The sequence below is a fragment of the Podarcis raffonei genome, chromosome 3, assembly GCF_027172205.1.
Source record: "Podarcis raffonei isolate rPodRaf1 chromosome 3, rPodRaf1.pri, whole genome shotgun sequence".
NCBI lineage: Eukaryota > Metazoa > Chordata > Lepidosauria > Squamata > Lacertidae > Podarcis > Podarcis raffonei.
In genome coordinates this window covers 82,995,310-83,139,488 of record NC_070604.1, presented here as the reverse complement: position 1 = coordinate 83,139,488, position 144,179 = coordinate 82,995,310, and positions in this window count along the sequence as shown.

Sequence of the window (144,179 nt, the reverse complement as noted above, 5' to 3'; positions counted from 1 at the left end):
TTTTGCTTTAAAGTATTTCTCATAGGGAAGAAACTCCAATCCCTCAATCGTTTTGGTTACAGTGGTACCTCTGGTTACGAACTTAATCCATTCTGGTTGTCTATTCTTAAGCTGAAACCGTTCTTATCCTGAGGCGCGTTTTTGCTAATGGGGCCTCCGGGGCGCGATTTCCGTTAGCATCCTGGGGCAAAGTTCGCAACCAGGAGCAGCTACTTCCAGGTTAGCGGAGTTTGTAACCTGAAGCGTTCATAACCACAGGTACCACTGCACTCTTTTCTACAGTTTTTCTGGTACTATGATCATCATTTTTGAGATTTCTAAACTCATATGGTTTCCCTCATACTCATAGGGGAGAAGATAAAGAACTTATTCATAGAATTGTAGAGTTAGAAGAGATTACAAGGGCAATCTAGTCCACCCCCTGCAATGCAGTAATCTTTTGGGTAATCTTTTGCCCAACGTGGGACTCAAACCCATGATTTTGAGATTGAGAGTCTCATGCTCTATTGACTGAGCTATCGCATGACCTATTCTGTTTTGGATCTATTCAATCTGTCATGGTTTATTTCTTTTTCCTTTGGGGCTTTTAAGGGCTAGTAAACAATGACGGGACGCGGGTGGCGCTGTGGGTAAAACCTCAGTGCCTAGGACTTGCTGATCATAAGGTCAGCGGTTCGAATCCCCACGGCGGGGTGAGCTCCCGTCATTCGGTCCCAGCTCCTGCCAACCTAGCAGTTCGAACGCACCCCTAAGTGCAAGTAGATAAATAGCGGGAAGGTAAACGGCGTGTCCGTGTGTGGCGCTGGTGCTGGCTCGCCAGGTGCAGCTTCGTCACGCTGGACACGTGACCCGGAAGTGTCTTTGGACAGCGCCGGCTCCCGGCCTCTTGAGCGAGATGAGCGCACAACCCTAGAGTTGGTCACGACTGGCCCTGTCGGGCAGGGGTACCTTTACCTTTACCTTTAAACAATGATGCATTTTGTACACAAGAACTTATGAAGAATCTTGCTGGGTCAGGCCAAAGGCTCATCAAATCCAGCATTGACAATGGCCAACAAGATGACTATGTAAGCAGGACCTGAGCACAAGGGTTAGAACAATCACAAGCAATGTTTACATAAGGGAATTGTCATCTTTTTCTCCTGTTCCTCCTTAATCCACCTTCTCCAGTCAGTTCATGATATCCCTAACCACATTTCCACTAGCAGTTCTGGTCATAGTGAGGGACATATGATACCCCCTAGTTAATGCTTGTAGCAGCAGCACCTATGTTAGGAATTGTTGGTAAGATTCAAATAAAATTTAATCTACTGAAAATGAAAGAGGAAATCATGGAGAAAGTCAAACATTTGAAACCTGATGCATGGATGGGAGCCTGTGGCCCTCCAGATGTTGTGGACTCCAACTCCCATCAGTCCAAGACAACTTAGTGAATAGTCAGGGATGATGAGAACCTAATTATGTTTGGAATGCCACAGATTCCCCACCAATGGTCTAAAGTTTATGAGGGAATATTTACCCCCAAAGCAATTGATACACCAAAAAGCAAAACCAAAATGGTTCCCACTGAGGTATGATTTGTTGTATTTTTCAAATTTGTCCATAGAGAGTAACTTCATTTTGAAATTACCTCAGAGAAACCCTTTACAGATGTGTCTTGAAGACAAAGAACTCCCAATGCTTTATGGGGGCCAGAGCACCTTGAATTAGTTTGACTGACACATTGGAACAGATTGCTGGAACAAACAAACAAACAAACAAATAAATAAAATCACAGGTTACTGGAATGGCCTCATCACTGCCTGATCATACTGAGTTCTTGACAGCTTCCTTTCTACTTAAGAGACCATTTGTATAATACTTGCTTATGTTACTGTATCATGTCGGGTGTCTGTTATAGTCACTGCCAAGCAGGTGTTATAGGAATCTTTGCATTCTGCCATAAAAGTGGGGAGTGGGAATGGAATTCACATACATGGACAGCTTGGAGATGTGTTTATTTTTTTATTCAGCAGTCTATATTTTGTTAAATAAATTCAAAATAAATAAATAAGATTGAAGAGGTTGCATTTTGGGAATTTGTTAGTGGAAATGCTTGCAAATAGAAAGGGCCTAACTGCTCAGAACTGAAAGGGGGCTTCCGGTTTCTGGTTGCCTTAATGGCACAGCTCCCACGATAGTGGAGATCATTGGCCAAGCAATAAACAAAGATGATAGAGGGTAATTATCTTTGTAAACTTCCCCCAGAGCCTGGGGAGAGTGAGCTTTACTCGTGGTTCATCTCGGTACCTGGCTTTTGCTCCAACATGCATGTGAGAGGCAGGGAGACGCTGGGTGCAAAAGCACTTCGCCTCTCGGTAACTCTCTAATACTGCCATTAAGAGCAGTGGTTCTTCTGTTCATTAAGAGATTAATTAGAAGTAATGCACAGACTCTGGTGATGATGGGACAAGATTAAGGACTGCCGAATTAAAACAGCTACAAGGTCGTACACATTTTAATTGGAAAGATGACTTCATTCGAGCAACAAGATGGTGTTGTAGGGGGGAGCCAATCGCTTCATTATAAGTCTTTTGTTACATAAATGACTCGGCAACCACCCACCCCCCGAGAATGGAAAAAAAACAAATGAAGAAGAAAGGAGGTTGGAGTACAGATATGGATTATAATGATAAACGGGACTGTGTGAGCAAAATATTTGTTTGGAATAATTATAAAAAAGACTTGGAGCCTCTGCAGAGTTAATTTCTTACTTGCCCCCTGATTTAGGGGAGGAGGGACTTTGAAGGCTTGATGGGGCTCTGATCTACACCAGATCATTCTTCTATGAATAATTATGATTAATTGTTTTGATTGGATGTGGAGGGGAGAATTTAGAGGCCTGCCAGGGTTTTGGCAGGACACTGGGTGACTCCCTGCTTCAAATCGAAAGTGGAATTTTACAGCTGCAATCAGAAGAGTTGAGAACAAAAAGAGAGATCTCTCCAGAGTAACTTCGAGTCAACAAAGCCAGAAGGCACAAAGAAGATCAGAAATAACTTATATGGACATAATATTTGATAAAGAACTAAAGGAACAATTGGTGGAAATTAAAACCTCACACATGAAGAAGAAAGGAGAACTTCGCTTACGAATTTACAAATTATTATATGTGTTAATGCGAACGGAAGTTAATTATTGCAGCTGTGGTATAAGGGGTTTTATCATGAGTGGATTGTATTTGGTTTGAGCAATAGTCTGGAGGCAGAATTAAAGGGAATCAGACCTTGAAGTACAGCACGTGGGAAGCCACACAAAATTTATAATTGGCTATGTAATTGATTTGTATTTGAATTGATATTGCTATTTGGTATTAATTAATGTGGCACATATCGGATTTTTGTAATTGAAAATTAATAAAAAATATTTAACAAAAAGAACTGAAAGAGAAGCCTGGATAACTCAGTTGGTTAGAGCATGATGCTGATAACTCCAAGGTTTGCAGGTTCGATCCCTATATGAGACAGCTGAATATTCCTGCACTGCAGGGGGTTGGTTTAGATTATCCTCAAGGTCCCTTCCAACTCTACAATTCTATGAAGACTGGTACTGGGCAGTAATTTTAACAAAGCAGTATGCTTGTATGTTGCTTTTGAAACTGTGCTCCACAGAAGAGAAAACCAGTAATCACAGAGAAGCTTTCCCTCCACCCAAAAGCAGCTAGGCCATTCAGTCTTCAGGTACAGCTGCTGCTGTGGTCCATCCAGCATCCCTGGTCCAGCATCCCTGGTCCATCCAGCATCCCAGAACTGAATGTGCTCCTTAGATTGCTCTATAGACTGCTCCTTTGCAAAAAGCAGTAATTCTGTGGAAGACATGCAAGGATTTCTTTACAGGCAAATTGGCATGAAGAGCATTCAGAGAGAATGTTTGAAAACCACTTCATTAAAGACATGATGGGAAGGAGTAGAAACCTTTTAAAACAACCCCCCCCACACACACACACTTTGTATGGGCTCTTTGCTGACTTGAGATGTTTATAATAAAAGTATTTGAGTGGATTGCTGGGGAAAGTAGGCCAGGTCCCTCTAACGATGTCTCGGAGCTCAAAACAGTTGAACGCAGTCATAGAAATTCTTCAGTATATTCAGAGTCCATGCAATCAAAATGTAATAATAGAAAATCTCCAGCACAATACCCCGGTCCCTTCTTGAATCATATTGACATCACATCGCATCAGCAAAATAATCTATCACAAAATGCCATGATTTGTACGACACCATTCAGCAGCCCGCACAATTCTGGTTTGCGTGGCTGTGAAATTATTCAGATGAAATTGCTCAACATGCACGTCACAGAACACAACCTGCAGAAAATAACTCAGCTGCTGGCAAAATTGGTCCTGTGACAAGACCTTCAAGGGTGCCAAAAGGGGCACCAAATCTCAGGGCCAAAGGTAGATTTACAAATTAGCCCACCTACCAAATCATCATATATATGCTATAGTATGACTCTTAGCAGGGACGCGGGTGGCGCTGTGGGTAAAAGCCTCAGTGCCTAGGACTTGCCGATCGAAAGGTCGGTGGTTCGAATCCCCGTGGCGGGGTGCGCTCCCGTTGCTCGGTCCCAGCGCCTGCCAACCTAGCAGTTCGAAAGCACCCCCGGGTACAAGTAGATAAATAGGGACCGCTTACTGGCGGGAAGGTAAACGGCGTTTCCATGTGCTGCACTGGCTCGCCAGATGCAGCTTTGTCACGCTGGCCACGTGACCCGGACGTGTCTTCGGACAGCGCTGGCCCCCGGCCTCTTAAGTGAGATGGGCGCACAACCCTAGAGTCGGACACGACTGGCCCGTTTGGGCAGGGGTACCTTTACCTTTTTATGACTCTTAGCAAGCAACTGTACAATTTTGTTGTTGTTGTCGAATCATAGAATTGTAGAGTTGGAAGGGAGAGCGAGGATCATCTAGTCCAACTCTCTGCAATGCAGGAATATGCTGCTGGCCCATACAGAACTCAAACCCATGTCCTTGGCATTTCCAGCACATTTCCAGCTAATGGTATTTGCTTCCCACCTCCCTTAGTTACTCAATGACTTTTTGACCCACACTATTTCACTGTAAGACATAGGGCTTTCACAGAGGAACTATTTTCTGTTTAGGAGAATGTATTCCTTGCCTGCTTCATATGAATGTGGGAGACTAAGAACCCTCACACAGGCATCAATCTGCAGCTCTTCAGAGATTTCAGCTTTAAAGCCAGATGGAAAACATCCTGACCCAGTAACTGCATACTGGAGCACCAAGTCGATAATATGCATCAGTGTGCGCAATGGCAAGATGTAATCAATACTGGATTTTGATGCGTATCTGTCTGATTTTGAGGGGGGAAACCACTTGAGACACATTTATTTGTGTACTCTGCTTACATTGTGAGGAGCTGAGAAAATATTTACAAGTTGATTTTGATTTCGCCCCTTTCTCCCTCCTTTCCCCCATTGTCCTGGGCCGTTCCAGGATTTCCATCTGGAGCCAATTAAGTAAGCAGAGTTCTCTGTAGTCAGCAGGTTCAGGCTTCTCTCTCTTGTGATTTAAACACAGTTGTGCCCAGGACTTCAATTTGCCAGCTGCTCAAGGTTGAACTAAGTCACCATCATGAAAAATTGCTTTCCCCCAATACCAAAATAACCCCAAATCAGAACACAGTAGCCACTCCATCTTTACCTGCAGGTGAAGTTATTAGAACACAGCTGCAGAAAAACTCTGAACCTGTTGAGGATATGTTAAAACATTATTTTTCTATAAATTAGAAGCATGTTATGAATCTTGGAGCCTGGAGAGATCATGGTTCCTTCTCCATTCCCTTGAGTTCCGTTTAGCCTACAGAGAATGAAGGTATCACCATCAATGATGATAGCTGATGATAGCTAGTAGCAGTTAATGACCTACTATCCCAAGTCAATCTGAAAGCAAAATAAATCTATGTTTTCTGACTGAAGTGCCCTTCACACACACCAGAGTGCCTATCCCGTGACCCACCAGATGTTGCTGAACTACAACTCCCAACATCTCTGGTCATCAGCTGTGCTGGTCAGCTTATGGGAGTGGTAGTTCAGCAATACCTGGAGAGCCACATACACACAACGGAGCATAGAATCTGTTTCCACATGATACTGTGCTGTCAAATAGCAGATATGTGGGAAGAGAGAAATAAATGGTTCTTCCTCATCAAGTGTGAAAGATCTATGTGATTAACCCTACCCATATCACACTGACATTCACAGATGGGATCCAGGATTACACCACTGAGAATCACACCTTTGTTAGGGCAATGGTCAGAGCACACTTGGGAGCCAGGAGCTGTGCCAGGGGGTTAGAGCCGGGGGAGTCAAGCCAAGATTTATACACTGCTTAATTTAAAAACTGCCTCTAGGCAGCTTACATAAAATAATACAGAACACTCATAAAAAATCCACCAATGAAATCAATAGATTTTTAAAAAACAAATACAAATCATAAAATTATCAAAATACAGAAAAAGTCCACAATTTGAAAACAATATAAATAATAAAATTACATATCTGGGAACAGATAAGTATTTAGCAGGTCTCAAAAACAGTACAGTGAAGGAGCCTACCTAATATTAACAGGCTTATTTTCCATAAGCGTATTTAAGAAAAAGAAGACTCAGGACCCAACAGCACCAGAGGCATGAATCCAGTTGGTCATAGGTTTGTGTGAAACTGGGATATGTTTTAGAAAATTGTAACTTGCTAGAAAGAGTCCATGTAGCTGAGCCTGCCTGGCCTTTCAAAGAAATTCTCCCAATTGCGTTTTTATTCATTATTTTCCTCAGTGCCTTCCTCATCCTCTAAAAACAAATTTCAGCAATAAATTTCTGCTTGCTGAAGTCAGGTGAGTTAATCAAGCTAAGGTCTCAAGCTATGAAATGGGGGTGGGGGGGAGGCATGGCATTTTCTCACTGACTATATACTTTGCTCTCTCAGGCCTTTCCAGAGATTTCTTGCTTCAATTGTTCTTCATTCCCTGTTTCACCTTTTAGGTCTGCCCAACTGCTGAGCAGACAGGAGTTTTGTCAGAGATAACCATTCAGAGTGTCACTGGAAATGAGTCAGGCTTCTGGAAATTAGCGATTCAAGATGGAAGAGACATTTGGGGCTAAGCAGCCTATCATCAGCTTGGCAGTACAAGATTGCTCTCCGAGTTCCTTGCTAAATCCAGGTCCCTATCTACTTGCTAATTTCTCAGCAGGTAGGGCCAGAGTCAGCATTTAATTGGCAAGACAAAAGATGCTGAAAGTGGGCAAAATATTTAAGAAACAATGTGTGAAACCTCCTGGGCTTCCCTCCCTCATAGAGCCAGAATCAGGGCACCGATCAGCAGGGGCTGTTGTTGGAGAACGGCTGGGAGATAAGCCAGATAAGGAACAGGCCTGGTCATCCCTTCTCAAAAAGAATATTGCAGAGTTGGAAAAGGCTCCTGTGTCTATGTGACCAAATGTACAGTGGTACTTCGGGTTAAGAACTTAATTCGTTCCGGAGTTCTGTTCTTAACCTGAAACTGTTATTAAGCTGAAGCACCACTTTAGCTAATGGGGCCTCCCACTGGCGCCGTGCCGCCGGAGCACGATTTCTGTTCTCATCCTGAAGCAAAGTTCTTAACCTGAAGCACTATTTCTGGGTTAGCGGAGTCTGTAACCTGAAGCATATGTAACCTGAAGCATATGTAACCTGCGGTATATGATGTGCTATGCTTGATATGTGGTAACTAATATGAGTATTTAACAACTGCAAGGCAACAAGCGATCCAGGGTGGAAGGTTTTAGCTCCTGAACCTTTGCTTGTTGTACAGTAACTAGGCAGGGAGTAGTGCTAACCCTGAAGGAGATGCAGATTGGCTTGTTTTGAGTTTCCTGCTGCTGCTGTTTTTGAAGTGGGGGCTGTGATCGAAAGGATTGTGTCAAGTCTTTTAAAAGGCTACAAAACTTGGATACTTGTCTGCTGTGTTCAGAATCACCCTTGCCCAGCTTTAGACTATTTTGCTTTTAAACCTGATGAGTTCACACAAAACATAAATTAGCCATTCTCAGTTGTGAAAATGAACCCCTCTGGGGCGCAAGGAGGAAATGATAGCAATAATTTGTGGGCAATGTCAGTCTGTTTGCAGTTTTCTCCAATTCCCCTCCTCATTTGACAATACAGAAGGCATCTAAATAAAATGGATAGGTTAAAGCCATCTTGGTGAACTATTTGCCTGTCTATTTTTCAAGCTCTGTTTTGATCTGATCTAATTTTGGAGAACAACTCAACAAAAAGCATCCCACTTCTTATAATTACTGCTATATAACTGATTTAATGCCTTGTGAAATGCTGTGGTTGCAGATAAAGCTGGGAGCAAAAGTGGCAAGAGGATGTCATCAGCATCGCTCTGTATTGAGGCAACTCAATCACAGTTGTTTTTCTGCACCCAGGAAGAATGTGATATGAGGGAGCAAGCAGCTACCCACAGGCAAAGGAGGCTTTAACATGACCCAAACTCATTTTGGTTTCAACTCAAGAAACTTTGGCATGGCAAAGTCACCATCCCATACAGAGTGCTCAGATAATGTTGAAGGAAGTTGCACATTTTGAGGCCCATCATTGCACAAACTTCTACTGTGGGTCTGTCATCAGTGACGGACCTACATTTTGGGGGTCCTGAAGCTTGAACTGTCATGGTGGCCCCTTCACAACCCGCAATGAGGTCTGGGTAACCACTGTTATCTTCTTCAATGGGGTTGTCCATGACAGATCACCACATCACAGCATCTGTGCAGTAGCTGTCAAACTTAGGGACTGCTGAAATTTATACAACAACAAAAAATCTAATTGAGTCGCGCCACTCAAATTGGGTCTACTGGACCCAAAAGGTTTACTCAATGTGGGCTAAAGTTGCTTCTGGGGCCCCTCCAGGATTAGGGCCCTGAAGCTTAAGTTTCGGTGGTTCCAGAGCAGATCTGTCCCTGCTTGTCATGCAACCTGGGAATGTGGTAGCTGGCCTAAGGCCTAAAAGCGGCAACCCAAGACCCCTTAAAGTTCAACATAGTACAGTGCTGAATCCCTGCCTCCCCCCAGTGCCTTGTGAAATGCTGTGGCTGTAGTTAAAGCTGGGGTGGAAATGGCAACTGTATGTCATAAGTATCTCCATTCAGTCAGCTAATCAATTGCCTTGGTTACATAACACTCGTGTGGGGAAGGTTTACCTTTGAATTTAAATTTAACCTCAGTCAAAAGGGCAAAGCAAATTTGGGGGTCCATCTTTAAGAACATAAGAAGAGTCTTGGTGTAACAGACCAATGGCCCATTTGGTTCTCACAATGGGCAACCAGATGCCTATGGGACACCCACAAGTAGGACATGACCCCAGCAGCACTATCTCTACTCAAGTTCTCCAAGCACCTGGTTTTCAAGAACATTCTGAGCTATCTGTTCTAGCGGTTCTCCCACCCCTCCATGGCCTGGCCTGCCCACCTCACCCTAAGCTATTCTATTGCATCGGGTGCAGCGGAGGAAGCTGTCCCACCACTAGTGCTACAGCAAGATTCAGCTGCTAGTCCAGTCAGCTTCTGTATGTGGAATAGGGAGAGCAAGCAAATAATCATAGAATTGCAGAGTTGGAAGGCACCACATGGGTCATCTAGTCCAACCCCTAGCAAAGCAGAAATCTTTTGCCCAAATGGCCTGTCGCCCATTGCCTCAGACAGCAAAATGTCTTGAGCCTCAATGGGAAGCTATGCTCTAACTTCATCTTATAAGAATACATTTGGTTCTGATTTCATTCTGATGTAAATTTTTACCCATCACTCCATATTTCTTTCTTAATATTGAAGATGAAGTAAACAATCGCTGTACTTCACTCAGTCACAGTCAGTTACAGTTATCTTTTTTGTTTTCCTTTGATTGATTTGTGTATCCTATGGATTTTTGCAGTTGTATTCTCAAAAACTGAGAAACATATTTTAGAAAGAGGGAGTGCCTTATCAGATGCAGAGAGAGAGTTGATAAATGTGTGTCAGGGCAGGGGCCAAAACTCTATGAACATTTTGCCCCCTCCCATTTTTGCCTGATCAAACCCACCAAAACAGAGAATGCATTTCTTAATGGGATAAAATGTTGTCAAACGCACCTCTCTGTTTTAGAGCAGCGCTTAAAGGAATGCTATGCTATTGTTGAGCCTCACCAAAAGTGCAAGATGTTGGGGAAAACACTGTTTTGTACTTTTAAACCATCTTTATTTGACAGTTTTCTTGTTGTGAGAGTATAAAACTATTAGCTCAAGCCGGTAAACATAACGCTCCTGTTAAATGTACAGCTGCTTCTTGTGTTACAAAGGTCTGGAAAGATTTTGTGAAGAGGAGAAAAGGTCTCTTGCAGCTCAAGCGATTGAGTTCAAGAGTCATTTTACCAGTTGATTTGGGACTGAGAAGGCTTTAAAGGCTCCATCCTAAAATACTGTTCCAGCAAATGTTGTAAACGGCAAAGATGGTTGACAACCATGAGGAAATGTTTTTGGCCCTCCAACTTGCTAATGTGTCAAGGTGTGCAATAGTGTGTGTGTGTGTGTGTGTGTGTGTGTGTGTGTGTGTTAGTTCAGTTCCATCACTGTACATATAATATTTTTTAATGCTTGAAAATGCTGTGTACATCACATGTATGCTTCTTTAACATTCCACCATCAAGAACCCAAATATCACCTTCAAAGGTGCATGTAAGAACATAAGAGCCCTCCTGGTCAGACTAGGGGTCCGTTGAGTATTTCTGCATCCAGCTTCCAATGAAGTCTGATCCCCATGTTCTTCAGAAATCAGGGCATGAAGGGAACAGTAGCCATTCCCCGCTGTTTCTCCTCCAGCATCCAGTATAAGCAGATATATGCTGCACTTGAACACATCATCTTGACAGGTACCAGGAACACTGTGCAGTACAATTCTACAGAGGTCTACTAAGAAGTGGTTATCTCAATGAAACTTACCACAAGGCTAGTGTGTATACCATACAGGACTGTAGTGTTGAAAGTCGTTTAAGAATTCCCCCCATGCATCTGCTTGCCTTCCCAGTATTTGAAGCAGAACCCTGCCAGATTCACGTTGATGATCCGTGACATTTTGCATAGCAAGCTTGCTCTTCTTTCCAGCATCCTGCTAAGGGCAGGTTTCATTTTCTTTGTTTCTTTTGTCATCTTGGCCCCAAATTGTTAACCAGACAGGCCTGTCATACTTTTTGCTGCATGCACCCGCACATTTCCCTTCTCTGTCCCCAACACTGTCAGTTTCATATATCCCTGCGAACATGTTCAGAAATCAGTCTGTGCACACTCCACATTCTCAGATAATGTTGTCTGTTTACCTTGAAAAAGAAAGAAACGGTAAACTCTTCAGGATATATTATCCAATAAAGCAGTCTATTCTATAACGGCTGAGCAGAATTCAGCTCAGCCTTCCCACCCCCCCCACCCCCATCCCTTGACATATATCAGTGCTCAGGGGAAGATGCTTACATCATTCCCATTCTTATCATTTGGCCTCTCCCAGCCCTGGCCCCAATATACTGAGGCAGAGTAAAATGCTTGCAAATCTTCAGGGGAAACACAACTTAAGTCACTCTGACAGAAGATGCTGGAGCAACTTGCACAGAAAATAGTTGAAAGGCAACACATGGAGATCTGCATTGATTGTTGCAGTGCATCCTTATTGTATAAAATTATTGTATTATCTTAGAAAGGGCATGGCTGTGACTACCATGAAGGGACCCTGAACTTCGGAATTTGCCACTACACTACTGCATGGTGTAAGGATAAGGGTTCATAACACTTTGACCTAAAATCAAATAGAGCGTTCCTTTTTCAGATACAGTTTGAATTGTAAATCAGTAATTTTTCTGGGAAATTGTATCTTCCAGTAGGGCAGCTGAGGAAATATCCAATATACTTACAATATGACACCTTGTAAACCTATGTTTTTCTGGAATTGCTATTGTTTTATAACTGTCAGTTTTTCAAGATGATAAATACAAAGAATTTGAGATTCCTAGGAATGGGACAGGCAGTGTATCATTTGCCTATATTATTCTGCGGGCAAGGCAAAATCAGCATTCTGTCTTTTTCCTATCACTTTGTTATCTCTGGCTGATGTAACTATGCCTATTGACATAGATAGCTATCAAGTTTGCATGTACCTCATGCTAAAGATATCAGCTGCTATTCGCCACCAAAATGCAATTATTGGTTCCTTCTACCTATGTATGGCCTTGCCTATCAAGATTTAGGAAGAGATATCTACTTGGCCACACAAAAAGTCCTTAATATTCTGTTACTAGCAATGACACTATGCTAACAAAAACTCAGCCAAAGAAATTTGTGTCAATTTAAGAAAAAGCATTGCCTCCAAACTATACTGAAACGAAAATGTGTTCTGAATAGTAAAACCAGTTAGAAACATGCCATAGATCATACAAATTATTATTTCAGATTTTGCACTGAAATATTTTTCCTGGGATCCAGAAATGTAATTGCACATTCCAAGGTGATTTGTGAAAGAATGGTTTTCAAAGACCTTGCTAATAGTGTGTATCAGATTTATGGATCACCATTGCACAGATTTTAACCTTCAGTCGTGTTCTCTGTGCTGCCCTACAGACATTATAAAGGTGGAAATGGTGGGGAAAGTAACCTGAGAATAGGTTCCCATGCTGGTCCTGCCTATTATGCTTGACAACAAAATGCCCACCTGGGAATGGCTTTGAAAAACCCCTTAATTGTTCATTTATCACACAAATTCTCCACTAGCTCACATGGTGGGACCACTTTTTACAACCAGCCCTCTATCCCAGAGGTTTTAAGAACTGGGCCGCAGGTACATCTGAGGGGGAAGGGGCTTGTGAATCAACTATAAGTGGTCCAGCTTCACCTCCTCAGTTGCATTATTAGGTCAAAAGCAACAACAAAAGCTATTTCACTATGGTGCAACCTGTTTATCTATGTGGCAGAAATAGCTATTGGTCTACATGGGAAATAGTGGTGGCAATCAGTAGCAGATTTTCCTTTCTTTGAATAGCCTGAGGCTATTTGCCAGCTGGAGGCACAGTTCTTCCATCTCTTCCCAACCATGACAGTAGCTCTGAGGCCAAGGAGACTTCACTCCTTCAATGATTCATTTAAAAAGGACAAAAAAGTCACGAGTGCTTTTTCTAGAAGGAAGGTAGTTGGTCTACTCCATCCCCTTTGCCACATAAATGGATGGGGAAGCTTTCAATGATTTCTGCATCCTCTTCTCCCCACCCACTTCTCTTATCATTTTCTCAGGCGTAGAGATGAGGAAGAAATTTGATTCAGCTCATATTTAAAGGTGAACCTACCTAATTTGCAAATTTCCAAACAATACATGAGCAGAAACACAGCCATCAAAAAAATTGCAGTGTATCTCTCTGGCAAAAAAAATGTATGCAACATGTATATAAAAATGTATATCCTGGGATAAAGTGTGCATAAAAATGCATATGTTCATAAAATTAACAGACGGGGATGCATTATATGCAGGGAAATTGCTCTGCAAAGTGTGTGTATTAGGAAAAAAATCACACTAAAATGCTGATCAATTTTCATGAGAACTTCCTTATTTTTCTTTTTTAAAAACCTGATATGAAAATGTGGAGAACTTACCGGTAACTTGACACCAGGAGCATAAGAGAAACCAAAGTTGACAGATTTTAACATCCCTACCTAGTGATTAAAGGAGGTGCCCCGCTTCAGACTTAACCCTCCTTGTGGAGAACAGCATGTATAGCATTGGAGAGGGTACAGCTTAGCACCCTCATTCCGGCTCAGTGGTGTAGCGTGGGGGCTGGGGCAGGCATAGCCCCAGGCACATTTTTTTGAGGAGATGTGTTATTGCATGGACAGGTGGAGTCACCCAAACCCTGGGGGGCCCCCGTGTGGAATAACGACTCAAGACAACATGCTATGGGATTAAAATTGACCACAACTTTATTATGTTTCAGATGTGGGTAGACCCTGGCTCAGGCACTGAGAGTTTATCTCTCCCAGTCCCCCGCCAGGGATCTGGGGAACATCAGGGTTATCCAGTGGGGGGCGGATGGGCTGGCTCTGGAGAACATATGTTCAAGCAGAGAGAGCCCGCCCCCGTTACGCCGCTGTCACGGGGAGAGCAATGACGACCTCTAGGCATACGGCCAAAGCCTTCCCTAAAACAACTCCTTTAACAGGGAACCCTGGTATCGCCGCCGCAAGAAGGAGGGGACGTGGGTCACCGCTGCACACACCCCCATTCAGGGAAGATAGATCAAAGGATTCCACCCAAGGCCTGATACTGCCAAAGTTGTGACGTTTTGCTACGGGGAAGGAAAACCTGCCAATGCAGGGGAATTCCTTTCCGGCCCTTCAACAGCAACCTTGACGTAGCAGCGTACCTGTGGAGAAAAGGTTAACCTGCAAAAGAAGTCTTAACTGAGGGTTAGTAGGGTGGGAGCTCCGGAGCCAACTGACGATTCCTAGGTAAGATCCCCTATTGTGTGGGCAGGCAGGTAGGCCCTCCCCCTACCTGGCTCAATCACCTTGGCAACGCCTCTCCAGGCAGGATTGGGCAATTGACTGAGGTAGGCGGAGACCTCTAGGTATCCCACCTGGGGGGAGGCGAAGCCAAGCCTGTGCTAATGGCGCTGCATAGGGTCCAGGGGGCTGCGCACGACCACGCAAAGGGCACCCCCCCATTTAATGTGGGGAGCGGTCATTCTTATACTTCTGTGCACACACAGCTTCTTTTCAAAAATTACTTCAACTCATACACAAAACTAAAAGTGGAGGCGGGGGAGCAAAGCTGTACCAAATAACCTCACCCCCTGGAATTGCTGTGCTTTGCTGCATTTTCCAGACAACATGGAATGCCAGTTGTGCAGGTTTATAGATCGCTTGCACCTAGTTCCAGCACCTTTCATGCTCTTTACCTATCCTAGGCAACGTCCATTTTTCAAGCAGATATTCCCATGAGGAGTTTGCAAATATAAGGTTTGAAAGTGCTGAAGTAACTCTTTACAAATTTATTTATTACATGTTGTCAGCGCTGCCCGAGGTCCCAGCTCACAGAAGACCAACGCTGCTTCGTTCTTTAGTATAAAACTCTTTATTGAAGTTCAGTTTCACTTCCACACGCGCAGCGTGCAACGCTACGTCTCTAACCTTAGACCGCCGAAGCTCCGTCTGAATCTCCTCCCCCCTGACACCAGTTTAAGACTCTAGCCTTACTCCACCTCTTCCTCTGTTCCTTCCTCCTCTGGGTCCGCCTGCTCGTCGGGGTCTCACCCTTCCTAGACTCTTCTGACACTGAGTCCCCTGACTCTTCCCCCTCCCTCCTTCGGGCTTTAGGACCTGGCTCCCAATCCGGGTTTTCTGCTGTCCCGCGCTCCTGCACATTTGAACTTGGCGCGCGCGCGCAGCCTCCCACTTTCCTTCTGACCGTTACACTTGTGTCACTGCTCCCTCCTTCGGGGAGGCTAGCTGGACCTGACCTCCCCTCCGTTTCCCCACTTTCCGATGGGGGCGTGGTCAACCCTGACTCATCTTCTCTCCCCGCTGGAGGAGAAGCTGGTCCTGACTCATGTGACTCTTTCCCCCCACTGTGCTCTGGTGGGGGAACTGGTCCTGATCCTCCGCTGCTCCCTTGGGAGTCCCCGCTGGCCCCTTGCTTCTGGTGCGTCCCCCCTGGGACCCCCCTTGCCCTTACCATAGGCGCCCCCTTCTGGGAATCTTCTGATTCACTGGAGAAGCTCATGGAATCTCTCGGGTCACTGTCATACTCCCCTACGCTCCCCTCGGATTCCTCTCCTCCGCTCTCTATTTGCTCTCTCCCCTGTGCTTCCGCTCCTGAGCCTCTGACACATGTATATGTGTCACCTTTCCTCCAAGGAGCTCAAGGAGGGGTACATGGTTCTCCCCCTCCTCATTTAATCCCCACAACAACCCTGTGAGGTAGGTTAGGCTGAGAGGAAGTGACTGGCTCAAGGTGAGCTTCACGGCTGATCTGGGGACCAAAACCCTGGTCTCCTAGGTTTTAGTCCAACTCTAACCACTATACGACACTGTCTTAGATTTGCGTAAAGGCAAAATATTAGCAACTGCTGCTCTATCATACACTTTAGTATGATGTTACAGTAACTTGACACGCGGCTCTTACTCTTGACTTGTGGCCATACTTAAATTGCAGGTGCTGAAAAGCTCTATTCTCATATATGAAGAATTGTTCAATATACATTTCACGATTCAAACTCGCCATGAACAGCCTTGAAAACAGTTAAGCATCTGTCTTCAGGTACTTCAGGCAAACTTTTTTTTTTTTAATTGCTGTTCCTCTCAGACTGCATACTGAACAGGCAAATGGATTTTTTCTCCAGTGCTTCAAACAAGGTACAGCTCTTGTTAATAAGTTGTTTCTCAAGAAAGGTATTTTACACATTTTCAGTTTTCCAGTCCTCTCTGCAGAAATTATTCTATCTGCAGTGACCCTGCTGCTGATAACGAAGTTTTTCGGAACTGATTTTGAAATACTCCAAAGCTATCCCTCAATACATACATGATTCTTCATGAACTTAACTTGGAGTGACTTGTGTTGTTTCTGGCGATTATGGGGATTTTTCTCAGCTGCTGCTGTTATCAAACTCTTCAGTTAGTTGACTTATCTCTTCACTGCCAATGTCTTGTTCCTGAAATATTCTATGGTAGCAACACTGTTCTAATATCAACATTGGCTTGTTTGCAGACCTGTGAGCAGTATGTGGCATCTCTGGGTAACTGCCAGGGGCCTGACACTCCTGACAGGACCCACCCTGAATCCCTCTGTATGAGTTTTTCAGGGCTGGGCAGCTGAATCTAGAAACCATCAATTTCATTTTTCTCTGAAGAACTGTGAGAAATTTAACTAGTGGGTCACCAATGGTGCTTGGGGAGCTGCCATGCTGTTTAGAATCATAGAGTTGGAAAGGATCCCAAGGATCACCAACCTGCAATGCAGGAATCTCAACTAAAGCATCCACAACAGATGAAGAAGAAGAAGAAGAAGAAGAAGAAGAAGAAGAAGAAGAAGAAGAAGAAGAAGAGTTTGGATTTGATATCCCGCCTTTCACTCCCCTTCAGGAGTCTCAAAGCGGCTAACATTCTCCTTTCCCTTCCTCTAACCTCTCCTTAAAAACCTCCAATGAAATAAGAGTCTAAGGGAGTCTGTTCCGCTGTCAAAGAGCTCTTACCATGAGAAAGTTCTTACTGATGTTTAGTCAGAATCTCCTTTGTTGTAACTTGAATTTATTGGTTCAGGTTCTACCCTCTGTAGCAGAAAAAAAGCTTGCTCCATCTTCCATGTGACAGCCCTTTAGATATTTGAAGATGGCTATCATATCTCTTCTCAGTCTCCTCTTTTCCAGGCTAAACATATCCAGCTCCCTCAACCGTTCTTCATAAGACTTTGTTTCCAGACCCTTGATCATCTTGGTCACCCTCCTCTGGACACATTCCAGCTTGTCACTATCTTTAAACTGTGGCACCTAAACCAGGACACAGTACTCCAGGTGTGGTCTGACCAAGGCAGAATAGAGTGGGACTATTCTGCCTTGGCCAGACCACTAAATGTACCTAATTTAGCATCTCATTATTTGATATCAAGGTAAATTTCACATTTTTCATAAATACGGAAAACCACAAAGAAGCCATGATTTTTTTTAACATGGCTGCCATATTAGAATCTGAGTGCTTCCCAAACTGACTGCCTATGTGAAATTACAATTTTATTGGTGCCATTTAGGGATAGGGAAGAAATTCAACTCAATTTGGATTTAAAGGTGAATTTACCTAATTTGCACTTCCTGAAACATTACATAAACCAAATGCAGTCATCTTCCAAATTCACACTTCTCCGAATTTTGCAATGTACCGTATTTTTCGCTCTATAAGACGCACCAGACCATAAGATGCACCTAGTTTTTGGAGGAGGAAAACAAGAAAAAATAATAATCTGATCGCGAAAGCAGTGATCCCTCTTGCTGTTCTGGCTTCTGGGATAGCTGCACAGCCTGTATTCGCTCCATAAGACGCACACACATTTCCCCTTACTTTTGGGGAGGGAAAAAGTGAGTCTTATAGAGCAAAAAATATGGTAATTCTCCAACCAAGTAGCAGGTACAAAAATGCATATGCTATGTAAAGTGTACATAAAGAATGCATATGTTGTTGAAAATATTATACAAGAATGAATTATAGTAGAGGAAATAATTTTGCAAATATTAGAAATATTAGAAAAACTGCAAGCAAAAATGTATATATTGGGAGAAAGTTGCATTAAGATGCTGGTGATTTCCATGAGAACTTTTTATGTAAGGGTTCACAAACTGATGTAAAGCTGGTTACAATGAGAGCATGAGGTTTCCCCAACAACGCTCAGTGAACTTCATGGCGGAATGAGGATTTGAACTTGTGAATGTCCTATTCACAAGTGTGAATAGTCCTGCCACTATGCTATACTAGCTTTCAAATTACAACCTGCTATACATTTGTTTGTTTTCACCATTTAGCATCCCAAGAAGAAATTAATGGTGAATTGCCCACCTCGGCAAAGTATTGGCTTTCTGATTCATTGCCACTTGGACTTAATGACAAGTGACTCTGACTCAACAACCATTTGAAATCAAGAGAGTTTAACGCTGACTGGATTTTATTTAAGCCCTGTATCTTAGTTTGCCCGTTTGAAACAAATTAGGGAAAACGCAAAGCACAGCCTTTTCTCTCTCATTTCTAAAATTTGATTTTAAAATCAAATAAGCAAAATATCATGGAGCAGATTATCAAACAAATTGGTATTGTCAAGTTGTTTACTTGGAAATCACTAAAAGCAGAGCAAAATATTTCCCACAGCAAATTCGACAAACACACTTTGGGAGTGTGGGAGAGCATGAATGTGTCAACAAAGGAAAGTAGTAATAAAATAAATCCAAGCATAGCACAATGGTTTTAATTTCCTTTTGTTATTACATATTTCTGCTTACTTGTACATTTACTTCTGTATGCAAATATGTAATGCCTAATAATTATTTTACAGCTGATTTTTTTATTTTAAAAAACTGCTTTCTTTTAATTGAAATTATATCTACATATTGCTGTGATCCCCTGTGTCAATATCCCCATTGTCAGCTGCTAATTTCAAGCTTGCATGAAGAATAATTGTGGCATTCTGGTTATGTTTAGAAGCATTTTAAAGCTGAAAGGAACTCAGTGGTCTTCAACGGGATTTGCATTTGCTTGCAACACATTAAACTACACATTTTCCCTCCTTTTAGATCCTGGGTATTTATACTCCCCTCTATGCACACAACAAAGCTATACAGTTGAAGATGCACCCCATTATTTGGACAGGGGGTCATGGAGCTGTTTTAAGGGGTCTGGTAATATGTATTTAACCCCATTGGGCTTTTGTTTTTGCACTTTGTCTATGTCAGTAGCTAATTTATGCAACATGAAGTTAGTTTGGGGTGATCTCCTTTCTGCCAAGATACAGAAGACACTTTTCATATGTCTTGTCTCATTGTCATCTAGTTCACTGTTATCTACATTGACTGGCAGTAACTCTCTGTGTTTCAGAAAGGGAACATTCCCAGCCCTACCTGGAGAAGCCAGGGATTGAACCAGGGACCTTCTTCTGCATGCAGAGTAGATGCTCTGCCACTGCAGCACTAAGATCCCAGCCCTAGCAGCCAACAGGTGAGGTCCTCTGCCTGAAAGGAGTAAAGACAAGGCACTCACCTGGCTAAAGACAAAGGTTGAGGCTGTGTCCCATGAGTATCATACAGGAACAAATGTTCTAGCAACAGGGCATTCCCACTGGTACATACATAGGAGTCATGTGCTCATAGGGCTGTTTTTGTTAATGGTTCGAATAAATAGACATAGGTTGGGAACCAGGAGCTTGAGATCCGAAGTAGAAAAATGTGGAAAGGAAAAGGAGGGCCTTTTCTCCTGCAGGCCCCTGCTAACTCACACCCTGTTCCAATGGGTCCAAAGGAGCAGATGGGAGAGCACAGAGGAGTGCAAAGTTGCATAGCAATCAGGTGCATTGAATCAAATACATGTGGTTCCAAATCATCGTTGTCTTATTGTTACTTTAAGAAGGAAAGATCATTCCACACAATTTTTAAATTAAGACAAAATTACTAGTTCACTAGTTCTTGAGTACCAGCCACATATTGTTGGAGCATGTTTCTTTTTGCAATCATTTCTAAGTGTTGATATCAACCAGAAGATAATTTTTGTATCAGTTACATGGAGACAAGTACAAGGTCAAGTAGAATTTCATACATGGATAATTCTTTGATAATTAGCAATAACTTCCCCCAGTATAGCTATCTGCGATTCCACCATATCTATAACAAAATGTGCTTTATTATCTTTGTCATCATAGTCATATTTACCGTTATTACCAATCCCAGATGGTGGGGAGGGGTGGTGTGATGGTGTTCATCTGATTTCCGATCACTACATCCCTGTTTCTTATGGGGAAGTAGAGGTGGAGGGGCTAGGTGACAGTGAGGTCAGCATGGTGCAAATGCGCCTGCAGGAGCACTAGATGGCTCCAGCAGTGCGTATGCTCCTTCACTGCCCTCATCCTCGCAAGGACCAGTGATGTCCAATCAGACATTAGATGAGTGCTGCTGCCCCACCACACTGTCTTCTACTGATAATTACCATTATAAATTCTATGCATTTGATATGGCATTAAATAACTGAAGTGCTAGCCCTCCATCATTTTTATTTGAAATTAATATTTGTTACATTATTCAAAAACATTGACAAAAACATTTGAAAATAGAATTGACCATTATTGCATTTTGCAATTTTATCTTCAACGCATCCAAGTGTGGGCTTTTAAATCATGGATAAAAACCTTCACACACCCACACATGGAACACCTCTAAAATTGCATTCCTGCTCTCTTTTATTCCAGTGACATCGTGGAGGGAGACACCACCAGCTTCACAGAAACAAAGTGCTTGTTGAATTGTCTCTGCTGTAAAAGAACAGCAGTCAAAAGTGCTGTTGAGAATGAATGCTTGTGGAAGAACAATGGGGGGTTGGGAGAGAGGCATTCCCACAGTGACTGGAGTAATTTATAAGGTATCAGTTTGGATAATGTGCCTGCCATAGTGAACTTTTGCTTAGTTCTTTATTGTTTGTAATATTATGCAGTCATTTTGTTTTCCATTTTGGGAGGTGGGTTTTTTGTCTTAGTTCCTAAGTGCTTGATCTTATAAGGTGGCCTTGATACAGTGGGCATAACGGCAACCTGGTAGAATGGACAGCAGCAGTAAAACACAGTTACCTCAGGATAAGGTCATGTTGGAGGTAGTGTCACTCTGTACATTAAAGTGGGCAAGCTGGAAATCCCAAAAGAGACAGACACCTCCACAGAATCATTGTGGGTGGTGATAGTGTCCCCCATGAGGAATTTAGTACAGTCGTACCTTCAATCCCAAACGCCTTGGTACTCGGACGTTTTGGCTCCCAAATGCAGCAAACCTGGAAGTGAGTGTTCCGGTTTGTGAACTTTCTTTGGAATCCGAACGTCCAATGGGGCTTCCACAGCTTCCAATTGGCTGCAGGAGCTTCCTGCAGCCAATCAGAAGCCACGCTTTGGTTTCCGAACATTTTGGAAGTCAAATGGACTTCCAGAACAGATTCCGTTTGACTTCGAAGGCACAACTGTACTGGGGAAGTGCTATTGTGCTCCTGATCAAAATGCTCATGGAGATCTTGAGATGAAGAATGAAATCAAGGAAGCATCCCAAAGAGAAAATATTCTAGTAATGGGTGACTTCAACTACCTCCATATAGACTGGCTACATATGTGTTCCTGTCAGGATAAAAACGATAACATAATGTATGGTATGGAGAAAGTGAATAGAGAAAAGGTTTTCTCCCTCTCCCATAATAGTGGAACTCCTGTACTTCCAATGAAGCTGCATTCTGGAAGATTCAAGGTGGATAAAAGAAAGTTAAACTATGGAACTCACTCCCACAAGATGCAGTTATGACTGTCAACTTAGAGGACCTTAAAAGAGGATTAGACAAATTCATGGAGGATGAGGATACTGATGGATACTAGCTACGATGGCCATGTTCCACCTCCACTGCCAGAGGCAGCATCCCTCTGAATCCTAATTGCTGTGAATCGCAGGTGGACAGAGTGGTGTTGTGCTCAGGTTCTGTTTGTATGCTTCCCACAGGCATCTGATTGGCCACTGTGAGAACTGGATGCTGGACTAGATGGGTCATTGGCCTGATCCAGCAAGCTCTTATTATGTTCTTATGTCCATGCCTCTTCTCCCCGTTCCCCTTTTATTCTTGAATCTCCCTTTCCTTTTGTTCATGGGTCTGACAAATGCTGATACTGTGGCACTTTCTGAGTGACTCTTTAAATTCATGGTATTACAGCATGACAATATGAAACGAAAGCTGTCTCAGTGGTTTCTCAGGCAGTGCACAAACAATGGATAAAATTATGGATTCCCTAAAGTCACTGGCAAAGCGCTCGTGGATTTAAGGACACCAATACTGTCCACTGTTTGGCCTCCTTATTCATCTGAATTTCTGCAGCACACAGCACTTTGTGCCAGAGTTTCACTCATCCAAGCCAGTTACATGAAAACTGGTAGGCTGTGGCATTCACAGGTGGCAATCTCTGTTATCTGTAAGACTTTAAAATGTACTCTATCAATGGAAATTGTTCCAGCTGAGATTCACACACAACCCCTCACACATTTTAGAACCCAGATTGTGCATGTATGGGGTGGAATTGTCCACAAATCGAGGCGAGTGTCCACGTCAGACAGTCGCCCTCACAAATTGGACAGTGGCAACACGAGGTGGAGATAGTTCACTTAACCCCAGTGCTCTCTTCACACAACAACGTAATGCCTCATTGTAATGCCCTTAGAGAGCTCTAGAACCCTGCATGATCTGGGCTTTAAATCACATAGGGAACCTACATCAGTTTTCTTAAATCTTGGGTCTCCAGATTTTGTTGTATTACACATCCCATCCTCCCCCACTAGGGGTGGGGAAGAAATTTGTTTCCATTTTCTTTTTAATGTGAAGCTACCCAGTTTGCAGTTACAGAACATTTGAATTGGCATTGTGGATCCACTGGAAAGTTACAGGTTCGCTTTGGGCACTGAATTTCAGATTTGGGGAAGTTATTTTAATAGTGGGTCACTGTTAAAATATTGGTCAGATATCGTTGTTGTGCTGTTTTCCTGCAGCCTCAATAAAACAGCACAATATTGATAGGTTAGGATTGGTAGATCCTGGAGAGGAATATTTATTATCACAAAGGAAGATGGAATACAATTTGATACTTTTTCTAGCAAAGGACAAATGATGCGGACAGCTATTGAACAAACAACTGGAGTGTGTGTTATACATCATTTAGCAGCAGGAAAGGAAGAGATACAGAAATTGTCATGTGGGAAGTCATAAAGATTATTTGCAGTTGCAGGAGCCAAGAGCAGAATGCTCATTTGATAACAGAACTTTGAAATACAGACCATAAATATTTGACGCATTTTTTATAGACTTCTCCCCCTCCCTACCATTCCCCAACTCGGTTGTGATTATGGTTTTGACTATTGTTGGAACCAGAGCTGTAATTTTTCAAAGGTGCTTAATCTGTTTTGCAGAGCAAATAAAAGAAATGAAGGAAACATGAATGCTCATTGAGGTATGCTGTTAGCAAATGCTAATGTTTGCGACCTCTTCCATCTGGCGAAAATAAAGAAATAAGGATCCTTTCAATGCAAAGTTTTAGCTTCTGAAACTACACTCCCCATGTCTTGAAACTGCCAACACAGCTGCAACACAAAGTGAGCCAGAATGACATAGGGATTAAAATGTTGGATTAAGACAGAGGTGAAGACCTTTTTTTTCAACCAAAGGGCCACATTCTCTCCATGGCAGCCTTCTGGGGGCTGCATAAAAGTGCCATGAGGATGCAAGCAGGCCTAGAAAGGGATGTGGCTATGGTGGGAGCATGGTCTGAAGAGAGTCACCAGGGCCAGATAAAGAGCACAACATATGGGCCTTGGGTCTGATGTTTCCCATCCATGGAATCGAACTTGAGAGGCCAGGTTCAAATTCCCATTGAGTCCTGAAGCCTACTGCATGATATCGGGTCAATCATTCTTTCTCAGTTTTAGCTACTATCTGGATTGAGCGTTGAAATAGGATCGCCATGTGCCCCACCTCTCCCATTGCTAATGTGGCATTTATTTAAATAGTATTTTGGGGGCAAACAGAACCTCATGGGTTGGGAGAGGTTGGGTTCCGATCCAGTTTAAGAGCATAATCCAGACCTTAAAAAGAAAAGCAAGATTAAGCACTGTGCTTTGACTCTTAGCAAGGGGAAAAGCTTGTGTGTCCCCCTCATCAACACAACACAACAGATTTCTGATCAGGCTGTAACACTGCAATTCTGCAGATGTGCTTGAAAGTAATTAGCAGCCACTGAAATTAGCAACTTGACCTAAAATCATGTCCTTTTTTATCAGATCCATTGGGTAACATTACTCAACAAAGATTTCTTAAATCAGGTTGCAGCCCTCATTGTCAATGTAGAATATCCTTATGTCGGCATGTTTTAAGTTTTCATGGAAGATTTTGTCTGCAAATTTAAATCTCTCACTATTTCCCACACATTTCCTATTCTTCCACAAGGAATGTAGTGGAAAGGCTGTGTACAGGAAAGAGTCCGTTGTGTTTGTGTATAATGTCAACAATAACCCAAGGAATTGTGTGGACTTTGCTAAGTTAATGAAATGCATGTCCCTTTGGATGAAAGCTGAATAATCCTGAATCCAGCTGTTTTGAATCTCAGTTCTGAAGACACTAAGCTGATTAGGAAGCATGTCTGAGCTTCTTAGCAGTAGTATTTTCCTTTGCAGTTGGAAACTGAGTTAAATATGGCCTGCTGAGTGCCACTTCACACTTTACAAGCTAAACTGGTGATTGAGTTAACCCTTGTGCAGTGGAGAGCTACTCAAGCAATGGTAGAAAGAACTGGCAATCTGTGAATTCTGAGAGAAGCAGCAGCTATTTATTCAGTTACAAAAATTGCCATATTTTTGTATCACCTTTCATTAAAAAAAAATTCAAAGATGTTTACAGTTAAAACACAAAAAAGGAAGGAACAGTTCAATAAATGCACAAAACACCACAGTAAGCAGGCATTGTTAAGACTGTTATCAGGGGCCAGGAAATGTTTGGGCAAATAAATATGTTTTCAACAGCCAGCAAAAGCACATTATAGTTGGTGCCAGCTGTTGTGTGAGTCTGTGGAACAGTTAGTCTGTTAATGTGGGGGGGACAATGAGAAGCAGGAGGGAATTGACAGGCACTGTTGAGATGGTGGCTAGCCATGGAAGATAAAGAGTTGGATTCACACTTTACAGAAGAACAGGGGTGAGGGAACATGTGGCCCTCCCACTATCCCTAACAATTTGCCACAATGGCTAGGGATGACGGAAATTGGAATCCAACATCTGGAGAGATGCAAGTTTCCAACTGCTGGAGCAGAGCTATTGAAATCAGAGGGACTAACTGTAGAAGTTTAAAGACTACGGCAGGGTTGATATAAATCCTGTGATGTGTATGGAAGGTGAATAAGAATCTACAAGAGAAGACATATATTAAGAAAACCAAAGCGGGAAGGAAGGAACTCTGGGCGTGAATATATGCAGTGTAAATAAGATGACATAAAATGATGACTGTAAAAGATTGTTTTATTTTGTTTTATTTTTGTTTGTGAAAAAATTTTAAAAATGTAATTTAAAAAAAAGAAATCAGAGGGACTTAAAGAGTGTTGGATGGATTTGGAAGGTAGGACAAGATATAATATTTCTTATTTATCCTTCCTCTTACTCACTTGTGAAAGTTTAGCATCTAGTTAGCAAAGTTTAAAATTGCCATCTCTTTGCAGCATAAAATGTGGGAACTTCTGGGACTGTCTTGCTTAACCTTATTAATAATTATCAAGGATGCATTATCAAACTAGATCTTCCCCTTTCAACCCTCTTAACAAAGGAATCACACAACAGTCTGTAATGTAAGAATAAATATATATTTTTACTCACATATATTCTCAGACTTGATCCCAGCAGAAAACAGCAGTGAAAACAAGACAGGAGTAATTTACGTCTACGTTGCAAACTACATGGTTGATACTCAAATTTCCTCTCTTGACCAGACTTTCTTCCTTATCAGTTACATGGAGGGAGGGAGGGAGGGAGGGAGGGGGGGAGAGAGAGAGAGAGAGAGAGAGAGAGAGAGAGAGAGAGAGAGAACACACTGGTCTCTGATAGGGGGAAGTAGTAAGGATTATTTTCCTTTCGTTATATTTCCCTCCAGGGCAGGTAGGGGATATGACCTCACACAGTACCCTCTCTAGGAGTTTACAAAGGAACACCATGTGTCTTAACCCTTTGCTTATCTAGCAAACATGAAATTGTGTTTTGACTGCAACATTATTTCCCACAAAGAGGAACAGCTGGGAAGAAGCAACTTGCTGCGATCAGCATGAGATAACAGCTATACGAAGTGTGATTTACAGTATGCAATCATCTAAACAGATTATTTTCCCCTTTCCCTTCCCTCAGAAGCTCATTGTATCTCGTGTCTTTTAAAGGTTGTTAGCAGGTAGGCTGAGACTTTTCTTTTTTCCTATTTCCTATAGCACATACTGCATATTAGGCACTTCCTTACTAAATAAAGATGGGATGTGGGTGGCGCTGTGGTGTAAACCACTGAGCCTCTTGGGCTTGCCGATCAGAAGGTCAGCGGTTCAAATCCCCACGACAGGGTGAGCTCCTGTTGCTTGGTCCCAGCTCCTGCCAATCTAGCAGTTTGAAAGCACACCAAAAGTGCAAGTAGATAAATAGGTACCGCTCCGGCGGGAAGGTAAATGGTGTTTCCGTGCGCTGCTCTGGTTGCTCCAGAAGCGGCTTAGTCATGTTGGCCACATGACCCGGGAAAACTGTCTGCGGACAAACGTTGGCACCCTCAGCCAGTAAAGCGAGATGAGCGCTGCAACCCCAGAGTCGTCTGCGACTGGACTTAACTGTCAGGGGTCCTTTACCTTTACCTTTTACTAAATAAAACTGGTGATGTTTTAAATATCCCTTGAAAAACCTGTCTGAAAGTTAATTTGGCTCTTTGCATTCCCAACAACTGTGCTATACCAACATAAATACATACTTTTTCTTTTTGTTTTACCCCATATACAAATATTTTATTATTGTTTTACATTGATGGCCTTGTGAATATTGTCTATATGCCCAGCTCAGGAAGGCTTTGTCTTAGAGGCTGGAGCTCTAAGGCATTTGTTGCTCCAGCAGTGACGCAGCTCATGTTGACAACCTGTATAAGAGCTAGAGGCTCCACCCCTTCCTGGCTCTCAGCCTGTTCCAGGCAGCTGCTAACCTGCTTCCATCATCCCAAGTAGCCTCCTATGCAGCTGGTCTGGCCTTTGGCCAGTGGCCCTGAAGCCGCTGCCTGGTTCACTGGAATCTGTGCTCCTATGGTCCTGGGGATGACCAGGAAATCAAGCAACTGATGTCAGGACCTCTGGCCTTGGAACAGGAATGTCTGGCTCCTCAAGATCACCGGCAGCAGGATCAGCTCCAGGAGGGTACCAGCATCCCTCTTTTCTCCTCCCTTTCCTCCACAAACCTCTTTTTGTGGAGTTGTTTACTGTTGCCCTAAACTGACATTTGAATGAATGGCATTAACTGATTGATTGATTGATGATTGAATGACTCTTCTTTCTAAGCAGGATTAAGGGCATACAATGGGCAGGTAAGTGACATATTAAGTGAGTATGTAAACAAGTGTTGCGATATAATCCTAGCTAAATCTACTCAGAAGTAAGTCCTACTGAATTTGAAGGGCCATACTGCCAGGTAAATGGGATTAGGTTTGTACTCTTACTCCTGAACAAACAAAGAATCTGGTTCAAAAGCTGCAATAAACCTATGCATTCAATGAGACTTACTCTTGGGTAAACCAGTACAATCCTAAACACGCATTTACTTTCAAGTAAAGCCCCATGTTTGAACCCAGGAAGGCTTATTCCCAAAGAAAAATTATTCTTCTTCTTTGGCGATCACTCGTAGCCGAGTAAGATTGTCTTCCATGAACACGGTCTTAACAGTGAATCCATGAGTGACTGTGGAAGCCAATTTTGGATCCACATGTGCTTCCACAGTGGGGACATAAGTTTCTGGGCGGGAGCTGATCACGGTGAGGGTTTGCCAATAAGCCTTCCTCTTAGCGTGTTTCTCCCTTTCATTCTGAGTTCAAGCATTTTCAAAGTCCATTACACCTTTGGTAAAGCCTGTTCTCCAGCTGGAGCACTTTCAGGCCAATGTTTCCCAGTTGTCGGTGCTTATACTACATCTTTTTTTAGATTTGCCTTGAGAGAGTCTTTAAACCTCTTTACGTGATCCATTTTTAAGTTCGGAATAGAGTAGTTGCTTTGGCAGATGATAATCACGCATCCACACAACATGACCAGTCCAACGAAGTTGATGTTGCAGAATCATTGCTTTGACACTGGTGATCTTTGCTTCTTACAGTACACTGGCATTAGTTCGCCTTCTTCCCAAATGATATGTAAAAAGTTTTGGAGACACTGTTGATGGAATCTTTCAAGGAGTTGGAGATAGCGTTTATAAGTGGTCCACATTTGACAAGCGTACAGTAAGATTGGTAGTACCATAGCTTTGTAAACAAGCATTTTAGTTTCCCTGTAAATGTCCTCAATGAGCTTGGGAAATTGTTTTGTAAGTTCAATTCCACCCACTTTGAAGACTTCACCAGGTATCCCATCAGGTCTGCTAGCTTTATTGTTTTTCATTTGGTTAATAGCTGTACACAACTCTCCCAGATTTGGAGATACTGCAAGCTATCTGCGGAATTTGTGAGAGGACCTCAGCAGCTACAGGGGAGTTGCAGTTAAGGAGTTGCTGGTAATGTTCTTTCCAGTGCAATGCAATAGCTTCTTTATCTTTTACAAGTGTGGTACCGTCTGTTGAGCATAGGGGGCATATACCATGATTTATTGGCCCATAGATGGTCTTTGTGGCTTTAAAGAAAAATAGAATGGACCAGGCTGTGAAACTGCCATAATCTTATCAGAGTACATTTACTTAAAAATTAATACTACCATGGCAGAAGCCAGAAAGCTTTACACACTGAGTAAAACTGCTCAAGCTCCACAACTGCAGCAACAGAAACCCTGTCAGTGCTCTTAGTATAAAATCCTCAACAAGACTGAACAATTTTGCTTTGACTTCTTCATTAGACCTTCCACCAACCCAGCTGCAATTCCTAGTGACTTCAGATGGCTGGGCAAAGGAAGAACAAATCTGCTGCACTTGACATTAGGGGCAGACATACACAAAGTATGTGAGAGTAGGGAGGGGAAAGGGGGCGGAAGAAAGGTTTTCGACATGCATCAGAAAGAAAGAAAAAAGCCTTTGTCCTTGTTGAATTGGGTTGGTCTGCTCTGAAAAGCGGACAAAATAAATACCTTCTCAATCTCTAGCAAAGACAGAAAGCCTCATCCATGGTGTCCATGTTACTTTCAAAGGTCTTAGATCTAGGCCTCCTTGCAATGTTGTAATCATTAGCAACTATTTTGGATTTCGCTCACGTTGAAGTGCTCTTGTTGCAACCTTCTGCAGGGTGTCTTCCCTATCTGTCAATAATGCCAGATTTGTTTCCTAACAAACCATATGTTAAACCCTCAGGGTAGTTAAAGGCTGCAACCAGGCTGCCTGTGGAATTCAATGATATTCTGAATTGCACAGCTGGAACATGCTAATTAAAAGACGGGAAGGAAGCTGAGAAGAGAAACAATAGCTTTTAAACAAACATTGCTAATAATCCGAAGCACTGAGGGCAAACCCACACACGTGACAGGTGCACCACGCATGTGCATAAGATTCCAGTGGGATGAAATCAGCCTTGCTTCCCACTTTCGCCATCTACTTGGGCCCATGCCCCATGCACACAGGAAACATGATCAGACGTTAAGGGGGTGATGTGCTCCCCCGTCCCCAAGTGGCAAGGGGTTCTACCATACTAGTTTTACCAGAAGTCCTTAGAGACCCAGCTTCTTTGTGAGATATTTGATTTATTCACAATATTCAAGTATGTCAAAGGAGGAAGCACTCCTAGCAGGAAGAAGACCTGCTACCACACCAGATCCCCAGAAAACAGAACCTGCACCTCTACTGCCAGGCCCCTTTTCCTTGAAAGATGCCGAATCGCATCTTGCTCTCCCCATCCCACCCCCACATGTCTTCTCCAGTCTAGTTTCTTTAACACAAAGGCTTTTAACCCACCCTTAGGATGGGGGTTAGGGAAGATGAGCCACATTCTCCAAATGGCTGTCAGCCTCCAGAGTTGATCCCGGCACTGCCCTGTTCAGCAGCTGGTTCACAAAGCTGGGAACCTGTGACCCTCAGATACTGCTAGATTACACCTCCCTTCATCCCTGAACATTGGCCATGTAGGCTGGAACTGATGGAAGTTGAGGGTTATGGGATTCCTGCTCCTGCTGCAAAGAGACCTTTCCATTTCCTAGACATCCTTGACTCCTAATATGAAAACTTCCTAACAAAGGATATGGCTGACCAGCAAGAGAAATATGAGGACTGCTTACACACACACACACCCATATCCATAACCAGCCCTCCTCTTCTCTATGGGCCTTCCAAGTCACTTGTGTTCTGAGCCCTGATCAGCTGGAAAGGGAGGGCAGGATGTACACAGGGCCCAATACATCCCTTCTCCTAGTGGAAACACACACACACACACACACACACACACACACACACACACACACACAGAGCTTCTGCAATGTGTCACAGAAATAGCCCTGGAAGGCCATGGGAGAAATGGTCCATGCTCCCCTGTGTCTTCTTGTAAAGAACCATAGACACGGATGAAGTGATACATGTTGATGGTTATCATCAACATCATCCCTCCGGTTCTTCCCTTCTTTCCTCCTTCCACTCCACGCTCTGTCTGCTGAAACTCATCTCCAGATGTGTTAGAAAATCCCTAAGCTATGCTGGTTCAGCCTGGTTGGAGTCTCTCAATGATCTGGTTTGGGAAACCTGATTTTATGCATCACATTATCATAGAGTCGGAAAGGACCCCCAAGTTCTTCTAATCCACTGTCTGCTGATACAGGAAACCCACTTCAATAGCATTTCTGATAGGCAACCTCTGGCCACCCAGACTCTGCTCAAAATCCTCTAATGAAGGAGACTCCACTATCTTCTGAGGCAGCATGATGCTGAATGTCAGCTTTAACGGATTAATGTATTCACGCACAACCCACACAATTAAAAATATGAAATAGCATACTTTTAATCTCCCTGTAAAGAATCAGACTTTTCAGGGAGAAATGAAAAGCAGACATTTCATAGACATTTCCCACAGACCTTTCACAGATTTGAACTTCAAATCTTTTTTTTTTCCCCTAAAGAAACAAAACTGTCACTCAGAAAAGTAGAAATATACCTTGCAGGCACCATAAAGAATGACCTTTTCACAATACCTGAATTCTTGCTGCTGTTTTATGCTGTCTGCTGCTCTCCAGTACAAACATGAACACCACACTGCTGCAGGTGAGGAAAGGAAAAAATTAAGCAGATTCTTGTGGATGAATGCAGTGAGTCCAAAAGCAGCTGAGAGAATCCCAGTTATCCGGTAGGACAATCTGGCAATGCAGGACTTAACTGTAAAGAGAGAAGAAGGAAGAAGCTAAGGCTCATATAGAGGAGTTCTATCCCCTGAACCTAAATATGTGGTTATTCAGGTGTGAGGAGATGCACACTGCACATTCTCAGGGTCAAAATGCTTCTCAGGTTTTAGAACTCAGGAGCAGGCATTCCAAGGCCACCTTGTGGGGCACACCAGAAACAAGACCTGTTATAGCAGCAGTTCTGACATAGATAGCAACAATATTAATAACATGGGATCATATCTGGGTTGGGACAAGAACTTCAAAAAGAATGGGGGAAATGCAGATAATACTTTACCAAACAGTGCCCCAAAGTATACACCTGGACTTGTTTTGATTAATTTCTACAGGAGACTTTGCGGTTTTTAAAGTCATAATTACGAAAAATTGTAATAATCACATACAAAAGAAACAGTATACAAGAAGTAAATAAGGAGGCCATTTCCAGGATAATGGTGTCTTTTATTTTTATGTTATGTTTTCTTTGTGTAAGGGGACAGGAGTTTAATTTTTATAATTGTCAATGGTGGTGGGTTTGTTTGTATGTATGAGTTGTTGTGGACTATGTTGTAAATAAATTATAAATAAATAAATAAAACACGGGATCATAGATTTGGAGGCGGCCTTGAAGCCATCTGGTCCATCCCTTTGATTGAAGCAAGAACTCCCAACAGATCATAAGAACACCAGAAGAGCCTGCTGGACCAGGCCAATGGCCCATCTAGCCCAGCTTCCTGTGGCCACCCAGATGACTGAGGGAAACCTGCAAGCAGGATCTGAATACAAGAGCACTCTCAATCCTTTGGTTTCCAGAAGAAGAGAAGAAGAAGAAGAGTTTGGATTTGATATCCCGCTTTATCACTACCCGAAGGAATCTCAAAGTGGCTAACATTCTCCTTTCCCTTCCTCCCCCACAACAAACACTCTGTGAGGTGAGTGGGGCTGAGAGACTTCAAAGAAGTGTGACTAGCCCAAGGTCACCCAGCAGCTGCATGTGGAGGAGCAGGGAATCGAACCCGGTTCACCAGATTACGAGTCTACCGCTCTTAACCACTACACCATACTGGCTCTCCAGCAAGTGGCATTCAGTAGCATAGCGCCTCCAACTGTGGAAGCAGAGCACAGCCATCATGGCTAGTAGCCACTGATAGCCCTCCCCTCCATGAATCTGTCCAATGCTCTTTTAAAGCCATCCAAATTGATGGCCATCACTGCCTCCTGTGGAAGCAAGTCCTAACTTGTCTGCATTGTGTGGGAAGAGCGTCTATTCATTGCCAGCCAAGGCCAGGACTGTACATTACTGACACATGTGGGAAAATATGCCACCTGCTGTGACTAATGGGATGATCACAGTGTAGAATAACCAAATAACAGGCCAAAGATTAATCAGTAGAAATTCTATAGTTAGCAGACCATGATGCATACAAACAGAATGTATATCTCTTCCTTTCACTTATAAGGGTTGGCTTGGATGCTTAAAAATAGCCTATAGAGTGTAAATTGGCCCTAAGGTGCTGCAAAGGTGTTGCAGATATAAATTAATGTACATCTTAGATTAAATTAATGCATGTGAGCCTGATCAAGATACTCATGAAACCTGTATGAAAGGAGTACGTTGAAAATTATGAGCTTTCACTCACAGACACTTTGAGTTTTCATTTGCAGCCATGAAGAAATTATTGCCCGCCCAGTGGCGTAGCGTGGGGGGTGCCAGGGGTGCCGGCCGCACCGGGCGCAACATCTGGGGGGGGCGCGAGTCCAGAGGGAAGGGACAACTGACACTTTTGTTTGTATGTGCGCTACGGGGGGGGGGGTCCGGAAAGAGCCAAACGGGGGAGAGAAAGAAAATGCAAGCCGCTGCGCTTCGTTGGCAACGGCCTGCGCTGTTATGACGTCGGTGACGTCGGGAGCCGAGTGTGACGCGGCCCATTGTGTGACGTCAGGGAGCTCCCCAGCTGCGCGCCCGTGGGGAGGCACCGCGCCCGCCCCCGCGCCTCCATCGCCTCGCGGACACCGGCGAGGGCGCTCGCGCCTCCGGGCAGGAGCCTGGAAGACCTTCGGGCGGGCGGGTAGGCGGGCTATGCCGCGCTGGGAGCTGCTGAGACCATCGCAGTAAGGAACAGGCGCGAAGAGTAGGCGGAGGAGGCAGGACCACCACCAGCAGCACCATGGAGAATAAATATCCTTCCTTCAGGGGCGCGGGAAGGGAGCCACTTCGCCCACTCCGTCGTGGAATCAGGGGGCGAGAAGCTCCCATGGAGAGATGAGGGAAGAGGTTCTCCTTGGGGTCCTCAGCAGACGCCCCCCCCAGCATAGGAACCAACTCCTAGGGTCTGAGGTTCCTTTGACACCCCCCCCCCCCAAATCTTTGACGGAGCATTATTCAAATAGTGTGCACCTGCTGCTTCATGTGGTCAGCTATGCAGGCTAGGGTTTACCTCCCCCCCCCCAATATTTTACTCAAGTTGGCACCCTGCTCCCCAGACATAAACAGAGAATAAATTCAGTAAGCCAGCAACTTTATGCACATTCAACTTGGGTGCGTTCAGCTTTAGGCGCGGAGTAGAATTTTTAAATTTTTTTAAAAGACTTTGGTGATGCCACCCGCCATTGCACCCAGCATGTCTTCGACGAGACACGATTTTGGCTTTTGGCGCGATCCCTGGGGGTAAGTTGCAGGCTTATTGTAGATCATCATGAGCTTTGCACCCTGCTTCCCACCTCTCTTGGAGCACCTGGGAAACATGTCAATCTGTGCATTTTTTTCCCTTTAAAAAAGAGCAAGCATAAATGAACAATTTATGGGAGAACACAAGTAGGATTAGCTGTCCATACACCCCTGCAGTGGCGTAGCATGGGGGGTGCAGGGGGGGCCGGCCGCACCGGGCGCAACATCTGGGGGTTAGGGTTAGGGGGCGCAAATCCACGGGTTAGGAGGCGCAAATCCACGGGTTAGGGGGCGCAAATTACTTGCCTTGCCCCCGGGTGCTGACAACCCACGCTACGCCACTGTGCCCGCCTAAATGAAACAAGCAGAAATTCCTCTGAGGGCTGAAGGTGTTGGCAGCTCTTTTAAGCAGTTGTGATTACTCACCTCTTAGATTTTAGTAAATGTATTTTCATGTGCCATTAGTTACTGCTAGTTTAAAAGGCAGACATTAGTCTCCATTTGGGCTGAAAATCAAATTCCCGATTAATGAATTAGACTCAATAATTTTGGAGGGAAAATGAAGTACCTAAAACAGAGGCAACGGAAATCAATCCTCCATTTGTGAGAGGGAAAAGAAGTATCTGTAACCCCGTGGCTGCTTTTTCCCTGAGTTGTGAACTCTGTGCTGCTACCCCATGGACATTCTAAGATGGAGGACACCTGTGCCTATTGCAATGTCCTAGATTCTCTCTGTGTGAATAATTTGCTGCAGCTGTTGACTGTCTTATCTCTTAGCATGGTGAGCTGAGAAATAGCCTACCCTTCACAGTTGGGCAAACTCTCCCTTTTGTAGCCTTATCTTTCTACTCCATGTCTGTGTACTCTCTGTGACCTTGCATCCATGCCCACCACAGTAGACTGATCATAGCTGTACATATCAAGCAGCCTTGCTTAAAGGCAAGGGAGGCTCAGCAATTGGAGGGAGAGGAAGTGGTTCTCTATGCATCACCCCATACAGTGGCAGTCTTACCCGTCCCAGTAATAATCATAATAATAATTTATTATTTATACTCTGGGCGGCTTCCTACAAAGTATTAAAATACAGTGGTCTGTTAAACATTAAAAGCTTCTCTAAACAGGGCTGCCTTCAGATGTCTTCTAAAAATCTGGTAGTTGTTGTTCTCTTTGACATCTGGTGGGAGGGCGTTCCACAGGGCAGGTGCCACTACCAAGAAGGCCCTCTGCCTGGATCCCTGTAACTTGGCTTCTCGCAGTGAGGGAACCGCCAGAAGGCCCTCGGTGCTGGACCTCAGTGTCCGGGCAGAACCATGGGGTGGAGACTCTCCTTCAGGTATACTGGACTGAGGCCGTTTAGGGCTTTAAAGGTCAGCACCAACACTTTGAATTGTGCTCGGAAACGTACTGAGAGCCAATGTAGATCTTGTAGAGTGTCAGCACTCAAGCCCACAGTGGGTTTTGAAATGGCAAGCTATGTGAGTAATGTAAGTCAGTGATTTAGCTGGTGTGCCAACACCTGTCCCTGAAGAAATACATAAAATAAAATAAAAATGTAAAAACCCTGGATTTTAAATGGAGACTATGGGGGCAAATATGGAAGAAGGAGGTCCTTAAGAAGCCATGGTCTACACTGCATCTTCACACACACACACACACACACACACACACACACACACACACTCTAACATTAACACTTTTTAAAAAAAGGTTAATGGTCACATGTGGAAGAACTACAGTGTGATCTCCTCCCAGCAAGCTTCACTTCCCGCCTCAGACAATGTGGCAAATAGTGGCACTGCTAGGGGTCTCATATGCCCCAGAGTAATAAAGTATGCCTAGCCTGATTGCAGGGTTGTGGTGCAACACTTCAGCCCTGAAGCAAAGGATTCTCTGCCATCTCAGGGAATTGGCTATTACAGTTTTACTTTTAAATTGTATTAGATTTAGGTAAGATGTGCAAAAAGAGGGGAGGTGAAATTATATATATATATAATATCTCCCCTAACATTTAACAGAAATGTTAATATAGGAAAAGTTGCCCCCCCCAATCACATAAGACTCCATATTTTCCTATCAAATGGTAGCCCAGATTTTAATAAAATTAAAGAAACACCTAACAGATTAATTTCATTCCTTGAAGAAAATCCCAGTGGATAAAATATGCATTGAGGTCTCTGCATTCTGCTTTCAAATAGCACTTCTTTCTGTACTGGCAAATTGAAGTTCTCTAGAAATGGAAATTACTGTGAAAGTATTGCATTTAAAGTAACTTTATCTGTCTTACCTCTTGGGTTGTTACCTGCTTTTCATGATAAAATATAGATTATAGTATATAAATTGGGAAGTTTATAATGATGTGTTTCTGTGCTCACTTGTGAAGTGACAGAATGCCAAAGACTACCCCATTACCCTCTCAGAGTAAGCAGACTAACATGAAAACGTTACATGGCCATGTTAAGGTGGTGTGGCCAAGCCTCACGCTCCTATGCCAGGACAGCAACAGATATTGGCACTGTTTTGCCAGCACTTTTAAATTTGCATTAAATTTGCAAATGTGCCTTCCAGTGATACAGAGGCAACAGCCCAGTGCATGACTTTGCAACTGAATCAGAGAACGGAGGCCCTGACAGATGCCAGTAACGCTCTGCTGCCATATGCAGAGCTTGCTTCCCCTCATTCAGTCATGCAGCAGTACAAAGCGGTACAGCCTGGGTACAGTTTTACCACTTCCTCTGCAGTCTCTCAGTACTTAGACCAACCAGCCATTTGATTCCACGTATTTCTCCACTGCAGCTGGGAATAACCACTGCACCTGCACAAAGAAGAATGAGGGAATGCAATGAGATTTTGTTTCCGAGATAATCCTACAGTTAAACAACTGACCAAGATATAAGAACAAATTTTGCTTTGTGAAGGTGGTTATTTATTTCGTATCCTGGTCTGACTGTCCCTCTGTGCTAGCAAGATCCTGTTAGCCTAAATAATATAAAAAATCAATATCCAAAATGTCCTAAATCCACTAGATAGTTAGCAGATGACATTGTTTTGAATATCTAAACAGAGTTTCTGCTTCAGTGGGGAAGGGCAGTGGGGGAGGGAGGAGATTCCTTTTAAATCCTAAACATGTTTAATTAAAATACGGTAATTATTGTAGGGCTAAATTTGAGCAGACAATACAGTTGCAGCAATTATCTATAATTATGCGGCTCCGATCACGGAATAATAGAGGTTTCAATGTCACAAAGCACAATGAGGATAATTACCCTTTCCGTTATTCTGATGGGCATGTAATTAACAACTTTTCTCCCCCAAAAAAATATTCACAGAGCTATTACAGCCACACTTTAATTAAAGGATGGTTGTGAATGAACAAGGTAAGCAGCATGATGGAAAAAATGGCATCTCCAGGAGGTTCCAGGGTCCCCCTTAAATTGAAGCATGACCATGATGCTAGAGACAGATCTCACACTGCAGAGACAGGTTGATTCATTCTTTCAAAAGCCAAGCTGCAATTTTTCTGTAGACACGTTTTCTAAAAATATTTCTGAGGTTTTACTTTTTTTCAAATGCATTGAAAGTGTGAGATGAATGAATTCCTAACGGAAAGAAGTGGAAATACCCAGAGGCGGAGCTAGCTGCTCCGGCACCCATGCTGTGCACCGGGGGCGGGGCTAGCTACCCGTGGAGGCAGGGCAGTGATGTCACACACACCAGGGATGACACCCAGGGCAGACCACACCCACCGCACCCCCTTCCTCCGTCAGTGGAAACACCCTGCAAGTAAATGAGGACAAATGTTCATCATCATATAAGTGCTCTGTAAACAAATCAGAACAAACACTAAATGAAGACCAGGATCGTCTAAACACTGCGTAAGATTTCTGCAAGCAAATCAGGATGAATACTCAATAAACAGGTCTTCTGAAAGAGCCTTATGCCTTACAATGCACTAGTCTACATACCAAACCTACTGTGATATTGCTCAGAAGCAGCTAGAATACATTTCATGAAGACCATGTGAACTAGCTCTTTTGTTGCCTCTGTTCCAGAGCAGACATTATTGTTTGCTATGAGATAGCCACCAAAGTAGCCTCCCATGGAAAGTGATCTCCAGATGAAATTACTTACTATATGAATGTTTGCCATCACCTCTTGAGTCCTTGCCTTGCTCATTCAAAGCAGTGTGGTTCATCTCGAGGGCCTTGTGGACCTCCAGGTCTCTTGGATTCCAATTTGTAGCAGCCCCAGGCATCATGGCCAATAGTCAGGGATGCTGGGCACTTTAGCATGTTGCAGGAACCCCCCCCCCAATCATTCAGTTTGTACAAACTTCACACACACTCACACTCACACACTACATACGCTATGCTTCTGTTATAAATTCATAGAAAAGCAACCATACATCGGATTTGCACTGTTCCACTTTTATTTTACTCCATGAAGGAAGGACTACAAAATGGGGAAGGTTTGATGCAGGCCACCATAATCCCTTGAGCATACCAGCACATCCACAGGAGCCCTGCCCAGTTGCTATGCCAACCCTGATGGTCCTAGACAGAAGACCATCAAGATCACAAAGAACTTGCATATGGGAGTGGATTCAGCATGGACTGGAACAAAGGACAGTGATCAGCTCTTCCCTCTGGGGACAAGAAACTGCAAACTCCCCTCTGTCACCTGGAAAGTACTCATGGGGAGGGGGAAAGGGGAAACCAGCCAGGTGACAGGACACTCAGGTTACCCCCACAACTCCTCCCTCAACCCCTCCTTTCTGTGATGTATGCATGATATTTCTGGGGGTGGGCTTGATCTACAGGATGGGAATTTCAAAAGTCTTTATAAGACCTTGCACACCATTTTTCCTGTGTCTTTCCTCTCTCCTGCAAGTGAGGGGAGCACCCTGTTGCAACAGTTCAATAAAGGCCAAGCCTACAGGCTGCTGTTTTGCTCCAAGTTATCCTGGTTGGTGTCTTTGTTTTTTGTCCAAGGGAGCCCTCGGATTTTCCCGTTAACAAGCAACATCTGGAAGACCACCAGTTCCCCACTGGTTTGGTATTTTGCAACAACAATTTTCAATTTAAACTTTGTGAACTTACAGTATTTTAGCCAACTCTGCCTTTCTAGTTTCTTTGTCACACATTTGTGCTTTTCTAATGTCCTTCCAAGTTTGAACACTAGACTGCTTCTACTTTATTACACTGGTTATTGCTTGTGCACTTTCCCCTGAGAATAGATTATCATTCCTGCTCTTCTGTGGGGCTGTCTTAATGGTATTACTGCATGGCTGTGAATTACCACTCAGATTCCTTTGACCATTTTCACCATTGCATTACCATTTGTCTTCTATGTTTGTATAGCAAGAGACAGCGCTATCAAGTAGCTGTGCCTCCTCTATTCCTTCTACTGTATTTAATTCTGGACTTTGAACACTTCTCCTTTATGAGGCAAATTCTATTACGATAACTCTGTGGGATCTGTCATGCTGGCGCCTGCTTTTGTATTTACAACAGTTAGCACCAATACCTATTCTAGTGAATTGCATCGTTGCCTTTCTCTATTAATACTTTTTGATATCCGTCTGTTCCCCTGGGCTTCTAGCACAGAGTCCACTTATGGAACAAAGTGTACACTGTATGGCCCAGTTCCATAAGCCACAAAAACAACAGAAACAGACCTGGTGAAAAATGCGACAACAGGGAGCCCTAGAGGCCTTGTCTCACACTGCACTCGGATGATTAAACAACACATGCAAATGCAGCCACAGGCTTCCCCCCTTACATTTCCAACACTGGTGCTTGTAACATTCATCCATTTTTTTGTCCTGCTTGAGCTGTTCAAAAGGCATACATAACTTTATCCCATTATAGTATTGTTCTGTGAATTAGATGCCTTCCTTAAGGCAGACATATTAACACAGTCTAGGAACACAGGGGAGGGGAAACTGCAGAAAAATCAGGCAAGAGCCATTGTTTCCCAGAAGTGTTTGCTGAGCACACTGGCATGCTGCAAGAGATATGCTGATGTGCCAGGATTAAAGAAATTAAAGGCTCCCATGAGCCCAAAGTCCTCCAAACAGAGAAAGCTGCTCACAGCAGCTCTGCATAATTTATTGCTCTGCCTTGCCTACTTTCAACTAGTCTCTCCAGAGGAAGGTATTCCTGCTTTATCACTGCACTGAGGGGGAAATCGGATCCAGGGGAGGAGATGTACCAAGTGATCCACCCACAAAAGGGGCTGCCTGTCACATTTCTTTTCATACTCCTTATCGGAGCAAACCCAGGCAAACATTCAGAAAGAAGTTGGGAGGAGAGAGTCTAGGCAGCAACTGGGAATACAGTGGTGCCTCGCAAGACGAAATTAATTCGTCGGAAGTGCTACTAGGTAACTTTAGACTTAATGGTCTTTCTCTTTTGATCACAACCCGCATAACTTTATGTCCTGCAAGGGAAATTTCAGGTGCTGGACAGAAGACACTGGAAGGAGAAACAGGTTTCAGGCAGCAAAGAACCAACTGAGCCCTTATATAAGTAACAGCAGCCAATACAGCCTAACTGGTAGCCTCACCTGTACTGCAAGGTGCTGCTTTGCTTAAAGGGGGCCTGTCTTCTCCAGTAATCTCCTACTGTGACAGAGCAGAGACCCCCTCAGGTCTCCCTGGGTCATCTGCAGTAGAGTTCTCCAAGTCTAAGGCTTTGCAATCCTACATCCTCAGCTGGGCCCTGCATTCTCCTCCCCTTCAGGTTCAGAAATCTTTGCCTCCATTGCCTGACAAGGAGAAATCTGACACTGATCCCTGACAGCCTACTTCACAATGAGGTGAGCCAGACCTGCTGCACTTGGGACCTCTTCTACTCATTCTGCTTGAGTGAGGCCCTGGACTTTTGCACTTGAAGTCCTGTGCTGGTAATGGCACCACTGAGAATACATGAGGAGTCTCGTGTTCGCAAGTTCCAGTATGAAATCACCCTATTGGCACCTTTCAGACTTGGCTATCCATCAAATTTCACACTTCTCTAAATGTTCTCATCAGTTTAAACATATCAAATATATTTTGAGATGAAATACACTTTTAGATGCATATTTTAAGGGGGACTGTGTGCGTGTGTGTGCGTGTGCGCGTGCACATGCGTGCATGTGTGTGTGTGTGAATAAAATTATGGTTAAAAACAGGCAAAAGTAACACTGACCAGAAATAGACAAATTTACAGATCAACCCAAACTCCTTTTGTGCCAGGCTAGGGGTGGGGGTATTGGATTGGACAGTGGATCTGTAGATACATTTTTTCTATCTTACTGCATTTATATTCCACCTTTTCTCTAAAGAGTTCAAGGCAGGGTACATGGTTCTCTCCCTCTTCATTTAATCCTCACTACAACCCTGTGAAGTCGGTTAGGCTGAGAGGCAGTGACTGACCCAAGGTCACAAGTGAATATCGTCACTGAGTGGGGATTTGAACCCTGGTCTCTCAGGTCCTAGTCCGACATTCCAACCACTACACAACACAAGTTTATCAGTGGTGGGGGCAGGAGGTAATAGTATATTTTAAGAGCAAAAGATATTCCCCCAAATTTCACAATACATCTGATTATGTGCAACTTGTTGCTGCTTTTCCTACACAACCAAATGCATCTTTCCAGCTCTCTCCACAGGGCCATCTGCTTGTAATCCACATGCAATAGCATCCTATACTCCAGTTTTATATATAGTGGCTCAGTTCTGAGAGTCTTTCACCTATACAGCTTTTCACAGGACTGAACAAATAGGTGCCACCATGACACAAGAGGATACTTAGTTTGCTTCTGCTGAGGCAAAAGACCAAACTGAAGTTTCTTTTGCCCCAATATACTACCCCAATATTGAAATAATGCTTACCCCTCATGGAGAATGGCAAATATTCCCACACTGAAAAAGACCAGAAACAGAACCCACAAGGAGAAGACCAGTAAGCAAAAGCAAGCTATTTATCTCCTTTCTGTGTTTCTTCTGAATTCCCAGTGTACCTCAACAGGCCAAGCTGGTGTTTGTATTGTGGCAGCTAATACCAATTTCTATGTTCTCCTTCAGCAGGAAATAGTCCTACCATGTTATGTGTCTAATGGCTTCCCAAACCTGATGCCCTCCAGATATTTTGCACACCAATTGCCATCAGCTCCAGCCAGCATGGTATGGCTAATTGTGGTTGTAGACCAAAACATAGGGAGAGCACCAGGTCGGGGAAGGCTGCTGTAGACCAGAGACAGACGGAGAGGGAGAGAGACCTTTTTTCCACGTTATGAGCAGAGAGGTTCAAGATATGAAAGATGTAGAATTAAAAATATATTGTGCATCATCTTGCTGCTGTCTCTCTCACACTCCATGCAGCAAAACTAAAAAATAACAATCATCACCATTTTTTTCTCTGAATAACTCTGTAGTCTGAATTTTTCATCTTCAAACCATATGGCACCCTCGATTATTGAGGTTCACAGCCGTCGCACTGCTCAAGTGTCATGGAAGTGGTTGTGGGGGTGAGAATAAATGTAGCTCGCTAGAGAAGGCACCTGAAAAGAAGGGGGAGAAATGTCTCTGGATAAGTAATGATCAACCACACACTGCTACGCTGTCAGGTTGTACAAAAGGACAGAAAAGAATATGAGGAAGGATTAGAATAGAAAGAAAGCTATATACGGCTGAGAAACCTGACAGGCTGGTGAGAAAAGAACCTGCTCTCGTACTTTACAGAAATTACAAATAAATCCCTGTGGTTTGGTAAAAGAAAGAGGTGAACATAACCAAGAGTCCTTTGTTATTTCTCTCGCCTGCCTTTCCCAGTTGACACATATAATGTCTAAGGTGCTCTGTCTGTTGCTTCCCCCCACCCCCATGTCATTTCTACATTTAATGGAAACAATTTCCTTCTAGGTATATACAGCCAGAGCAGCAATGCCATCCTCCTTTTATTTAACATTTATGCACAGGGTTATATTCAACTGGTCTCAGAAACTAAGTTAATATATTTTCTAATTTGGACATCGTGGGTTTTTTTACCATGGAACTTTACCATTTATAAAGTTAGGGCAAATGTGTTAGAAACCATTTTGAAAGTTTGGAACCAGATGGAATTAGCTCTCCAGAAGGCCGTTCAAAATGCTGTGAGAGAAACTGGCAAACAGCACAACGTTTCCTCACACTCCAACTTCAGTTGAGGATGAATCAGAAAAATGGCGTGGTTGCTTCCAATCTGGCTGAGGTGGTTAGTAAGACCTGGATATATATTTATTTATTTATTTATTTATTTATTTATTTATTTATTTATTTAGAACATGGAATGGAAATAAGCTTCAGAAATGGAAGAGTGGCACTGAAGGGTCACATTTTGGGTAGCATGGTTTGAGTCAGTAAAAAGGCAGCTCCATTCCTAGGAAGCCTCATTAATCTGAGGCCCACACTAGGCATGAGATAGGAAATACACAAAAGGGATCTTTTGAGTTTTAAAACAGCCCTGGGTCCTCTTTGGCTTGGGATCACAGCACCGAGGGAGGAAAGATCTGTCTTTTTATTTATGCTGTTTGCCCTAGTGAAATCCCCTACCCCCTTGTGTTTAAGAGGCCACCAGATGATATGAAATTTCTGTCTGTGCTGATTCATTAGTAAACCCACATAACATTTGTTACTAGATGCGACACGTGAAGACACACAAAAAAAGTCACTAGACTGCTGCTGCACTCACGTCCTGCTATTGGGCTTCTCATAGACATCTGGTTGGCCACTGGGACAACAGGGTGCTGGCCTGTTCTAGCATGCTTTTCTTACATGGCCTTACATTCATGTGCCCATGTGAACTATCCCTAGTTTGTTAGCTTAATCGGTCAGACTAACTCTTCATCTCAATGTGTTTTCCAGCTTGACCTCCAGGATGAGAGAACGTACAATGGCTTGAGACTTTCATACCCATAAGTGTCCTGGAGGAAACAGGACACCCCTTTTTTCCCGCATGAGAGAATGATGGCCATTTTGGGCACGTGATCTTACGCAATGTCATGAATGTAGGTTATTTAGGCTTATATCAATGTATCCCCTCTTGGAACTATAAAAAGAAAGAGGTGATGGTTTATCCAAGAATATAGCTCTTTGGTGAGTGAAATAAGCAAATGGTGCCTGCCTTAAAAAGCTGAATGTGCAACCAGACAAGATTTCAGGAGATGCTATCACTGTGTGCATCTTCAGTTAAGTCAGATTATCAAGGGAGGGGACACGTGGTTAACCAAGGGAGGAGTTTGTTTTACTCTAGCTAATGGGTTAAGCAAGAAGTGGGTTTTGAGAAGGAATTTTATGGAAGATATTTCAATGGCATCATGTAGAAAGAAGTTCAAGAAATTGCTTCAGTTCTATCATCACACATTGTCTAATGCAGGTGTTATGTACTGAGTTGAATAGGATGCAAAAGGCAGCAGTCTGATTGGTCCTAGAACAATAGGATCCAAAATGAAGCAGTCTGATTGGTCCTAGAACAATAGGATTCAGAATGCAGCAGTCTGATTGGTCCTAGAACAATGCAGCAGTATGATTGGTCCGCAGGAGCGACCCAATCCAGCTCCAGGTGGAAGTGAATCCACAACCTGATTGGCCTACAGGAGAATCCTGAAATAAGCCAATCATGTGCAGCCCATTGTGTAAATAATGTATATAAAGCAGATATTGTGGGGGAACTTCCATTCCTCCTCACCACTATGAGCTGAATAAAGAGCATGAAATCCACTCTCGACTCCGAATATATTTCAGCAGGCTTCCTCAGCCTGATGTTGTCTGCCAAATGCTGTGGGACCATGAATCCCATTCACCAGAGCTAGCATAGCCAATTATTGAGGTGATGGAAGTTGCAGATCAGGAAAACGTTTGGAGAGCACCAGGTTAGGGAAGTCTAACCTAATGTATTAACATTCATTAGTTTAGTTAACATTAGGGGGTGTTTGGGCCAAGAAGCAGTATATAAATATGTCATAAACCATAAGAAGTGTGGAAGCAATTAATTACAGTTTCCCAAATATCTGCAATACTGTGCTGTAAATACTAACAATAACACAATATCTTTCATCAGTTAATTTGACAGTATCCAATATATTCAAACATGTACTGACAACAGAAGTTTCCGCTGCTTCAGATGCTGGGAAGTGAGAATTCATAATATTAAGAGGTACTTTAATCTTTAAATGCTTCAGAAAATTGTATCACAATTAGATTAGGATAAAAAAGTTGATGAACATTACCAGTGAGGTATATGTTTGGCCAAGAATTCAGTACATACTCACCAAAGTATCGTCGTTAAAGTGAATACAATTGTAGGTAATTGCCATGATAATATAATGGGTAAAAATGTATTTCAAGTCCCCCTTCATTATAAATCCATTTGGCTCCTATTCTAATTGCCAAGCTATACTCAGAATTTATGTGATGTTCCTGTGGATGTCATATGTGCCTGGTATTTTTATGCTACTTCTACTGCAATCTAACATTAATTAAATTTCCCATTAAAGTACTATAAAATGCTGTCACCCGGACTGCTTGGATTTTGCAAATGAGAAAATAGTGATCCTTTCCATTTTACTTTTATTACCACTCCATCCCATCATTTCCCCTCTTTTTCTGTTCATTTTATTGATGTCCTGAGCACACAAGAGGAATCATTTTTCTTATGGAGGATTAACATAATTAGTTTCTTGTTCCAAGAACTCCTCCCACTTCAAGAACCATTCCCCTCTTTTACTACTGTCTTGAAGCTTTTCAAAATTAACTAGGCAGAAACAAACTTTAATTTTTTGCCCACTAGTGATGTCCCCCACTGGAAATTTTGAATTGTAGGCTAGTATAGAAATATTTACTGAATAAACAGAGAGTGTACACTACAAAGGTGGACCAATATGCATCCAACTTCACAGCAAAGCAAACTGCAGACTCCATTAAAAGACTACTTGAGGTCTGCAAACCACACATTTAAAGCACTCTGGTAACTGTAGATTGTTAAGGGTTCTGAGGGTTGTTAGAAGATGCTACACAGAGCAACAATTCCCAGTACCTTTGTTGTTGTTGTTGTTTAGTCGTTTAGTCGTGTCCGACTCTTCGTGACCCCATGGACCAGAGCACGCCAGGCACTTCTGTCTTCCACTGCCTCCCGCAGTCTGCTCAAACTCATGCTGGTAGCCTCGAGAACACTATCCAACCACCTCGTCCTCTGTCATCCCCTTCTCCTTGTGCCCTCCATCTTTCCCAACATCAGGGTCTTTTCCAGGGAGTCTTCTCTTCTCATGAGGTGGCCAAAGTATTGGAGCCTCAGCTTCACGATCTGTCCTTCCAATGAGCACTCAGGGCTGATTTCCTTAAGAATGGATACATTTGATCTTCTTGCAGTCCGTGGGACTCTCAAGAGTCTCCTCCAGCACCATAATTCAAAAGCATCAATTCTTCGGCGATCAGCCTTCTTTATGGTCCAGCTCTCACTTCCATACATCACTACTGGGAAAACCATGGCTTTTACTATACGGACCTTTGTTGGCAAGGTGATGTCTCTACTTTTTAAGATGTTGTCTAGGTTTGCCATCGCCTTTCTCCCAAGGAGCAGGCGTCTTTTAATTTCGTGACTGCTGTCATCATCTGCAGTGATCATGGAGCCCAAGAAAGTAAAATCTCTCACTGCCTCCATTTCTTCCCCTTCTATTTGCCAGGAGCTGATGGGCCCAGTGGCCATGATCTTCGTTTTTTTGATGTTGAGCTTCAGACCATATTTTGCGCTCTCCTCTTTCACCCTCATTAAAAGGTTCTTTAATTCTTCCTCACTTTCTGCCATCAAGATTGTGTCATCTGCATATCTGAGGTTGTTGATATTTCTTCCGGCGATCTTAATTCCAGCTTGGGATTCATCCAGCCCAGCCTTTCGCATGATGAATTCTGCATATAAGTTAAATAAGCAGGGAGACAATATACAGCCTTGTTGTACTCCTTTCCCAATTTTGAACCAATCAGTTGTTCCATATCCAGTTGTAACTGTAGCTTCTTGTCCCACATAGAGATTTCTCAGGAGACAGATGAAGTGATCAGGCACTCCCATTTCTTTAAGAACTTGCCATAGTTTGCTGTGGTCAACACAGTCAAAGGCTTTTGCATAGTCAATGAAGCAGAAGTAGATGTCTTTCTGGAACTCTCTAGCTTTCTCCATAATCCAGCGCATGTTTGCAATTTGGTCTCTGGTTCCTCTGCCCCTTCGAAATCCAGCTTGCACTTCTTGGAGTTCTTGGTCCACATACTGCTTAAGCCTGCCTTGTAGAATTTTAAGCATAACCTTGCTAGCATGTGAAATGAGTGCAATTGTGTGGTGGTTGGAGCATTCTTTAGCACTGCCCTTCTTTGGGATTGGGATGTAGACTGATCTTCTCCAATCCTCTGGCCACTGGTGAGTTTTCCAAATTTGCTGGCATATTGAGTGTAGCACCTTAACAGCATCATCATCTTTTAAAATTTTAAATAGTTCAGCTGGAATATCATCACTTCCACTGGCCTTGTTATTAGCAGTGCTTTCTAAGGCCCATTTTGACTTCACTCTCCAGGATGTCTGGCTCAAGGTCAGCAACCACACTACCTGGGGTATACGAGACATCCATTTCTTTCTGGTATAGTTCCTCTGTGTACTCTTGCCACCTCTTCTTGATGTCTTCTGCTTCTGTTAGGTCCTTTCCACTTTTATCTTTTATTATGGTAATCTTTGTACGAAATGTTCCTTTCATATCTCCAATTTTCTTGAACAGATCTCTGGTTTTTCCCATTCTGTTGTTTTCCTCTATTTCTTTGCATTGCTCGTTTAAGAAGGCCTTCTTGTCTCTCCTTGCTATTTTTTGGAAATCTGCATTCAATTTCCTGTATCTTTCACTATCTCCCTCGCATTTTGCTTGCCTTCTCTCCCCTGCTATTTGTAAGGCCTCGTTGGACAGCCACTTTGCTTTCTTGCATTTCCTTTTCATTGGGATGGTTTTAGTTGCTGCCTCCTGTATAATGTTACGAGCCTCCATCCATAGTTCTTCAGGCACTCTGTCCACCAAATCTAAATCCTTAAACCTGTTCCTCACTTCCACTGTGTATTCATAAGGGATTTGACTTAGATTGTATTTTACTGGCCCAGTGGTTTTTCCTACTTTCTTCAGTTTAAGCTTGAATTTTGCTATAAGAAGCTGATGATCTGAGCCACAGTCAGCTCCAGGTCTTGTTTTTGCTGACTGTATAGAGCTTCTCCATCTTTGGCTGCAGAGAATATAATCAATCTGATTTCGATGCTGCCCATCTGATGATGTCCATGTGTAGAGTCGTCTCTTGTGTTGTTGGAAAAGAGTGTTTGTGATGACCAGCTTGTTCTCTTGGCAGAACTCTATTAGTCTTTGCCCTGCTTCGTTTTGAACTCCAAGGCCAAACTTGCCAGTTGTTCCTTTTATCTCTTGACTCCCTACTTTAGCATTCCAATCCCCTATAATGAGAAGAACATCCTTCTTTGGTGTCATTTCTATAAGGTGTTGTAAGTCTTCATAGAATTGCTCAATTTCAATTTCTTCAGCACCAGTGGTTGGTGCATAAACTTGGATTACTGTGATGTTAAAAGGTCTGCCTTGGATTCGTATCGAGATCATTCTATCATTTTTGAGATTGCATCCCAGTACAGCTTTCGCCACTCTTTTGTTGACTATGAGGGCCACTCCATTTCTTTTACGGGTTTCTTGCCCACAGTAGTAGATATGATGGTCGTCCGAACTGAATTCGCCCATTCCCGTCCATTTTAGTTCACTGATGCCCAGGATGTCAATATTTATTCTTGCCATCTCATTTTTGACCACCTCCAACTTACCCAGGTTCATGGTTCTTACATTCCAGGTTCCTATGCAATATTTTTCTTTACAACATTGGACTTTCCTTTCGCTTCGAGGCATATCCGCAACTGAGCGTCCTTTCGGCTTTGGCCCAGCCGCTTCATCAGCTCTGAATCTACTTGTACTTGTCCTCCGCTCTTCCTCAGTAGCATGTTGGACGCCTTCCGACCTGAGGGGCTCATCTTCCAGCGTCATAACTTTTATATGCCTTTAACAAGTACCTTTAATAAACTACAGTTCCCAGGATTCTTTGGGGGATGCCAAGTCTGCTAAAGTGATATAGGGGTGTTTTAAAAGTGTAGTACAAACTGTTATGTGCCACTAAGGGTGGGGAAGATATTTTTTCAGTTTGCATTTTAATGCAAACCTATCTATTTCCCACTTCCTGAACCAACACACAACACAATTCTTTCAAAATTCAAACTTCTCCAAATATCATGATGCAGCTCTTCAAACCAAAAGGACATACACAGATTTATTCAATGTATATATTGCTACCAACTTCAGAAAGCCCCAAAGTGATTTACAACCAGTGTAAAAATACAAATTTTAAAAAAAATCCCGTGAGCATGTTAAAAGCAAAAAGCAATTTGTTGCACTAGTAGAAGGCAGTGCAAGGATTCCCAGTAGTGCAATAATATTTTCTCCCCCTCTCTTCCCCTCACACATTGTTGCACCCTCCCCAAATTTGCTCTGGAAGGTTGGGAAAATCCCCAGAGCAGTGAAGGGGGCAGGCCAGCCCAATACAGTTTGGCACCTCAGGTGAAGCACAAAAGTGGGGTTTGGGGGGGAATTTGTTGTGAGGACTTGCTGAAAGAGAAAGTGACATAAATAGTGCATGGCTCCGATGCACACGTACCTCTGAATCCCAGCCATTAACTTGAACAGGATATGACAGAGATTAAAAAGACCTTTCTTTCTGCATCTTGAGTAATACATATCTTGGTTATTTTGTATCACATCAAAACAACATAGTAGGACTCTGACATTCATATTTTGAGGTTGAAGTCTTGGAAATGCCATTGTTTGTCCTGCGTTACTGTTATTTAATAGCATTTTATGAGGCACCAACCCTAGAGATGTGCACAAGTCCTGACATTTGGAACCAGGGAAGTGACATTTTGGGTTTACTCATATTCAGAAACCAGAGGCTTTGAATAATAGCACAAAAGAAAAGACTTTGTATGTGCTGGCCCCTCTTCTTTATTATCTGAGACAGCTCCGCTTTTCTATGAAAAGTTCTTTTTTTTTCTTTTTCATGAACCACAATATCCCATGATATTTGAAAATCCACAATGAGAGAGAGAGAGAGTTTATTCTATTCCAGATAGCCAACAAAAAGCATTAGCCCAGGAATAAGGAAAGTGTGGCCCTCCAGATGCTGTTGGACTTCAACTTCCATCAGCCCCAGTCGACATGGCCAGTGGTCAAGAACAATTGGGTGGTTGGTCCAGGAACATCTAGTGGCCAAAGGTTTCTCACCCTTGCCACACTAGATAATGATGATTCAGACCAGTGTGTGTGTGTGTGTGTGTGTGTGTGAGAGAGAGAGAGAGAGAGAGAGAGAGAGAGAGAGAGAGAGTCAGTCACATTAAAACATATATATACATCCAGACTCATCTGGGGTTAATGGATGGCCTTCCTAAACTAGCATGAAGAAGGTGGAAGCAGCAATAAGCAGCTAAAGGTGTAAAGAAGAATATGAAATGCAGCAGGAAGCAGGTTTTGCTCTCCTGATAAGAGCTAGATGGTACAGAGACTGATACATGTTGGGAGGAGGAGGAGGAAGAGGAAGAGCTGCATAGCTGTTCCCTGAGGCTGGCGATCGGGCCAGGTGGCAAGGGAGGAGGACCAGCAGTAAGGAATCAGAGGAAAAGCACCAAGGAGAGCTGGTGTGTGACCCACAGAAAGATAAAAGAACCACGGTGAGGCTGTGGCTCTCTGGTGGCGGATAAGACTTGGCAAGGAAAGCAGTGAGAAAAGGCAGAATGAGCATCATGGTGTGACTGTGGAGAAAGGGAGAAAGATAGAAAGCGCAAAAGTTGGTGCATCGGTGTGTGAAGGTCCAAACAGAAGAGGGCAAAAAGCCATGGCAGAGTAGTAGGCCGTATTAGAATGTCAGAAGGAAAGTGTGCATGGCAGTGAAGGGGAGATGGCAGTCGAGATGTCTGTAGAGCAGTCAGAGAGGCAAATACAAGCTAAGTTCCATTGGAGAGAAGCAGAACGGAATTGCAAGACACATCAGGGGAACGTGGTGGCTGTGATAACAGGAGGGAATGCAAACAGGAAAGGCCAGTCCAGCAAAGGGTCAGTTGTCCAGTATTCCTTTGGTGGGAGAGAGCCGACAAAGGCAGGAGGATGTTAAGGAGTTCTGTTGTTGGTTATCTCAGTAGCAAGCCAAAGAATAGGTGTACCTGAACACCTGATACAGAGGGTGTCCTGTGATAAAAAGAGTCCCTAGCATGCAAGGGTGAAAGGTTCACCAAGAAATTCTGATACAGAGCATTGCATTGGGTTTCTGGGAACCCTGGGGCTTACAGGGAGATAAGTCTCACACAGCTGTACTCCGTTCTGTGTCAAGGGTTTGAGTGCAAACCACTGGATAGTGTTCTGACTTCTAGGTTTCTATATGGTCTGGGACTGTGTCTGAGCTATGAGATTTTTCTGGTATGCTTCTGTGTGTTCCTTTACTCTGTCAGGTTCAACTCTTGACTCCAGGCTCCCAACGTGCTTTTGATAGTTGCATACAGCTCAGCTTTGTCAGTACGTGCACCAGTTGCAACCTTTGCAAACGCCCCAAAATAATGGTTTAATCAAGCCCTTTTATTTTCGGACCACTCGACAGCATAAGTTCAACGAATGCACAGAGGGCTGTGAGCAGCAGGTTGCACCCCAGCGGTACATGCATTTACTGACATGTTTGCAAACTGATTTGCAGACGTGCCAATAAAAGGTGTGCGCAAGAGGCAGAAGCTGCCACCGTGGTCCTTCCACCCACCCAACACACTTGCTGCACGTCCATGGAGGTAAGAGAACTTCTGGTCGTGGTGGATAACTCAATTAAAATGCTGACCCAGTGTGCAGCAGCTGTGAAAAAAAGGCAAATGCCAGGTTATGGATCATTAGGAAAAAGATAACATGTAGAATTATTGATGTTGTAATGCCTTTATACAGATTTATGATCTTGCCAGGCTCCTTTTATGTTCTTAACTCAAACCTTTGGAATATGGAATATTTATTCCATATTCATGCATATTTCCCTAAAGGTAGCTGCCTAAAAAACAGTTTGTTATAACTTTGGAAAATTACTCAAGTTGACTAGCATTTCTATCCACTCATTTTCTATCTATCTATCTATCTATCTATCTATCTATCTATCTATCATCTATCTATCTATCTATCATCTATCTATCTATCTATCTATCTATCTATCATCTATCATCTATCTATCATCTATCTATGAACCTATGAAATATACTTCACCTTTCCTCCCAAAGGAACCCAGGGTGGCAAACATCTTAAAAACAGATTTAAGACAACCATGCCCCCCTTGGTTTGGTTTAGCTTGGTTTAGTTTTTATATGTTTATTTCCTGAAGTTATATTTTGTATATGGATCATATGGATAAAATTCAATAAAAATACTTTTTAAAAACCCAACCGGGTGCAGATGAAAAACTAGTATTTTTTTATTATAAAAGAACTCTTTTATTTTATTTTTAATGGGGGTAAAATCTATGGGGAAACGTAGAACTAGGAAATTTCTTTCCTGCTTATGGGCTTCCCAAAAGCATCAGGTTGGTCATAGCAGGATCATAGGATTCTGGACTAGAGTGGCCTTAGCTCTGACCCAGCAGGACCAACTTTAGATCATTGCCAAACAGGGAGCAGAATGGGGAATATTATGCCACATTCTATAAATAGCAGCCTTCTCCAATATGGTACTCTACAACTGCTTTGGACTACCATCCCACGACCATTGGCAAGAGTGGCTGGGACTGATAGGAGTTGTAGTTCAAAACTTCAGGATAGCACCAAGTTGGAAAGGGCTTGTGCAGAATTTTAGGAGAGTTGTTAACTTAAGATCTTCTCATTTTGGAAAGGTTTTGGGTTGCCTGATGGGGAGAGTGAAATTGTTAACTTTTCCTATGCATTATTTACTTTGTGTGATGTTGATGTTGTACATTGGAGGTTTCAGCCCAATGGCTGCATCCCATCACAGGGAACCTTTTGAGTGGATGGAGCCAATGGGTGGAGTAATTGATGTGATGCTTTGTAGAGTAGGTTACGTTCCAACCACACACAAAAGTCTACTTCCTCCATCTTCTATCCAGGCAAACAAGAGTCCTTATTATAGTTCAAGGACACATTATAGCCAGGCAAATGCACAGAGCAGAGCCAGTGAGCTGGGAATAGTAGGTATGGACTAGGGAGTGTCTCAAGGGCCAGATAGAAAGACCTTGAGGACCGCATTCAGCCCTTGAGCCTGAAGGTCTTTCCTTGTCTCTGGTTGTAAATACTGTTAATGATTTTGGGGCTGCTTGTCAAGTCAAAAGGTGAGCTGAAATATAGAAGTATAAACAAACAAAGAAGCAGAGCCACAGCTTGCAGACGGCTCAGCTTAAGAACTTGGCTTTTGTCATCATTGCAAACGGATCATTTTCTTGCTGCGATGGAAGTGGCATTTCAAAAAATAAAATAGAAATGAAAGCAATGTAAAGAACAATATCCAAGATTATTCAGTGCAACAGAGAAAGGGGGCAGCAGGTAAACACTAAGTGCATGTGTACCATTTTGCTCCTTTCTTTTTAAAGCCTACTATTGACTGTTATTTGTAGGCATATCCAACTCTGTGTAATAAAGAGCACTCAGTCAGGGGAAAATGGAAGCAAGACCATTATTGGCAACCTCACTTGAAGTGAAAACAGCATCATTAAACAAAGTCTGCCTGCAATCAAACATCTCTTTGGTAACCTGAATCCATGCAATTTTGGAAAGATAAAAGCTGCTGACACCTGCTTAAATGAGTCATATTGACATTAATAGATCAATTACGTTTTTCCCAGAAAGGGGAAAAAAGATTACAGCCAATGCAATTACTATGAAGGTACAGATTTTCAGTGGGGCCAGAAGCATATTTGTCTAGGGATAAATTGGATTATTTCAGTGTTCCATCCTCCCTGCTGCCTAGCACACTCCTTCACTGAGTTTACAGAGATTATCTTGAGTCTTGTTTTGGATCTCCATGCACTGCAGCTTTTAGTCTCTGGAGATTTCAACATCCACAGTGAGGGCTTCCATGTCTCCAGGCTCTCCGTCCAGCTGGAGAAGCCTATCCAGAGTGTTTGTTCCTGGCATTAGGCAATTGGGATAGGTTAGGGATTCTGCTGGTTTACCACTCGCCTCACTGCCCAGCAGTCTCTCTGCTTGAGCTGACAGAGCCGTTTTTGGAGGACGTGTTGAGGACTCTGAGACTTCTGGTTTGGGTGGACATCTATCCCAAGGCAACTGGCTCTGGGGTGTCTCAGGACTTCATGGCTGCCATGACGGCCATGGGTCTGTCCAAACATGTCATCGGCCCAATTCCAATGTCATCAGCCCAGGACTCCAACTGTCCTGTTTTAAGCGGGACATCCCAGAATCACAAAAGCCAAACCTGGCTTCTGTTTGAATCCCATAATGTCAGCAGGGCACAACCCTGCTGATGAGCACGAGAGCACCGGACTGAAAGGCGCACCCCTTCTGACATTCTGATTTTAGGCATGAAAATGTTGGAGGGTATGCCAACACCTGGGACATGCCACACTCAGAACCTTGTTTTTTCAACTGGGCAGAATGAGGGTGAAAGTGGGGGATATTTAAATCAGCCCCCAGTAAAGAGATGCAAATGCAGGAAGTTCTCCAACAAAGTTGCTAGGTGTGCCTGTAGAATCTCATGACATTCTCAGAGTTGTCCCTTTCAGAACATTCTTCCTATGGAGCCATTCAAAGAAAGCATAGGATCACATCCTGACAGTGGCGTAGCATGGGGGGTGCAGGCCGCACCGGGCGCAACATCTGGGGGGGGCGCGCTCACACTCGAGTGCTAAAATCCACGGGTTAGGGGGCGCAAATTACTTGCCTTGCCCCGGGTGCTGACAACCCACGCTACGCCACTGCATCCTGAAATAGACTTAACACAACAGAGTTAGTACACAATGAAATTTTGAGGTAGCTGAAGATGTTCTGGGTCACACTGGTTACTTTGTCAACATGAATGCATCCCTGGATACCGACAGGGCCTGCTGCGTGTAGAAAATTGTACATGTCAGAACTGTCCCTTAGCATTGCTTGTACAAGGAAAAATAATGTCTCCCGTGACACAATTCATACAAGAAAGTCGTTGTGCCTGTTATTACCACAATGAGTCGGGTTGCTGTGTTCTACTCACTCCCTGTGCTTTTTTTACATCAATTCCGTTGTTTCTTTTCTCAGACCAAAACAGGTATATTTTTAAAAGCAATTTAACAAGAATAATTTCTGCACAAAATCATATCTGATGTTTCTTTTCTCGATCAAATGTATGGGGTGCCTTGATTAAATATATAGTTGCCATAACAACTTTGTACTGCACCTTGTTTAATTATTGCCCCATGCTATTAGCATTTGAGTTGCCATGACAACAGAAGACTTTGTTTCATAGCTATTTTCCCCAGTTGTGTTAAGAACAAATCAAGCTCCTTTTTTTTCCTTTTTTCTTTTTGGTGGAGGAAAAAAAAGCCAAGCAGAAATATCTGGAGAAAACAAGAACAGCCAACAAAGAAGCTTTTTAAAATATTTAAATATCATCAAATAATGACGTACTACTTTGCTGGTGTGTGTGTGTGTCTTCACCTTTAACAAACATTTGGATGCAAATACATAACATAGAGGAAATGAGACATACAAGCACTCCAGGCACTGTCTGAGAAGCACAATAAAAGAAATAAGCAAGCAAACAAAAGATACATTAACGTAAAATGTTTTTTCATGTAGCATATGGAAATGTGAAAAAAAGTTTACGGCATGTAATGCCTTAAGAGAGAATATTATGAAAATGATTTATAGGTGGTACATGACCCCAGTCAAGCTTGCAAAAATCTATCATTTGCCCAATAATAAATGCTGGAAATGTAAGGAAACTGAAGGTACTTTCTATCACCTTTGGTGGACGTGCCTAAGGATTAAGGTTTTCTGGGAGATGATTTATAATGAAATTAAGAAGGTTCTTAAGTGTACCTTTCATAAGAAACCAGAGGCTTTTCTCCTGGGCATGGTAGGCCAATTGGTGTCAAGGAAAGACAGGACGTTCTTTATGTATGCTACAACAGCAGCAAGAGTCCTTTTAGCAAAGTATTGGAAGACACAAGAACTACCCACGCTGGAAGAGTAGCAGACGAAGGTGATTGACTATATGGGACTGGCTGAGATGACAGGCAGAATCCGTGACCAAGGAAAAGAGACGGTGGAAGAAGACTGGAAGAAATTTAAACTTTATCTTAAGAACTGTTGTAAAATTAATGAGTGCTAAAATGTCATGGGTAATGTAAAACAGATTTGCAGCGGCAAATGATTGGGTAAGAGAAAAAGGATTAAAGAAAGTGAATTATAAGTATGTGAGATTAGGGGTTGCTGAAAAAATTTGAAACAGGGATGCAGAAAAGGGAGGCATAGGGAAGTCGTTGAAATTTGGCTCAAGAAAAAGAGGTTATGAAGTTATACGTGTTTATATGTTTGTTTGTCTATGTATTATGAGTTGTGATGTGTCTCAATTTATGTTGGAAAATCAATAAAAATTTATAAAAAAAAGGAAATGTGAAAAACTTAATCCCACTCCTCAAAACATACAACTTTCTGCCATGTTTAGCCATTTTTCTTTTTTGTTTATGAGCTAAATAACCATCCTGATGATTGATGGGATGTGCTAAAAAGAAGGACTTGTATATTACAAACACATATACAACCACTTCCAGCAAGGAGCATGGGACGTCTTTGTGCTCAGAGAGATATTCCAACATCTGCAATGTTTCCATGAGAGCCAGGACACCCTTTGTTGGATTGTTTGACAGATTTGTCTCATCTGAAACCTCCTCCTCGAACAGTTCTTTATTTTATTTTTCCATTGGACTGAAAACCATCAATTTCCCATATGGGAGAAAGTATTGTTCAATATAAAATAACCAAGCATATAGAAGAACAAGCCTTACTGAAGCAGAGTCAGCATGGCTTCTGAGCAAGCTAGTGAGCAACCTAGAGTTAGGAGTGAGCAATGAGATGGCCAAGTTTGCTGGTGACACTAAACTGTTCAGAATTGTTAAAGCAAAAAAGATTATGAAGAGCTCTAAAGGGACCTCTCCAAACAGGCTGTAAAATGACAAGTGTAAATCTTAATGTCACAGGGCCTGGACTGGCAGTGACTGACCAGGAAAGAGACCTTGGGGTTATTGGAGAAGGGAAATAGCTCAATGTAGGTACAGTGTAGTTTCTCAGCAGTTGAGAAAATGGCAAATTCCATGCTATGAATCATTAGAAAAGGAATTGAAAATAAAACTACCCCCCTCCACACACACACCCTCCATCTAGGCAGGCAGCAAGTATTGGTGTTTCGCAACTTTCTGACTTGTTGCAGGACCTTAGCCAGACCAGATTCTGTTGCAGGACCTTAGCCAGATTCTGCAGGCACCTTCTATTTCAACTTTATAGGCCTGCTGAAATCTCTTCTGTGCTTCCGGGCTGATTCAGGCAACATCTTTCTATGGCAGTTAGTTGATGGTCTTTGATTTAAAATTCTTATTTGTTTTTGTTATAGATATTTTTTATGATATAATGGCATGTAAATATTTTATATAAATTAAAAAATAAAATCATCATCATTATTAACGAAATAATTTACATACTGGCTTCCATTTCATGAAAAAATGTGAAGGTGGTTCACAAACAAATAAAAGCTAACAGTACAATAAGAAAAGTTAAACCAATTATAAAAATGCAGGTACCTGCATTTAAAATACATAGTAAAATGACTACATTAGAACATCCACAATTAAAATATGCAATGAACAAGCACATTAAAATGTAACAGTTAAAATAATAATCAAAGCAAAAGATTCAAGGAAGGAGATCAGCGAAAAGCTTGTCTAAATGCAATTCTATGTATAGATAAAATAATTTTAAAAGGCGCACATGACAGAAATTGCGAAGGATAATTACCCTATTGTCATCATTTTTAAAAAAGAAAAAGAAAAAATCTAACATAAAGGGAAGGGAGGTGGATGGAAACCTGTCTTAAATACAATGCACCGTGGAATAAAGCAGCGTCCTCCAATTAAGAGAAAGCTTCAGATGAAACTAAATTAGAAGGTAATTGTCTGGCAGAAGAAAAACTAAGATGGAAAAGGACTGAACTTCTTTTCCTGACAAAAGGAATTCTCAATTGCTTTTAATCCTGAGCTTTGTCACCAGTGCCAATTTATTGATTCTCAGTTTGCAGCTAATGCCACCAACAGTCACTATTTCTGCCAAACCACTGAACAAAAGCAGTTTATCTGTATACACACACGAGTACACAAAAAGATAGGATAAAGAAAGAAAACTTGACAAATGAAGTTTACTTAGCACTGCAGAAGCCACATCAATCTCCCTTATGTGTTGATTGTAAAGGGAGTGGTTTGTTTTCCCTTGGGTAGCAGCAAGCCTTCATATTCGTCCTCTGTTTTATGAGCTAGATTGAGCTAGAGTGAATATATAGCTCAACGCTTTCATTTTACAATGCAAAAATTCATCATAGAAGCACCCCACTGAGCCTCCAATTCCATAGTGCCTTGCTGTTTCAAATGGGTCTTGGTTCCCCATTGCATTCCTATTGCAAATCAACAGCGTCACCATATGCTCAGACACTTTGTGTGCAATTTTTTCTCTCCCCCCCCTTCCTTCTCCCTCCCAAAATTATTATTTTAACTGGCAAATGGACGTGACGTTAGGACAAATATCAGTCTTCTTCCTGCTCCCCGCGTTTCCCAGCCCTTCAAATTAAGTCACAATGTATTCAGAGCAAAATATTTGACACCTTATTTGTATGCCTTTGAAAGTCTACAAATTGGAATATTTTGCCATTCATGTTGCCCACCGCCATGCTGATTTCTTTGATCAGTGGGGAAGAAAATCAGCTGTTTGCTTTTGGCAAATGCTAAAGCTTCATTTTCACATGTTGGGCAAAAGATAAATGGCAATGTGAGTCGCAGCTGTGTCTTTCATACCACAGTTGTGTTTGTTTATGTTCTGTGGGAGTGGGTAACAACAGAAGATGGAATGTATTGTGTTCAAATCAATTATGCCAGGTAAAAATATGACACTTCTTAAAAGTACAGGGTTCCTTAAAAGGAACAACTTCCCTTAAAAACAAAACCAGCGAAGGCACTGATCCCAGGCACTCAATAGCCCGCCTCCCTGGCTTCGCATGCCTAGGGGAAGATGTCATGAAGCAGTTTTCCCTTGGGGCTTATCATATCAGGGAGCTGGGAAGGCTACAGACATGGAGATAGCCAGGATTTATTTTGGGGGAGGCGGGCTTTATGTTGGGGGGGATTTAGGTTTGAAGAGACCCTAAGCTACTGAAGGTAATGGGTCCCTTTATATGTCCAGTTGTCCTTTGTCAACAACAAATTGTCGCTGTTTTTTGTGTTGAATATATGCTATATGGTAATTTATGGACCTAATACTTATCTAAAGCCATTTGCACATAACAAATAGGAGCTTACACAACATAAACACTGTTGCTGTGTGTAGGTTTTATTTGATTTGATTTTTATCTTATATTTTGGAAATGTACATCCAGTTTTTCCCCTTTAAACTTTTTTGGGGCCCCAAAAGAGTGGGGCCCCAAGCTATAGCTTGTTTTGCTTATACGTAAATCCGGCACTGCCCATGGCTACAGCATGCCAGGGAAATGTTTAATGGAAAGAACAATAAGGTAAACTCAACCCCACACGAACCAATATTCTAAAGTACTCTGCAAGTGAGGCAGAAAAATAAGAAGTCTCTTTTCCAGAGGGCAGAAAACTTTTAAGAAATTGCTTTCCAACATGCCACTATTTCAATTGCGACTTTCCATATTTTGCCATTTTTGGAGAATGTTCTCTTTCCTTTTCTCTCTCTCGTCATCCTCCCTAACTTCCATTAGCTTTTCATTGTGATATATAGTATTTCTTCCTTTACATGTATTCCATACTTACGATAACCACGAATAGATCTGATACTACCTGATTTAAAGACTAACCATTGGCTAGATAGCATGATGCCCTAAAGGCGTAAGGAAAAAGGACTGGCCATACCCTATAAGGACTTCTTAATATTTGGGTGGCTTTTCATCACAGAGCTACATGGTCCATGGTTTGTTCCACCACGGAGGTTCTTAGATTCTTCTGACCAGAGAGGCACATATTGCTTTCATTATGTTAATAATATAACAAGGCACAACTCTGTGGCTCTCATTGCTTTTGCGCCATCCTTTCCTGTCAGAGCAAAGGCCTCCCTTCACGGTGCACTTAAGCCATCATAATTAATTTGCCAAACTTAGTCCTGCAATCATTTCTTGTCTGTTCTGCCTTTTCCCAATAAACTGATGCATCTCTTTGATAGAGGTACTAATTACTCCATTGACAAAAGGCAATTAAATTAACACAATCACAATTTGCCATTGACCAACATCAAGCAATTTACTTCAGATGGCTGCCAATTACTTAGCTTTCCCCCCAAACACCCTCACAATAATAGACATGATTGCAGACTTCAACAGCAGAGCTAACAAGTACAAATAATATTATGATTACTTATTGGAATGTGCTTGGAATGAGGATTCCATTAGGTTAGTTTGAAAGTATATTTCAAAGGAAATCTATTTTTCTAGCACTAACCACTGCTCCTAATTATATCAGCAATTAAACAAATGGGGGGGGGGGGGTATTTTAAAATGCCATGCATTTTTTCAGCCTCTTAGTCGCTGATTTGAAATTTTCCATATCTGTAATGTCATCCATTGATAGTTTGAAAAAGAGGTGTTCAGAAGTTCTCTCTAAACAGGAACAGAGAGGTTTCATTTCCAGATCTTAGTGATTGAGCTATTATATCTATATCCCACCTTTACTCTAAGGAGTTCAAGGTAGTGTACATGGTTCTCCCTCTCCATATTTTATTCTCACAACAACCTTGTAAGGTCGGTTACATTGAGAGGGACGGTGACTGGACCAAGCTCAGCCACTGAGCTTCATGGCTGAGTGGGGATTTGAACCACAGTTCCCAAGGGCTTAGTCCAACACTGTGACCACTGCACTACACTGACTTTGCTAAGCGCCACAGCCCAGAGATCAGAGATAAAAATACTCATCCTCAGCCTGAAGGGGGTGTTTAATAGTAGCAGCAAGACTGCACTTTCAGTTGGGCTCAGTGGCCAGTACGTCCCTATTTTCATTGAAGAAATGTTGGAGGGTGTGCACACCTCGCCCTACTAGAATCCAGGCACAAAGTCAATGCTCAGATAATTCAAGAGATGCACGCTTTTCAAGACTGAAAACCAGCTGCAGCCAGCACTAAAGGGCATCAAGGTATTAGGCAACAATAGTGATGCATGACATTGCTTAATGAAATATACATTTTCAATTAAAATTTCATCCGCTGAAGGCTTATTTAAATTACCCTACATATTTTTTCTCCTCAACTGTACTGCTGGGTGGAATGTCAGAGAATGTGATATTTGGAAGCACTCATGTGTGTAGCTGAAAAATCACAGTGCATTCCTACCACAAGGCAGGCAACAGTATTACTCAATATGAACACACACAAAAACCCATTCCTCCACAGAACTGGATCTCACTCAGTGCTTTTTGACACCTGAGAGGGCCAACTTTATACCTTAATAAGGAGGAGCTTGGTGTTGCATACCACCACATCTATTTTTATTTCAAATGGTTTATTCATTGCTGAGAGCTAAAGGGAAATTAAGCTTCATTAAAAAAAAAAAAGGCTCCCTATTCAAGCTTTCCAAACCAGAAGGAATATTATCTGTCACTTTACTTATGCAGTTCTTTCAGTTCTGGGTTTATGGAAGAGCACCTTTCAGATTTGTTTCTTCCAGTCTGAGCAGCTGATTGAGTACTGCAGCTAAAGCCTCTTCATCTTAAAAAAAGCTTTATTATCGGCATTGTGGATGCTCACACTACAATCAAGTGTCCAGTAGCTTTAGCCATTACATCAGACTGGAATCAGGATGGATAAAAAGCATGGAGGGGATATCTTGCGGCTACATAACAATACTTTGCAATGCAGTGGATGAACACAAATTAACATAATGATGCCATAATCTCTTAGTGTCCTTGGAAGAATGTGAATATCAGGACTTGGCATCTTATTAGCATTCCAAAGCCATGCTTTAAAATGTGTGAGGGATTATACCTATTTTTCAAAAAGGCAAGGAAGAACATTAGAATCCTACTATGTGAAGATAATATAGTACGGTCGCTTTATATTTGGAGGAGGCTTATCCAAGAATCTGCCATTTGAGGCTCCCTGTAGGGCTCAAAACAAGAGGATTACTTGACCCAGAGATATGCTCAGCCTTCATGAGACCCTAGTGCTATCTGCCAACATAGTACATATGAAGGCACACGGCTTAAGAGAGTACTTGTGTACTTTGCCTTCTTCAGCCTAAGGGCACTACAACCCCCATCTTCCCTGACCATTAGCCATGCTGGAGGACACTTTGGGGAGGAAGCCTGGTGTAGGGCATAATACTAAAGTTTAAATGTCCATCATCAGCTACCAGAATTTAGCCAACAAACGCAGGTTCAGAATGCAGTGGAGGTATATGCAGTTTAGGAAGGAGTATCAGGGGCAAGGGACGCTGGTGGCGCTGTAGGTTAAACCACAGAGCTTAGGACTTGCCAATTAGAAGGTCGGCGGTTCGAATCCCCGCGACGGAGTGAGCTCCTGTTGCTCGGTCCCTGCTCCTGCCAACCTAGCAGTTCAAAAGCACGTCAAAGTGAAAGTAGATAAATAGGTACCGCGCCGGCGTTTCCGTGCGCTGCTCTGGTTCGCCAGAAGCGGCTTAGTCATGCTGGCCACATGACCCAGAAGCTCCCTCGGCCAGTAAAGTGAGATGAGCGCTGCAACCCCAGAGCTGGCCACAACAGGACCTAATGATCAGGGGTCCCTTTACCTTTACCAGGGGCAAACTGATCTGCAGCAGATGGATTTAGTACTCCCATTGCTTCCCTTCCCTGACACAAATTGACACCTCCCAGGATACTTTGCAATGGAGTCAGGTTGTCAGGGCTTCGTTACCTGTGGTTGTAGCACTAGTAGTTTGTACCTTTCATCAAATTTGTTTCACCTCCAGTCTATTATGAAAGTGATTGTCTATGAAGAGAAGGAGATGTGGACAGAAATCAATTCATGCCTGCACAAGGAGACACATTAATCCTGACCTACAACTAAACCACATTGCTAGACTAGGTTCAGCTGTCCTTGGCAGAAAGTCAGAAGGAAACACTAAACTGAAGGCCTCCTATGTACAAGAAAATCTACAGATGATCCAGAAATCAATGTTCTCTCCACAGCTACAGTTAATTAAAGTAACACATGGTTTTGAGAATCATCTGTATGATTTACCAATTTGTTCATTTAGGAAGGCATTACTGACTCTGCGTTTTCAGACTACGCCCTGAGAATATTTAGAGCAGGCTTCCTCAACCTCAGCTCTCCAGATGTTTTTGACCTACTCCCATGATCCCTAGCTAGCAGGACCAGCGGTCAGGGATGATGGGAATTGTAGTCACAAAACATCTGGAGGGCCGAGGCTGAGGAAGCCTGATTTAGAGGGATGCTTTAGGAAAATCCTATAAGGGATGTGGGTGGCGCTGTGGGTTAAACCACAGAGCCTAGGACTTGCCGATCAGAAGGTCGGCGGTTCAAATCCCCGCAACGGGGTGAGCTCCTGTTGCTCGGTCCCTGCTCCTGCCAACCTAGCAGTTCGAAAGCACATCAAAGTGCAAGTAGATAAATAGGTACCGCTCTGACGGGAAGGTAAACTGCATTTCTGTGCGCTGCTCTGGTTCGCCAGAAGCGGCTTAGTCATGCTGGCCACATGACCCGGAAGCTGTACGCCAGCTCCCTCGGCCAATAAAGCGAGATGAGCGCCGCAACCCCAGAGTCGGCCACGACTGGACCTAATGGTCAGGGGTCTCTTTACTTTACCTATAGGAAAATCCTGGTAGAAAAGCAGCTTTGTACATGTGGCACTCAAGCAGTTGAAGCTCTATACCATTATTTACTATGTTGCCCTCTGTATTCTGAACCAAGAGCTAAATATATCCTTGAATTGTTGTGTAAGATGACTGAAGCAGACAAGCAAATGAAGATCACATATTTGCTGTCTGGCTTCGATAAGTTTGCGACAAACAACATAGCAAAATTTGAAGTTGCTGCCCCAAAACCGAAAAGAATGTTAATCAAGGATAATATGGTTGATTGTAGTGATCTGATCGTCAATGAAATATAGAAACTCATGTGTTTGGGTTGCATTATAAGATATATATGTATGTATATATCTGTCCTTTAATGGTGCATCTATATGCATTCTGTATAGTATGGATAGGGTGTATATTTCTTTGTAGTGATGGTTCAAATGACCATGATAGTTGCAACAACAAAAATAATTGAATTAAATTAAATTGAAGGAGACATACATGCCAAATTCTCAAAACTTCAGATATATGCAAGCAGTTTAAGTTTATAATGAGGGGATTACTTAAGCAAAATAAAATACCTATTGAGATCAATTTGGTTGCCATGGGAAAGGCAGTGGTGATTGAGATCTACCAAGTCTGCATTCTAGCCACGACCAACGCACCTGAGTTCATGTTTTGCAGTGTTTATCAACACACAGAAGTCCACCCACCCAAATAAAGAAAATAACATTATGTGCCTATAGTTGTATCTGGATTCTTTGGGGGGGGGTATCAGTAAAACACTACATACACACAAATCTTAGGACAATCTCACCACTATTTCCTTTTGAAGGGTGGGTGGAGGTGAAAAGGAACCAACAGCTACAATGAATGGCGCATGCTCCAGTTCCAGAATTAATGTTAAAAACTCTCATAATTAAGCTGTAATTCAGGAGTGTGGACTGCAGGGCAGAACAAACAAAGGGAGCAGACTAGGAAAAATACCGTAGCCCTTTTCTAAACCTTATTTGCCCAATTATCTTTTTATATGGTCAGCAACTAGTTTCACAAACAGCGGAGGAATAATTGTTTCTTCGAGACATGTTTGATATGCAGGTCTTGCATACATATGAAATTCTGCAAGCTGTGACGTAATATGGCATTTCTAGTTCAGGAAGGGAAAAGAAAAGAAATAATGCATTATGTGGAAAATTGACCATTCTAACTACCACTATTTTATCTGTGTACTTATCTATGCATTGTAGTAGGTGCATACTGTTTCATATTGCTTTTATGCTTTGAATTGTGAACTGCCTCTGGCCCTCAAAGTTGGTAAACAACAACAACAACACTAAATAAATAAGATTATCACCTCTAAGCAAACAAGCCCACCAAGTTGGGGTTTCTTTTTTAAAAGAAAATCTGTGGTAGGGTTGAAAAGCTACAACAGGATTCTGGGGGAAATGGCACAGATGCCCTGCCATATGATGCCATAATGAGTGGTGACTCACTTTTCTCACAACACTTCCATGCTGAATCTTCATTTTCTCTGTCAGCAACAAACACTGGGAAGGTCTCCTATGCTCCTAGAGTAAAGGGGATACACAAAACATACATTAATGCTGGGGTATTTGGATGCAATGACCATACTTCAGGACCTTCTAAACTGAGTTCTTCATGTGGGAGCATTCTGGGGGAGGGAAGTTTTCCTGATACCAGTCCTAGTTTAGAACACTTTTGGAACCTCAGCATGATTTTAAAATACTTTGAAGTCTCAGAAAACAGGAACTTATGCACTTTTCAACACAGTACCAGCGCTGATAAGAAGTTGTGTGTGGATGAAACCAGGGAATGCATTTTAATTATCACAGCTGGTACTTTTGGAAATATACATATGAGTGTGAATCTGAATCGCCTTACATGTTCAGCAGCTTTCAATAAGAACTCTGATCAATTTCTAACTTCTCAGACCTACATTTTCAATGTCACTGAAACAAATGTATAATTATGGCCCACTAGAGCGCAGCCCAGCAAAACCGCAGGTACATATTGCTTTCCATTTCCCCAGTTGCAATGCTGTTTTCATTGTCAGTGTCTTTTCTTTAAGCCCATTTTCTTCCTTCAGAAGATGCTTTCATCCCTGTTGATCTTAGATAAGACTCAGCAACCAGCAATGGCAGGAACAGCCTGCTGTGACATTGTGCTACACTAACAATGCCAGTTCAAAATGACCTTATATCAGGGAGCTGATCACAGAAGTCCTTCTTTCTGGAATAATGAAATATTAATTGTTACTCTCCAAACAGCCTTGTAGCATCAAAGCTATAAAACCTTTTATTAGAGATAAGTTTCAGAACAGAGAAAGAACAATGTCACAAGGTGCTTGCTACATATTCCCACAGAATATGAGACTTAAACCGTGTCATGGCGGCACTGTTCACTCTACAGAAATACTGTATGTTTCTGATGGGAAGCAAAAGCATGAAACAAGCATGAAACAACTGTTGTTTACATATTAAGGTGCCAACAGCAGACTCAGCAAAGCCTCAGGAGGTTCAGCGCTCTTGTGATCATGACCTTCTTATGGGTTATGCTCAGACATCTAGTTGGCCACTGTGAGACCAGGATGCTAGCCTAGATGGGCCTTTGGCTTCATCCAGCAGGCTCTTATGTTCCTAATATTGATGGCAAGAGTGGTCATGATAAATAATCTATTCCACTGCACTGCCAAGTAACTCATACCATTCACATTGGACATGATGCCATGAGCACAGTAAGCAAAATGTTAAAGGCACCTTCAGGACAGAAATCTAGAACTCCATATGCAGATGCCAAAGGCTACATGCAGAGTAAGCAAAACAGTGGGGAAGTCATGGAAAAGGTTAGTTTTGAAGAGGAATTTAAAGAAACACCAGAATCATCTACGATTCTACATAAATAAAAAATGCTCAAAACTTGTTACAGGAACTTCATGAACAAGTCAAATGGTTACGAATGATTGAGTTTGAACCAGGGATTACTGTGAACAAGCTTTGTACATTTGAAAAAAAAGGGGGGAAGGGAGAAGCACAAATAACCTGCACTTTCTCTCCCATCAACTTGTTTTGATCTTGGTTGGGTTGTTTTATTTCTCTTCTGCGGTAACCTGTGGCTTGATTCGCTTGCTTATGCAATCTGGTTGCTATGCAAGCTTCTTGCTTTGCGCCTGCACTGTTCATACAAAGGTGTGTTGTAGAACACATAATCTGCCTGCATAATCAGCATCAACACCTGACATGATAAAGTATAAGTGATGGGAAAGTTTTTTTCTGGGACCCTCAACCATTGGCAGGCAGGGAAGACAATGCTAGGCCACAGGGACAAAGAGTCTGACCTGGTTTACAGCAGCTTCCAGTGATCCCACTCAGATCACCTGACATTGCACAGAGAGAACTTCATAGTGAAAGTGCATTTCACAACAGTTTGCATGATTAACTTTGTGCAATTTGCTACAACTTTTTATATTTGTATTTCAGTATTTATTTAAATATGAAAAACAACACTGCCCACTGCTGGGCCTTGGTGGGGTCAGACCACAGTCTATGTACTTGTAAAGGGAAACGGTAGCACTGTGGTCTAAACCACTGAGCCTCTTGGGCTTGCCGATCAGAAGGTTGGCAGTTCGAATCCCCACAACACGGTGAGCTCCCATTGCTCTGTCCCAGCTCCCGCCAACCTAGCAGTTCGAAAGCATGCCAGTGCAAGTAGATAAATAGGTACCACTGCGGCGGGAAGGTAAATGGTATTTCCATGCGCTCTGGTTTCCGTCACAGTGTTCTGTAGCACCAGAAGTGGTTTAGTCATGCTGGCCACATGACCAGGAAAGCTGTCTGTGGACAAATGCTGGCGAGATGAGTGCCACAACCCCATAGTCACCTTTGACTGGACTTAACACTCCAGGGGTCCTTTACCTTTTTGCCTTTACCTACTTGCCTCTCTGCCAGGTGACTTTCATTCAAGGCTTGGTCATCAACAAATTTCCTATTGCCTCAACACTCCATTTCAGCTACAGATGTTGACTCTTTGGAAGAAGTAGGTGGAATGAACAGGCCTGGCGATTAGAGTGCTGTTCTATGCTTTGTACAGCATAAATTGCTAAGTCCTCCGTGATTTTTATGCTCATTGTAATGCATTTTGAATTTTACCTTTAGCTGAGCTCAGTACAATAGATATTTTAAACACAGATTATACCTCTCCTTTACTTTTCCTCTCGACTTTTGCACTTGAGAAGGCTAAATGGCATAGATGGGCTTTAAAGAAATAAAATAGCAATATCACACCATCAAACAGTTTTAGAAAACTGTTGGCATGCATTCAAGGGCAAAGGACTCCAAAGTTCTCATTCTCTCAAACTCATTACTCTTGCTTTTGACCTTAATGAGTTTTTTTCTCCTCCCAATACAGCCTTTAAAGGCCTCTGATGAATTCTAGGGGCAAACATTTCACTTTTCAATAGGAAATCAGGCCAAACACAGTATGAGGTGAGCAAAATTGAGGAGTACACCCTGGGAATAATTGTAAAGACCATTAATGGAAGCTCTGAATCACCTGGTGTTAGGCTTTTCTAGCAAATGTCATGGCTAAATCAGAACTCTTTTGTTATTGGAGGTGAGGGACTGCAATGAAAATCAAATTCCAACAAAAGCCACCATTGATTTTGGAAGCCAAGATGAAAACCTATTAATAATGATCCCAGCAACTACAGGCTTGACAAATATTTAGCAGCATCAACCACATATATCCCATGTCCTTGGAGAAAATACAGACAGCCAAAGGTTAGTCTCAGACCTTTTATACCCATTAATAGGTCTCATTTAATTAAGAAGCTGTTTCTCCTGGAAGATGTTGATCATATTTAGAAACTGGGATTACTGAAATGACAATTGGGTCACTGAAATAATTCTCATATTCATGTTTGGCCCTGATTCAAAACTTCGAAACTAATTAGAGGCCATTGGGGCGGTTTATTTTAATACTTGTTGCAGTAATCATCATGGTTATTCAGTAAGAATAAAAAGTGATTCACTTTCTTAAATAAAACAAAGCAAGTCTTGGTGTAAGCTAAAGGCATATTCCAGTATGTTTGAGCATATGCTGGAATGACAACTATGATGAGAACTATCCACCCGTCGGGCACTTGACATATTCTGTCATAAGCAGTCCCTCCTTGGTGTGGTAGAGGAGCACAGGCAATCTTTGTTCAAAGACTGAACAATCTTTAAAGAAATTGCCCATGCATAAAACACTGCCAAGTGTTAAAGTATTAGCATCCCCCATCTCCTGGAAATCTGTATAGAAAATAAAAAGGAACTCAGATTGTACATGCACATTCCCTTCATCGAAGGTTCAATATTAAAGTGGCACACACATTTGCCACACACACATCTCCAGTCTACAAGAGGTCTTGTCCTATTAATTGATTAATTAATTCATTCATTCATTTACTTGCCATGTTTATAACCTGCACTTCACCTGAAGGTCCTAGGAAAGAAATTCATAAAGTAATAAAACCAAAATCACCGATCAATGTCAAAACAGGCCAACATAGATTCCATACAAATAAAACAGCAGAAGCAGCAAAAATCCAATCCGATGTACCTCGCCCTTCCTCGAAAGCCTGAACAAAGCAGTGTGCCTTCACCCAACGACAAAATGATAGCAATGTCATAGCAAGATGGACTTCTGAGAAATCATTCCAGAGCAATGGGGCCACCAATGAGAAAGAGCATAATGTGCAGCACCAAGGAACATTAAACATCACCATATCTTAGAGAGTGCTGACATGATGGTGACATACATGATTTGGACATGAAAAGTGTTTGCTGGCGCTACATCATACAGCAATAATGAGGACATATAATCACACGGAAGCATTCCCAGCATTGTGTCTGATCTGTAGGTGGAACAGCCATCATTCTCATTCTCAGATTCCACCTGATACTATTACTTAGCAAGCACATCCCTGGCTCTCACCTTGCAACCACCTTGCTATGCAAGCTAATGCCCTGAACTTCTGGATCATAGCCCACCATCTGGACTTCTGTCATCCCAAGCTCAGTCCTCGGTTTGGGCTGTCATTCACTTGTTAAATATGTGCAAAATTGCTTTTCTATTTTCACAAATCTTGGGTGTTTTTTCTTCCTCCTTCCTCTGTTACCTACTGCCAACTGTCTTCTACTTCAAGTTCTTTACACCAGTTATGAATTTTAACAATGCTTTAATTAGGGCTGCAAGCTTAAATTGGTTTAAATGGTAGATTAATTAACTGACATTTCTTTAATCAGTGGGACTGTGAGCGGTACAGGCCATCTGTTTATTTTTGAGGCTATTTTTGATGTGGTGTGTTACCATAATTGGGGATGAAAAAGAAAATATTAAAGATGGCCTTTCCTTTTAGCAATGAGTGGGTTTTTATTAAATAATACACTCATTTAATACATCCTTCAGTGTTTGAAAACTATACTGAGGTTAAATCAGAAATTGATTTAAATGCAATCAGTTAATGGATTAATCAATTTAAAGGCAGATATTTAATCTTCAAGACTAGCTTGAAAGGAGATAGAGTTTGAATATCAACAGAATTCAAATTACAACACAACCTCAACCAACACTTCCATGTACACAGTAAAAAGGCTGGGAGACCTTGAGGAACCCTGTGTCTCCTAGCAGCAGCACCTGGAACTAGTTCTCCAGGAAAGAACAGACTGGCTACAAAGAAGTGGTCTGCTCTCTGAGTATAGCCCCAAATGGCACCCCAGAAGAATATCAAACCTAGTAATATCAAAAGCCACCAGGAGACCCATCTGAGATACACTTTTACTATTTATGCAATTACATTTCAATGTAATTGTTAATGATCTACCTCACAAGGGTCCTGCATGTACATATGAAACATAGTTTGTAAACCATGTTGCACACTAAAGTGTGCCAGGAGTATTTAACAACAAACTGCAAAAACTTTGTAACTAGCTGCCTGGGTGCTCAAACTGGGGCAGGAGCACCAGGTTTCAGTTCAAAACCTTTTCGCAATATTACAAGTATTGTTCTGCATAAATACCTAAAATAACCCATTACAAGAGAAAAGGTAAAGCAGTGGGAAACCAATTAGAAACAAGGCAATAATGAAATGAACAGCTGGATGCTGACAGGTTCTGCTCTGATAATATAGTGTCAATGTGGTGGTGTCAGAATAAAATTCTCCTCTGTGAAGATAACTAACCTAGAGCAATTCATCACGGAAGTCAGCTCAGCCTGCTGCTTTAAAGGTTGTCCCACTTTTGTGAGTGCTGTGATATCATGGGGAGCGAAAGGATGAAGTTTCCATTGACATACTGGACCAAACTTTTAAAAACCTTCAATGTGCTGATATGGATTTTGTCAAAATTGCTGTTGAGTTCTGACCTTGAAGGACTCCATAATATATTTCAGGCATCCCCGACCTGGACCTTCCAGAGTGCTTGACTACAGCTCCCATTATCCTTGACCATTGGCCATGCTGGCTAGAGCTGATGGGAGTTGAGGTCCAACAACACTCAAGCCAGGAAAGGTTGAATATAGCTGAATACTAACACACTCAACTGAACATTTTTTATTATGTTATTAAAGCATTTGCTTGCTGCCTTTCTCCCATGAATGACACTCAAGACAACTAACAACAGGTCTCTGAGACAAAATTAAAGCAATCATAAAATCAAAACATCAAGCAAGCTCTGACAGGCACCAAGTTTTTACAAGATGAAACAGGACAATAAAGGAAAATCAACCTACCAAAGGCCATTTATACAATACACCTGGTGCCCAAAGGTAAATAAAGGAGGCAGGCAGTTCTCTCATGGCAGAGTTCCATTGTTCATACAGGCCAGAGAAAAGTGAAAGATGGATGGAGTCATTGCCCTGATCATGAGACCAAGGAGTGACAAGGAATGCAATGAGGCAATGTGTTCCACCCCACCCAGTGTTCATTGCAATCAGCACTGTTTCTGTTATGCTGCTATTCAGCTTCTGCTACATCCTATGTTATTCATCTTGCTAAGTGCAATGGCTGAAACTAAAATAGTTATGGAATTAATTATGGAATTAATTTCAGTGCATTTCAATAGCAAGGAAATGTCAAAAACAGTGCAGAAAATAATGTAACTATTTATGTAAAGTCTGAAGTGTGAAAAACCCAACAGAGAATACTGCTCATATTCATGTGTGTGATTTTCATTCCTGACCTCAGCCAAATGTGAACTGTGGCAATTACTGCTCCCATTTCCATTTCTGACTGGATTCTCAAGCATCCCTAGTGACAAGTTGTCAGTTTCCAAAGCAAGGAGGGACAGCTTAGTTTCTGAAGTGGGGGCGCCAGGTTGGCACAGGGGAAGCCTGGAGGCACCTTACCCAGCAATTCCTCAAACCTGGTGCTAGTCCTGTCAAGAAGCCGTCATGGAAGGAATCAAATCTCAGAAGCTGCACAATTTGAGTTTAAGTTTCTTAAATATTTTGTACTGTAATTGCTTCACGCACACACACATGTGGGTCAAAAGTAGTGAAGGGTATGATTAATCGGCTGTGTAGCATGACTGAGTAGCTAGATGTAAGAGCTATGCTTAACTAAAGGTTCATCTGCTGAACCTGCCCAGTTAAGATCATCATCTAAGTCCTTTCTCTGGATGCCTTCACTCTTCGAGGTAAGACAGGTGACGGCTAGAGAATGCAGCATTGCTCCATCTTTGGATCATTTTCTCCCAGGGATGCTCACCCAGTTTCAGGTTGAAAACTGTTTTATTTGCCCAACCCTCTTAGTTACAGTGGTACCTCAGGTTACATATGCTTCAGGTTACATACAGGTTACAGACTCCGCTAACCCAGAAATAGTACCTTTGGTTAAGAATTTTGCTTCAGGATGAGAACAGAAATCGTGTTCCGGTGGCACAGCGACAGCAGGAGACCCCAGTAGCTAAAGTGGTGCTTCAGGTTAAGAACAGTTTCAGGTTAAGAATGGACCTCCGGAACGAATTAAGTACTTACCTCGAGGTACCACTGTACTCGTTTTGTATTTACCACTACTGCCAGTTAAGTTGTGCTCAGTTTTCTTTTTTATCTGAAATCGATTTGCTGTTTTTGCTGGATTTTTTTGAAGTTTTATTTTTAAGTGTTGTAAAATAGTTTTAGATGTAAGCCATTTTGGAAAAGAAGACTTTCAATGTTCAATTTGTTCATTCATTCATATATTTCCTATCATACTAGCCATTTCAAAATGTGAATAATAAAACCGAATGAGCAAGCAGTCAATGGCTTTTTTAAAATGAAGAGCACTTAATCACTCATCCAAAAAAAAAAGTATGAAAATCTTTTAAGCTACCAGGCGTCTTTAAACTGTGGTTCATTCAACAACATTCTGCATTCTACTTTTTCCTTCAAGGATGCATAAATCTTTGCCAGGCTCCTGCTTCTTTCCTTCCTCTAAATATTTTTAAAGTCCTTTATGTGGTAGTGCTATGTTCTTATTTAGATCCATTTCTTGCAGTAGTTCATACAGAAGTGGCGTGGGAGTATACTAATGAGAAGAAGGGTTCTCTGCTCATTTCCCCCCCCCCTCTGCTCTAAGTCCCAAATGTGCTCTGTGAATTATGTATCCAACAGTTCCTCAAGTCGCAAGCTCTTTGTCAGTGTCAAGCCGGCGCCTGATGTATCATTTCATTGACTGCAGGATATCTGTATAATATTTCACAGAGCCATAGGCAAACTCTTAACCTGAATGGGCATGTTGATGACTTCACTTTGACTTATTACAGTAGGGACAATGCGCTTTGCAAATTCACTCTGTTGAGGAGCGACTGCTGTAACCATAGACACTGTATTCAACATGCATTTGACTCAGCCTTGGTTCATAATTTAACCAGGGCAGCTCTGCAACCTGGCCGTGTCCAAGGGAGATGTGAAGATCCAAGGCTGGGCTTGTGCAGGACCAATGACCACTTTCCTCTTCCCTCCCAGAACTGTCTTGCACAGGGACCATTCCACTTGGTGCTGAGCCTCATTTTCATGTTAATTATGTGAAAGAGATCCGTGCACTGAAACCAATGGCCTTGCCCTGGGGTTGAATGGCTCCCCAGTTCTGTACTCTGACATCCACACATCTGAGCCAGGATGTGGCTGCCACAGGCATGAGAAGCTGCCACAGGCAGTGGAACCCTGATCATACAGGATTCTTTCTTTCTATCTCACTATCTATCTTCCTCAAAGGTCTTTTTTCTTTACATACACATCACGTACCTCCCCGAAGCTCAAGAGAAGGGCATGTCACCTTTTGACGCATTTTGCCGTGGTTGGCTCCACCACTTGATGGTCCTGGGAGGCAGGAGCAACAACATCTGAGCATCCCTTGCCATTCCCCTCTGTTCCCACACAGGGCCTCTAACCTGGCCTCCCACCTCAAATGTGGTGCAGGATGCTATCATGTCCCAAGCGCTAGAGTAAGATTCAGTGTCATGTGGACTGAGACTGCTCTGACTTTGTTTCCACCACCTGTGGATACTTTTATCTGGGATTCTTATTATGAAAGGTATTTTTGATACTGATATTCTGTTAACTTGTGATTTTTGTTTTGTTTTTTTGTTTTGTTCACTTGGGTATTTTTCTCTGTCCCCCAAGACTTTCGGGTCAAGGGTTGTATTGCAAATAGCTACAGTAAATTAAACAAATAACTACCGTATTTTTCGCTCTATAAGACGCACCAGACCACAAGACGCACCTAGTTTTTGGAGGAGGAAAACAAGAACAAAAATATTCTGAATCTCAGAAGCCAGAACAGCAAGAGGGATTGCTACGCAGTGAAAGCAGCAATCCCTCTTGCTGTTCTGGCTTCTGGGATAGCTGCGCAGCCTTCATTCGCTCCATAAGACGCACACACATTTCCCCTTACTTTTTAGGAGGGAAAAATTGAGTCTTATAGAGCAAAAAATACAGTACCCATTTGCTTCACTTGTGTATATGGATTGGAGAGTGGCGGCACCATCTTGTGCTTCAACTCAAGGGGCAAAATGAGTTGGCTCAGCCCTGGCTTTTGCCTTCCATGGTGCAGAGATGCCAGATGCATTTCTAACCACTAGCTCCCATCATAAACAGTGATGGCCCTTTAAAGTTTGCCTGACAAAAGCTATGGCCCAGCCTGCAACTGTAACAAGATTTATTATTATTAATTTTAAAAGGGGAAACGTATACAGAATTAAAACATATATTAATAAACAGAAAAGGAAAGGGAACAAATACATCAAACAGTACCATTGTAACAAATGATGGAGAAAATAAAATATAAAGTAGATTTAAATAATCAAAATCAATATGGAAATATTCTGTATGAATAACAAGTTTCCTATATCTAATGCTGAACTTCTAGTGAGCTGATAGCATTGTAAAATTAAGGAACTACAGTGGTACCTCCGGTTGCGAACAGGATCCATTCCAGAGGTCCCGCCGGATCCCGAGGTTTCCACAACCCGAGGATCATTGTTCTGCACATGCGCACATGGCGAAACCCAGTCCGATACTTCCAGGTTTGCCGCTTTCGTAACGTGAAGTTTAAGTAACCAGAGGGTTACATAAGCCAAGGTGCTACTGTAATTAGTGTGTTCTGTAGCTGCTTATTTCTATGTGTCAAGGTTAATATGTAACGAACTGGTTCTTGTATATAACATGCCATAATTTTAACATAGCTGAGAGGGAATAATAAGAAATATGATTAATAATATGAAAGTTTAGATGTACTTGTAAAAGAAACAGTATATTGATAATATAGGCTGCTATTTTTCCAGATTCTATTAGCTATTTTTACTTCCACCACATGTTAAAAATCAGTTTTTAGAACATTACAATACCAACATCATCCATTTCCCAAATTTAGAAATACCTTCCTAGACTAAAGTTGGAACAAAGTTATTCTGCATATCGGAAGTATGTTATTAACTAGGTTTCACACTTCCTAAACATTTTGGCACAGTTTTGTGTGTGTGTGTGTGTGTGTGTGTGGATACACAGACACTTTTAAAGACATATTTTGGGGGGAAATACATTAAAAATGAAATTATTTTAAAGAAAAAATGTTTAAAATGCATATTTAAATAGTTTTGATGCAGAAAGAGGACAGAACACTTACAGGTGAAACATGTGGAAGTGATTTAAACTGGAAATTGCCTGATTCACCCCTCTCTGCCTGAATTATATAATTATAATATTTTCCAATGTATTAAATGCTACTGAACAGCCATTTTAAAAGTTTTCAACCTTTTTTTTAACTAATCCACCCTTTTAAAAAATAAAAATAAAATCCTGTTTTGAACATAAATGAGACCATGTTGGACTTCCTTGAGAATGTTCTACTTACATATATGTAAGTGGGATCCCCTGGCATGTTTCCTGAGGAGAATTAAATTTAAGTGAGAGCTATCTGAGCATCCCAGCTGCTAGCCAAGTTTTAAATCCTTCTGCAGTTAAAGGGAACCAGAGGAGGAGGAAAACAACCTTTCCCCCATTTTAAAAGGTTGTTTAGGTTAGATGGCCTGTTAATACATAAAAGAGGCATTATAATTACAATCCCTACAGTGCTTGTTCAGTTGTTCACATAGCTGGGTGCCTCTATAAGCACTTCTTCCTCTCAGCCTGCGGTTTAATGGATCCTCTGAAGTATCTCAAATTGAGATAATGCTGCCATAAGGCTTCCTTTCGGTACCTCATTGTAAGGAGTTCCAAGTTATATCTGTATGGAAATGGGATCTTTTTGCAGCTCCCTTAACATTTCCCTCCTTCTTTCACCTAATCCCCCATTTCCCCCCCTTGTAGACCATTATTCCGGCCCTGAGCTCGTTCCTGAATGTCAAGCTCACATTTGATTATCAGACACTTTTGGAGTTTTTGCTTTCTTCGTACCTCCTAACTTTTAACAACCTGAAGCAAATACCATCGAGGCGAACTGGGAGAGAGAAATGGCATCAGCTTGCTGTGTAAATAATTAACCGTACTATTCTTTTTGATTGCATTATGCAGAGAGAGAGATCTAATTTATCCGACATAGCCATTAAATATTTCATGAAAGCTATCATACAGTTGTAAAATCAAATGTCCTCCTGTCTCATGTCTTAGTGAGCTTGGCAGTCGAGAATAATTACCTCTGCTTTTGAGGGGCCAGCACAACCATATGTTTGCACCCTCTTTGTCACAACCCGCCCACCCCCTACACAGCCACATTGTTCTAGAAAATTACGACCCGCATAATTGCAAACCCCTAAATGCTGAGGCAGCCAAAAACCCTAGTAACTTGCTTCCTTTGACCATATAAGTACAGTGGTACCTCGGGTTAAGTACTTATTTCGTTCCGGAGGTCCGTTCTTAACCTGAAACTGTTCTTAACCTGAAGCACCACTTTAGGTAATGGGGCCTCCTGCTGCTACCATGCCGCTGGAGCACGATTTCTGTTCTCATCCTGAAGCAAAGTTCTTAACCCGAGGTACTATTTCTTGGTTAGCAGAGTCTGTAACCTGAAGCGTATGTAACCCAGGGTACCACTGTATATATTGTTGCATGCCACCCCAGTCTCTGTGCGGAGCGAGATTCCAGGGGTTCTAGGCGTTTACCCAGGTTTCATTAACACCCCAAAAGGGTCTTGCTTCTACCATAGCCTCAGCCTTGGATTCAGAAATCAGGCGTCTGTCTCTCTCTCTTTCTCTCTGGCTTCCACCTTGCACACACACACAACTCAGCTCTCCACTCACGCCTTTGTCTTTCTTAAAACCAGTGAGCTGAGGGAGGGGAGTCCCACCCATTTTCTGTCCTTGTTTCCTTAATGGCCCATTGCCACACCAGGAAGCTAATTTGGCTATTCCAGGAATTAGAAGGGTCTCGGCGTACAGTGGTACTTCAGGTTACAGATGCTTCAGGTTACAGACGCTTCAGGTTACAGACTCAACTAACCCAGAAATAGTACCTCGGGTTAAGAACTTTGCTTCAGGATGAAAACAGAAATGGTGCAGCGGCAGTGCAGCAGCAGCGGGAGGCCCCATTAGCTAAAGTGGTACCTTAGGTTAAGAACAGTTTCAGGTTAAGAACGGACCTCCAGAACAAATTAAGTTCTTAACCCGAGATACCACTGTACAGCCTACTAGGCCCTCTAAACGCATAACGCAACCTCCCCGCAACAACCAGGTATCTGTCCCCAGGTGTACAATTAAACAGCAAAATGCAGCTTCCTTGTGGAAAAAACAGCAGGCAGGTTAACAAAGGCATTAAAACACACCTAATCAAAAACAGATAGCCAGACACAGTGCCACTTTTAACCCAACACCAGTACTGTGACAGCTTATTCCTTTCAAGCAAGTTTCCAGTTTGTCATGATCTCTTCCTCTTTCATCTTGCTGCACACTCCTGATTCTGTGTCCAAAGTAGCTTACCCAGTCCCCCACACTTGGCAGCCCAAGATGGTGAATTTAGACATCTTTAAGCCAGGGTGCAAGCCTCAGTCCCAGAGCTGCATTACCCAAAGGCCTTGCTCATTCTTTCCCTTGGGCTACTACACCACAGAGTAGCTTTCTAAGACACACACACAGTTATCGGAACAATTCCTAAAAATCCTTAAGCTGCTCCCATCGCCATGAAACATGCAAAAAGCACAGATCATCAGCATTTCAAAAAGCAATGATAAAACCTTCAAGAAAGATCCGTACAGTAAATCAGTATTTGCCATCTGGCACAGAGCCACTCCCTTTTGTCTCTTAATAGCCCATTACCTCACCAGGAAGCTAGGCCAGCTATTCCAGGAATTAGAAAGGGTCTTGGCATAAAGTCTGCCCCCTGCCCAAACTCATAACAAGCAGAACAGCCTTTCTTGGTACAAAATTATTGATACCGAACTCCAGGAGGGATTACCTAGCCAGTAGGCTCAATAAATCAAAGAACTGTGGAGTTGGAAAATGGTCTATATATTGTTACAAATCTCTAATAGAATCCTAGCTGGCCAGTCTAAATGGAAAAGAAAGAAAGCAGCGGTTACTGAAGAAATTATTGTTCATTGCCCAAAATTAATGTTACTGATATTTTTTTTATTACACCAATGTAAATACATTGTCAAAAGAATTGGTCTTATATATTACCTTGGCAACACAAATAGTAATTGCAACTCAATGGAAAGCAGCCCAAAATCTTACATTGAATGATTGTACCGCTCACTCTGGAATATAGCTAAAATGGAGAAAATCATGCATAATTTGAGATTTTGACAAGAGCTAGATGATCTGATAAAGGTGGTAGTCTTTACTTGAACTTCGTTATTTCGGCTGGGGAGGGCGGGATATAAATAAAAATTCATTATTTATTATTATTATTAATTCAGGTGCAACTACTCATTCTACATACCTATTTTATAGTTTTGTTTTTCATGTTTTATTTGTTTCTGTTCTTATAATTGTTCTCTCTGTTTTATATACTTTATAACATGAAATAATAATAAAAAATCTTTACAAACAAGAGAAGAAAGTGGCAGCATTATATTGAACCGCAGCTCTGGCTTACAAATATGTTAGTTTGTGGTTTATAATAAAGGCATCTAAAAGTGGCAATAGGCATTTGGCTGCTGTTTTATCTGTGAACCTACCCAATTTGCACATCCCAAAACAATATACAAACTGAAATGCAGCTATTCTTGGAAATTCACACTTCCCAGGGTTCTGTAGAAAGAAAAATGTGTAAAAAGAAATATATCATAGTGTAAAGTGAGCATTAAAAATGCATAGATTGGTGAAAACGGCACACAAAAGTACATTATATAGGACATGTTACTTGCAAAAAAAGTATTTTAGGGGAAATGGGCAGTAAAATGTTATTGAATAAATATTCAGTTCAGGAAATCCAAGAATATTTTAACCCACAAAATGGTGAACTGACAAAAAGTTGGAGAATTGAAACACAGAGAAACTGAACTTGACACATTCGTCCATCTCAATCATCCTTGCTCTGCTGCTGAGGGAAACAACCTGCTTCAGGCAGCCCCTTTGGTGGTAGGGACAGAGGCAAAGCAATGTTAAAGCACTAGCCAAAGCTGGGAGTGGAAGAGAATCGACTGGATTCTGCTCCAGGAAACAAAGTATTATAGTTGTCAGACCCTGACACATAAATACATGGAAACAAGCAAGATGGAAGCATTTGGGGTGTACTTATTTGTCTCTTCTTCAGTCCAGCTGCACCTCAGCAGACTTCTGTGCATCTCCAAGCAGACCAAGTACGGCTATTTCTTTCTTTTCATTTCTCATTGCTTCAGTCTCTTTCTCTCTCTCCTCTACTCCCAAATAGTTTATCACTACATAGCCTTACAGTCCTCCTACATATAAGCCTCCCTTCAGAAATGGCTGCTATGAAGTGCTATCTATAATTTAAAGCACATCAGTTTCTTTTTCTGCCAGCTCAGAGCTCCCTTACTTCTGCTTCTTTTAGTTTAAGGCTTTGTCTCTTTCTGCACTCTTGGCGGTTTCTTATTCCCATGCAGTATCCAGCACAAAAGTGCTGACCTGACTCCACTCCATGTGGTTCCCCCAGAGCCACCAAGAACATTTGGAAACAGCATGGAGAACAACCACACAGCAAGGACTCATCCACAACCTCCCAGCAACCATAAACTGTGAAAAGCATATTAAAGCAATTACTGTTTTGGAAAATGTCTCTATAGAGTAACCAATGTCAATCCACTTTGAATGGAATTATAAAATTTCTTTCACATTGCTGTTTGCCTTTAATTAGCACTGAGAAGGAAGGAAACGGTATATTTGACCCTATGTTAAAACAAAAAAATTTTTTCCTTCCAGTAGCACCTTAAAGACCAACTAAGTTAGTTCTTGGTATGAGCTTTCGTGTGCATGCACACTTCTTCAGAATTTTCGTGCATGCACACGAAAGCTCATACCAAGAACTAACTTAGTTGGTCTTTAAGGTGCTACTGGAAGGAAAAAAAATTTTTGTTTTGACTATGGCAGACCAACACGGCTACCTTTCTGTAACTGACCCTATGTTGACATTCACACACGAAGTTCTAATTTTCAACAACCACAAGGCTTGCTCTGCAGTAGTCCACCACAGTTTAGTATCAAGAGCGCAGCTGTTTATGCCTAACCTTGAAGGTAGAGAGATTTGGTGGTTATCTATTTACATAATTATTATTAGCATTTTTATCCCATTCAGAAAAGAAAAGAAAAGACTCCCAGAGCAACTTACAAATTTCAGCTTACAAGCACATGACATGAAAGGAAAAGGAATGGAGAGGGGAGAGAATAAAAGCAAGTTCAAACACTATTTCTTAGTTACAGAGTTATGGCATTGACCAACGAGAATGGAACAGCTTGATATTACTTTCCACTGAAACAGTGACAAGAGATCTTCAAGCATCTCTCTTTCATGCATCCATTAGTGGAAAGAGAACTCTCTCTTTCAAGAACTCAGTACCCTGAAAACTGAACAATTCTATACTAAAAAAAGAACCAGGGAACTCGCCCTCCCTGAAAATGTTTTGTACTCATTTCTATAATGCCTGTGCACAGATCTGCATTTTGGAATTATATAAAGATAACAAGAAGAGAGATGTTCCAGTTAACCTGTAATGTTTGTAGGTGTTCTGCTCAAATACCTGAATGCAAATAAGCTGCTTAAGTATTAGAGTGGAAAGGATTATTTCCATTATGACATAATCTTCCAAAATAGATTCAGATTCCGTGAATATTTCCTCAAGCATGTAGAGAGCAGCAATTTAAATGATGATAATCAGACCTTCCATTCCAATTACCCTTCAGCAGATCAGGAATTAAACATGTTGAAAAAGATGCAGCACAAGACAAAAAGGGGAGGCTTGTGGCTAATCATGTCTGGCTGTGGCGAGCAATGCCACGGGTCCTTCTCATACTCCATTGAAATGAATGGGAGTTGCACAAAGCATATATATACATATGGGAAATATTGCAGCAAAAGTCTGTGTAACCTCTCCCACTCCCGGAAATTTAATAGTCTTACTGAAACACCTCTGTCTTCTCTTCAGATTTCTCAGATATTTTGCCTGAGGAAGAACACTCACATTCATTTTGAATTCCCCATTAGAAGAAATCTCAGAGTAAGCCTATATTCCCCCAGATTTCATGAAACCAATTTCTGAAATCCACATCAAGCCATTAGCATAGGATGGGCACTCCATCAAACCAAACAGATAAAATTAAGGGTGCATAGTAAAATCCACTAGAGCAGAGACTGGCTGCATGATTTAAAACTTGACATAAATTCTTTTACTGTAGCCAACACGGGCAGCTGCAGTGCCCAGGCTGCCTAAGTAATAACTGAAAGCCACGGCAATTTGAATTCCAATCCAGTCAAGAGCAACTGACTCACTCTGTAACCTTGGAAAGTTGCTGATGATATTTTGCCTCAGGCAGCCAAGTTGTAAACTAGAAAACAGGGCGAAGGGAGAATTTTTTAGTTTTGTTTTTAAAAAGAGAATTTAAAAAGTCTTAACACTACATCAGAATGTAAGCTTCTGAGGTAAAAGCATCTCAAAAAGCATTTGAGCCTGATCCCCAAACGGCATGAATCAGTAACATTACATTGATTTCAAAGTAGTTTGGTAGAATATCAACATTTGTATTCCAGTTGGCTGGCTGAATTTAGCAGACTTTCTTCAAAGCACAGCTAAGCAATTATTTTTCTCTATACAAGGCCACGCAGCTCAAAGGGAAAGAAGACATTTGACATAGGCATGGGCCACAACTCAAAGGGGAATGGTGCATCCATGATTGCTTCTAGGAGACAAGGGACAAGATGACAGAGATGATCCAAAGAGTGAGAGGCAAGGGGCAGTGCCTGCCTGGGAAGAAGGGTACCAGCCAATGTGCTCCATAGTACACAGTTAGGCAAGGTTCTGTCCTTTTTAAAGTAACAATATTTAAAAGTTTATGTTAAGCATTTTTTCTCTCTGATCTGAATAGTGTTTTGATAGACAATTATGCCAAATAAAAAGGCATGTCATTTCTCTGTGGCTGCATCTGTGATAGGAAACATCTAAGCCCATAGCTCCATCTTTGATTGGCTTTCACCAGATTATGAAGACCTGTGCTTTTTTACTAAAAAAAATGTTTAGGGGTACTCTCATTTTCCTGCTCATATTGAAATACTGCCCCTCAATGAGGCCAAACTTAGATTCACAAAATGTTTAGGGGTGTGCGTACCTCTGCATCCCCCCAGAAAAAAGCACTGCTGAAGATTATTGTTATTTAACCTTATTTTTTGTTATTGTGAGAGGCTTTTTATTTGTAAGGATGAGTTGGGTTTTGTGGGAAACTGTTTTACCCAGTGCTGTGCCCAAACCTTCTTCATCTTCTTTTTAACTTGTGTTCAGAGGCCTGGGGCTCTTAGAAATAAGAATCTGAATTCAGACTAAGCATAGTAGGTATAAAGTTTTGTTTCTTTCCTTGCATTCAACCACAAGCAGACTAATACTCTTCCTTCCAGAATCCCTCTTGCCCTGCCAGGCTTGTATATGTCCTGGGGTGAACTAATCTGTGCTTAACCCAAGGCATTCTGAAACCCTGGCCTGGATAAAGGACAGATTAGCCTCAGGCACAACTGCTACCTTCCTTGCACCATCTGGCTCAGTGCTCCTGCCTCTGCTCCATGCTGTTGTCCTAGCTTGAGGACTGCACTTAGAAAATGCAGTTGCCGCACATCTAATCAGGATGGAGACAACATTAACATAAAAGAAAAAGTGTATACAAATCCTCCTGTGTAATACCTATCAAACCTCACTCAGCCATAACTAATGTGTCTCCTGGGCAAAGGAGACACATTAACACCTAATGAAATATCAGTGAGATGCCAACTGCCAACCAGCTTAGGAGTGTCCCTGTAGAAAATGTTTGTTCTCACTCTGCAGCTTTTTCCATCCAAAGGACTGATGTAATGTGCTGTGTGTTTCTTATTCCATAACACCGCATAATTCTAAGCACAACCTTGAGATCAAAACAGGGAGAAAAGAAGTTGGAAAGTTTCCCAGAAAGGTCTCTAAAGGAGACCCATCCTACTTAGCAATTGCTTAGCAAGTAACATATGACTACTGTGGGCCTGAGGAGCATGAAGCAAACTCTTTGCTACAGCATACATTAATCTGTTTTTTTTCTCCAGATACGTGTAGTCAAGTTACCTCAGTGCCTCTTTTACTTTTATTAAAGGATTAGGTGACAGAGAAGCTTGGTCAGAATAAGCACAGCCAACTTCTGGAGAGTCACAGGCTATAAGGTTCTTCAGGGGAAAGGGGAAATATGGAGAAACGGTCTAAGCAACCAGGTCCAGCATCAACACTAGACACATCACATGGTCAGGAGAATGGCCATTGATACCACTTTAAGTTGTTTAAATGGCTGACACACTGCAAAACAAAGCACTGGCCAGGAGTGCAGCTGCTTGCAATCTTCATTTTCCCAGAATGCTTCAGCATTAAAATGGCATGGTTCTTAAACTTATGCCCAACACACCCTGTGGAAATATATTGGGCAGTAGGAAAATATGGAGTGCTAGAATTCTACATAGCCAGGGCGAAAGAAAGAAAGAAAGAAAGAAAGAAAGAAAGAAAGAAAGGGCAAAGAGTAATACAGCTATTCTCCATTAGCTCAACGCTTCATAACAAGCTATTCTTCCCCTGCCATCTAGCTATAGTGAATTCACCTGATGAGCATCAACAAAAAAAGTAGACAAAATAAAAGGGGTGTATTATCACCTCAAGGTTTTCCGAAGCACAAATTATTATTTTTTCCAAAGCACACAAAAAATTTCCTAGGAAAGGAAAAACCCTAACAATACAATGAGGACTGGACATATTCAGCGGAAACAAAATTAATGTTTTTTGTGAGGAATAAGGGAAATAGAAAACTGGGAGAGGAGCGGAATGGAGTATTCTAGAAAAGGGTATGTGGCTGGCTGAAATCCAAGATGTTGGAATGCTCCACACGGCAAGATTTTGTTTGTAATATTTCCATATTTCACAGAGATGGTGGCATGTCTAAAGCTAAGTGAGTTTGTGGATAAGCCCCCATCCTGCCCTTCATGGTATGAGTTTGCCACAGTGTGCTTTATAAGGAAGCACACCCTTAACATTTCCTCACAATTAAATGTTTCTCATGGATACATTATGCCAGCTTGACTGTAACAGCAAGGCAGACTGATCACCATCACTTTGGAAATGAGCTACACATAAAAGACTTTTTAACTAGATGTAAAATAATGACTCTTACTTCCTCAGTCCATAACATAATCAATTCTGTGGAAACAGGCCAGTATTGCATTCTGCTGTTTTGAGCTGCGCAACAGAATGTTACACGTTTTATCTTTGGATTGTCTCAAATTCTTCTCAGTGCCTCTCAGTATTTTCCTGCATGTTTGCAAAACCTTCCACTTTATCTTCACTTCTACCCTTAATTAAAATGCTGTTTGGTTTTTCTCATAGATCGTTAATCAAGATACTCAAAGAAACACGATCAACACTTTTCGCTCTGAGACCCTTCTGGACTCTCCCTCTTACAACTCTGTGCATTTCTCAACACACAGAAACTTGACTGCATCTAGTTACAGATGAATCCTGCTTCCTAGATGAACCCAGTTCTGACCTCACATCCAAAGCACCACCTGAATGAACTAATCCACTTGAAATTCCTTCCTTGAGCTGAAAAGAGAAATGTTTTCTGAATACAGTGGAAACACACAGAAGGCACTACATCTGAGCCAACTCCCACTTTCCATTTCCCGAAAATATTTTCTTCCTCCAAATATGGTATATATGGGATTTTCAGCTGTTTTCTTGGAGAATGGGTGGTTGCAACTTGCTTTATCACCTGTCACCAGAAAGTGTGGCCTGTGGAAAGCTTTTGAGAGAGCCTGACACTGCTTCCGACCATATTTCCCAGAATGCTCTGAGAAGAATGCAACCTGGTGTCACTCCCAAAACATGGCAGGAAGTGTGGACATCAGAAAGCTGCAAAGAAAGTCATGAGCCCTTGGGAACAGCAGAGGTTTTTTATATTTTAAAAATGCTTTAAAAGCAAGAAAAAATGGAGAACCCTTAGCCACTTTTTTAGGATGAATACAAATAAGTCCCAACCACATCATAAAAATGTCGGAGAAAGCACACACACTTTGGGTGGGATTGATTCATTCACCGCCACCCTATGCGTAGTAAAAAAAAACACATTTTCATATTTTTCAGCACTGTTGTGGAAGACAGTGCAACAGATAACAATGAATATGTCACTTCAAATACAATAGTATTTGTTGTTGTACACATGTGAATGCGAAGGGATGGTGCACAGTCCGCAAAGCATGGGATCGTCTGATTAATGATGGGCAAACTGATCCCATCATAATTGGAAATTTGCTCACCACATTTCAAATCTCATATTATGAACTCTGTCAAAAGTTCTATGTTATTACAAGATTTAGTAGCAGCATCAAATTTAAACTTATAGGAATGCTGGTCCAGGGGCTTTTTAACCATTTTCTTTCTTCTTTTTTATTTCCTTTAAATTTCTTAAAAGTAAAGGCCTCTCTGAGACACTAGGAAGTGCAGCTGCTTCTGCACACTTTCGAAATGGAATCAGAAATGTCACGAGATCTGGACACTAGGTGACTGGGTAACATTATTTCCAGAGGAAAAGATGGCTGTTTAAAATCTTAAAAGGTTAAAGAAAATGATTTTAAAGACCCTACATCCCCTCACATGACTGTCAGGAGAATCCCCTGTAACTATACAGATGACATAGTTAAAGAAAATATAAATTAACTCATAATCAACTTTTTTAAAGTGTCATGGTTTCTTGGATCAAGATCAGGGTTCATTATACATTTGAGAATTATGAACATACAAGATTCTACTTACCAACAGAGTCATTTCAAGTTCGGGAATGTGATACAGACCATGACCGGTTGCAGTTTCTTGATGAGCATAAGCTGCATATTTGGGAATGCTCATTACTTCTTCACATGCTACATTTACCACAGCACACACTGTTCAAATGCTAGTGTACACCCAAATATGTGAGATGGTCCATAGAAATATGAGTATATGGGAATACATATATGACAGCATTTTGATTATGAGATTATATATTGAGTCTACGGGGAGCTCAATTAACCAGAAAGTGTGGGTAATTAAGTTCAGTATAATGATGCAACTTTTTATTGACCTATATATTTCAAAACTTAAATTTGCTTTATAGTTATTTTCTGTGCTGTCCACTGGGACTAGTGGACGTGGTCTAGGTTCAAAAGTTGTACTAGGAAATCCAGAACATTTGATTTGTATGATCAAACATATTGTAGAAGTGTGAAATAATTTATCAGTTGACTTTCATGGATTTTAAAAGAATGGCAAAAATGTTTGAACATGGGAAAGCTACATAAAAATGCTTAAATAAATTATAATATACAAGATTTAGTTGGGAAACAGCTTTATGTTCCAGTGAAACCAGCTATGATCTTCCAAAAGGAAGGTTAACAAAGAAGCTTACTATTTCAAATTATAGTTTTATTAATGTTTTATAGAATCTGTTTTTTTTAAAAAGCTGCCATGTATGGTTTAGTAGCAAATATTTATTGGGAATATGAATATCATGTCTGAAATGTGGTTGAGGGTAAATTGATCACAACAATAGCTTCACTTGATAAACCAAATATGTGACATTCCTCTTCATGTTAAGTAACTTCATTTTCAGAATGAGTTTTTCCATTCCTGTTACAGTGGTACCTCGGGTTAAGTACTTAATTCGTTCCGGAGGTCTGTACTTAACCTGAAACTGTTCTTAACCTGAAGCACCACTTTAGCTAATGGGGCCTCCTGCTGCCACTGTGCCGCCAGAGCACGATTTCTGTTCTCAACCTGAAGCAAAGTTCTTAACCTGAAGCACTATTTCTGGGTTAGCAGAGTATGTAACCTGAAGTGTATGTAACCTGAGGTACCACTGTATTGTTATTTCTCACTTTCTTAAATTGATTCGTCCTCCATTGTGTCTCAGCTCATGTGAGACACCCACAACCTTCTTATAGTCTCCCTTATAGATCTGATTAGGTCTGCAGTAGCGTATGAAAGATGACCAATGAGATCAGAGAAAGCATTTATATTTTGCTTCAATGTGACAGGCAGTGGAAGGTAACTGAGGAATGGGAGTTGCATCGGGGTACAATTTGGCTCAGCTTACATGAAAGTGATGGAAGAAGAGAGGTGGAAAAGATTAAGCATATGATCGCTATGTTTTATGCACATGTTATTCTCCTGCCTTGCCATACCAAAGATCTCCACATTTGACTCATCCTCACAAATTATTGATTAAAATCATTTTTATAGTATCTTTCAGACCCTGAGATAGGGAGTAAATTCAACAAAAACATTAAAAGCAATGAACATAAAAAAGAGTTTTAAAAATACATGCAAAAGGAGGAAGACTATAGATTCATATTGCAGGACTGCACTGATAAGTCGCAGTCAGTAAAGAAAACAGGTAACATGCAGGTGCCAAGACTGCAGTAGATTGCCAAACCTAGTTGATAACACTGACTGGAGGCACCATTTGCTGTTTAATACAATATTGAAATTTGAAAGCTGGAAAAATTCAGTGGCAGCACATGTCAAGCATTTCTAGATATTTTATTCCCGCTATGAGACATGCATTTCATTTAAAACAACTGGCTCAGAATGTTGCTGGTGTGAAATACTAGACACTGATCACTGTGCTACTTTTGGAAAACAGTGATCTTTCTAATGAAGTAATGAACACTTGCCAAGTTTTGAAAGGATAAGTAGCATGCATCTGATTTAAATCACTCTCTTTAATAATTGATCCATGGTGGGTTGACCTGGTACAGAAAGCTCTGCCTTCCTCAACTCTAATTAGAAAAAAACCCCAATAATTTATTTTAACAGAATTCTGTGGAGAATTGTGGGCAGATAATCTTACAGACTGTTACAAGCAGCAACTTTTCTGAACTGTGTGTTGCCCACAGAGTAACACTGATAAATAATACATATTCAGACACTGTCATTTGAGGCCTTGAAACAAAGTCTGGACGGCCATCTGTTGAAGATGCTCTAGTTCCGGATTTCCTCACTAGGCCAAGCTTGGACTAAATGGCCTACAAGGCCCACTCCAACTCTACGATCCTGTCATAGGATTCCAAAATCCACAGTTGGGCAACAACTTCATAAAGATCAACTAGAATGTTAACAAAATTGTGGCACACGTCCATGTTTGGCGGAAGAACTCTTCGTCAGGTGGGAGGGACAATGATTTGTTTGAAAGGAAAATACCAGAATTAGGTTGGATGTTATAGCCATGAAGTCAGCTTGTAAATTCAGCTCCATGATGGAGAATGCAGGTTGAATAGGTTCCCCCCAGGTGCGACAGATCTCAGGTTACATATCTCAGGTTCTGGGATAAAGAAGCAATGGTTGCATGCCATTTCTGAGAAGGTAAAACTCTGGCTTGTAACCTAAAAAGAAACCTTCAAAGAAACACACAGGTTCCTGGTTAGGCAGAGAACAAAAGGAAAGATAGCCATGGCAGTTCTAAAATTTATCAGTATGGGATGTCTCCAAACTGGGTGAATGGACAGCAAAATGGCAGGTGAAGGTCAATAGAAGTAAGTGTAAAGTAATGCAGACTGCGACAAAAAAATCCTGACTTCATATACACTGATGAGGTCAAGAAAGAGATCTCAGATGGAGATACTAAGTAGAATGACATTTTTGAGATGTAAAGAAGAAACAGCAGCTTTTTAGGACCACAGGGATTCCTATCACCTGGTGTTCAAACAACTCATCCATCAGTAACTTCACCCATTGGTTAAGAACGGTGGAAATCAGGAGCAGCCAAGCTGGCTCATCTCACAGAAATCACTTGTACCTGCACATTTTGATTCATAACTTTCTTTCTAGGCAGGCTAGAAACTAATTTAAAATGAAAGCATCTATAAAATGAGAGCTCAAAGCCTGGCCCCCTGTTGGCTGTAGGCCTGATACATCAACACCCCCTTCATCCACATCTTAGTGGCCTTTGGGACAGCACTGGATTGGCAGCAGTCACAAATGCACCCACATTTGGACCTACCCTGACACATCCCCATCCTTGTGACCAGCAGAAGCAACAGAGCTGGGAGGTGGCACAGCAGCTGGGCCTCAACTCATGTGCTGCAACTGAAGCTAAGCTTTATATTTAGCTAACCATATTGAAATGCATTTTGGCTGTACGTGGGAATGGAGAAGTGGCTTCAGTAAAAAAACTGGAATGATTACATTGTGGCAAGGGTGACATTTGCTATTATTGTACAACAAATTATTTTTGCGCTCCTACTCTTCTTTCTACTCTCTTCAGATATATGAATGCTGATCGTTCTTTGGGTATCTGAGCAGAATCAGATATGATGGAAAGAAGAGGAACTTATTATCCAGTTCAGCCTCCTATCATTTTCTGGCAAGTTTCTGCATTAAATGCATGTTTATTTTCATGTTTTGATGCAAACATGGAAAAGGCAGATTTAGAAGTAAACATGAAAATGGTTTAAACAGATTGTACATCAGAAGAGATAATGTGCAAAACAGAAGGTATAAAAATCTCCCCCTGGAGATTTGCTTCATGGGGTGAGGGTTGTTTTTTGCAGTAAAAGAAAGAAGCTTTTTGAAGCTTTTATATAGACTGATCTGAATAAAGTGTGAATGTTTGACTTCTTGTATCTCACCATATAAAAAGGAGAAAACACTTAGTGAGTCACAGTGCAATCCTATCATGAACTATTGAATTCAATAGGATTTGATTCTGAGTGAGAATGGACAGACCAGTTCTCAGAAAGGAAAGGACTAAGTCTACCTCATTTCCAGGTAGATTTTTAGTGAGAAATCATTTTTTTTAAAAATCACACACACCCCGAAACACATATTTAGAAGTACTTAAAAGGGAGTAGTGAGGTGGTCCGAGGGTTGCATGCTGCCTCCTTTCCCTCTCTCAAAATAGTTTTCCTTTAAAATGCATCTAGCCACCCACAGCCTGAGCAGCTAGCATGTGGGGCTTCATGTTTCTGCTACTTTGAGGCACATAAAGCTAATCAGGGAATGATGGGAGTTGATGGCAACCCACTGCTACCCATGGAAATTGATGGGGGGGGGGAAACATGGCTACCCCAGGATTTTCACATGCAATGGTTTGTTGTTATTCTTTTTATTCTTTTTTAATTCTGTTCTGTCCATTGTTGCTGTTTTTTTGCATTGTTAATTGCTTGTAGTAGTAGTAGTAATAATAATAATGAGAAAACATCAAACAAATAAAATGAAGAATAGAAGAAGAAAAGCCTTATGGGAGTACTGTGATTTCCTGTATTGCAGGGAGTTGGACTAGATGATCCTTTGGGTCTCTTCCAATTCTACAATTCTATGAGTCTACATTTTCCCTGGCACCCAGTATTCTCTAATCCTCAGCTTTGCCAGAAGTCCTGACTACTCAGCCAATAACCACTGAAATGTGCACAACAAACTGAACCACCACTTTCTGCCAGGGAAATCAATACACAATGAAAAAAACGTATAAGAAAACAGATAAGAAACAAGTTGTTCAACTTCAAAGATCTGCCCTCTCTCCAGACAACACTGTGAGCAGTAAGTTGCAAGAGAGCCAGACTTTAAAATGTAGCTTGATTCAATAAAAAACCATTGTTTTTGTTCATTCCGTCTGTTTATTTTCATCTTTTAAGCTCATGTGGGAAGCCCCCTCTACCGCCCACATTAAATTGCATGTTTACAATGTGACTGAAACTCAGACTTAAGCCTTTTTCAGCAACAAGAAGGTTGTTTTGGAGGGGCAAATGGCTTTCTCGCTTCTAAACTGTTTTGAATCATTTCAGTAGTACTTGACACCCAGGAGCCAATGGCATGATGCGTGGTGTTTCTGAACCACCCTCCCGGTAGTGACCTTCCTGTGGCTTTCCTAGGTGGTGCAAGGACAGGGCAGGGTGTGGTGAAGATGGGGCTGCAAGGGCGCAATAACAGGATCAATCCATTGTTCCCGCTGTTGTGTTCTCATAGTCGCAACCTCACAGCTGCCCTGCCCGGGCCTGGCCCATCCCACCATCAGGTCTCATGACTCTGGAGGCAGATCTCCACCTTCAGGGGATGAGATCAAGGATTCTCAGTCAGAAGGCCACATAAGGCCAGCCCCAAAAGTGCTTCCCCAAGATTGTTTGGTTGGTTGGTTGGTTATGTGCCACTTACACACCAAAATGGCTTCTCATTCTCTGTCAGAGTAGGAGACTACTTGAATGGACTGTGTGCCTTTAACTGAAAAAATACCTTTCAGGGGATTTAGGGTTGCCACGTGTTCTCTTTTTTCCAGTACACGCCCTCTTTTTCAGGGGTGAAATTTGCTTTGAATGGCCATCATAGCGTCCTCTTTTTCACTCTTTGAAATATGGCAACCATGTTGGGGCACAGGTGCTGCTACTATATAGGACTCAGTCTCAGTTTGTTGCTGAAGCAACATCAGAGTTCTTGTCTCCAATAGCCTAGTCTCTCCTATAGCCCCAGTCATGGAGAGAAGTGTTTACAAGATGAACATGGGTGCCAGTGGCACTCAGGCCAGGGGATCTTGCATTGGCATCCTTGCACTTCATTATAGAAGCACTGACACCAGAGTCACTCCTGATGCTCTGTCAGTGTAGACTACCAGACCAAGCTGAGCCCTTTTAACCAAGGAGATGCCTTCCAGTGAAGGTTGGGTTAGCAAATGGGATGCTGCAGGTGCTCCTACGTATATTTGTAGAATGGCAACATCCCCGGTAAGCTGTTCACAACCTGAAGGTAGACAGAGGCTGAAGAGGTCAAGCACACAGACGGTTCATGAAACAAAGGCTCTTCATTTATGGTCAACAAACCAGAGCAGAAGTTATCCTACAGTGATCGAGTGGGGACTCAGCTACACAGCTGCAAATAAAACATTTTAAATGTGTTGTAAAGTGCAAGATACAAATATGACACTAGATGGTGTCAGTGAGCTATGCAAAATTCAATGTATTTTTCAAAAAAAATTTTTTAAAAAAAAAGCATTTTCACAGCGTTTCTTCTATGTGTAGATTCCACCTGGGAGAGCTTCTAGTCCCACTGAGACTCGTGTCCTAGGAACCTCTTGCTCAGGCTTCCTCAACCTCAGCCCTCCAGATGTTTTGGACTACAATTCCCACCATCCCTGACCACTGGTCCTGCTATCTAGGGATCTTGGGAGTTGTAGGCCAAAAACATCTGGAGGGCCGAGGTTGAGGAAGCCTGTTCTTGCTTAACTGAAAGAAATATGGGGAAATTTGCAGATTTATAGGAGCAGTAACTAATCAGCATATAGCTTGGAGTCATCTGATCATACCATAGCAAGGTTTGAGTCACAGCTTGGGCTGGATCGTGAGTTTGCTGCTGTAGCTACCTTAGCAGCGGGGCCTACCTCGCATGTAGTAAATATCAAGAGCAGGATTCAAAGCCAACCATGCTGGATTAAGACCAAGGCATTCTTCTTGCAAATATACTTTCCTCTTCACATGTCCTAGACTTCTAAAGCAAGTTTCTGAGGCAGTGTGACTTTTATTGAGGCATCATCCAAATATCTACTCCCTCCACTTATGGACACGCAATTCAGATGTTAGTGTGTTCATCTTCACTTAATGATGTGTTCTCCAAGTAACAAGCCTCCCCTTAAAATATTGCCCCTAGGAAACTAAGCTGTTTCAGTTTCTGCTAATGTATATCAGATATGCATGTGGATATTTAATAATCCTCTTATTGTGTGTTAATTAAGCTTAAATTGGTTCTTAAGTTCCACTAACTGTGGTTTAGTAGCTATATGATTTACATAATTTCAAATTACACAACCAATGAAGCACTAATTACTGTACTTTTCTACTATATTGGAATTTGCTGCAAAATATCCAAGCCTTTAATTGGTGTGGGATGAAATTAAGTTGCTATTTTTATACATGCACTAATTACAAGAGAAGAATTATGCTACAAAGCTTTTGACTTGCAGTTGATCTAATATCAGCATGAGTTTTTCATCTCTGCCTATGTAGGTATGATTAATTGCAAATGAATATAAAACATACATTTAGCAGGTAATTTACAAACCCATTGAAGTAAATTTCCACTACAGGTGAAAAAGCAAAAAAATAGACCATAATATATACACACTATAACTCTCCTCTGTAGCTCTTCATGATGTAATACCTGGTTTAAAACCATAGCATCCCCAACTGGCAACATGGGCTAATCACATTGGTCTTTCCCAATTGTCACCCAAGCAAGCAGAAATTCAGCTGGTAAGAGAAGCCAACCCACTAGATCAGGCTAAAGGCTAATCTAGTCTAGCATTCTGTTGCTACAGTGGCTAGCCAGATGTCAGAACATGAGCTCTGTAGCTCTCTCCTGCTCATGATTCACAACAACCAATATTCAGCATGATGGTTTGCCATCATGACTAGTAACCGTTGATAGCCTTCCATGAATCTTATAGCTGGCCTGGTCTGTGACCATCTTGAGGCTATCAATTCCAGTTTAGCTCTATGCTGTGTGAAGAAATACCGGTACTTCTTTTGTTTCTCCTGCATCACAAAATCCTTTAGCTTCATTGTTTGGCTCAGGTTTCAATAATATGAAAAGGGGATAAAAAGTCTCCCTAGCAACTTTCTCCACCTCATGCATAATTTTATATAGATCTACCATGCCCCCTTTCTCACCTTTTTAAAAAGAGTTAAAGCCTCAGACCCACGCCCTCAAACATTTCTCCAATGAAAATAGGGACGTCCTATTCCATCATCATCATAATTTTATTATTTATACCCCACCCATCTGATTGGGCTGCTCCAGGCAGTCTAGGCAGCTACCAACATATATAAAAACATAATAAAACATTAAAAAATCTTTCCTATACAGGGGCTGCCTTCAAATGTCTTCTAAAGGCTGCATAATTATCACCTTGGCTTGGGCGATAACACCATACCCTCCAACATTTCTCCATGAAAATAGGGATGTCCTCAGGAAATGCGGGACATTCTGGGATCAAATAAAAAACCAGGATAGCTTCTGTAAATCCGGGACTGTCTCTGGAAAATAGGGACACTTGGAGGGTCTTCAGACATTGTAACCTTTCCTTCTAGGGCTGTTACTCCAATCCTTTGATCATTTGGGTTGACTTTTATGCACCTTTTCCAGCTCTACAATATCCTTTTCCAGATATGGCAACCAGAACTGTGTACAGTATTCCAGCTGTGATCAGCTCCGAATCTCAACATTTTTCTGCTGCTGGGGGCACAGCTTATTTGCCATGCTGCAGAGAAGGCAAACAAGTTTAACTTTATGCTAAATCAGACCCCTCAAAAATGTAGTAGCCCATCTGCCAACATATCTAACACATGCTTTTTAACAAGACCAATCAGATTGCAATCCTATGCATGGGCGTAACCCCTACTGAATTCATTAGGACTTCTAAGCAGAGCTACATAGGTTTGCTCTGCATGTTGGCCAATGGACTGTCAGGTTAAACAGTGTTTTGCTCAAGTGTTTTGCTCAAGTGTTCTAGTGAGTGTTCACGACACACATGACAGTTGCAGTGGGCACATGATTTATTATTATTCACTATATCTATTATTAAGATTGGGCGGGGTAACATCAATACAGTGGCACTGGGTTGCCTTCACATACTCATTGCTTTCAATAATGGAATCTTATGCTTAATGGTTATGAAAACAATTCTTTTGCAGCAGAAGAATGGATGTATTTTTTGAAAATTGATTTGTTAGGGCTCATTTTCTTGTGGCTGATTCAGCCTCATGAAAAGCAGGGAGGGGGGTCAGATTACATCCACGTTTGAAATTGTGTGTTGCAGCAATACAGACCACCTAAGCAATGGATTGGGTGGAAATAGAAAATTGTGTTATTTTTTCTTGATAACTATTGGGAGGGGTAGAAAAAGAGGAAAGTTTTTTACACTTACAATCTTAATAAGCAGATGTTCTAGGAATACAAAGAACAAGCGGTTCTTTTCACAAAAAGTTTCAATGTGGCAAGATGATGGAATTGCTGACAGTGTTGTTTGAGAAGGCAGACCCTTTTTTTCATTTATTAATTTTGATGTGATTTTTATTGGGTTTTCAACAATAAATAAATACAAAAGCAGGGGAAGTTATATGTTCAGTAATGTATGTTTATACAGGCACATTACACCATTATACTTTCCTCACTCAGCAAACAAACATACACAGAACCACCACAGGGAACTTCCCTGCCCTGACTAAATTTTGATTTAGCTAATTACCGTAGGTATAAGTGCAGATCCTCTGTCTTGTTATATTTGGAATAAATATAGAATTTTTTTCATCACAGTATGGTTTCCTGAGTATTCTTTATGGGTGTGCTGACAAAAAATGTGTATAATATCTGAACTACCCAAAATCCCATTCAGATGTAATATCTGTCTGTCAATATGCTTTATATTAGCCTGATTCCTGAGGACTGAAACACTACTTTGCTCATCTTTATAGGCAAGAGAGTGGTTTGAGAGAGCCCATTGAATCCAGTTGGAAGCCTTTGTCTAAATATGAGGCACCAGGTTTTTATTGCCTTGACTTCTTGCTAAGTAGACTAGCTCCAACAGAACCCAATTCCTGTTAGAACAGATTGAGGCGAAATGTCCTTTGGGGTCATGGCAACAAAAAATCAAATCCACGTCATCATGGATTTCTTCATAAAATGATCATCCAGGAGTTGGGTAGGATAGGCAGGAAGTATCCTTTCACTGCTTGTTGCTTTTCAGTTGCATTGCATTTCTTTTCCTGTCTTAAAAAGCAAATTAAAATTTCCTGGACCATCTATTTCTGAATATTGCTGTGGCAGGAAAAGCTTTGGCATCTGGCAATCCCATCATCTGTGGCTCAAGCAAAATCCCTACACTTTATAGTATTCCTGACTCAGTCATATCATTAGCTGTGGAGTGCGAAGGCAGAAAGAACTCTGATAGCCCTGATTTCAATTGCAAAAGCCTAATCAGGTAAATACCATTAAAAAATGTACACAAACTACTGGAGGGATGATGGGGAGAGCTTAGAGTTATTTTCAAAACAAGGGGCATACTTGCCTGGGAGAGAAGTACATGTGCAGCCTAAAACCTGGCCAGGTTGCTTCTGACACAGCTATTTCCCCTGTGGAAGAGACAGGCCAGGGAAGGCCCTACCCTTAAGCAGAGTGAGGCAGCTGCCTCAGGTAAGAGATGCTGGAGAGTGGCAAAGTGTTGGAGGGAACACCTGCATATGCCCCTACACCAGGAAAATTGTGAAACTGCCATAAAACCATCCCATGGATCTGGCTATCCTGCATTATTCCCAATTTCATATTCCGCTTGGGCCCAAACCATGCGGAATTGGCAACTACATCACTCCAGTACCATATGAATCAGCCCTTACAATACAGTTTATTCATCTTTGTATAGTCATCCATTTAATCTCCTCTCTTCCTTGTATGATTAATTACATTTCCCCCACGGTCTGCATGGCTGCAGTTCTGCAAATCAATTTTCATTTTGTTACTTTATGTACATTTTCTAGGATAATTTGGATTTTTTCTCAATCCTTGTTGCCGTTCCAAAAAGCTGCCAATGTAAATTACCTACAGATTTAATTGATGTACTCCTTAATCTCACTACCAGATAATTAATGACAGTGCTTTACAATGAAACATTTACAAAACACCTAAAGTTGGGTCCATAGTTGCCTCATTTCCAAGTAAATAAACTCTAACACCAATACTGATTGCAAGATCATGGATCCAAAACTTCCTGGAACCATTTCTGTCATTGTTTTGTGTGTGTTATGTTTGTTTGAATGTGGTCTGTGTTTTCATTATACCCACCATTGTAAATTCCCCATTTCTATTGTGGCCACAGAAGAAACTGTAATATATCAGTTGAAATCAAAAGCATTAGGAAATATATTACTGTGAAGGACAGAAATTAAAGATTGTTGGCATTGGAGTTAGACCTTTCCCATTCAATTCAAAGGACTGTGAATGTCAACGGTATCTAATTTAACAGTTAATTTCTGATTTACGCAGTTAAGCAAAATTGGTGGCATTTGAAACAATACTTGCACAATATATTTACCAGAATAAGGTCTAAGTGGCTGATTGATGAGACAAGAATGTGTATAATACAGGCAACAACTGTATAATTAACAAATATGTGTAGCGATGATTCAATTATGTTTTCAATATAGGGTACCAAAGAACATTATCAATACAGTGTAGGTGCTTGGAAGAATATTTAGTTTAGAATATTAATGGGGGGAGAAAACTTTCCAAATACTAGGTATGAGAATTCATAGGTCACCCATACCCTTTAAAAACATCATAAGGTATGTCAAGCAATCACGTGGTGCATATCACTGAACATATGAATTCCACCTTTAAATGATGTGAAAAGTGTTTTATCACATTTCAGTCTTTAAAATTGCTACTGAGCAAGCACTGCAAAATTCACAATGGAATCAGTGCGATATGAAGAGACATTGACAGTCACTAGATTGAGAACTTGCAAACCCACTATGTGCAGATAGTTTATTCAGTTCCCTTTAGGTTAGTAAATGAAGAAGCTTACATGAGTTGAATTCCTAACATTATAATGGCATGATGGGGCCCTTCCACTACAAGATTGCGCAATGAAATGGTCATATCTTTTTTTTAATCCAACAGAATTTGTTCATCATGACATTTAGGATTGAACCTTTTTCATAGGATTAAAAAAAAACTTTCTATGAATGTGCATTAGGGAGAAGTCACTGTCTGGTTTCAGGATGTGTGCTTTGCCTGTGAAAAGGCAATACTGTGATAGTTGGGCCAATAGTCTGACTGTGTGAGGGAGCTTCTTATGCCTTATATCAGGGTTGAGGAACCTGTGGACCTTCCAGATATTGTTGACTCCAACTCTCATCAGCTACAACAACATGACCAATCATCTGGAATGATGGGAGTTGGAGGCCAGTAATATCTGAAGGACCACAACATCCCTACTTCTGCCTTATATCTACTTATTGAGGAAAATGTACAATCCTATGTGCATTTAGTTGACACAGCCCACCCGCCTCCCCATCTGCCTTCATGCCAAGACCGTTGGCCACGCTGCAGGAGTGATCGCAGTATTGTTGAAGAGCAGGAATCATGCCTTCAAAAAATAACTGCATCAGGTTCTAAGTTAACTCACAACTTCCAAGGAAAGAGGAGAAATCAATATCCTTTTCTTCTTTATTAGATCCCCAGAATTAGTTAAGAGCTGCTTTATACTCGGAGGCAAACTAAAGGTGATGTTTTGTCACATAGTTTGCCTTGGCATGTTAATTTTTCTTTTAACGTTTAGCCAGCGTGAGGAAAGGGAGCGTGAAAGCTGGATTGGAGTGCGGCATTAGCGGAAGAGGGTTTAAACCTTTCCCCTCTTGTTACGACCCTGATTGGAATTCTCTCCCCATAACATCTGCTATTTGCAATGGGAAGGAAGTTCCAACTGGCATCACTTGAAGTTTTCCTTCCAGTTCAGGCCGCATGGTCCTAATCCATCTAACACGCACACAGGCCAGCTGTTTCTTAAGAAAAATCAACTCCACAAGAGCAACCTATGTTACTCATGTCATTCCTAGCTTGTCCCTAATTTCCATCAGCCTATAAACTGGGGACAGCCATTGTGGTGCTCCAGTCAGGGATGGCCAGAACAGCCTCTAACGGGCAGTGCTGCCCCTGCTCTATCCGGGGTGTAGCTCTCTCAAGTCTCAGGCAGGGGTATTCTCCCAGCCCTGCCACTCAATTTCTTTTAATGGGAAATTAAGCCTGGGTCCTTTCCCATGCAAACCATCAGCTCTACCATTGAAGTACAGCCCCCCGCTTGTTGTTTTGATACACCCTCAAGGCACCATTGCTACCATGCTGATCATCTAAGAGTTCGTCCTTCGCTATTTCCCCACCCCCCATTGCCAGAAACCTTATTAAAAGGTTTTCCCAGTGAAGTGCTCCCATGCTGTAGCAAGCACCTTTATGGTGCCGCAACTCAGAGAGGAGATCTGTCGAGCTTGATTTAATCAAGCCAAGGTTTTAAGAACAAGTGTCAGGCTGATAAAATTGCCTGTGGCACCAAGTGAGTTAAGGGGAGATGTGCATAGCTTCGGATTGCTGTTCTCCTATAAATTTCCTGCTGTGCTAGTAGCTTTCCCAAAATGATATTGGAAGACAAAAAAACAAAAGAGTGTAACTATAGTACATCAACTTTGTGAGAATCGATAGATATATTTTTCCCCCCTCGCCTACACCAGCAGAATGATTCTGGCAACCCTAGACATATTCGGCCATTTATCCTTGTGTAGTGCTTTTGGATTTCATGGGACTACTCTTAACTAAAGAGAATGGAAATTGCAGGTTTATAATTCATTATATTTGCGCTCTACACTTCCTTCAAGGAGCTCGAGGCAATGTATTATGAGGGATCCCATTTTTTATCCTTTCAGCACACTGATGCAATAGGTCATGCTGAGAGATAAGAGCAGTTCGCACATCCATGGTCATTACCTAGGAGTGCAACATCAAAAGGCAACTTGCAGTTATGAACGCGGCGTTGCAGGGGCAACATCACAGGCAAAACTTTCATGTTAACCTCAGATACAGTGTTTTTCAATGGAGTCAGTTTACACATTCAAGGTCCATTTGTACCATGGGCTTATCTGATCACATAGCGGTGGGACATAACCGGTGTGCCTGCCCCACCTCCGATGTACCAGATACCCATACATAGATATAAATATGGAATAATTGTGTGCTAAGAACTGTGGTGGCTGCCTACATGGTTGGGCCAGAATGGCTTGGGAGCTGGGAGTGACAAGTGACCCAACTTGTGACAAGTCACAAGTTCTGCTCCTTTCACTTTCAGGACCCAAACTCCGCTCCCTTCTGAAAGGAATAAAGCTCTTGAAAGTGAAAGGAGCAGAATGCCATCCCCCTGTCGCTATGATGGAGGCAACTTTGCCCCACTCTAATGGAGGAGGAAGCTTTGAGAGACTTTCTCCTAAAAGAAGAACAGAGATTGGTGGCCATAACAGGTCAATTAGAATGAAACTGGCACTGGCCTACAAAGGCTGGAGCCACATCAAGTATCACCTCTTTCTTCGCTGCACCCACCCTTCCTAGAGTGGAAGCCTTTTTAGCCTCAGGAGGCTGAGTTGAATGGTGGGAGCCATTGTGGGAGCCATTGAGGCATTGAGGTTTGGGTTCCATTTTTCCTTAGGTATTTAGTTCCAATAGGGGTGTAGATTGGCCAGGACATGACAAGCAAGTACCCTACGTTGAAGTGCATTTCACCAACCTACGTGAATTACTGACAAGCTGTGGGGGGTGGCTTTGTCTGATGCTCTGGGGCCTGGCTGTGTGTGCCCTGCTGAATGTACACAATGGGGTGCATGAGGTGTCAAGCCAAAATACCCACCGCTCCCGGATATGAGAGAGAATATGTTTCCATCACTCAATCATAAATACAGCATAACCTTACACTGCAAACTTGCCTCTTAGGGCCTTAGAGGCTGCATTTGGCTCATAAGCCTGAAGTTTCCCACCCCCAATGCAGGGGAATGGAACGCTCCCACCAGATATTCAACTGGCGCAGTATCTTCAGCAAATAATCAGTGAAGAAAACTCTTGTTTCCTTGTCTTTACCATCAACAATTAGGGCTATCCAACTGACTCTTGCTCTTTGACCTCTTACAGGGTATCAGGGCCAGCCTCATTTGTCCACACAGAAAAAGGAGAAGTGATGTAAGACAGTGGTGGGAGGAAGTGACCTCACAGAAACTGTAGGTGTTAACCTTTGACTCTTGCTGCTTCCACCATTCCTGGTTCATCTCAGTTTTCTGCCCATGACCCAGCCCTGACGTGAGCCCAAGTCCAGCACTCTACCCACTATGTCACACTGGCTCTCTTTGCAGTTGCAATTGCTATCATGCCTCTGCCTACTGAAGATATTAGTTCAAAGAATCTGGCTGCTTTTCTTTTTTCACACGCACACAAAATCCTCAAAGGCTAGCTTGACCTAACGCAGTACCTCTCGAACGAATGAAAGAAGTGAGATGAAGGCAAATGTCTCTGAAGCAGGCTTATGCCTTGCAATATACATTTGATATGAAAAGATCATTCAAATAATCATTCATTTGTTCATTCGCAGAAATATTTTTATTTCCACTCCACTAACTACGAACCTCAAAGAGCAAATTTACAATCAATCATGCAATGAACTTCAAAATGATAGCACACTTCTCCCCCTCCACTGATAGATTTTGTTCTCCCCAATAACAAAGTGGAAGATTCAATTAGTGATGGAGTCATCCGGAATGAGAGCCAGCCAGCCAGCCTCCCTGGGTAGGAATGCGACATTTTTTGCCAAGACTTCAAAGAAGTGAATAGAAAATCAGTGATTCCTCTTCATCAACATAAACTTCTATACCCTCTTGGCAAGAATAAGTGTTTATATGTATTTTTGAATTGTCAGCCTCAGAAGGGTATCAAGTTAAATAAAAGCATTTATTTTTAAGTTAAGAAGCTTTCCACTACTGAAAATAAACAACTCCTGTAAAAGGGATAGATTTCGTGTATATGGATATGTGTGTGTTGTGTCTGTAAAATTGAGCTGCGCCTACATTTTTTATAGGGTATATCCAGACTACCAGCCTTTACTGGTCTTGGGGGGAAATCCCCAATTAAACTATTATGATGATGAGCAAAGCATAAAGATACTTAAAATGAATGAGAGGTAAATTCAAGCGTATATATTTCATGGTCTCTTTAAGGTACCATTTCGGCTGCCTACACATGTAGCTTTTGAAACATACAGCAGTCATTTTTCACTGTGCACTTTTGCACATAGTGGTTTACAGAGGTAGATTTGTCTTCCCTGCAAAAGGTAATCCATGCATTTTCTAATTGCATGTTTGTAATTTTGGGATACAATTGCATTTTGAAGTTTGAACAGCTGTAAAGCAAGACTTGACAGTTCAGCTGTGCAATTCATTTCTTTCCTTTTTGCATTCTTCTGCTGGGATTACTGCATTACAATCTGATTGGATATTTGTTGTGTTTGGGGGGTGGGTGGACTATATGCCTGAGTCCCTTTAATTCCCGCATCCATCAAAGATCCAGTTGCTGGAAGAGCCAGAAAAGGAATCCAAGGCTGTGATTATGGGAGAAGCAAGAACCTCTTGGAGTGTGAATGTTGTGAGTCCCTCTATCATGTAAACAAGCCATATCTCCTAAAGACATCACAGTCTCTGCTGTCCATCATCCCAAAGGAAACAGAACCCTGGGTAAGCTCCAGGGACCCTTGGAATCTCACACCACTTGGAGACTGGGGTGATGTGCAACAGTATGATTATGTGTGAGCCAGGCCCTCCCTGCTTTGATGTTTGTAATGCACCCCTAACAACTTTCCATCAGAACAATGCAGCTCTTGGTCATAAAAAGATCTTCACCCTATCCCTAAACTAAATCACAGCCCTTCCCAACTGCAGTGAAGAGCCTTTTGGATCAGGCCAATGGCCCATCTAGGCAAACATCTTGTTCTCACAATCACCAACCAGGCACATGTGGGAAACTAGCATGCCAGACATGAACATAGCAGCCGTCTCCCCTCCTGCGCTTTCCACCATTTGCTATTCAGAAGCATACTGCTTCTCCCTGTAACACAAAAGCTTACACATTGCATTTCGAGCCTAGTTCATCCTATAAACACCACCTTCCTAGCAGCTAGACAAAGTGTGTTTGCTGAAGATTATCATGTTGATTGCAAGAAAAATAGAATCCTCTTGAGACAGTATCAAACTACAGCCAATGCACCTCACCTTGGGTTAATTCCAAAGCAAAAAAACAACAACTGAGGAGACAGGTGTCATGTAAGCAGTTAGCAGCACATGGAAGCAGAATAGTTAACAGTTGGTTGCAGTAACACTTTTCTTTTTAGCTGACCAAAATCAGTAGGTGATTGTGCAGGATGTTTTAGGAAACTGCCTCACACAGAGTCATACCAATGGCATGTCTAGATAAGTATTGCTGACACTGGCAGTAACTCTACAAGGTTTCAGATATGAGACATTCCCAGCCTTACCTGAGGATGTTTGGGATTGAGCCTGGGATGTTACGCATGCAAAATAGCTGATCTACTACTGATGAAACATGGCCATTAAAACAGAAGAGAGAGAGTATTAAGTAAGCTCCGTGTCTGACTTACAATATTGATTTTTCATAGTTGGGAAGTTGCTAGCTAAGTAATTGGATAATTAATGCATCCATTGAGTATTTGATTGACCAAATTAAGTATGTAAATTATTTGATTATAGAAGAGCAGTAATGGAAACAGATATTTGAATTTGGTTTGGTATTTCCTCCCTGGGCCCCCATGTTTCATTAAAGGTTCTGCTGAGCTCAGAATCCTTCTTATGTATATGAAACACGCACCATTTGTTCTTTTTATACTCCACTAACTTACTGTGGTTGCTTCTTTTTGCAAGAAGCCCGTAATAAATAAAGGAAGTTAAAACCAAGCCAAGAATTGGGGGGGGGGGAGAGGAGATTCCAACCCACTGAGATTTTGACATTCACAACTAAAGATAGAGGAGAACTTAGATTTGCCTTTAAATCTGAATTGAATCAATCAGATTCACACTTTGTAAAACAATATGAGTATGTGAAACACAGTTCTCCAGCCAAACAATGTTTACAAAACTGTACCCATCTTGGTGAAAATAACATATAAAACATCAGGAGAAAATGTTTGCAAAAAATGTGTTACATTAGACAAAACTGCATTTAAAAATGTGTTCATTACAAGGAATTTTCATGAGGAATTTTTAACATTCACATATTGCTGCAAAATATGGAGAACTGGATTTAAGGTTGGAAACAGAGATCCTAAATTGGCAGATACTTCCATGCCTAGCCACAACCAAGTGACCCCTTGACTTTCACCTTTGTTTTATATATATATAGGGTTACATCTCATTGAAAATGGACATGGAAACAACTTTCTGGCATTTAAAGTAGAGGGAAGTTCAGAACTAATATTCAGTGGTTGGTTGGTTTGTTAATTTCTAAGTCCTGTGTACATGGACAACTGTACCCTGAGCATTCTTGGGACATTCCTCTTGTGCCACTGTTTCCTCCCCTGGGGAAAACTGCTCTTTAGTGCTTAATCAGAACAAACAGCTTTCCATGTTTTCTCCAGATTGGCGTTTGCTCCAATTTAGCACTAAAGAGTGGATTTTCCCTGGGAAAGGAGCGGGGCAATGGGGTGTACCACACAGACCCATCCATAGAAAGTGTGGGTCAAGCAGAAAACTGCTCAGACCCATGCTTTCTAGGCATAGGACAAGGGGCATTGTGGACAAGCCCTCAGCTACCTCTCTGACACCATGTGGTTTTTTTAGTCACATGCCAGATGCTTTTTTTGTTATGCCAAAACTGTTTGCTACAGAATGTCTAGCAAATTCCCACTGTGTGGGCACAAGAAACATATTTAAAAGCTAAAACAAAGGGATTTTGAAGAGCTGCAAAAGGATCTCTCCATACTGAGTGGATGGGAATAAAGTAGCAAATGTAATTTACTGTTAGCCAGCTGCTGGACCAAATGGGCCATTGACTGATCTTATCTGGGCTTGGGACACGCCTATCAGCTCTGCCTTCTTATATGAAAGTGATCCCCTTCAGTCCCACATGATGTATCTCCTGTATCTTGAGAAATATTTGCTTTCAATCATTTTTCAAAATATGATGAGTTGCCATGATTTGTCCACCAGGCGACCATATTCACATGAATATTGACTTTTCTACCTCAAAAATGATTTTGTAACCCACCTTCCCCCATATGATAAAGGGCACTTAAAAATATTTCCTTGGTCTCTTTTTTCCTGCTCTACATGAATCAGAATTTTGCATTCTCACTAAGTCTTCTGAATTAGATAATCAGAATTGATGAAAAACACACAAATGACTATGATGGCTCCAACAAGGCAGCAAAACAACTGCATCAGTCAGGATTTTGCCAAGGATTATTAATAGCTTAGGGACCACCAATGTCTGAGAATTCCAAGTAATACATTTAAAGGCTTTAGGAAGAATGGCATATCTCCTCAATCACTTGGCCAGCTTTTGACCTCACTGCAGTTTTCAATTAATCCCTTTCAAATGCTAGGTGGGGAGGAGATGTTAGATGACTGATAGCGTTTCCAGTGGGTTAAAAAAAAAAGAAGTTTTACCATTCTGAAACTAGAGTAAATTTGAAGCTTAATTGAGCAGGATGCCCACCAACTGCTCTCATGTTCTGCTAAAATAATGCTGCCATCCCAAGCCCACTCACCTGGGAGTAAGATCCATTGAATTCAGTAAGAATTACATCTGAGTAGATTTGGCTAGGATTCCTAGAGACCAGCATGTACAACATGCGTGAAATAGAGTAAATTATACTGCAGTCCTATGCATGTTGACTCGGAAGCAAATGCCACTGTGCAAAATAAGACTTGCATCCAAGTAAGTATGCATAGGGTTGTGTGGGAGCAAGTCCCATCAGAAGTCCCCACTGGAACTTTTACTTCTAAATACATCTCTTGTGGAGGTCAATTTCATACCTTTGCATTTCAGGCCAAATTTGACCACTTCATTGTTTCACTTTCTTAGCAAGATTGGAGCAAGTTTAACAAAGCATATCAAGCTCATAATCCAGTGGTTTTCAACCAGTGTGCCATGACCATTGAATGATGGTCAGGGGTGCTGCAGGCAACACTGGCCTCTGTCCCTCTTTCCTTCCCTCCTTTCTCTAATGCCCTCTCATGTCTCTGCCTCCCCAACACATCCACAGCTGTTTGTGGCAGCAGCCCTGATGCCTCCCAAGGTAAGGTACTGGCCTCATGTTCACCTTTGGTCAGTCTCCGTTGGGCCACTAAGGCTGGGGTATCCTCTGCCCAGGTCTCTGTGGGGCGGCATGAGGAGGCACATCTCTTTGCAGCTCAGTGACTAGGGGCAGCGGCTGCCCAATTGACTCCCAAGGAAAGGGGAGAGGAGAGGAGGCTGAGGGAACACTCCACAAGGAAAGGTGTTCAAAAAAGGGTAAGAATCTGCCGGCTCTGCAGGCAATGGGTGACATAACTGGGCTTCACAGGGGTGCCACAGAAAGAATGTAGTTGGTCAAGGGAGCCATGGACTCAAAAAGGTTGAAAACCTCTGTCATAATCAAATGAACTTTAAAAAACTCAGTTCCCCTCTTTAGATGCTGGGACTAGAGCCCCTTGGTCCACAATAATAACCTGTCCTTCACCTCCACCCCAGTTTATTTGACATGGGACAGAAATTCCACATATGAACCATTTTGTTACCATGGCATTGCTATCTCCATTTAAATGAATGGGGCAATTCACACACACAAGAGCTCTTACTCTGCTGGCAACCATCACAGCCTGCTATTTTTATATCCCGGTGAAATGTATTCCTCGTCAGGCAGCTTACAGCCAGCTGTGCATGTTGCTCAGCTGAGTCTTTAAGGCATTGTGTGTCGAGCTACTCAGGTGATAACCTGGGACAGTTGTTGCAATGCTCCAGGTGAACAGGAAAATTGCAAACCCTGCAGCTGAATTGTGTATTCATACAACAGGAACCATTTTGTTCTGAGACCTGCTTTTTGCTTGTTATAGAAATAGTCAGATCGCTCTCATGTGGCGACTTCAACATCTTTCTTATCATTTCTCTGCAATCTGCAGTAGGGTGAAATGAAAGTTCACTTAAGAATGAGAGGGCTGCTTTATATTCTGTTATAAATAGATTGAGGCTTGTTCTTTCCTACATTCTCTGTGTTGTTTTGGAAGTAAGTTCCATTTGTTTCAGTGGGGTTTACTCCCAGTATAGATGGGGGTGGGGAGAGAATTCATTCAGTTAGTATTTTAATGCACATCAGCATTATTTGCACTTCCACCAGAACCAATATGCAAACAAAAACATAGCTGTCCTTTGAAATTTGCACTTCTCTGAATGTTGTGATCCAGTTCTTCAACCCAAAGATGTACAAAAAGGCATGTGTTGTAGAAAGGTGTGTTTATATTGGTGAAAATAACATACGTGTGTGTGTGTGTGTGTGTGTGTGTGTGTGTGTGTGTGACAAAATTGCATATATTATGCGAAATGTACACAGAATGCATATGATTTTAATGCAGACTTTTAAAAAATGAAAACTGATGGGTCATGGGTCAACGTGCACTTAAGATTGTGAAAATAAGAAACTGAGAAGCCAAGATTGGGAGATTCAGCTATCCCTAGGTATGATTCATCAACTCCCAGATATGTGTGCATAGAATTGCATTCTGAGTCAATGTGTTAATAAGCCACACAAACATATTCAGAAAATACCATGTCACACAGGGAGAAGAAGGCTAATCATTTGTTTTTCCCCATGCATGGAACATGTTTTTCTTGTATCATAAGGTTAATATTTTTGAAAGACATTACTGTATGGCACACATCACATACCCACTCAAGGTCATAATTCAGCCACATTCAGTGCCAATGCTCCTTCTAATTTAGATATTCCCCAGCTGTGGCTCATGAAGAATTTGCTGATGATCTGCAGTGAGCTTGCTGGTGTGACGGAGCTGGCTCCTCCATCCTTATATCCAGCTGAGAGTAACAGAACAGATGGGAGGATGAAATGAAAGGAACAGAAGACGTAGACAGTGTGATTAACTATTTTTCAAACAGGATAGAACACTAATCCTGCTAAAGTCAGCTAGAAATCAATAAACTTTCTATGGAAGCAATTGCAGCGGTACTGACAGCAATTTTATGGGATTGTGAATGGGAAGTTAAGAGGTTTATGAGATCCTGAATGGGAGCATGGCCAGGGCTGGTTATGACAGCCTAGATAAATGCCTAGGCCACCCTATCTGTGATGTTTGACTATCCAGGCAGTCAGGTTGCATAGAGATGAAGCAGTGTGTACCAGGGCTACCAGCATTTTTTAAAAGGGCCAAAGGCTCTTTCAGTTTTACCCTCAAAACCTCAAGCACTGCCCTGACTTCAATTCCATCTCATTTATTTATAAAATGTATAAATCACTTCTGTTCCACAAACTGCCCAAATCTGTCATTTCTAAAATCTCAACCAGCTAAAAGAAAAAAGGCTGCAATCCCATGATTAAGGCTACAGTGGTACCTCGGGTTAAGAACTTAATTCGTTCCGGAGGTCCGTTCTTAACCTGAAACTGTTCTTAACCTGAGGTACCACTTTAGCTAATGGGGCTTCCCGTTGCTGCCGCACTGCCGCCGCATGATTTCTGTTCTCATCCTGAAGCAAAGTTCTTAACCCGAGGTACTATTTCTGGGTTAGCAGAGTCTGTAACCTGAAGCATCTGTAACCCGAGGTACCACTGTACTATTTCTAAACCAGCTTTCCTAGGAACAAGCCTCATAATTGTGTAATTGCCAGGCATCCATCCCAAAGATGCAAATTCTCTATTCTTTTTCATGAGTACATATATATTTTCATTATTTTTTGTTTTGGGGGATTGTGGTTGCTGCAAGCTATGGAATCCTTTTGGAGACTTAAGTGGAAGCTTTTGAAAGCTCAAAGCTCTAATCTGAGCACCTTTGAGAAGCATTATCAACAAAGGGTTTTGTATCACAATAAGGACTAACAAATGCATTGTGACATAGCTTTTGTAGACTAGAGTCCATCACTGGATGCATGAGCTATTGGCAATGGGGTGTGGGGTGTGTGCAGTGCAATAAACATGGGAAACATAAATAATGAGGTCAGATGGGAATGAAATGCAAAAGAGTTACAGCCAGATTCAGCTAAGGAGCCTAACCTGCACAAGGACTTCTGCTAGGGCAATGGGGCTCCCCCTTTCTTCCACATGCTCCCCCATGCTTCCCACAAATTGCCTCAAGTGGTTTAAGAATCCCCCAGAAAAGTATGTGGTGGGGAGGAGAGTGGAGATTGTTCTGTCTAGCAAGCTGAGATGCTTGAACTGGTGGATTTTTGCCATAGCACTATGTTAAATTCCTCCCAGCGTCTATAACAACTGAGTATAGTAAAGTACAATAATTCAAGGAACACTGTAACTGTTTTTGTCTTGAGTCTGGTTGTTAATGCTTGCTGATATGGGCTTGGTAGGACAGGCCTAAAATTCATTGAGTTTTAACATTAAATTACTCAAATTCATGGTGCTGTCAGTGATGTGGCCTGCATGAGCTTTCAGCTCTGGAGGAGAATGAAATAATAATGAAATGAACAATAAAATTAACAGTAGCTTCAAACCAGGAGCTAGAAACCAAACATGGGGTTGGAATCAGAGGTGGCCCTCGGCAAACAGAAAGACTTTTTACAACTGAGTGCCAGCTTCTTGCACAAGAAAGGAGAACTGAAATCCAGTAGTTTGCTTCTGTGTTAACACATCTTGTTCTATCTAAGGATGTGACTAAGCATAAGGCATTGCGCAATCTCTCATACAAGGTCTACTAGCAAAAGGTGTTCCGCTATCTCTTGCACAAGGTCTCAAAGGACCTGATCCAGATGCAGTTGTGCTTAGATTCATTGAAATCAATGGAACTGAAGTTAGTTGTCAAGTAACACTGAATCTTGCACAATGGGTTTCAGAACAACACCAGAATTGCATTTGCGTATGCATGTCTGGATCTGGCCCATAGATTTCATTTTGCAAAAAGTCAACTGAAGGTTTATGAGATTAGAATGCCCTTCATCCAGGGCTTTTTTTCCAGCTGGAACTTGCCAGAACTCAGTTCTGGCACTTTTCAGGTGGGTGCTATTGCCATTCTAAGGGAATGAGAGAGGCGTTCATGTTGAGTTCTGGCATCTCTTTTTCTAGAAAAAATAGTACTGCCTTCATCCAGATTCTTCATCCAGCTGCATATTCTGTGTCATACATAAAAATGTGTGGCTACTCTAGCCACTAACAGCAATGCAGACTTAACAAGGAACTAATATCAAAGTCTTAAAAGTGAAGGACCCTACTATGTGTGTTTCCTTCCACAGAGCCAGAATGATTTATCAACCGAGCAACCTTGATGGCTGTCTAGAAAGACAGAAAGTGACCATGGAATAAATCAGCTGTCCCCTTAGGATATCAGCATGGATGAAAACCTGCAGACTTCTCTTGCTTCTGCCACTGTGACAAAGATAGCCTTGACACTACAGAAAGATGAGGCAAATCTGTTCAAACAGAGATGTCCTCTGCATGGCCCCATTTCTACACCTTTTAAAATATGCAATCTTCAAAATGCCCCACTGTTGTTAATTTCCTGTTTATGTGGCTCTGTATTTCCTTGCAATAACACAGTAAATGGGGAGGCACTAGTTCTTGTCTGACTTAAAAAAAAGAAGGATATAGATACTCTCTGTCTCAATATGAAGGAAGTGTGACAGACTATCAAGGTCTAAAGGTTTCTGAATAGTTAATGTGAGATGGAGTTTGTGTTTGCAAATAATATCTAGCCTTAATGGATGACACCCAGCCAAAGCGTAAGTATTTTTAAGCCCCGTGCATTTCTGTGGGAGAGTCAAGCAGAGTCAAACCATGCATCGATACAGCCAGCTTGCTGAAGCTTATGTTTTTGTGGGTCTGATGAGGGACTTCTTAGAAACCCCATACACATTGCCTTGAGTTCCATGATGGAAGAAAGTGGGGTATAAATGTACTCATTCAATAAATAAAAATCAAATTACCTTCCTCTGACTGCAGTATCTAACTTCTGAGGGGCTGTGTGCAAAACATTTTGGGCAGCCTACAGTCTAATGACATAGCTTCTGGTATTTTTCATTTTCCAAAGCTTTCCTGTCAAGTTGACTGTACGTGAGTTTCTTGTTAAGCTGAAACAGGTAAACAACAACTTTCCCATGAGGTAAAGCACTCCTCGACTACTCCCCACTCTGCTACTATTTCAGAGAAAGTTAATAACCCTAGGCACATTAAGGCCTCTCCTTCCAAGAGCCTGAGTAATATCTTTCTACAAAGGTAAACAGCCTGCGTAGAAAATTAGTCAGTGTTTTGAATTTAGACCAGGGTGCAAATCCTTGTTTGGCCATGGAGCTCACTGTGTGACCCTGAGACTTTCTCTCTCTCTCTTTCTAACCTAACTAATCAAATAGCATACCCCGGATATAGTGTCCCGGAAAAACCGAGACATCCCATTTTTTTCTTACGAGACCATTGCTTATGCTGTGATCTCGTATAACACCCCAAAATGTGTATTTTGGGGTGCAGTGCCCCCCAAAAAACACACTTTGGGGGGGATCACACAATATCACACCATCTAAAATGGCCACCATTCTATCGCAAGAAAAAACAGGAAGATAGTGTCCTGGAATATAGCATCCTGGATTTTGCTGTCAAGGTGTTGGAAGGTATGATATAGTTGCCACCTTGAGTTCCCTGCAGGAAGAGTAGCATTTAAAAATTAAGGGAAAAATGCACAACTTTGATACCTCCAGTTCATATGTTACAGCTCACACTACTCTACCGGCACAAGTCTACTTTGAGTACAGTAGAATAACTGGCTAAAATCCTGTTATCACCCAGTTCAGTGGGACTTGCTTTTCAGTAAGCAAGACTAGGAAAAGTGTTGGAGTTCAGGCTCATCCTTCCTTCTATGGCAAATTTCTCTTTAGAAGATCTTTACTTCTGGGACTAATAGAAGCTCATGTTTGAATCTAAACCTGCCTTGGGAAGCTGTCACCTGTATATTTCATTCTTTGTTTAACCCTACTTAAGCACTGATAAAATCTTCTTGGTATTGTTCCTACAGTCTTCTTTATTTTTAATTTATTTCTGCATGTTGCCCAGAGGATAAGATCAGCATAATTTGAGGTGATGTGGCGTCACTATTGTGGACACAGATGTGTGCCATGTTTCATTAGGCATGTCCTGAATTTGGTAGAAGGGGGGAAAATATTTTCTTTCTGTTGATGTCAAAGTAATTAAAGCTAACAAACAGTTTCTCTCAGAGGGTTAGACATGTAGACATAGTCTCAGAGCCATTTCAAATTTCCCACATGGAAAGAATGTGTGAGAAAGAAAAGGATCAGAACCATGTGCAAATGGTAATGATCACACATGCTTCAAGGCCACTGTGTGAACACTAGAGACTGGGGAGAGAGGAGAGAGAGATTTGAGTCAGTTTGCATTTAAAGGCAAATGGTCAAATTCTCGCTTTCTGAAACAATGAGAGAACTGAAACACAGCTATCCTGCAAAATTCACATATTTTGTGAGGCAGTTCTCCAACAAATGTTTACAAAAATGCATACACTGTGCATAAAAAATGAATGTATTAGTGAAGATCATATGCAAATACATTATACTGAGTAAAATGCTTGCAAAAACGTGCACATTAGGCAAAACAACATACGCAATTGTGTTTATTAGGAGAAATTTACAGTAAAATGCTGATGATTTTTGTGAGTATTTAAAAAAGCAAACACAAATTGCTACATAAATGTGAAGAACTGATTTAAATATTGGGAAAATGAGAAATGGAGAAAACCTAAATTGAGAGATCCTTGTCCAATGAATATACGGCTAGTAATGGATAGATAGATTGTGAGTCCATGTAGATTTTGTTCCATCCCATTTCAACAATCATCTGCAATTTTATAAACTGCATGAAAAATGTATATTGAATGTGCATTTTTAAATGTGTTTTCTTACTTATACATTTAACACATTTTAGTAGTTCATTGAGATGAAAACTGTATTGCAAAATTCAGTGAAGCAAAAAATCCAAAGGCTAATTACATTCCAATCTACACATTGGTCCAGGAGGAGTGAATGAGGTCCATGTGCTCACTGGAAGTTACAAAAATTGAATTTCTCTGCCATCCCTAGCCATGTGTAGCCAAAATGATTACATACACACAACTTCCATTCTAACATGAAAGTGGTTTCCTTGTAGGACACTTGGAAACTTTTGAAGCAGGAGCAGCACCCCAGATATTATTGGACTCCAATTCCCATCAGCCCCAGCCTGCGTGGCTGACAGTCAGGGAGGTCACAGGTTAACCACCTGTTTTAAAGGATAGTATATTTCCCTTATTAAAACAGAATGCATAAATTTCATTCCATCTGCGGTAGCAGATTAGGCACTCCAGTTTACTTTCTGCTGTTTCCATACCATGTTTCTTACTTTGGCTTTCCTGTTCCAGCTCTGGACCTCCTGTAATATTCCTGGTCCTGCTTCTGCCCTACGTCCTGCCCCACAGCTGCTTTTCAGATATTAGGATTTAACACCATTGCCTAAGCTCATTACCAAGCGAGGCCTCAACTTGCTGCCCTCCCCCTGTTGATCTGACCCTTCTCCTGGCTCCCAGAGAACATGTCCATATGATCGAACAGTTACACTCCCCAGCCTTACCAGGACTAATTGCACAGTGGTCCCTAAGGCATCACTTCCACAACACTAGAGTCATTTTCTCTGGTTATATAGCACTTGGCTAACTCTTGCATTCCTTACCCATGTGCCCTGCATCACTGATAAATTATACAATGACCAAAGCAGAATCCATGTTGATCCCACAGGCGGAAATAAAAATGCAAAAGTAAAATTGTTGTTGTTGTTGTTTCAGCCCACAGGCCCCTAAAGCCATGAACAACATATGAATGCAACAAAAGATCTAATAAAAGGACGATAAAATGCAAGAAAGCATTTGGTCAAAGCAACGTAAGATAGCCTTCCCAAGCCCAAAGCATTAAAGAGAGTGTTCCCATGTTAGGGGCTAGAAACTTGAGCAGAAACTTAATTCCTCTAGAGCTGTAGTTCCCAACATGGGGCACACGCCCCACAGGCAGGGGGGTTTATTTTTAAGGGGGGAAATTCGAGAATGAGTTATTAACAGTAAATGGCCTTTTAGGCTTCTTCCATGTGAATAGGAGTTTAGTTTTTGAATAATAAGAATTATATGTCATGGGGGGGGCATCAGGATTTTAGAGATGCTTAGGTGGGGCATGGCCCCTAAAAAGCTTGGAAACCACTGCTCTAGAGGAATTAAGTGGTACTCTCGCCAGCCCAGCCCACCCATTCTAACTATTCCACAGGAAGAAATGAAAGAAATGAATCCAGTTACACAGAACACTTGGGTGATATGTGTTGGAAATAAAACAAAACATGGTGCTGCTATCTCCTAATTCTGATATTAACTTAATAAAGGTGTGCAAATTTTGAAACTAAAGAAAGACATAGGAAGAATTAAAGCAGAACCATCTAAACTATATAATCAACATCCAGAAAAAAACTTGAATAATTTTTCAGCAGCCTGGAGGAAATATGCTCCCTTCCTTGGTTTCCATGGCTGCAGTCTCCTCCATTTTTCCATGCAATTCAGTTCACTGTTAGGAATGAGCTGCAATCCAAAAACAGTTACAGACACCACTGCATGTTCTGTGGGCCTCTCTGTAGCCACACCTAAAACCCATTAGAACTAATATTGTTGTGTTACCACTCAACTTACTAAGGGTATGACTGGCTGCAGTTGCCTTTGTCTGGAGATATATAAACTTACATGCAATACATTTTCTCCTTCAGTCATGTTCTAAACCACCATTCATCAGTTGTAATCCCAAGGTGGGCTTTCAACACAGATATCTGAACTTTAAAACACAATAAAATTGAACCACCAATTTAAAACCAACTTCTAAAAACCCGTATTATTGTAACAGCAAACAACATCCATCAATTTATTGCTAGATGTTAGTTGGATAAACCAAAATGATGTTGCTTTCTCTCTCTCTATATATATATATTATAACTTTTAAACACTTGCATTTTGTACGTGCCTAGCCTGAATATTTCTGCATATAGACACTGTGAACATCCCTATTCCTAGATATCTAATTGTTTCTAAGGCTTTCCCTTTTTGTTATTATTCTGTGCACTTTCCTTTGCCAAAAGTGATGGATTAGCTTCTCAGTGCAAACACAAAGTCATTCAACAATAGACTGACAGGGGACATTTGCTTAAGGAAAAAGCATGCAGTGAGCTGGCATTTTGGACATTACTGCCACAAATAAATCAACTCAAATGCTCTCTGTCACTTTCCTAAATAATAATATTTTGTTAAAACTTCACAGCATCATCTTAAAAGTCACTTTGATGAAATGCTGTGCTTGAGCGTGAAGACATGAAGGGTGCTTTAGGGATCTAACACAGCAGGATGCTGGAGGCGTAAAGTGCCGGCCTCATTGCGGCTATTGTGTTCACTTGCTTCTAGGAAAGATGCTGCAATTATGTCCTCTTTGCTACTCAAGTCAGGAGTCAGAACGGGGAACTTCCCGGAATCACTTGGTATGGAGGAGCTGCTCTCTAGAAAGAAAGAAGCTTACTTGAAAGGGAGCTTCACTGAATACAGAGAATCTGGGTTTATAAGCTGGTATGGAATCAGACTAGCCCTTTTCAGGCCGCATGGTACTTAAAGCTGTTCGTAGATGGAGCATCTGATTCAGGCCTGGGGGTTTATTTCTGATTGATTAATTAAGTGACTAGCAGCCTAGCAATGGCATTGCTTCTAGTAAACCAAAAATCATTGCCCTTTGGAAAGGTTCTGTCCACCATTTTGATGTCCAGCTGTATTCAGAAATAGATGAAAACCTGCTCCTTGATCTCAGGAACTCTTGTGCAGAATTTGGTTGTGATGTCCAAATGCATGGAAAACGGACAACTTTCCCAAAACATATAATAGATTTATTTATAGTACTTGTACCCCACAGCCAAATTTAGACTCTCAAAATGGCTTACAAATATCACTTTAAAGACTGTCCCTGCCCTCAGGCTCACAGTCTGACACATGGGAGAAAGGGAACAGGAGGAAGGAGGGGGAAAGTAACTCAAGCACAAGTTTCAATTATTAAAGCTAAGCTGGTGTTGGTGGTGGCTCGAACTGTCTTGCTCTTGATAGAGTTTATAGAAAGCAGCCCCTCCTGTCAAGCACTCTTCCCTCTAAATCAAATCTAGGAGCAGAGCTGGTGCCAAGGTCTAGCGTAGAAGGACAGGGCAACTTCTGCCACACAATCCCCCCACTCTGAAGGCAGTGATGCGTCAGGGATGACAGACAATTACATTTGTTAAGCTGTTGATTCCAAGTGTAACTTGTTTTGTGAGTATACTGTATAGCAACAATGGAAAAACAGGCACATGGACAACAGTGGAAGAGGCTAAGAGATCTGTACCCTGTCCTAGTGGTCACTTCTGGCATTGGTGGATTCCGACATAAGCTGCAGACACTGTTGATCTGTTAAGATGTCTTTATTGTGAGCTACTTTAAGTTCACCTAGCTAAGTAGACTAACCCTAATCCACAAACCAAAGGGGGGTGATACTCACACTAAGGAACCTGGCCAGCTATATCCTTTGTTTCACAGTGAAACATGAACTGCCTGCCTGTGTTTGAAACTATTGTATAATTAGAGGGCGATGTAAAAAAAAAAAAAAAAGCACAGACACATAAAATGCCAGAATCTATCTTAAGACTCTGTTCTGCTTTACTGTGCTTTACATGGTCCAAGTGCCATGCAAGCACTTTACGACTTAATCACCTGTAAGTCGTCTGGACTTTTCAAAAGGCAAGCAGTCTCCATTTCCAAATTACCATGCCAACTGCCCCTAAGGGATGCATCAGATTTTGTGATCTGTGGCCTGTAATGTATCAAATGAGATTTGCACAAGGATCTACCTTGGAGAAGCTATTCCTTCTTTTTAATTTTTTCCCCCTTGAATAATGTTTCCAGCTTCAGCTTTATGCTAATGGCTAATATTGCTTCCACAATCCCACAAACCTTTGCTGTTAAGCCTGAACAAACGTAATGGGCTGAAACAAACTGACATGGCAAAGCTATGCAAATAGTGATGTGCACTACATCAAGCTAATGGGCAGACTTCACACTAAACTGCCAAATAATTCAGGTCACGCTTCTGAATACCAGCTTCGCTTTGAGAACATGGCATCTTAAGCAGAACAAATGGACCGCCATTCCAATTAGAGGTGTAACATGCTTTAGACAAGCACAGGTGCAGGTCTAAAGCTTCTTGTGGGTCCTTCATAAGTTTCAGTAAGTTCATTCTCTTTCCGTTAACTTCTTGTAATGATCCATGAGTTTGACTGATTTGAATTGTCTAGTGAAATCACAGACAGAGACATTTGGTTGAACACAGGTAAGGAACGGGGTGGCTATCCAAGGAATTGCAAAACCAGTTCTGTAAGCTCAGTGCGTTGTGTGGTGCAAGCCAATACTATGGCCCAGATAAGAATACTATGGCCCAGATAATGTAACAGCTCCATTGTCAGCCAGCAACAGAGTCACATGTACAACAATAGCTACAGGGAGAAAGGAGCTTATGTTTCAACTATGAACATCATTCCCACAACATCACTGGTAACTCCACTACCACTCACTAATCATGAGGTTGCTTGGTGGTGGTGATGCCGTATTAGTTACGGTATACATGGAAGACCCCAATCAATATACGACAACCATGCCAACATGACTGCGACAGCACCTTACCAAGTACACATCCCTTCCTCACATATAATGCACAAGTGGGCATCCCATCACAGGCCCCTGTGGTGCAGTTAGAATAGGGGCAGCCATGCTAAAAGCCCTGGTCTGAGTTACTACACAGTGGGTCCTGAGATCTTTGGAACTTGCAGGACAAACTCTTTTTCAGCCTGTAGCAATCTAGTGGGTATATAAGGGATAAGGCAGTCTCTGAAGTAACCTGACAGCTAGAAGGCCTGGATTTGTACATTCGTACATTTATTATTTGAAAATGAGAACTGACATAAGAATAGTCAATGTGAAATAGTTGTAATATCTTGGATATGCTGTTGCAAATTCATATATGTCTCCTTCCTGCATATTTCAAGTTGACAGGGAGCCCATGGAACCACCCAAACATTTATTCCTAACATTTATTCAGTATTATTATATTATATTAATATAATAATAATATTATTATATTATTATATTATATTATTATATTATATTTATATATTCATTTATACCCCTCACCTTTTTCCCCTGACAGGACTCAAGGAGGCTTACAGATAAAAACAAGAATCGCTAAAAATGTTGGGGGAATCACTAAAAACAATAGAACACTGACAGAATTAAAACTATATACATATATAAAAATCTGTTTAGTCCAGTGTAGGAATTCAATATGACTGGAACCCCAATTTGACTGACAAACAATGCTGTACTGGGCAGGAAGCTACACCTGCCAGTGACAGCATCTTATACTTAGCAAGTGAAGCACGCCCCACCGGCTTTCCTGCTGAGCCATTTCAATCCCATTCTAAAAAGCACTGCCAAACATGAGCAAGGTTTTGTATGAACATAGCTGGCTCTGTATTACTGTATTGGTGCATGTCGTCAAGTCAGCCTCCTGTCAAACACCCCACCCAAATCTGACCTGGGCTACAGTCCTCGTGTGACATCTTGGGTTGGTTCTCAGCAGAGAGTATACACAGCCATTATTTTAAGCCCTTTGCTTTGTTTGTCTTTTACAGCCACCTACAGTTAAATGATCGATAGAAGCAGTAGTTATTTTTCATTACTCCTGCCTATTCTTCTGAGGGCAAACCCCCACCCCAACTGAATTTTAAAAAATTGATTCACCCCTGCAAAAAAGGGGGGTTTTCACACGCCCCCCACTGATGGTTTTTTTGTTAAATTAAAATGATTTTTGTATTTGCATTCTGTTTCTCTTCACTGCCTCCCTCCATTTTCCAGAGAGAGAAAGAAATCCAGCTCAGCTACAGAATGCATTCCTGAGGAGAGCTGAATCAAGTGACTTACACGGATCCCTTTTGTAATGGGCAAATTGTCAGATAAAGCTGAGACCAGTGCAAGATTAGAAGCATCTAATATTCAAGAAATTCCTTGTGATGTAATATCAACCATTAAATTGTAAATCTCAAGAAGCCAAGAAGTCAGCTCGAATGCTTGGAGATTTAAGGCATGAAGCTTAATGGTAGATACCAACTATGGTTTCTCCCATGGGCTTCATAACAAGGCTATAAATTGCTCCCTTATCTGTATCTTATGGTAAGTAGCCATGCAAACACAAGTAAGGCTAAATTAGGCTAATTAAGAGTATTTGTGGCTCCAGAGACTAGAGACAATGGCTTTTGCTAAGTTAATATGTAGCAGTTATCACACCCCAGGATAGATATAACTCTTAAGCATCATCAAATGCACAAGATTTATTAACAAAATGGCTCTAACACCTTGCATACAGATTTTGTCTAAAGCATGTCTGCAGTCGTGCTGCAGAGCACACTACAATCTGCAGATTCTTGAAATCTGAGGGTAACACAACTCAGAAATCGATGCCTGAATGTTCTGACACTTTTGTGTCTGTGTGCAACACAGGTCTGCTTTATCTTCACCCTAAATGGCTATTTATTTGCTAAACTAACCTCAGGAGTACCTCAGATATATCTCAGTCATACCCTCAACAACCACGCCACATTTTCCCTTATGGATTCTGCAATCTTGGATCTTTGTGTGCATTTGTAATACTGTTGTAATCCTGCCACCTTGGATTTGTCATGCAGGAACAGTTCAGTTGCGGTGCAGTTGAGGCGGTGTGGCTGTATTCCAAGCATAAACTACCATTTACCTCAGCAAGACGCTACTATACAAAATACATCAGCTGCAACAAAAGGGTTTCAGCAAGATTAGCACCTGCTAAGTGGAAACTGTGATAGAAAGCTAAAAGCCCAAAATTCAAGCTTGAACTAGAATCCTGTAGAATTTGGTCCTTGAACAGGTCCTAGAACAGATAATTAAAAAGTCAGACTGTAAGCCCTTAGAAAAGGATGCTGTATTTACTCAGACTCAGCATGGGTTTCTCAATAACAAGTCATGGCAGACAAATCTCATTTCTTTGTTATAAAGCTTGGTAGAACAGGAGAATTATATGGATGTGGGTTATCTTGATTTCAATAAGGCTTTTGACAAAGTCCCCAATGATATTTTTGAGAGGTAAAATATGGGCTGAACGAGGTAACCGTTAGGTGGATTTATAGCTGGTTGACTGACAGAACCCAAAGAGTTCTCACTAATGGTTCTTCATTAGCCTTGAAAAAAGTGACACCTGGGACTTCCGGGTTAGCGCCATCAGCGAATGGCGGATTCCCTCCGAGCTCCGGAGGGAATCGGCTCTGCAGGATTTGGGTCTTCCTGCTGCGGCGACGCAGGGACCCTTAAAAATCACAAGCGGTGAAGCCTGTGAACCTGGTGACTCGGCGGGCACCATTTGCGCCCCCCCGACCTGTGAAGGAGCCTTTTTAAAGGCTTCGGAACGGGGGACGGGGTGAGTGGCGCGGTGCTGAGAGTCGACTGCTTCTCCTGCGGAGTGAAGCCGCATTGCCATGGCCGGAGAGCGCTGACTTCTTCTTGTGAGTAATTGGACTTTAAAGCAACAACCCGTGAGTAGTACGGAAATTGGATTTGCAAAGAATTTTTTTTTTTTTAATTAGGCACAATCGGGGAAGGCGCAAACAGGAAGTCCGTCTCCCCGTCTTGTAAATAATCTAAAGCAAGGACCTGCTAACTAAGGTCGAGAGAATCTTTTCTTTTTTATTGGGTAAAAGACATTAATTTCACGATTTGGCAGTATAAGAAATCTTACTGGAGGATAAGAGCTAATTTTGGGAGCTGAAGTGCCACCCCCCGGACCCGGGAGTGATCCACGAGAGAGCCTGTTGAAGAGGTATTGAATAGTTTGACAGCTGTCAAATTAGCTGTCAAGACTGAAAAAGAGAGCTTTGTTTCTGTTGTCTCTGCTGGTTATATTTGTTACAATTTGGTTATAATTTGTTGAAAATAAGGAAGAACTGATACAAACTAACTTGACTTTTGGATTTGAACTGGAAGGAATATTAAGTAACCAAAATCCCTCTAGAGGGGGTTTTGGGACATTACAAGAATGGCTGAAGGAGGGAAAATACAAGCTAAATTGGACAGAGTTTTTGTTCTCTTGGGAAAGTTACAAGGCCAAATTGATGTTTTGGCTACAAATGTTGCAACTCTGGATACTCTGAACAAAATGCTAAATTAATTGTAAATAACGTGGTTACGGAACAATTTAAGATAGAAAAAGGGACACGACAAGGGTGCCCAATTTCCCCATTGCTTTTTATATCGGGCCTGGAGGTCCTGCTGAACATGATTAGAAGGGACCGGTTGGTTAAATGTATACAGGTCGGAGCTAAACAGTATAAACTGAGAGCATTTGCAGATGACCTAGTTTTGACGTTACAAGAGCCAGAATCTAGTACTAAAAGAGTTTTAGAACTAATTCAAGAATTTGGTCAGGTGGCAGGATTCAAATTGAACAAGTCAAAACTAAGGTTTTAGAGAAAAACTTAACATTGACTGAAAGAGAGAAGTTTCAGAGTGAAACAGGTTTAACTGTGGTTAAGAAAGTGAAATACCTGGGGATTAACATGACAGCTAAAAATGGGAATTTGTTTAAAGACAACTATGAAAAATGTTGGATGGAAGTGAAAAAAGATTTAGAAATTTGGTCAAATTTGAAGCTTTCCTTGTTGGGTCGAATTGCAGTTATAAAGATGAATGTATTGCCTAGAATGTTGTTTTTGTTTCAAACATTGCAAATTGTGGACAAGATGGACTGTTTCAAGAAGTGGCAGAAAGACATTTCTAAATTTGTCTGGCAGGGCAAGAAGCCCAGAATAAAATTTAAGATATTAACTGATGCAAAGGAAAGGGATGGATTTGCCCTGCCAGACTTTAAACTTTACTATGAATCAGCAGCGTTCTGCTGGTTGAAAGACTGGCTGCTTCTTGAGAACACAGACATTTTGGATTTAGAAGGTTTCAACAATGTTTTTGGGTGGCATGCATATTTGTGGTATGACAAGGTTAAAGCACATAAAGCATTTAGAAACCATATTGTTAGGAAAGCATTGTTTAATGTTTGGATTAGATATAAAGATTTACTGGAAAATAAAACCCCAAGGTGGTTGTCACCAATGGAAGCAAAAGCTCAGAAAAAGCTCAATATGGAGGCCAGATGGCCGAAGTATTGGGAAATTTTGGAACAAGAAGGAGATAGACTGAAACTGCAGAGTTTTGAGAAACTAAAAAACAAAGTGCAAGACTGGCTTCATTATTATCAGATAATGGAGGCTTACAATTTGGATAAGAAAGTTGGCTTCCAGGTGGAAAAATCTAAATTGGAAACAGAACTGTTAGAACCCAAAACTAAGATTTTGTCAAAAATGTACAATTTGCTGCTGAAATGGAACACTCAGGATGAGACTGTCAAATCAGCTATGATTAAATGGGCACAAGATGTTGGACATAACATTATGTTTGCTGACTGGGAACAGTTGTGGACCACTGGGATGAAATTTACGGCATGTAATGCCTTAAGAGAAAATATTATGAAAATGATATACAGGTGGTACATGACCCCAGTCAAGCTTGCAAAAATTTACCATTTGCCCGATAATAAATGTTGGAAATGTAAAGAAAATGAAGGTACATTTTTTCACCTTTGGTGGACGTGCCCTAAGATTAAGGCTTTCTGGGAAATGATCTATAATGAATTGAAAAAGGTATTTAAATATACCTTCTTGAAGAAACCAGAGGCCTTTCTCTTGGGTATGGTCGGCCAGTTGGTGTAAAAAAAGGATAGAACTTTCTTTATGTATGCTGCAACAGCAGCAAGAATACTTATTGCAAAGTACTGGAAGATGCAAGATTTACCCACTCTGGAAGAATGGCAGATGAAGATGATTGACTGCATGGGATTGGCAGAAATGACTGGCAGAATCCGTGACCAGGGAGAAGAGTCGGCGGAAGAAGATTGGAAGAAATTCAAGGACTATTTACAGAAATATTGTAAAATTAATGAATGTTGAATGATGTCGGATAGAAATTAAGGGTTTTTTTAGCTGTAATGCTTTTGAGACGAGGATTTGCTGAATAAATAATTTGAATTGGACTACAAGAAGGGAAGGTATGAGGAGGTCAGGGAAATATGTCATTGAAAACTAAGTATTGTGAACTATATGTGTTTTTAAACTTTTTTGCTTTTTGTTTGTATAAAAATTGGAAATTTTAATAAATATCTTTAAAAAAAGAGAGAGAATGGAACTCTTACTGCGAACTCTCCTTCCTTGAAGGTTAAGTAGAGTTTGGATCAGGCATAGACAAATTCAGCCCTCCAGATGTTTTGGGACTACAACTGCCATCATCCCTAGCTAACAGGACCAGTGGTCAGGGATGATGGGACTTGTAGTCCCAAAACATCTGGAGGGCCGAGTTTGCCTATGCCTGGTTTGGATGCTTTTGTTTGATCCCTGCATTGCAGGAGCTTGGACTAGATGACCCTTGGGGTCCCTTCCAACTCTTCAATGATTCTGTTCCTTCATTCACTCCATTTTCTGTCTGCTGCATTACACTGCCACATGCTTTGACACACACATGTGCATCCAGAGAAAATTTTCAGAACCAGCTTATAATGTTGCTCAGTGGGAGAAAAGCCCAGTAATATCTGCAGATGTGAGAGATGCCCCTTGACACTTAATGACTGTGATCTAGAGAGGCCTGCAGATGTGCCACTATGTATGCTCATTCATCCAAGTTCATTGCCGTTCATTTATACCAGTGGAATACAGGCTTTTCTTCTACCTACTAATTAACTTCTGAGATTTAGGGCTAGCCTTTCCATGGCTGACTTACAAATTAGCTATACAAAATAAAGTTGGATAAGACAGTAGCAATTCTAGACTTGTCGCGGCAATAATAAAAAAGAGAGCATTGTGATTAACAGTGTGAGTTAATGTTCAGGCTGGAATAAGACTCTGGAGATGACCAGTAAGCATGAAAGTTCAGCTTGTCATTATAGAGAGCATGAAAAGTATACCAGCCGGTCATCTGAAGGGTAGGCATAAAGAGAAACAACTGAACATCTGATACACAAAGGAAGAGCAGCAAGTTAATGAGGTTTTGCTAGTGACAACCATTATGAAAAGTTCATAAGATAATGAGACAAGGCACATTAAAAAAAAAAGAAGGGTAATAAAAAAACCCATGAAGGCCTGGACAGTTGCCAAGAATTTGCCTCTATCCAACCACGTGGCTGTGGAAGCAGCTGGAAAGAGGGCCCAGGATTTATACTACTTCCCCATTTGCAAATCTGCATGGCAATGGAAGAGGGAAGCAAACAACTCGCTGTTAATTTTAAACTCTACAACAAATGTGATATGCATCCTATGCACCTGTCCAAGAGCCCTAGGAATTCGTTCTTTTCCATGACTCATCAGCAATGGGGGAAAGAGACTCTTGTAAACATCATAAAGCAGAGTTTTATTCATTCCAAACTGCACACCGGGGAGCTGAGTGGACGGCTGCTAAAATTCTTCAAGCAGTGGTCTGGAAAATCATGCTAACAAACAACCTACCTTCGTCGCCTGCTGTGTACATTGAATATAACCATAAGTCACAGCAGACTGTGCATCAATGGGCTATCAGTGGATGTCTGTGATGCATAGCAAGGGCCAAAGCAGACGGCCAACTGCCTCCATCCATCCAAGAAGAGCACCTGTAGCCTACTAAAGCATCCTCTAGCTGAACCAATTGCACTTACAGCATGGTTTGTGAATTTAAATTCCAGAAACTATTTTTCAAAACTTCAAAGGGTAATGTGCAAATCATGGCACCATGAAAATTTGTTTTGAAGAAGCCGATGACAAAGAGATCATAAATGCATTTGGGTGGTGACTTTCAGCGTCATAATGGTATTTGTGGCAGAATAGTACTTCTTATTGCCTGAAATTATCGGTTCCTTTTCCTCTTCTTTTCTTTTTCTCTCTCTCACAGTTTCTGAGGTTTCATCCTGCATTAGGTGTAGTCTTCAAGAAACCAAAAAGCATCTCTTTTTGCTCTTCTCAGAAGAGGACGAATTGGCAGTTCGTTGTAATGTTTTGCTGTAATCAAAAAGTTACAGTGAAGATATTGTGATGGCTTTGGAAATCTGCCCCCTCCAAATCTTTTGTGGTTTAATTTACAAAATGACAGAGAGAAGCAGTGGTCCTCCTTGTGATCTAAGGATGAAAAAAGATGAAACGGCAACAAAGATACCATAGCTTTCTTCAAGACCATAGACAGCAGAAACAAACAAGACTCAGAAGACAAGATGGTGAGAGAGAGAGGGAATTCAAACATCCTTGACCCCAAGAAACTGCCATAATGGTAATATCACCTTCAGATTCCAGTGTGTATTTGAAAAACTTGTCAATGTTAAGAAGATAAGATTTGACACTTTAAATTGTTATTTTAAGAGTTTAATAAGCCAACCAGTTCCACTGTGACAGAAGAAAACATCAGCACCATGAAAATCACTTTAAAAATTCTAAGTTGTATCCAGAGGACCGCTGAGTAATGTGTCCTGTCTGCACGAGGGTTTCTGCTTGTGCAACAGGACATCTGATAAACTGCCAGTGGCCTCAGGCTCCAAAAGACATAACTAGTAGATTTAATCATGCCCAGATCACTGGGAGGTCAGAGGCATTTCTCAATGGGGAACTGAATGAGAATCCATCTCATTCCTGGAAGCTGCCATTGTGAAGATAATACTTAGAGCAGAATCTTTGTGGTCACAGAAGGGCTTTGGACCAAGTAGGGGCATCTGCTAACAAAAGAGGCAGGGAAGCAATTTGCTGGTCACCCTTTTCCCTGCACACCCATACACACCCTATATTCCACCCTGTTCTGGATGGTCCTGACACTCTCTAGAACCAATTCAAAGGGAAGTGCTACAAGAGGGAAAATAAAAATCAGCAAAAACCTACCTCTGCTGCTAATGGGAGCATTTGCTGGATGAAGAGCACCAACTGGATTCCAGCCTTCACATTGCTAGAACCCATTTCAAAGAACCCATACCTCACAAAGATACTTGTGAAGTATTTTGAACATTTGAGATGGGCTATTATAAACTTGCTGCAGTGATCCTACAAAGTGTGCCATAATTATTGTCCTCATAAGACTTAAAGATAGCAGGTTTACAAAAGGCCACCTAGTGAGGTGGAGGCTGATGTGCAATTTCCCAGCTCGCACCTCCCACTTTTAGCCACCTTGCGCTATACTAGCTTTCCAGCAAAGCAGCTGCTCTGCTACCCACATACTCCATCACTTATGCCATCCCATGTTCTGAACAGCTGCCCTGTTCAGATCCACAGGGGATATGACAACACTGCACGACTTTTTTTTCCAGCCAGAACTCAGTTCCAGCACCTGTCAGGTCGGTGCCATTGTCATTCTAAGAGAAGGTGTTCATGGTGAGTTCCGGCACCTCTTTCCCTAGAAAAATGGCACGGAATAACAGGATAGGGACACCCTTCACACTAGGGAGTTTCCAGATAATTTGACTGGTGGCTTATCTTGCAGCTCACTTAGCATAATGGTTAATTTGGCTCTGTGGAGGGTATTGACAGAGTCCCTACCAAGGGAGGCACGTGGGTTTAGCTAACGAGCTAGAAACAGAGCCAGAGGGCAATGCAGACTTACAAAAATTCTGCTGACATCTGGCTTGTGATTTTTGAATGCAGTGCTGCTTTGCTAAAGCCCTAAAATGGTCCTCTGTGTGTGTTGTATACATCTAGCTGCTGCTGCTGCTGCTGCTGCCGCCGCTGCCGCCACCGATCCATCTTTGCTCAGGGCAATGAGTCAAACTGTGCGAATACTCTTAAGTACAAACAGCTCTGATTCTTTGAGGAGTTAAAACTCCTAAACTGAATTCCAAACTGTTTCAAAGAAGTAGGAGATAAGAAAGTGGAAACTTAAACATGTGAGGAAATGAAACTAAAAATCCATTAAACTGGGATAAGAGACATTAACACTCGAATCATGTATGGAAGTGAAAGCTGGACCATAAAGAAGGCTAATCGCCGAATAATTGATGCTTTTGAATTATGGTGTTGGAGGAGACTCTTGAGAGTCCCATGGATTGCAAGAAAATCAAACCTATCCATTCTTAAGGAAATCAGCCCTGAGTGCTCACTAGAAGGACAGATTGTGAAGCTGAGGCTCCAATACTTTGGCCACCTCATGAGAAGAGAAGACTCCCTGAAAAAGACCCTGGTGTTGGGGAAGATGGAGGGCACAAGGAGAAGGGGACGACAGAGGACGAGATGGTTGGACAGTGTTCTCGAAGCTACCAGCATGAGTCTGACCAAACTGTGGGAGGCAGTGGAAGACAGAAGTGCCTGGCGTGCTCTGGTCCATGGGGTCACGAAGAGTCGGACACGACTAGACGACTAAACAACAACAACAAACACTTGAATCAGGTGAACATTGCAGGTTCATCTTAGCCCAGCATTCTGGGTTTCAAGGCTCAATGATCCTGACTGTCTTGGGTGGCAGTTGCTGTCAAATGAGTTGTCAGAAGAGGAGGAAAGAATGGAGGAGGAAAGAACAGAGAACATCCTTGGTGGGCAGCAGCCCAAATGAAAGGACAAAAGCGCTTGGCCTGTAGAGGCCGTGGAGAAGGCAGCAATGAAGGAGAGGCTGGGCAGCTGGAGAAAGAGCAGCTTGCAGGACTGACCTCCATCCCATTGCCAAGAATGTGACAATAACTTCACTGTTGGGAGCAGAACCACACCCCTCAGAGAAGCCAGTGCTTCCAAGCAAACCAGTCTCGTAAAGAGAGTCTCGCAAACTGTGTCTTGCCTTTAAAAGCTGGAGGGAGATGCATCTTTGCAGCCTTCATCCAGCCAACTCTCTAGCTGTTCCTTTAGCATTCTATACCTGTAGCCTGTAGTGTTGCTAGCCTTGAATAAAGCTTTCTTCCTGTTCATACATAAGAGATTTGGCCATGGTGCTTGGGGTGGGTACCAGAACACCTGATTCCACAGTAGCCAATAAGAGGCTTCTGGCTGGAAGGCAAAAGCCCACCCCTGTTCTTGTTCCCCAGTAACTGGTCTTAAGACACATATTGTTTCTGAGCCTGGAGGTTTCACAGACCTAGGTGGGGAGGGGTGTCTCATGGTTGAAAGTTCCTCCATGGTGGAGGGGGGTAGATGGAAGTCTTCACCTAGAAAAATAGCACATCTAGGAGAAAACTAGGTTACAACCCTTCCGTATGAAGTGCTATATTTTAATTGACAATGAGCTTTGTTCCTTTTGTTTACTTGGAAGGACATTCAAACATGTGGTGTCCCTATGTGTATACAAAAGTGTTTCAGGTGCTCCTCTGTGTTCTTGGAAGGCCAAGTCTTAGCCATCAAGTTCTCTGCTCTTGACCCATCATTCCAGAAGTACTGCCTACTTCTGTAGTAACAAAGCCTACATTTCACCAATCTGCACTACGCCTGGTAGTGGCACCCGCCCTGTGGAATGCCTGCCCACCAGATGTCAAAGAGAAGAACAACTACCAGACTTTTAGAAGACATCTGAAGGCAGCCCTGTTTAGGGAAGCTTTTAATGTTTAACAGACCACTGTATTTTAATATTTTGTTGGAAGCTGCCCAGAGTGGATGGAGAAACCCAGCCAGATGGGCAGAGTATAAATAAATTATATTATTATTATTATTATTATTATTATTATTATTATTATTATTTCCACAAGATACACACACACACACACACACACAAAATGCCATCAGCCAGTAGCAGAGAGACAGAAGGACCAGCTCAACTGGACCTTCCCTCCCTCAACAGTCTTTCCATCAGGTTATATAGGAGAGAGAAAGAAGGGAAGCAGGGCCACTTCATTGGCTCCGATGAGAGACCAGCAGCTTTTGGCTTCTGTCCTTGAACTGCATTCTGTTTCAGCTGGTCATTATAAGAACTTTACAGCTAAGAACTAGTGCCTGGGTTTGGTTTTTCCCTCTTCTTTCCCAATCCTTTTGCTTCTCTGTGTCTGTGTTATTCCTTTTAGGCTGTAAGCCTGAGAGCAGAGACGGTCTCACCACTGATCTTTGTAAACTGCCTGAGAGCCTTTTTTTGGGAGGCTGAAGGAGTAAAAACCCCTTCTAATAAATAAAATCAATGAATAATACTTCAACAGTTCTCTTTGATATGTTCATGTGTAGGGAGGCTGAGAATTCTGATGGAAACAAAAATGGAAATTGCAGGTCTTTGCTTATCCATCACATGTGTGGAACAAAAATCTATCCAGCAAATACAATCAGTTGTTGTTGTTGTTTTCAGCCCACAAACAATAAGTAGTTGATGACTCCCCCCACCTCAAAGTTGCATAGTATTTCCTTTGCATTGAAATGAACAACATAGTGTGGAATAACATACCGATAATGTAATTTATACCATAATTAATTGTGCAATATTCTGCCGTAAAACAAATAACATGGCTTTTATCAAAAGCCAAACTGCAATGCAACAGAAACAGCCCTGCATGGACCAACACAGTGGAATGAAAATGTAAACCTTATTACACCCCTACTCATGGGAACGCTCAGCACAACCCCACTTTGCCACTCAGTTGCAGCCTCTCAAAAAGCTGGCTGGCTGAAAGTCAGCCTAAACGGATGAAAAAAGAGGCTGTGTGAATGCCCCACCTCCAAAGCTTACAGGGATCACAAGCACTGAAATAATGTTTCCAATCCTGTATTTAGGGCTGGATTGGGAGTTTAAACCCTCTCAAGTTAAGTACACGTTAAGTAAGATCAAGAAAGACAGACAAATTGCCAAATCTGAAATGTTAACAGTAACTGTCTCAAACCTCCTTCCAGCTGGAGATATTCCCTGAAAACAATAATTTGGTACAGAGAATGAACAATGTAGCGTATGATTTCCAGTGACAGCTTTCCCAAGGGAGAAAAAAGTTTTGCCTTCCAGCAGAAAGGTGAGCTATCTGATCTCTCCCCCCCCCCAACTATGAAGTATTGTAAACTTGATTTTTTGACAGCCATTCCACCTTCAGCTATAATTCATTTCTTCATCGAACAATAGAAATGGACGTTGCTACATGCATGTTAAATTGATCCCACCTACGTACCAATACTTAAAAAAAAATCTTCCCTCAGGGCATTGTAAGTGGTTGGCAACTGAGTTCAAACCTCTCACGAGCCTTCAGCAAGTACAAACATTTCTTTTCCAAGTCTTAGAACTCCTTCAGACATGAGATATTTAGATGTACACCTTAACATGAGGGAAGACAACCTATGTCACTCCAGATATGTGGCTTGCTTTGCAGTTTCCATCATACCTGAGAAATGGCCATGCTGACTGGGCCTGTTGGAAGTTGGAGTCCTCCAATATCTGGAGCGCCAAGAATTCCGCCATCTCTGACCTAATATGTTTTACACGTAAAAACTTCAAGGTGGATGTGACAAACATATTTGCAAATGTGAATATCATGTACCATCTGGGAGCCCTTTGATTATTTCATTTTCTACTCAATTTTTGGCTTGCATTCTTTGACAGCAGATGTTCCCAAGCTGTGGTCTGCAGGCCACCAGTGGTTCACAAGCTTCATTCAGATGGTCTGTGGCCTGTCTGTGAAGGACAGTAGGGGCATCAGCTGTGAATGAGCAGGGCAGACCAGACATGATGGTGGGGAGGAAGCAGTTGAAAGGAGTGGAGAGGACTGGCAGCAAAGTTAAGGGGAGGCTAGAATTAAGAAGTTCAGTCTTGATTCAATTTAAAGCCATAAGGCATCTAGTGCAGTGCATTGCAATTGCTGGAAGAAGCAGAAGAAATATTCAGTGTTCCATCCAGACTGTCAGAAATGTTCAAGTTGTCCATGGGAGGGAAAGGTGGGGAATTGTTGTTCTATGGTACATAAATATGCAAAGCTGGCGACCCAGGTTCTGTCTCTGTCTTGAGCTGTGGTGCGTGTGGCTTTGGCTCTGTTTTGGGCCCTGGCGGGCACAGGGGACTTGGGTTCGGCGCCGGCCAGGGGGAGAGCTCAACAAGTTTTTGGGTTATCGCACAAAAAAAGCTCAAGAACTTTTTTTTACCCTAACCAACAGGGTCTCTTTTGCCAGATGCTTGGGTCCCAAACCATTTAGTGTTTTGTATGCTAGCATGGACACCTTGAGTTGGGATTGGTAGTCCACTGGTTGCTGAGCAGGAGCAAATAGCTATGCCCCACTGATAGCCCCCACACACAAAAGATGTGGTCTCTGGACTCTAGTTGGCCAGCTGTGCTCTAACCAGCAGAGACACAGCCCACATGTAAAGAAAAGGTGACTGTCTCATCATCAAGCCCATAGGTTTTAGTACCTGATGAAAATCACATCACTGGAATTGATCCTTAGCCTTTTCTACCCCAGGCATTGATCCTTTTCCCCCAGAAGGCCTGCTCCATCTGCTCCATGCATAATCCAACAGCAAGTTTCAAGAAGTCAGGGCATGACCCAAAATATACTTCAGGAGATGCCTGTAATATCCAGTTTCATCATGCTTAACAATTGCCAAAGAAAGCATTGTTGGGAGACCAAAAAAAAAACCACCTTCTAAATCCTTGTAACGTTCTAAAATGTTAATCCCTGCTATGAGAAAAAAATATATATTACTCCCTGTTATTCTACTGGTGGTGCTGTGCTTTGCATGCTAGGAAGCCAAATAGCAGGCTTATTCTTTCCTGCCAAGGACCGATTACAGCATGGTTTTGCTAATACAGTTTAAAGCCTTTGTGCCCTCTTTTAGTTTCTTCGTGCTGCGACTATCATATGTTTTGAAAGGTTTGCAAGGTGCAATTTTACACAGCTGGAAATTCCAGGGCTATGATTTTCCCACCAAGGAGGCCATCCTTTAGAAATTCACCTGCGGGACTCAGTGCCCTGATGCAAGATGTCCTGTGATGATATCATGCCGGGGCTTCGTCCTGTGTGTTTGTTTTGAGGGGGAGGGTAGAACCAAAAGGGCACTATTTAGCTCTGTGTTGAAAGGATTTCAGTACTTGCTTGCCTCTTTATTTCTGCCATTAGAGACTTCCGGAGGCGGCGCCAACGGCAATGGCGGTCTCCTTCTGAGTAGGAGGAGAAGCTCAGTAGAAAGAGGGTCTGTTCCGCTACGGCGAAGCGGGGACCCGACTTGAAATCGCAGGCAGAAAGAGCCTGCGAGCGTGGGACCCAGCAGGCACCTTTTGCGCCCCCCGTTTTTGCGAGGGAGCCCCGTAAGGGGTTCCGGTGTGCAGCGGGAGCGGCGCGGTGCTACGGGTCGATTGCTGCGTCTACAGAGCGAAGCCGCGTAGCTGTTGCCGGAGAGCGCTGACCTTCTTCCTTTGAAATTCGGCTCTAAAAAAGAACACCCGTGAGTAGGGGGACTTAAGAAACTTGGATTTGAGAACAAAAAATATGTGAATTTGGGCTCCGAAGCGGAAAGGTGTAAAAAGGAAGTCCGCCTTTCCGTTTTGTAAAAGATTAAAGCAAAGACCTTTTTGCGCTATTACTTTAATGTGGACCGTAAAACTTCAACTCTAAGCACCAAAAGAAAGAACTCCCCCGTTAGAGGAGAGGGGGGAAGTTAAGAAAGTGACTGTATTTCTTCTGGGGATCTTCTGGGAATTTAAATAGACTTTTTTCGAACTCTCATGGGAACGGACTGTCAGATTAATGAGGATTGCTACATTTGAGCTCGCATTGACTGTGGATACAGTAAATATTTAAGATCTAACTCTGCAAAAAGATGCATCCTGAGTTTTATTTGGGCTGAATACTTAGTTTCAATTAAAGAGGGGACACGGAAAGTTACAAAAAGACTTTGTTGTTTGGTTACTGAGAACTTTATGGTGGCTACTGTGTCCCCCTAGAGGATTATTGAAGTTAGTATCTGACTGGAGGAATTTTCCACTGCTAACTTTGGGGACTTTCCACTGCAAGGCTTGACTGTGGGATTTGACCTTGACTGAAGATAAAGGGGAATGACTGACCAAAGAGCAACAAGATCCAAGGTCAAAGTGCAACAATCTACTTCAGTCTCCCAGCAACGCAGGGCATCTGTGCCTGGCCTCCCTGTGACTCAGGAGGAAGATCCAGGGCAAATTGAGCCAAAAGGAATGGCCTCAGAAGGGGAATTTACATCTGTGTTGAATAAAATCTATGAAAAATTGGAAGGCCTAAGTAAACAGGTCTCAGATCAGTCAGTTGAAATTAAAGGGAACACAGCTAGTATTAATTCAAATACTAAAGCTATAGAAAAATTGTTGGAGGAATCTGCGACTACCAGGAAAATAGCTGAGGAGGCAAAGGAAAAAGCCGTGGCTGTGGAGGAAGAAATTAAACCAATACGTAAACAGATTGGGGACCACCAGGCCCTATTGTCTATGGTTGAATTGAGAGAGAGGCAGACGAACCTGAGGATCAGGGCGGTGCCAGAACTTGAGAAAGATAATTTGAATGACTATCTTTCACAGGAATTTCAGAACTTCTGGAATTTGGAGCTGGACAAAGATTTTAAGATAGTGAGCGCCTTCAGACTTGGAAGAGGAGGGAGGAAAAACAGGGTGAGAGACTGTTTGGTGACCCTCCGATCGAAAGAGGAACGAGACAAAATATTGAGTGCTCACTTCCAGAAGACTTTAGAGATTAATGAGTCCAGAGTGGAGATTTTTAAAGATATTCCGAAACACCTTTTGGATTTGAGAACTAACTACGGAGACTTGGTGGCCTTGTTGAGAAGGAATACTATTGCTTTCAGATGGGAGTTCCCCCAGGGACTGTCCTTTACGTTTAAGGGGAAAAAGTACAGGATTAGATCAGTGGAAGATAAGGAAAAATTTCTGAGAGATTTTGAAGAAGATCTACAAAAGGAAGCGACAGATCTGCCAAAAGCCTTGAGACCAGGAGCTGACACAGCACCACCACCTTTGGGATTTGACAAAAAAAAGAAGATACCACCGCAAGAACTTGACGAGCTTTTGGGAGCGGCCGGAGGAAACTAAAATAAATACACTATGTCTCTGCAATTACTAAGTTGGAACATTCACGGTTTGAATTCTCCGGAGAAGAGGAGGAAAGTATTTCATATATTGAAAAAGGAACAATTGGACTTAATTTGCTTGCAGGAAACTCATGTGGTAAGGCTCCATAGGAAAGTTCTTATCAACAAAAGGTTGGGTCAAGAATTTATTTCATTGGATAAAGTTAAAAAGAGAGGAGTTGTTATATACGCTAAAGAGAGCCTATCACCGAAATTTGTTTTTAAAGATGAACAAGGAAGGTTTATCGCAATTGAGATTCAACTACAAGGTGAAAAATATCTGATTCTAGGAGTATATGCACCAAATGAGGGGAAATCTGAATTTTTTAAGAAATTGCATGAGACATTGTTGGACTATATGGACTATAACATCATTTTGATGGGAGATATGAATGGAGTGGTATCTACTAATATGGATAAGTCGCAAAGACAGGTGGTAACTAAAGATGGAAGATTACCAAAAACATTTTTTGAATTGACTGACAATATGGATTTGATTGACACTTGGAGAACTAAGAACCCCCTTGGAAGAGAGGGAACATTCTTCTCTGAAGCCAATATGACATGGACAAGAATTGATCAAATATGGATAACTAGAGGACTGGCACCTAAGATTCGAAAAGTGGAAATCTGCCCTAAAACTTGCTCCGACCACAATGCAGTAAAGATGGAGATGAAACTAACGCCAATCGGCTCCTTCAGATGGAGGATGAATGACGCCCTGTTTAGAGATCAGGAGGTGATTAAGAAGGCCCAAAAAACATTGAAAGATTATTTTGAGATAAATTTAAACACTACGGTGGAAAAAAGAACAATCTGGGATGCAGGCAAAGCGGTCATGAGAGGGTTTCTGATTCAACAGAATGCAATAAAGAAGAGAATCCAAAATGAGAAAAAAGATAAAATCTTGGAAAAAATAAAAGAAGGAGAGAAGAGATTAAGAGCGAAACCAAAATCCCAAGAAATTCTGAGGGAAATTAAGTTATACCAAGTACAATATATGAGAATGATAAACCAGGAAGTGGAATGGAAAATTAAACAGATGAGACAAAAGTCTTTCGAATCGGCTAACAAATGTGGGAAACTGCTTGCATGGCAGATGAAGAAAAGACAGAAATTAAATACCATTACAAGTTTGGAGGTAAATGGAAAGATTATACAGAACCCATTGGAAATTAGAAACTGCTTCCAGAGATTTTTCAAACAACTTTATACACAAGGGCCACAGAAAGAGGTTGAGTTAGACCAATTTCTGAGGAAAAATGGATTACAAAAAATTTCTCAAGAAAAGAGGATAATGTTGAGTGACAAAATTACAGAACAGGAAGTGGAGGGCGCCATTCGGAATATGCAGCTGGGCAAATCTCCAGGACCAGACGGCTTAACCTCCAAATACTACAGAGTTTTGAAAGATTGGTTAATTCGACCACTAACGGAGGTGTGCAATGAGATATTAGAGGGGAAAAAGGCGCCGGAGTCGTGGCAGGAAGCATATATTACACTTATACCAAAAACTGAGTCTGAAAAGACGCAACTTAAGAACTACCGCCCCATATCCCTTCTTAATGTGGATTACAAAATATTTGCGGACATTTTGGCAAATAGATTAAAGAAAGTACTATTGGAAGAGATTCATAAGGACCAAGCTGGCTTTCTCCCGGGTAGACACTTGTCGGACAATACGAGGAATATAATTAACATTTTGGAGAAGCTGCAAGTGAATATAAACACTAAAGCAGTTTTAATTTTTATAGATGCGGAGAAAGCCTTTGACAATATTTCTTGGAATTTTATGAAGAAAAATCTTCAGGGGATGGGGGTGGGCCAAGGGTTTGAAAACGGTATAAGTGCAATTTACTCAGAACAAAAGGCTAAATTAATTGTGAATAATATGGTGACAGAGGGATTTAAGATAGAGAAAGGCACACGACAAGGCTGCCCAATTTCCCCATTGTTATTCATCACAGTCCTGGAGGTATTATTGAATATAATTAGAAGGGACCGTTTGATAAAAGGCATTCAGGTCGGAGCTAAGCAATATAAATTGAAAGCATTTGCAGACGATTTAGTTTTAACATTACAGGAGCCAGAATCTAGTTCGAAAAGAGTTTTGGAAGTGATTCAAGAATTTGGGAAGATGGCTGGTTTTAAGTTGAATAAGTCTAAAACTAAAGTTCTTGAGAAAAATTTAACACCGATTGAGAAAGATAGGTTTCAGAAGGAGACAGGCTTAACAATAGTAAAGAAAGTTAAATATTTGGGGGTTAATATGACAGCTAAGAACCTAAACTTATTTAAAGATAACTATGAGAAATGTTGGTTAGAAGTGAAGAAAGATCTAGAGATATGGTCAAACTTGAAGCTTTCCTTGTTGGGTAGAATTGCGGCTATAAAGATGAATGTATTGCCAAGGATGTTATTTCTGTTTCAATCTTTGCAAATTTTGGACAAGATGGACTGTTTCAAGAAGTGGCAGAGAGATATTTCTAGATTTGTCTGGCAGGGCAAGAAGCCCAGAATAAAATTTAAAATACTAACTGATGTTAAAGAAAGAGGTGGTTTTGCCCTGCCAGACCTGAAACTTTATTATGAATCGGCTGCATTTTGTTGGCTGAAAGAATGGCTGCTTCTTGAAAACACAGACATTTTGGATTTAGAAGGTTTTAACAATGTTTTTGGGTGGCATGCATATTTGTGGTACGACAAGGTTAAAGCTCATAAGGCATTTAAAAATCATATTGTCAGGAAAGCATTGTTTAATGTCTGGTTAAGATATAAAGACTTACTGGAGAATAAAACCCCAAGGTGGTTGTCACCAATGGAAGCAAAGGCATTGAAAAAGTCCAATATGGAGGCCAAATGGCCGAAATATTGGGAAATATTGGAACAAGAAGGAGATAAACTGAAACTGCAGAGTTTTGAGAAATTAAAAGATAAGGTGCGAGATTGGCTGCACTATTTTCAAATAAGAGAAGCCTATAACTTGGATAAAAAAATAGGCTTCCAGGTGGAAAAATCTAAATTGGAAACTGAGTTGTTAGAATCCAAAACTAAAACACTCTCAAGAATGTATAACTTGCTGCTAAAATGGAATACGCAGGATGAAACAGTTAAATCTGCTATGATTAAATGGGCACAAGATGTTGGTCATAACATTATGTTTGCTGACTGGGAATGGTTGTGGACCACAGGTATGAAATTTACGGCATGTAATGCCCTAAGAGAGAATATTATGAAAATGATATACAGGTGGTACATGACACCAGTCAAGCTTGCAAAAATCTACCACTTGCCTGACAATAAATGTTGGAAGTGTAAAGAAAGTGAAGGAACATTCTTTCACCTTTGGTGGACATGCCCAAAGATTAAGGCTTTCTGGGAGATGATATATAATGAAATGAAAAAAATATTTAAATATACATTCCTTAAGAAGCCAGAGGCCTTTCTCTTGGGCATGGTGGGCCAATTGGTGCCAAAGAAAGACAGAAATTTCTTTATGTACGCAACAACAGCAGCAATAATTCTCATCGCAAAGTATTGGAAGACACAAGAGTTACCCACCCTGGAAGAGTGGCAGATGAAGCTGATAGAGTATATGGAACTGGCGGAAATGACTGGCAGAATCCGAGACCTGGGAGAAGAGTTGGTGGAAGAAGACTGGAAGAAATTCAAAGACTATCTTCAGAAATACTATAAAATTAATGAATGCTAAAACTGTGCTTGGATTGGCAATAAGTGGTAATTAGTGATAAAAGTTAATAAGATTATGCAAAAAAAGGTATTGATATGCTTGAAAATATGGATATAGTATATGTTATGGTATAAAGTTTAACATTTGAAAAAGGGTAAGAATTTGCTGAATTAAATATCTGAATGGGAATACAAAAGGGGGGAGGTGCGAGGAGGTCAAGAACATAAGCATATGAAATTGAGGTGATTGGAAAAATGGATTGGTTTTAACTCTTCTTTGCTTAAATTTAATTTTTCTTAATTAGTTGTGCTTTCTTTTTGTATTTTTGGTGTTTCTTTCTTTTTTTGTAATCTAGGGTTTTTTTATTCTGTGAATTTCTATTTTTCTTTTCTGTAAAACTTCAATAAAAATCTTTAAAAAAAAAATATTTCTGCCATTAGAGCACGGTCTACCTTGTTTTTGGGGTGTGGGGGATAGGGGAAGGCTGTTCAAGAGACAGTAGCTAATTAACTGCATCCATTCTCCCAAAAGCTGCATGCAGATGTCGCTGACTAGGGGATTTTGGAGGTCAGCACAATGGCATTGTGTCAGAGCCACCTGGAATTGAACCAGCACCTTCCTAGTCTGCAGTTAACCAATATAATTTCTGGTGGACTTGCAACATGAGGTGTGTAACAATATCCATATTGTCCTCCCATCTTTCCCTGTTATGTGCAGTAATACTCACAGATTTGCAAACTTCATATGGCTGTCCCTACAGTGTGCTAAGATGAGGCAAGCAGTCTTTGTTTTCTTTCTCCTGTATTTTACCAGCAAAGGGTGATGGAAACCATGTATGAATAAGGATAGATAGATCATCTAGTGGCAGATGCTATGGATCTCCTCCATCAGACTCACAGCACATCTTTCTTATTTACTTGAGCCTTTTAGGACAGTGAGCCACTGTTGTGTCAGGACTGTCAATTTATTGATGCCACCCATTCAATAGCAGGGTAACTGAGTATGGAATGAGATCTTAAAAGCTTCTTTATAAGGCCCTCAAATGCCTTCCCTCTCCTAATTCTGGAAACAAGAGAAAGCACTCCATTCTATTAAAGTACAATGATCTGGAAACCTATCAACAATATGTCTGTCCGCAGGCTCATCCATCTATATCCTATCTTCCGCTGCCCCAGAGAGTAAGTGCTCATTCCAATGAAGGCAGTGTGCTTGTAAGAAGAAGGTTTCATCAAGCCATCCATGTAAAGTTTCCTGATTAAAATGTCAAAGTGAAATACTGGTGACCAATGTTGTGACTAAAGGCATTTTGACTAACCTTATTATGTACTGAAGTTCAACTATAATTTACGTACACCACACACAACTAACTGCACGGTCCTCATTTTCAGGCTAAGCTCTAGGGTTGCCATATCATAATTTAACCTGTCTGTATTCTGGAAGGTAAATTGGGGTCTGAGAAGCTAGAAGACCTCATAAGGCAGTCAGGTTTGGGAGGGGGGTGGTAAGAATAATAGTTTGCCAAATATCACAAGTGGGGGGGGCGAGCACTGGTGTACTTAGGTTCTGCTTGCATACTTATAGGCATCTGGTTGCCCCTGTAAAAACAGGATGCTGGACTGGAGGAGTCTTTGGCTATTAAATTCCAGCTTATGGCAGAAATTGATCCTGTGAGGTGCTTATTAAAATTGTTTTTTTAAGTGTTCCTATGTTTTACTTACATGGACTCACACCGGGACCCTCCATCAGTAGAACTGCTGCAGAGGTTTGACCCTCAACACATGGAAGCTGCAGGAGCTCTGGATAGTGAGACAAGTAGGGATGGGAGAAACTCAATTGGTTTCTCTTCATTTCTCATACTTCCAATCTTTGGTTCAGTTCCCCACAATTCTGCATCAGTTTGTCAACTTCCTTATTTTTTAAAAAAAAGATCTCGTGAAAATAAATCAGCATTTTAGTGTGAATTTATCCTAAAGTACACATTTTTGCAAAGCCATTTCCCCTAATATAATACATTTTGTGTATTATTTCCACTAATACATGCATCTATTACCTTACATGCATGTTGATGCATATTTGACCCTAGTGTGTGCATTGCTTGGCTGCAGAATGACACTGGAAAATCCAGAGAGGTGCGGATTTCAAAGGATCGCTGTGTTTCTGTTCACATACTGTTTTGGAAACTGTGAATGACGTAGGCTCACCCTTAAATGTGAAATGAACCAAATTTCTCTCCATCCCTAAATGAGGCAGAGGGGGCATTGCCATGCCTTTGGTCTTCTCTTGATGTGACAGTCATCATGTCTAAACAGAGCTAGCGTGGTACCACATTTAGGGGATTACAAGTGATGCAGATCTATAGCGTATTTTAGATGACAGGAGACCAGGAAAGTGACACAGTACAGCCCAAGCAGACTGAGACATGACAGGAGGTTAGTCTTGGGACAATGGCAAAAGGGAGCCGAACACCCATTTTTACTTCTGAGCAGTCTTGGATGTATGAATTAAAGATGCAAACCTGTCCTAATCTGTGCCAGTTGAGGTCTTATCCTGGGCCTTAGTTACCACAGGCCCATATTCCAATAAACCCCACTTGCAATGCCTTGCCAGCTGCATTCAGAGGCATGAGCCTGCCATGGGGAAAGTGATTCGGCATAACCTTCCTGGATACAGCTGTTAGTCATGTACCCAGCTCATCTGGCTAGCTCATTCAATTTGTTTGTGGAATGCCCATGAGGACTCTGCTTGTGCACTCATGAAATCATATGGGACTTTATTATCTGGATTCCAGCCTTTTGAATCAATTCTATTTGGCAATTCACTTTGAATATTCTGCGCAGCTTTGCAGCAGAGAAATCCCTGTGTAGCAAAGCCCCCATTATTCATTTGTATCTTTGACATTTGTGACTGATCAGGAGTCTACAGTCTCATATTCGCTCTTCTTTTATTGCTATACATATGGCTTGTAATCTTATAACTGTAGCCAATGATTTTTTTATTATTATTCTTCACACAAAGGCAAAAGAGTCTCCAAGGTTGATGGAAACAGTTGCAGACAATGCACTCCAACAAAGGTATTCTCATCCAAGCAACAGGAAATACATGCATGGCAGACTACAGACTCCTTCCCCGCAACCTGCTAATGCCATTTAATTATGGTCCTGGGACTGTTTATTAAGTTTAGACCTGCTGCTTAACAAACAGCATTAGCAATGACTTTCAGTAATTAAGGCACACATAATTATTTGCCACACATTTTCTGAGCAGCACCATCAGTTCCTGGAATCAGTTGCATCTAGTCACATGACAATGGATGCATGTGTAATCAGAGAGAACAGGAATAAAATTTTTCTTTTAACAGAAATATTTTCCAGTATGACTGATTCACAACAAGAAGCTTAGTGAATAAGCTTTGCAAGTGCTATCTTTTTCTTGCATGTATTCCTTCACTATGGCCCCTTGATAACTTTATGCTAAGAGCCAAATAAGTCAGCTAACTTGTTTCCCCCCCTCAAATACCCTCTGCTGTTGTGACTGTATGGACAAAATCCATCAAAGAGTTTGCACAGCTTTTTATAAAAACTTGTTTAGATAATATCTGGAGGGCACCATGTTGCCTCCCCGTGAGCTACTATGTTTCAGGCAAAATTACTCCTGCCCAAAGGCATAGCCCATTGAGCAATTAGTTGCAAGTAGCATGAAGTAATGTGTGGTGCCAGAAAAACAGTGAGTACTAGCAATACATGAAAAAGCCTGGCCTAGACAGTACATCCTCATCATCAGCCACAAACGTCAGATGGTGATTAAGATCCCACTTTGTGAATTCCATCAACAGGGAAATGGGTAGAAGAATTTTATTTTTATAATCAAGAGTTAAAAACCTGTAGCGTACAAAGGCCTTGAGTGTCAAATTGCTTTTCTTGGGTGCCCCATAACCTTAACTGTTGCCCTGATGCAACAAAACCACTTTTTTAAAATAAATAAATAAATGGCTTTTTTACAGTTAGGAAAGTGATGGGGAAATAGGCTGAAAAGCGTGGGATGAGTAAATGATTGACAAAAAGAAGTATAACCACCATGCAGGCAAATCAAGATGAATGCTCATTGTCATCTAACCTCCCTGCAAAAAAATTGGAATGAATGGTCAGTAACCGGTGGACACAGTCTAACTTCTGTGTAAGCTTTGTGCAAGCAAATCAAGATGAATGTTCAATAATCAGGATGTCCTGAGAAGCTAAACATCAGGAACTTCCATTATACTCCTTCTACCTGGCTCTTTTGCCTTGAACATTCCTAGCATTGACCAGAAGCTGAACAGACATTCTGTGTAATGTAATTTAGACTGCAAAAACTCTATCCAGCTTCTTTTTAAACAGATTCTGTGTGGCCTAAATTAGACTACACAGAACCTCTACAGGCCATTCTTAAGCCTGACCACAGCTTGGCCATTTGTCATATCTCCATACATGATTTGATGTGGTATTTGACATGACTGAGTGGACCATAATCTGGGTTAATAATGTCAACAGACTCATTGCATTACTTCTCTTTGCGGCAGACTGTTAACAACCCAGGGTTGACCTAACGTAAGAACAAAATGTGCTACATCCATTTGCTGTCTAACCTCCAAAACACAGCTGGTGTCAAATGTCTCTCAGTTGTCATTTAAGCAGACAGCACATTAACTCAGCG